The sequence below is a fragment of the Haliotis rubra genome, unplaced genomic scaffold (genome assembly GCF_003918875.1).
Source record: "Haliotis rubra isolate DU_JTF1 unplaced genomic scaffold, ASM391887v1 Scf80, whole genome shotgun sequence".
Classification (NCBI taxonomy): Eukaryota; Metazoa; Mollusca; class Gastropoda; order Lepetellida; family Haliotidae; genus Haliotis; species Haliotis rubra.
The window spans coordinates 2091032-2192088 of record NW_025767524.1 but is presented as its reverse complement, the minus strand read 5'-3'; the positions used below and the strand labels follow the sequence as shown (position 1 = coordinate 2192088).

The 101057-nt window shown below is 40.5% G+C and overlaps 6 protein-coding genes across 6 annotated transcripts; 2 read left to right on the top strand and 4 right to left on the bottom strand.

The window, feature by feature from the left end:
• Positions 1–874: 874 nt before the first annotated feature.
• On the bottom strand, positions 875–11196 carry LOC124261581 (arginine-hydroxylase NDUFAF5, mitochondrial-like). The gene is given in 12 exon segments (XM_046695906.1): positions 875–1279; positions 2184–2263; positions 3689–3772; positions 4285–4345; positions 5303–5358; positions 5361–5388; positions 5722–5832; positions 8686–8725; positions 9207–9313; positions 9980–10091; positions 10298–10338; positions 10801–11196. Coding segments are annotated over 12 exon segments (1011 nt in total). The 5' UTR covers positions 11041–11196; the 3' UTR covers positions 875–1228.
• A 1149-nt stretch (positions 11197–12345) lies between these two features.
• Positions 12346–14199, bottom strand: LOC124261547 (kelch-like protein 29). The gene is made up of 2 exons (XM_046695862.1): positions 13321–14199; positions 12346–13191 (listed from the first exon to the last, which is right to left on the bottom strand). Exons 1-2 carry the CDS (start codon positions 14197–14199, stop codon positions 12346–12348), a joined length of 1725 nt encoding a protein of 574 aa, XP_046551818.1.
• A 7600-nt stretch (positions 14200–21799) lies between these two features.
• On the bottom strand, positions 21800–30015 carry LOC124261517 (lactoylglutathione lyase-like). The gene is made up of 6 exons (XM_046695837.1): positions 29869–30015; positions 27682–27764; positions 26745–26885; positions 25457–25521; positions 24552–24641; positions 21800–22877 (listed from the first exon to the last, which is right to left on the bottom strand). Exons 1-6 carry the CDS (start codon positions 29926–29928, stop codon positions 22792–22794), a joined length of 525 nt encoding a protein of 174 aa, XP_046551793.1. The 5' UTR covers positions 29929–30015; the 3' UTR covers positions 21800–22791.
• A 118-nt stretch (positions 30016–30133) lies between these two features.
• On the top strand, positions 30134–74860 carry LOC124261515 (uncharacterized protein DDB_G0290301-like). The gene is made up of 20 exons (XM_046695835.1): positions 30134–30247; positions 32501–32575; positions 33991–34351; positions 42605–42892; positions 43596–43726; positions 48685–48775; positions 51903–52484; positions 60863–60990; positions 61103–61193; positions 61509–61639; positions 63747–63946; positions 64601–65262; positions 65659–65822; positions 66672–66748; positions 67829–67962; positions 69261–69352; positions 70052–70185; positions 70526–70707; positions 71986–72058; positions 73074–74860. The coding sequence occupies exons 5-20, from the start codon at positions 43699–43701 to the stop codon at positions 73227–73229; spliced, it is 2925 nt and encodes a 974-aa protein (XP_046551791.1). The 5' UTR covers positions 30134–30247; positions 32501–32575; positions 33991–34351; positions 42605–42892; positions 43596–43698; the 3' UTR covers positions 73230–74860.
• Positions 74861–82954: 8094 nt separating this feature from the next.
• Positions 82955–90670, top strand: LOC124261516 (maleylacetoacetate isomerase-like). The gene is made up of 8 exons (XM_046695836.1): positions 82955–83007; positions 84448–84499; positions 85478–85545; positions 85906–85986; positions 87148–87225; positions 87711–87837; positions 88894–88996; positions 90130–90670. Exons 1-8 carry the CDS (start codon positions 82996–82998, stop codon positions 90257–90259), a joined length of 651 nt encoding a protein of 216 aa, XP_046551792.1. The 5' UTR covers positions 82955–82995; the 3' UTR covers positions 90260–90670.
• A 5114-nt stretch (positions 90671–95784) lies between these two features.
• LOC124261546 lies at positions 95785–97761 on the bottom strand. Its single transcript, XM_046695861.1, has 4 exons — positions 97611–97761; positions 97142–97361; positions 96648–96972; positions 95785–95930 (listed from the first exon to the last, which is right to left on the bottom strand). Exons 1-4 carry the CDS (start codon positions 97631–97633, stop codon positions 95785–95787), a joined length of 714 nt encoding a protein of 237 aa, XP_046551817.1. The 5' UTR covers positions 97634–97761.
• Between the last annotated feature and the right edge of the window lie 3296 nt (positions 97762–101057).

The following is a 101057-nucleotide window of genomic DNA, read 5'->3' as shown; positions in this document are numbered from 1 at the left end:
ATAGACATACCTATGTCTCGAATACATCGATAAGTCGAATGTATTACTTGGTCCCCAGCGATTCGACTCATCAGGATTGGACTGTATATGCATATTTTCCACCAAAATTGTCAATCCCTTCCACCTGTATCATTTTATGCTTTATATAACCACCGATAAGTTGTAAAACTTAAGGTTAATAAAGAATAAAGAATTGAATTGATAGACTACAGAGAGAAAAAGACCATCTTCAAGCAGGAAGGAAGACCATGATAGAGTATGGAGATGCTGTTTCTCATCTTGTTGGGCTTTAAAGTCAATTGTGTATGAACCATCATTGTGGACAATTTCTTATATTTACGCAGTTACATAATGCTAAACGTTGAGTACAGTTATGTATGTTATGTATTATGTATGATTGTGATTAGTAATTTATCAATTTATGTATGCTGAACATAAAAATACAAATGACAGTCTTTTGTGTCTTTCTTTGCATGGTCATCTATTCGTCATCACCCACCCTCCCCCACCATTGTCTTGCTAATTAACATGGTCTGGTGATCCTCTTAATCCCTAAATAAACAACTTGCCCGACTGGCAAAACAGTCACACCCCATTCCCACATAGTGCAGTCTCAACACAATTACATCCATGACTGGGATTATAGTAAACACTTCAAACTTTCTGTACATGTGATGGGCAATCAGAAAATAAATATTTGTTATCATTTGTTGATAATTTTCATTAAAATGTTATGATTTGTCAGGTAAATGCTGAAAAACTTAAGGTTTCCTGCACATTATGTGTAAAACAGTCTTGTAATTGTTGCTTGTGGTTCATATAGAGGTCATCAACTGCTGCCAACATAAAATGTTATCAATATAAACAATATACAGAACCTTTTTTCATTTATTTAATTAATATGAGGCATTCAACATGGCACGTCTTCATGAATCTCTTGAGGACAATGTCTCCTTCATTTCTAAGGACAATGTCTTCTCAACTCCTTGGCACGTCTTCTTCATTTCTTGAGAACAATGTCTTCTTCACACCTGAGAACAATGTCTTCTTCAACTCCTTGGACATGGACAGTATCTTCTTCATATCTTGAGGACAATATTGTCTTTATTTCTTATCATCTTTGTCTGGTTTAGTTCTATTCTGCAACTGTTCAGCTATCTCATCCAGCCGATCCTTATCATAGCGGTCCTTGGCGTCATGGAAGTCTTTGGTGAGCTTGTCCAACTGATCAAGGTCTTTCAAGGACACCTGACCTGATCCCCCTCATGGCTGCCTCAGGCTGCAATATACACAAAATGTCTACAGAGTACATTGATATGAAGTAAGGTAGTATAGTTTAAAACACGTAAATTATGCACCATATTGTCCTCAAGATATGAAGAAGATACTGTCACATGCAAATCGTGCTCATATTCAGAGAGTGATAATACAAAGGTGTCAAGTATATGCACTAAAACGTCCACTTTCTGTAAATCTAAATGCAGAAAACTATTCAACACAAACTTAAGAATATCAATGCTATAATAATTCACTGCAACACAAATGTGTACAATTGTTAAGATTACCATGTTGAAGGACAATGTGAGGTGAGGTGAAATGGGGTTTAACGTCATACTAAAGAATATTTGGCCCATATGACGATGTGCATGCATATGTATGTGTGGCTGCTTGTACTAGCCCAGACTTAAGCTGGTTTTATAGTGCTAGCTCACTGAGATACCATGCCACATGAATACCCCCTCAGATACATTATACTGACTCCGAGCCAACCTGTCCTTGTTATGCCCATTAATGCCGAACGCTAAGCAGGAACCAACAAGTACCATATTTCAACATCTTTTGGCATGACGCATCTTGGGATCGAACCCGACGACCTTCCACTCTCCGGGAGGACGCTCAAACCACTACACCACGGAGGTGGCCCAAAGACAATAAGAAGTCAGAAAATTCAATTATAATCATTAATAGCTTAGTGGATCTGCTTTGCTAACATTTAGCACAATGACCTTATGAATTTAAGGTTGAGACTTTCAATATAACAATGATAAAATTTGAATTGATGACACATTTAGTTTCTTGTAAAGTAAATATCAAGAAGTTCAAAGTTACGTGGGGATCTTACTCTTATTTTTGGGTTTCAGTTCATTTGTTGTTTGAAAAAACAAACATCTGTTATGGCTTACCTGTGATTTATCAGGTTTCCAACCAATGAAGTACATTATTTGAAATGTTGCAGGTACCCCGTCTTCATTCCCATGCATTTCTGCAATATATGGAAGGTAACATCTGAAACCCTGAAACTATCCATTATGTGATAGATGTCTTCTCACAGCTTCCTGGTAATTGTTGTAAACTGTCAAATCTTGTGATAATCAGACTCAGTTTTGAGAAAAACAACAAAATGATAACCATAGAAAAATGTTTTCAGGTAATCTTTTTTTTTTTGCGAATGTGTGTGGCACTAGATTATAACAGATACACCCATAGTATTCTAACACTTACAGAAGAGGCTGTTTCTGAGACACAATAAATGAGGCATCCTGATGTCAAGCCTTGCACAGCAAACGAATGATATACTTAAAAAAAAAAATACAAATAAAAAATTCATAAATACGTGAACTTTCAGTGACCTGGTCAGCCTGTGGATTTATAGATGAGAATAGGTCTGCAGTAACCTATGTAAGTTATAATGAGGAATAAGTGTCCTGACAGGGAACCTGTCTTATCATTCATCAATGATTCCATGCCCATTCTGTCAACCCCAGTCTAGATGTAAGAATGCATTACACCTGATATGACATCTTCCACCTTTTTGTATTATTCGCAGCTTCGGTCAATTTATTTTATTTAGTAGGATTATTTGGAGGGATTTAGGGTTTAGGGTCTAATCCAATATGGAAGGTAGATACAATATAGACAAACTTTATGGATTGCAACTTCTTTATAACATCTAAATGTCTGTATATATTGTACTTCCTAACTTCTACAATGCCACTCAAAGATGGTATCAGACAGCAAATCAGCCCTCTCCGATCACCAACAGAAATTCCCTACCCATCAAATCAATTTTGACAAATTTGAAATGCTATCAACCAAGAATCAGGACTTCACAAAAAGAAAAACTATTGGAAGCCATTGAAATCTGCCTCCACAAACCATTGATCAACAGAGACCAAGATTACTACATACCATCGGCCTATGAAGAACTAATCAAACTATAGACTCTATAAAGCATTTCCTGTTCTTAGTCTCCCACTGGCCTCTCATAATTATGTACCAGTTGTTATTCAATTACATGTTGTTGTTAATGTTAATCTGCTGTTGTCAAAACATACTGTGTATATATATACCCCTCTACATCTGGTTGTATTCACTTTTAGCTTGATAACGATTTAAGAATCTACATCGAAACGTCGCTCTATGCAATAAATAAGAAGTTGTCATCCATAAAGTTGTATGTTTCATTTTTGAACCACCAACTTCTAGAATGCCCATCAAACAATCAAAGATGGTAGGTAGCGATCCGGTGTAGTGCATGTGTACTACCACTGGCATGCCAATCAAAGACTAGATTATCTTAAGGCTGCCACATTACACATGACAGCATAACACAGCCACTTCTCATTATTTAAGGTAGCAATCACTGTTCCCATGTCCACAAACAAAACCCTGGAGAACCAACACTCACCTTTATATATAGCAGCTGCAGCTTTGGTGGTGTCACGGTGCAGCAATGACTTCCTGTTCCAGGAACAGTTGTTTTCTCCCATACCTAGAAGACAGAACATGATGATACACCATAGGGCTGCGCAATATAACCGGTTCAGACATGAAAACGATACTCTGATCGAAAAACGGTATTTTGACTTGCAATCGGAAAACTTCGTAACACGTAAATTATTTATTTTATCATGATTAAAAGTTGTTATTAAAGCTTAATCAAGCATGGTAATTTGGTTGTGTTTTTGCTCTATAAATCAAGCATTAACTCGATTATAAGTATTTTTTTGTTTAAAAATACGTCATGCAATATATTGCAATACATACTGCAATACATGCTTTCGCATCGCAATATGAAAATTCCCTGCAATACCCACCCCTAATACACCATCAAACAGGTGAGGTGAAATAGGTTGTAACCTCGCATTCAATGTTGTATACCTATAAAGCGACATGGAAGCATGCACGTGTGTGACTATTGCTATGAGTAGGCTATGAGTTATGATGCTAGCCATTAAGATGCCATTCTGAAGGTTAACTACCCTACCCTTACTGTTGTCTCACCTTTGAGATCCTGCATAAGTTCGTACATGGACGGGTAGTTGACTACAAGTTCGTCAGTGTCCTGCCATCATAAACAGGCATGAAATAAATAACAATAATGGGTATTTTATTTATCATGCAAGAATGCGTACGTAAAATCCATGGCTTTACATGAAAGACAGTTGTTGTAACTGAGATGAATTTATCAAATTAACCCTTGGAGATGACTCCTCAGGATGCAAGTTAAATCTAGCAACACATTGCCCATTTGTGTTTATTAACTTTATGTAACATATCAAGTATTTGCAGGATAAGTAAAGAGAGAGTTATCTTTGACATAAACAGGGATGTTTATGAGAAACTGTTTTATAAAGAATTAACCTCAAAGCATCATGAAGCTGGACTTAGTCAAGGTCATGTTAAATTTGTTAAGTTGTCAACAACAAATTCAGTGAAAATATCAATACCGGTAATCTACCAATTCAGCTTCTCATTATCATGATCTTAGACTCTAATATTGTCTTTCAAGTCATTAGACACCAAAAATGTAAACATTTTCTATCATGGAAGCTCCAATGTAACATTTTATAAGTTTTATTGGTAATTCACCATTTGAGCACCCAATCTGCTGGAGACATGAAGGATTTATCCATGATTTTCAATGTGCTTGCTGTATTTAAATCAGGAAATAAAAAGTCATTTTATAGAAAATTTAGAGGTATTTTGGTATTGAATTCAAAGCAACAAAGCACAACAATGATGCTTTTAGTGAACAATATTTCAGTTCAAAGTAAAATGCAAAGCTACACCATAACATAACAACATCCTGAATTGGGAATTCAGATAACAACATTCTGAATTGGGAATTCAGGTTAGAAGTTATAAAGATTTTGTCAACAATATTCATAGACTCGGAGCTGATTAACAGCCTCTTATACAGCCAGGATTAATCCATAACCCATGAGGTAAAGGCTTTTTTTGAGATAAAGGAAGTTTTGCCTCACACTAAAATGCCTCCCTTGCATCTTCCAGTACGTACGATAGTTAACATGGTGTAGCCAGATCTTGTGAGAAGGTTGCCCAGGTCTCTTACATCGTGAAAGGAGAGATGTGAGGGGCAAAACCCTGGAAGAAACAAGTGACTTTCACATGACTTATTTCATGGTCAAGTTCATTGTAAGTAAGAGTATGTCTTTCAGAATTACAATCCATAATTTTCTTATTCTACAAGTGAGATTATGGGTATGACCAAGATTTGTCAGTGGTCCAAATGGCAAGCACATAGAAAATACAAAGGCTTCCTTAGCCAGTCAACTGCCACTGTACTTGCCATTTATATAATTTTTTCAAATTTGTTACTACAAATTGGAAAATGCACAATTCTTCATACTTATGTGACTCAGACAGGTGACATGATGATCCTCTCTCTCTCTTGTCATGCAAGGTGGTGATATTTACCCCTTCCCGTTCTGTTTCTGCCAACTGCAGGGATACTCTCAGTTCAAACAGAGTGTCTCCTCCAAACATACTGCCAATAAACACCCCATCATCCTTCAGTGCATTGTGGACCTACACAGGACAAATATACAGAAACCACAACCAGGTGAAAACAGGCACTAAATGTGTATCAACAACTCATGTATACAATCTCTTTTTAGCTTCAACTGATAGGAATGACTCTCCGCAAACAAACGTTGTAACAGGTTACCTTGGAAACGCTTTCAAATATGCAAGATATATCGATGCATATTTTAATGTAGAAATTAAAAGTAAATCAACAGGGGAAAAAACAGAAAATTGAATTGTACGTAATATCCTTTGATCATTCAGGCATACATTTTTTGTGAACTACATAAGCACTGAGCGGAAAACATTGCTCCCATTGGCATGAGAACTGGGTTATGATATCTCATTGAAGTCCTGTTGCATTATCTAAAACCAGTGAAACAGGATAGGGGTATGAATGTCAAAGTGGGGAACAACAGGGAAGAAATTTTAGTATTGAAAATTTTAATATAAATTGTATATTTATGTACTTATCCTTTCTCACGATTTGCACTTCTCTATCTTGCTGCAACGCTGAGTGGAACAAATGAGAACTTTTCCTGTAGGCCTCTCTTGTCCATATGCCCGTGTTCCCCAGGCTGCTCTCTTTATAGGACAGGTCACTAGTCCCTGGCTAAGCGTGCAGCACGTTCCCCTGTCTACCCACATGACTACCTCAGAGTGATCATTCTCTTCTTGGAGCCAATGACAGTTATACGTAACCGTCGTAATCTGAGTAGAGGGGAGGCTGGGTGGGCATCCATCTCGTGAGATAGGATAAGTATATAAATATACAATTTATATTCAAATTTTCAAATTTTTAAACTTATCCTATCTCACGATTTGCTCTTATCCCATGGTTGGACGTCGGGTCACAGATTACCCTAAGTCAAAAGGCACTGACAGTATATACTGTATAGGCTAATGACAACCGTAGATAGCAATGAACAAGGGAGGCCGGATATGACTAGCATAGTACCTCTACTAGTGATGGGTTCTCCTGAACCCCTTGGCTTACTAGGCATCATCGCTCCCAAGGAGAGGGTGCTCCTGAGCAATGTGGCGTTCGGCCCCAGGATACGACTAGCATAGTACCTACACTAGTGATGGGTTCTCCTGAACCCCTTGGCTTACTTGGCATCATCGCTCCCAAGGAGAGGGTGCTCCTGAGCAATGTGGTGTTCAGCCGCAGGATCCGACTAGCATAGTACCTATACTAGTGATGTAGTGATGGGTTCTCCTGAACCCCTTGGTTTACTAAGCATTATCGCTCCTAAGGAGTGGGTGCTCCTGGTCATGATAACAGGTAGATCTTCGCTTGGAATATCAGAAGCAGTTGTTTCCACTCCGTAAGTGACGGGCGTTTGAGACGTGACAGGGCATCGGCAATGACATTCCTCATCCTGGGAATGTGTCGGGCTCTGGCCACTGTGTTGAGTGAATCATTCAGATGATGAATTCGAAACATCAACAGAGCTGCTGATCCTGTTGACCCCTGATGGTTTATGTACGAAATTACCATCGAAATGTCTGATTGAATCAGTATGCGTCGACGAACAGGTGGCACCATACAGCCTCCAACGCAAACATTCCACTTGTTGAGCCACCAACGAGTACTGAATGTAGTTGTGAGGGAAGACGAATCAACTCCCTGGGGTTGTCGTCCCGGATGTATGGGCACAGAAACATCTGAAGAGGACGCAGCTGCAGCTGGCCCCTGTAAGTCAGCGCTTGTGCCGACGTCAACCACCCTAGTAACTTCTGCCACTGGCGAAAAGTTGTGGATTGGACCAGCACTAGTGGTGCATTGCACTGAATCTTGTCCCACCTCTCCCCTTGGGCACAAACATCATGACCTGTCGTGTTGAATATTGTCCCAATAAAAAGAAATCACCGGGTCGGTGTTACCTCCGATTTCTCCGAATTCAGCAGCAATCCTAATTGCACGAGCAACTTGATGATGAACTGCCTGTGGAGAGGAAGGACGACTGGATCCTGCTGGGCTTGAACACAGCCTTCGATATAGTTCTCGAATGTCACGCCTCGACAATGCAGATAGCTTGTTATCGGATTGGGTATCTGAGTAAAAAGCCACGGGGCCGTACATATGCCAAACAGCAGGACCCTCCATTGGTATATCAATGACGCCTCTTGAAAGTAAATCCAAGATACTTCGGATAGTCTGGATGTATCGGGATAAAATCATCACCGTCCGACATGGGAATCTCCGGACGACGAGCAGTTAATACTGGTTATTGAAAACGGGGGTTTGTCGGGTGATCAACTGTTGAAGTGTAACGAGCTCTGTCTGCCAGCCAATGGGAGCAAGCATGTCTATATGCTCTAAAAACGTCCTTGATAAGGGAGCACATTCCCGACAACGTTTGCTCCAGGAACACAGGTCAATACAACCCACACATGACGAGTTGGGATCCGAGGAAGTAAATATTGTTACAGTGTGTGCAAAATTACTTAGGGTCAACTACCCATGATATATTTCTCATGTTAACTTGTAAGGAAAGCTGAGAACTCTCACAATACGTCCACACAGTGGTGCAACAAGAAGAAGAATGATCACTCTGAGGTAGTCATGTGGGTAGACAGGGGAACATGCTGCACGCTTAGCCGGGGACTAGGGACCTGTCTTATAAAGAGAGCAGCCTGGGGAACATGGGCGTATGGACAAGAGAGGCCTACAGAAAAAGTTCTCATTCGTTCCACTCAGCGTCGAAGCAAAAGAGAAAAGTGCAAATCGTGAGATAGGATAAGTTTAAAAATTTGACTTTTCTCAATTATTTTTCTTTTGTTTCTGTGAATATATTTTTAGATTACAAAAATGATTGAACCTGTGATCAAGAAAACAGAAACTGTACCAACCTGCCTAAAGCATCCAGGCAAGTCATTCACCCAGTGAAGGCTGCAACATCCATAATGAACACAAGCATCACCACCATGGCCTATATTTACTGAATATGATTTATTTTTATTTTTTGTTGTTTAACAGTAATAACACCGCTCTCAGCAATATTCCAGCTATATGGTGGCAGTCTGTAAATAATCAATTCTGGACCAGACCTGGACCAGATAAACATAAACACAATGAGCATCGATCTACACAATTCTTATATGATGACATGTGTCAACCAAGTCAGCGAGACTGACCACCTGATCAAGTTAGACACATTGCTGAAGACCAGTTCTTACCCTGATCTTCATGTGTTACTGGATATGAAACAGCAGCATACAGAATTCGCTGAATCAACAAAATGCAAATGATAAGCGTTCCTTTTGAATTTACTAGTCCATCACAAATACTGAGAGTGTGTGAATCTTGTCTCTAGCCACAAGACATGTACCGGTAAACCTAACAGTTGGGTTGCAGGACGATCATAATGTACCTGAGACTGCTGACAACAAGGTCAAGGGAGTTCTCTTTGAAAGGAAAATATTCTTCATCAGCAATAATTCGATGGGTGGGAACCTCAGGAGATAATTCACTTTGCATCTGCAATGAGAAAACACTAATTTAGTGATGACATAGAATGACATTCATACTTTAACTTTATACATATTTCTGTGGCAAAACGCTGTGATTTTTTCAACAGTCTGAAGCATAATAAATATTGTTTTCATTTTTTCAACCATGTTTGGGGCAAAATCTTTTCTGATAAAATCCCCCTCCCTTCCCTTTCGAGAATATCATATAGTTCCCAATTGATGCTCAGTGTTGTAAGTTTCACTCAATCCTTTTATTGATATTCAGTATCAGCATGTAAAGTACATTGTAAATGTTTTTTGTTACACTGTATGTTGCAGTATTCCAGCAATATCACAACAGCCTTTGTTGTAATAAAGACTGGGACTAACAAACCAGTGATAGATATCTTGGATTCAAACTCACAACCAAAAGATCCTTACACCAGAGAAACAAATCAAGAGATGCCATCTGCACCACCTCATCACAGAATTAACTGGTTGATTTTAGAATGATGTCACATTACAGTGTTACATAAAACAGCGTCCTATGGTCACTGAGTATATGAATCTAGCACCGCCTCGACTTTATAGAGTGATTACACGGTACCCTGGAAATTGTTAATTTCAAACACTGACTACTTACTGGCAATTGCTTTTATCATCCATAGGTTTAATTAAGTTAATATCTACCTACCAGTACCCTGTCTGCCATGTCACACTGGTATAATGTTCCAACCATGTCACTATAGATGTGCTTAGAGACATGTCCGCGGCCACAACCAAGATCCACAGCAACACCAAACTTTCTGTTGAGAAATACATGAACATTGAACACAATTAGACATGCTTGATGTCTAAAACAAAATCCTGAAGGTGAAATATCAGAGAATAGCCGAGAATTCTTTCTTGTCCCATGTTAACTGGTTGTTTGTTGACATAATGTATATTGTGTTGTATAGCCACTCATTTTTTCCATCATTAGTCAAAAGGATATTTGCAGTTGTCACTTTACCTTTTAACATCGCAAATTCTGTCAGCAACTCTGAATCCAATCTGCAAATGTAAAATGCAGGCAAGTTCTTTAAAGGGCATTTAGAAATGATGTCACAACATGTGTCAAAGATTTTGTTAACATCAACTTCTGATTTTGCTAAACTAAATGTTTTTAATGTGATCTAGCTGCACGGCTAAAATTATAAAAAATATACTCTATGATTCTTTAAATGGAAAGTGAAATATATTTGATCAATTCAGATGATATCAAACCCATCTGGCAACTTATTAAAATGTTTATCGGTGGCACTCTCAATCTCACTGTTAAACATTGGCGTGGCCAGCAAGCCCAATATAACCCCTGCACATGTTTATCCGTTCTTTGCTTTGGGAGTTTTGTCAAAGTGTAATAATATAATCGTTTTTCTGTATCAACATGAATAGCCATTGTCACTGTGAAGCCTTGTTGACTAATGTTGTAGTGAATTATTATCATTGTTAGATATCAGAGATGATACGAACCTCATCCTTCAAATACTCATAAACTTGATAATCTTTCATCAAAGCCGTTCTGTTTTTCTGTATGCGTTTCGCTTTCCTGTCAAAAACATTCATAGGACTATCAGACTGGCCAGCCATCCCTCTGCAAGACAATACACTGTTGAATTGCGACCACCATAGTTTCCATGAAGATCGAGCATGGGCAACTCGAGACCACGTTTGTGATGACAGCGATGTAGCTCTACCGAGGTGCACGCTCATTCTGAAATATTTTTATTCTGTTATCTGATGAACGTTAAAATTCCGCAATCATGTCTGACGGGGCCAAAACAAAGTTAGAAACAGGCAAAACATGAGTCGAAAGGGCATCTACTTCGACAAGAGGAAGTCGACACCAAACATACCGCAGAGAACTGAAGAGTACAGAAATTACCTCCCTTAGCTTACAGCGGGGAAAAGTTTAATTATGAAACGGCGGTACAAAACCTTTTTGTCAATGGTTTCGATATACTGGTTTATATAATTGATAACATATTATATGAAGTGGCTCATAATCTTCTTTGATTTTAATCCCATTTTCTGTTTCTATCACGGGCTGAATATGGCAGGGCCGTTTGATGAGGTTAAACATTTAATGTAAAACAGGTAAAAATATATAATGAATCAAATAGTATCGTCAAGGATTACCATAAAGAGTTCAGAAAAATCTGCTTATCGTAAATTATAATTTTACTGTTTATCGTACTCTCGTAAAAGTCGTACTCGCCTCTAACTATCAAATGAAACACGAAAACCAATCATGCAGTTGATCAGTGGTTGGTATTTGGAAAACACGAATTACATTAATGAAACGAAAGCAGGTCGAGATGCCCATATGTTTTAAAAACCAAAGTAACATGCATTCCATAGAGATGAATCGATCCGCATTTCAAATTCAGTTGGAGACTAATATTGAAGAGTGGGAGCACCTCTGTTGGAATTTAAGGCTGTTCTCACCGATCCATTTGCTGTTGTTAAATCACTTGATCGGTTTGTTGGTGACAGGCCTTCGTATTCAGTAACATGTAACTGTCATGAACATTTTTAGCGGATTGTTACGGAAGGAACACTTGCTGCAACATCCTTGCAGGATCAGCCGTCCCTGCTTTGGCCGAGGGTTCGTTTCCTGAATAGATTCACCTTGAAACTGTCACCACAATGCCAGTATGCATATATACGACGTGAAACCTGCACCACTATGCTCTCCTCCCTCATTAAATCGACATTCCCTAATAACACTCAAATAATGTTCCAGTGGCGCTATAAACCCCTCAAATTTCCAATGATAAAGTGAATGAAAACCAAAATATGGAATTTCTCAAAAAACATATTTTTATTGAATAATGACATCTAAAAAATACATAGCACTTGCACATTACGATTTCGGGTTACTGGTGAAATAAAACCGACTGGATGAATCTGCGTTGTTTCAATGCAGCCTCCGTGAATCACTGCTGCGTAAGTCATTTCAGTTTTTGAAAACAGTCTCCACACGCTTAACTCAACAATAGGACTCATGTTGTGGTTTCAGTGTCGGTTTCCTTTCAAGTACTTCTTCCCTAATGTGACCTTCACACAACCAAATCCAGCTCGGTGAAAGCCTAAGAAGTGGGGCTGCGTCTTCACCTCGAAGCTGTTCTTGCTGATGAGGACACGCGAAGCACGTAGATCTCCTTCATGGGATCCCCCTATGACATGCACCTGTCCCCGGTGTTGACAAATCTCAAAGTCCACACATCCGTCGAGCTCCGGCAGACTTGCCTTACAGATGAGTTTGCCATCTGTGAACTGCTGGAGGCCATATCTGGATACAAGATACACCTCGCCATCGATAGTGAGGGCCCGGATCTCAGTGGCGGGACTGGGGGTCGAGTGCAGAACACACGATTCATCTTTGGAGGTGTCGTAGTACTGGGTCTTTTTCACGTAGTTGCCGTACTGGTCAACACCGCCGAACATGTAGATCTTGTCGTGGATGACCGCGACTGCTGGCTTCTGTACAGGGATTTGTAGTATACCAGAACAGTTTCCCCAGACATCGCTGGACACGGAGAACTTGCTGATGGATGAGACCATTCCGCCGCACACACCCCTGGCGTCGAACCACAGACCCCCGACCAGATACAGGTGATCACCAACCACTGCTGAAGAGTGGGAACATCTCTGCTCAGGCAGGCTGTTCTCACTGATCCATCTGTTCTTGTCAAATCTCTGAAGACGTTTGCTGGTCAAAGTCCCGCCGCTGACAAAGATAGTGGATCCATGGGCACTTGTAGCGAAGTCGAAGCCGGGATCGTGAGGCAACGAGGCGAGTCTGTACCAGTGGTTAGACTGAAAACTATAGCCATGCACAGTCCGTGAGGTTGGGTAGGTCTGATGAAGCAAAACATTGGCGCGGATAAACTCCCGGGGATGTGTAGTCGTAGTCTGGGCGTTTGCTTGGTGTTGAACAGGACCCTGGTTCTGGTTGACGGTCGTCTGCGACGTGGTCTGTGATGTCACTGGTGTTGATGTTGCTGACGAACCATCCTGCTGTCGATGTTTTTCGACGTAACCGCCAATGACAATAATGATATCCTCCACGCCGGCTGATGTCCTTGGGACAGTCCTCGAGGACGAAAACTCTGCCCTCCTTCCTGGAAGAAGCTGATAGGCCTTGGCATTTTCAACTAGTTGCAGGCATAACTTGTTGCGGATGACGACGTCATTGGAGGCGATGCAGTGAAGGAGATAGTGAGGGTTGATGAAGGGGAGGCGGACACTTGCTAGCACTGTCGACAGATTGCCCTTTCTTGAAGATGGATTGTGCCTCAGCCATTTCATCACTGCATCGAACACGAACTCCTCACTTGGAACTTTGAGCTTATCTTCTCTTAGGATACCGCTTAGTTCATCCGCCTTCAGTGCTTTGAAAGATTCGGTACTAGCAACATCAACAAAGTTGGCCACGATATAGTCGAAGGCGAGAGTCTGAAGATCTGCCAACTTCTTAATCCTTGACGTTCTCCATACTTCAATGCTTGTCTCTGACGTCATGTGGTCGCCTAGGTAACGCTCACATTCGTGCTGCAGTCTTTCCATGCCGAGCTTCAAAGACGCAAACATGATATCAGCAGCGTTGTCTCCAGTCAGCACCACGTCTTCACCGTAGATGTAGTCCAGCAGGATGGTGAATATGTTCAGGTCGATGCCCCGGATGATCATCTTACCAGTGGAGTTCTCGGTGTCACCAAGCGCGGTCTTGAAGAAAGAGGACGCCGAGCACAGTACGAGGCGGTGACAGCGGTGGTCTTGACCCTTCACGACGACACTGATGTCACAGAATTTGCCGTCAGCACGTGCTCGCAGGACAGCAGAACTCAAGTCCAGGGCAAAGGACATGCGGCGTATCACTTTACGGTTCGCCTCCCTGAAGAAATAAATTGTGATTAAATTTCGAAACAATTAACACGCTTGATATGGATGTGCAACTTACACACGACGTTTCTGAGCTAATATTTACCCCTTCATCAGGTAAATGGATTCACCTGATAAATAATAAAGAAGCTGCACATCCATGCACATAAGTATGTTGTATTACCCTACTGTTAACTTCTAAATGCCTATCAAACATCTAATTAACAGTTAACGTGTTTGAGAGGTATTTAGAAGTTGGAACAATAAAGATGAACAACTTCTTTATTACAGCGAGAGCGTCGTTTTGGTGTAGGTTCTAAAACCGCCATCACTTGCTTGAAAACGGTGTTAGAACCTACACCAAACGTCGCTCTCACTGTAATAAAGAAGTTCCATATAACCATATATTGTTAATCCTTCAATTAACAGCTGTGATTGTGAACCTGAAATATTTTCCAAAAGTTTGGTACAAAAGTACTAGAATCTGTACTTTACTGAGAAAGTGTAATCCCAAATATAACATATGTTACAGTTTGGTAGTATTCCAAGTTCAGTTTAAAATAATTATTTTCTTATTACTATAACTTCATATACATTCAGTATAAATTTAATTTTTAAGAAATTAAAGAATTCAAAACATATGTTAAAATATTTGATACAAAAATTAAACCAATTTTGCTACATGGGGCAGAGGTTTGGGGGTTTTCTCGTTTGGAAGCATTGGAAAAGGTTCACTTGTAAGCTTGTCAAATAAGAGAAGGGCAGCTATTATATTATTCCATGAGAAAACAGATTGTGCAAATTATGTGCATTAAATGTAATTGAAGATGAGTTCCACTTTTTGCTGGTATGTCCTTACTACACTGATTTAAGGACAATATTACCATTCATACCCTACCATGTATACATTTAATTTGTTAATGAACTCCAATAATACAACTTATATTCGCTAACTTGGTTTGCATGTCCACCATAGAAAAATAGTTAATATGAAATTAGTGCTGCGTTCGTCTACTTACATTGTGAACTTTTCAGCTGCGAAAAATGACTGTCTTGGGGTGGCAGAAATTTGAAGCATATATATTGGTGTCAGAAACATGACGTGACTTAAAAGTCTGATCAAGGGATGTTTGTTCAAGCGAACCCCATTTACCTCTACTCCTGGCCCCAATCGTTGTGTTAACAGGCAATGGATATGCCCACCCTGCGAGAGCTTGTTAACGAGATGTGAAGACATTTTCACGGTCATTTGTGTTAGGTGTCCGTTGATTGTATTGTCACTGGTTGGGTGGAGACGAGGATGTGATGACAGTCACTTGACTTAATACGGAAAACATACTCCCTAATAAATAGGCTTTCATCTATAGATTAAAGGATTAGTCGCGCTTCATTATGGGATTTTAAATGGAGTTTTTAAATGAATTTCTCTGTTAACACACGTCTTATCTAATGAATTCAAATTCAGAGCCATCGGAAGCGCTCATGAAACAACAAACATCATCATCAGTATGTGTCATTGCGAATGTTAATAATAATAATTAGTCCATTTATATTGCGCTTAATCCACACCCACAGCCTGCCCATAGCGCAGACAAGATAGAATTTAGGTGTCACTTGTAAAACACAGAGAAAAGGTATGTCTTAAGATTTGCTTTAAACGTGTGACTTCTTTGAGTGGCATTTTAGAAGTTGGGAGATACAATATAGAATACTTTTTATGGATAAGAACGTTGTCATTCCTGCTTGGTACAAGAATCTGTATCCAAACGTCGCACTCACGAAATAAAAGAAGTTGTAACCCATAAAGTTTGTTCTATATAAAACGTGCGACTGTTGGGCTTGTTCTAATGTGAGCCGGTAACTCATTCGAGTTCATGGCGGCCGCAACTTGAAATGAGCGAAAACCATTCGATTTTCACTTCCATTTTGTAATGTGAAGTAAGTTTTCATCACTGGAGAGAAGCTGTCTGCATGGAAGATAGTAACCGGACAAAATCCCCAAAAAAAAAAAAAAGAGAAAAAAAGAAAGTGCATGGTACGACAAAATCCCCAAGGGAAAAACAGTCAAGAGTTTAAGAAACCCATTTATTTATTGTTCCATATTTCACTGACTGAGTTTGGTTTTACGCCATGCTTGAGAACGTTGGTGCTTTGCTCACAATACGTGCGGCAATATTTTGTATGCGTTGAAGACGGTTTAAGAGCTCACGAGGGATGTTTAAAAGGAGGCTATTATATTCTGGATAGAATGAGAATGTTGTCACCATAATATATATATTGGTATTGCACAGACGGGAGGGAGTTTTGGTGCAAATCGGTGCCATGAAACGGTCCAACTTTATCTGAGAAATTGTTGAAGCATACTTTGGAATACCTATTTTATATCTAATGTTCTAATTTTCAAGATCCAGAAACGTCACCATTTATAGAAAATTTCTTTGGCGACAACTGCCCGTTCAAACTTGTCTGAAATTGTCTTCTGCGTGGATATATTTTATGCAAGTCGTGCATGTCACGCTTTAATGTTATTGATAAACGCAACCATAATACTGTTTTCACACGCTCATCCCAATTGATGTGTCACCCTGTTTTATTATTAAACATGCTGTGATTCTACTGAAACGCGTGTGGTCATTTTATAATTCTTTTGTAAACAGTTGTTACTTTCTGTTACATTTTAAAAACATTTCACAAACTTTCATTTCAGTAATGTGGCTTTTGGGTCCGGACAAATGAAATACAACTGGAGACAAAAGCTGAAATGTGTCGCCCAATGTTGCACAGTTTATGCTCTTGAGGTATTGCCACCTCTGGGAAGGCTGACTCTCCGCTGTAGTACAACGTCCACGCTGGCAATTCAGGCCACTGGTTTGTTTAGTCCGGAATCGATAAAGTTGTAAAATTGCTGACAAGGATCCGCACACGCCCATGTTATAAGACAGTGAGTGTGGTTTTCGGGGTGGGGTGGTGGGAAAAGAAATTAGTTTCACACGTTACACATTGTGGGGGATCGAACCCTGTCTTCGGTGTGAAAAGCAAACTCTTTAACCACGAGTCTACCCCACCGTCCCTGTACAATGGTAAACTTAGGTTACTGTAGGAACACAGGGCATTTCACATAGTGCAGTTAGTTGTGCTTATACATTACTGTGTGATGGACTCAGACAACTTACCAGGAGCCCTGAGGAGGTACTACAAGCAGTTGTTGATAGGTGTGATGAGCTTGGTGTTCAACCAGACCCCTCTACTGTGAACAGGCCGCCATTAATGTTGTAGGTGTTGTCTTAGGTTCGGGTCTAGGACAAATGCCACCCGGACAAAAGCCACCTAGGACAAATGCCACCCAAACAAATACCACCCAAATAAAAACCACTAACACATTATCATGTTTCCCAGATGTATTTGCATGATAATTCATTTTCATTTACACACTTTCATTATTGCTTTCATTCTCATCCTTTTTCATTTTTCATTCACACTTTCAGTAATATTGCTTTCATACTCCTTCCTGCGATGAAACATATTCAACTTGGTTGTCCATATTGGAAGTGAAATGGTCAGTTTGTTAGTTATTTGCTTTATTTAACGGCGCACGCACAACTAAAGCCGTTGGCTTGTGACAATCCATATTCATGTAATGTACATATTTCATGAATAAAATATGTTTATATCACAACTAAGATATTTCAGCGACGGGGTAGTACACTTATTAAGAAATGAGGGGGAACAACAAATATATATTTTGAAAGAGTGGTGTTACTACCCAAAAAACCAACTGAGTATTAAGGGAACTGTACTCTTCTGTATATATTATTTACATACAATCGTTAAAATTAATCCTCCTTGCTTACATCTAATCATAACATCTCTTCTTACTGCTACTCCAACAGGCTAAGTAGATTTGTTAACCAAAGGTTTTATTCTATTTATAAATACACCGGTTAATGCCATTTAATACAACATTCAGACTGACTAGTTGTGAACCCAAACTCACAACTCTTCCCCAAGACTCCCCATGTGCTTAGTTAGCCTTACTTTCAAAACAATGCTATTATAACAGGCTTCTCACCAAATTCAAGGTAAAACTATTTCTTAAATCAAATTTTACATCCATTTACGTTAACATTTTGAAAAAGTCAACATTACTATGAAATCAAAATTTTACATCAAAATCAACTTTTTTATCAAAGTGAATTTTTGTTAAGAAACCAAATTATTCATCAAAGTCTATATAATTTTACAACAAAATGAACATTAAAGTCAATAAGGGTGGTAATTGTCCTCTCTGTAATGGTAAAATAACTGGGTGGCTTTTGTCCTAGGTGGCATTAGTCCGGGTGGTTCTTGTCCAGGTGGCTTTTGTCCTGCTCCCCTTAGGTTCGCATGTCAATACACATGGATGTTTCTATCACCTGACCCAGAGTACTTGACGTAAAGTGCAGTCTCTTGGTCTCGTCTCACACTACCGCGACAATGAAGATGCCAGATCGTAGGAAAGAGGAACGATAACTGTGATGCTTTCGCGGCTATCTACAGATCGGAAAGAGGTCAGCCCCAAAGAAGAAAACAAGACGTGCAAAAGCTCCTCCAAGAACGTCTTGGGGGTTTGTGCAGGAGTTATGTGGCTGGTGAGAAGACGCTCCCAGATTTCTTGCATGGCATTGGGCGCTGTATGCGAACTGATGTTTGATGAAATGATAAATGCTATGATCCAATAACATATCAAAATGTCAAAAATGTATGAATAAATGTATGCTCATTGCCATTGTAAAAAATTGTCAAATAAAAATAAATGTGCAATGAATGTAAAAAATGTGCTCAAAATATGTGCTATGTGCTCTTTGAACTTGTTGAATGTTGAGATATTGACAAATAAATAAATGGATATCTTAAACTCTTGACTGTTTTTCCTTGGGGAATTTTTCAGGGGGAATCTGTCCTACGATGCACTGGGGAGAGAGAGAAGAGGGAAAACATTTTTTTGTCCGGTTACCCACGAACATATACTAGGCACATAAAGAAACTGTGCATACACAAATTTAAAATCTAAATTTATCAAACCTGTGTAGACACATAAGGATTTAAACTCAGAGATTAGTGACATGTATCCAACATGCATGCACGTGCCACGTTCCGTGACGTCAGTGGGTTCGTCCTTGAGACGTGCAATACGTTGTTGCACGTGCATTCCGGGAAAGAGAAACAGAGCAAATGAATGCCACACAATACTGTCACTTTGGAAAGCTCAACCCCTGCCCTTGCGATCGTTCAAAAATTAAACGGCTATTGAAACGCATAGCATGCCAAGGCTCACGTCTGCACAACGCCATGAGGCCATTGGGATGGTCCGTGGGTGAATGTCTCAACGACAAGTGGCTGCACATTTCCACTGCCACCGGAACACCATTTCTGCACTGGTGAGACGCTACCAGAACACAAATGACGTCATCGATCGGCCACGTTCTGGACGTCCACGTGTAACAACGCCAAGACAGGACAGATGGATAAGGGTGACCCATCTTCGCCACAGGTTTCAGACTGCAGTAATGACTGCCCGAACCATCCCAGGACTTCGCCGTATCCACCCCAACACAGTTCGACAACGTTTACGTCATCACGGGATCAGACCACGACATCCCGCCATACGGCCTATCCTGACACAACGTCATCGACAAGCTCGCCGAATGTGGTGCCGAAATCATGTCCGCAGACCCTTGTTTTGGTGGAGAAATGTTGTTTTTACAGATGAGTCCAGGTTTAACATTTCCCATAGTGATGGACGTCAACGTGCCTATAGACGCGTGGGAGAACGTTATGCACAGGCCTGTGTCTTGGAGAGGAATCGCTTTGGTGGTGGTTCCGTGATGATTTGGGGTGGAATAACAGCACGCCAAAGAACTCCTTTGGTGATTGTTCAGGGCAACTTAACTGGTGTGGGCTACAGGGATCAGATTCTTCGACCTGTGGCAATTCCTTTTCTGCAACGTCATGGCCCTGGGTTAACATTCCAACAGGACAATGCCCGCCCTCATACGGCAAGGGTTGCTATGGATTTCTTGCAACACCACAACGTTGACTCACTGCCTTGGCCTGCAAATTCACCGTATCTCTCCCCGATAGAGCATGTTTGGGACGAGATGGATTGACGTCTACGCCGTCTTCCTCATCCGCCAGATAACGTCCTTGACCTTGCAACAGAACTTGAGAGAATCTGGCGTGACATCCCACAAGCCGTCCTTGCATCTTTGATAGGCTCTATGCATCGTCGATGCACTGCTGTTCTCAATGGCGATGGTGGACATACCCGTTATTGAGCTTGTGACATGGTCGTTTGACCCCTGTCCCGCTTGTGGACTCGTGACGTCATTGTGATTGACTTTTCAATTGAAGTTCTCCCGACTTATGGTCTCATGATCCCTCCATTACAGTTTCTATGCACCTTTGACATTGTTATCGTACTTATCAACTGGGATAATATTTTGACAATGCACAGTTTCTTTATGTGGCTAGTATATATTGTCCATGATCGTTGCCAAGAGAAATCACGGATACATTCGGTGTCTGATAGTAAGACGTCTGTCGAGACACTGCATTGATGTTTATATATTTGCTGTCTTGTGTCATGGGGTGAAGTTTGTGCCTCTGATGTAATGCCACATTTCTTGGAGGGTATGTGAGGAAATACCAGTGCTAGATCTGAATAAAGACTACAAGCTTTCTGCCATGCCTGTGCAATTTAGACTGAAGGGTTATCTGTCCATATCTGTTGTTCAAGGGACAACAGACTGCTTGTGCATGAATTCCATGTCCATACTGGCACTATGGCGGAGATCGGTGGTCAAGGTCAATGAGATTTCGAAGGTCAAGTTAATATCCGGACTTATCTAGGGACAAAGAGGATTGTCTTTGTTCACAGTGTTTTGGCCTAACCTTAACAGTTAGAGATTTTGTATGGAGATACCACAATAAACACTATTCAAATTTTAATATTTTATTGTGAATCTGTAGCTCTGGGAAGTCCATGAATGGCTGAATTGGGTGGCCTTGACCTTGATTTTCCAGGTCACTGGAAGATCTTTTACCTTTTGATAGTGAAATGTCCAGGGATAAATTTTCACTTGTTATGCTTGAAGATCATTTTAGAGAGCATACATACCTCATTTAACTGCAATTATCTTTACCATTTCCTCTGAAATGGACTCGAGTTTGACATTTATACTTGATGATGAATATTTCTCAATAGAAAGACAATGAGAATATGATCAGACATTCCAGATCCTGTTTTTTTGTGTGTTGAAAGACATGTTAAACCCACGCTCACAAATTATTCAGTCCTGCTTCTATTCAGGGACCACAATTGTGGTAATTAAAATTCCATGTCAAAGTAAGTGCATCCTTCAAACACACTTGAGATAATGCCAGAATCAAATGCAAAAAGACACCAACTAAAATAACTGGGACACTTATCATGAACCAGTATTTATCTAAACACAATTTTAAGTACACAACTGCAATGTCCAAATACATATTAATAAGAAACATATATACTTTGGCCACAGTTAAAATAAAATGTTTAAAACATAACAAATTCACACCAATTTATTGGTCACACAATTAATGAAAAATCACATTAACAAGTTCAGATTGTTTGCTCTGCAAAATATACTTGACATCAGAACTGTCATCATGATCATGGACGAACACGTGTTTATTAAGTAATCAATGTATATGATAATGTTAACAATTTACAATTAGATACTAAGTAGTTTGGATTTCACACAAGAAACATCACGGAACACCAAGCATTCAGCACAGAACAATAAGCACCATATAAAAAGTTTGAAACTCAGAGATGGACACTAATCACTGGCAAGCGTCAATGTCCTATTCTGAAACAAAACCTGCAAACAAGTGTTTCAGTCAATCATAGCATCAAAGAATCATATGGACAGTCAGTCACATATATTATGACATACATGGTCTGCTTTAAGTATTTCCGTGTAGGCAATATCAAAACATCTTAAGTAGGCAACATTTAAAGCAAATATTACAAAATTGTCTTGTAAAGTTTCTAAAATATTTCTCTTCATAAGCAAAATATTAAAAATCTGAATGTTGGGGTTTGCCTGTAAAAAGTCTGCTTTTAACATCAGTTCAATAAATTATAAAAGATTGAACTCCCTACATGCTGATCCATTGAAGGATGTAAACCAGAAGTGATGCAGTTCCATAAACATGCAACTTAGCACAGAGAATTAAGGGTGCAATAGATGACTAGACTTCTTTATGTTTCTTGATAAGAGAATGTCTGATGACTCAGTTATTTTGAAACTAAAGCTTATGAGATGTTTTTCATTACATACTCATATAATGACTAGTCTTAATGTATTTACTTTCTTAAGCGGCATGTTATATTTGAAAGATGGTAAAAACACAGACATATGCCAGAGCTCCAGGATACTGAGTATAAACAATCATCTGCATGTTAATATTTTTCAAGTAATCCAAAGCAACAGTATCTTCAGTATGGCATCTTGATCACATGGACATGGACACAAGTCTTGTTCTGTTCTGTATTCATGTTCTGGTCATATTATTTGGACTGAGGATTTCTATCCAGTAGCCATCCGGGTCTTGAATAAAAGCAAGTCCTTTCATTTTACCTGAAAACATAATGCATACAGTGAGTGACACTGTAATGTTCTGGGTCCAGATCCACAACGTGTTGGTAGCATTATGAGCTATCATAAATCTATACTATATCACTGGCTTACAAATGATATTGGTTCTTGAATGCTGTGTGGATGGGGGTCCCTGAGGAGAGGGTATACAGACAAAAGTAGGAATAAGTTCTGATATCACACATGCTGTATACCATATATATGTACCGGGACTGGAACAGCTTTGATATAGAAAGGTCTAGAAGAAACGGGTGGGGTGGGAGGTTTAGTTGCACAGTCCATTTTCACCCGCTTGATTGCGAGAGTTTCAATGGTCATTTAATAAACTTTCAGGACAAAAACCTCTGAAAAAAGGAAATACAGGACATGACGGTACAGCTTTTATAGAAAGGCAACCCACCCACCCCACCCCTCTGGATCTTTCAGGACTATGACTTACATAGACAACAAGCAATTGAACATATAATGTGTAGCAGAGAAATATTTAACCAACTGTATCTAAACAATGAACAAAGAGGGCTCAGGAGTCAGATAGTTTGTAGTGAGTGAGTTTAGTTTTACGCCGCACTCAGCAATATTCCAGCTATATGGCGGCGGTCTGTAGATAATTGAGTCTGGACCAGACAATCCAGTGATCAACAGCATGAGCATCGATCTGCGCAATTGGGAACCGATGACATGTGTCAACCAAGTCAGCGAACCTGACCACCCGATCCCATTAGTCGCCTCTTACGACAAGCATAGTCGCCTTTTGTGGCAAGCATGGGTTGTTGAAGACCTATTGTACCCCGGATCTTCACGGGTCAGATAGTTTGTAGACAAGTCCTGCTTAACTAAACAGATATAGTGACTCATTGAGCTATTGCACCACTTTTAGTAGAACAATTTTTTAAGTTAATACCAGTGTGTCCTCCCAGGAATCAGGATTATGCACTGTGTAATAGTGAAGACTCACAATTGTATCTGTGGTGTGTCTAGTAAACACTCCTTAGTCATCATGCTACTATCATCGAACACAACAGACCTTTCTGATCTTATTTAACTCTTTCAATTCTGCTGATAATATATGATAAATTGAAATTTAATAAGTGTTTTCAGACATTGTGAAATGTGATAGATTTAATATATGAATCATAAGTCAGGTAGGTTCCTAAAATTATGTCTCATTTTGACGTGACTACTGCCTGGCCGATTAATCGGCCTCCGGTGTCTGGGGACTCATAACGTTGTGGCCGATTATTCGGCCTGGCGTGTTGAATGGGTTAATCTATTTCTGTGTCTCTTCAGTTACTGTCAAGCCGACTGTTGAGCAGCTGTTTTGAGTTTTTGGTCCATCACAATCTTCAATGCTGCATAAGTTAAAGTTTGGGTGACATGAGTGAGTGAGTGAGTTTAGTATTACGCTGCACTCAGAAATATACCACTTATATGGTGGCGGTCTGTAAATAATCAAGTCTGGACCAGACAATCCAGCATGACCATCAACTGTGCAATTGGGATACGATGACGTGTCAACCAAGTCAGCTAGCCTGACCACCTGATCCTGGTAGTTGCCTCTTACGACAAGCATGGGTAACTGAAGATAAATTGTAACCCGGATCTTTACGAGTTTGTGTGACATGTAATGCTATACTAAGATCAGACACAGTTGTGTACCTCCATCGGGAGTCTTGATGAAGGTGACGCCTAGCTGTTCAAATCTCTCAGAGGCCTTGTAAACATCTGGTACAGATATCCCAATGTGACCTGGAAACATACATGAGTGAGTGAGTGAGAGTGAGTGAGTGAGTGAGTGAGTGAGTGAGTGAGTGAGTGAGTGAGTGAGAGTGAGTGAGTTAGTGAACACACAATATTGTAAATTCGCACTCACTTATTGTTCAGGAAACAAGTGATTGTCACAACATTAATATGATATTCTGAGAGGTACTCAGCTGGTATATACAGTGAAGTAAAACTCACAGACACACATATTTAATAAAACAATAGTACTCAGAAATGGTGAGACATCATCAAATTGGCCTCACACATTGTATCTATGATGAATGAATGCTTTAACAGTAAGGTTACGCTACTGTCCAGTAGTGGTGGTCCGATTAATTGAAATAATCGAAGATTGGTCGCAATGACAAAACGACCAATCAATCGATCGTGTTTTCTCATAGTGGAACACAAACAATTTTGGAACACTTGTTTGCAATAACGATATTTTTCACAAGGTTGTTTTTTTCTGTTACATTTCATTAGCACTACAAGCTCTTCCAATTCATGATTGAATTTATTTTAAAGACTCCATGAAGTTCATGTTCCTAATATACTAGTCATCCTTTAAAGATGTGAAATTTGCAAATGCATTTTGTGCAATTTGCGAAAAAACGAAAGAACTACATGTTTTTTTCTTCATTTTTTGTGCATTAACAAACATAACCAGAAAAATTTAATAAATGACGCTTACCAATTATTTTCGATGATTGATCAGTTGTAATGAACCAATCATCAATTATGAGATTTAAACCAATTCCCAACACTACTGCCCAGTATAAACTGTATAGAGATGTACATACCAAAACCTCTTGGATCTTTGTTTCCATTGTGGTAGCTCATGTCTTCATTCTCTGTACCCCAGTTGCTGGAGGAGGAGAAATTGGTTCGTGTAAAGGCAAATGGTCATATAAAGGTAAAAGCGGGCAAAATGTGTCTGTTGACCTGACATACAGCAGGTCCCAGAGGGTTGGTTACAATATGAGGGATATAATTCCTTTGACCATTGGATCATTCGTGCATCACAGTGACATCCTGATACAGGGGTGGAAATAACCCATTGCCCGACGTCCGAGTCCAGTGATTTTTTCTGTCGGGCAAGTATATCACACTGTACCGGTGTCCAGTTGACTTTCCAATGTTAATTATGCTGTTTATGTAAAAAATCAGCAAGAAAAAGGTTGGTATAGTGGTAAAAATATCAGGGCAAGTGACTTTACATGTGCCACTGTACCGGAGTACACTATCAATTTTTTACAAAGTTATTTCCACCCCTGTGATAGTGAGTGAGCACAGTTTAATGCTACTTTCAGCAACACTGATCAACAGCATGAGATCAATCTACGTAATTATGATACGATGACATGTGTCAACCAAGTCTGCAAGCCTGTCCACTCGATCCCATTAGTCGCCTCTCGGGACAAGCATGGGTTGCTGAAGATCAATTCTAACCCGGATCTTCACGAGTGCAGGCTATCATGGTACACAGCACAGCACTCTCACTGAGTGAAAACAGACAGTACCATAGATCTTCACGAGTGCAGGCTATCATGGTACACAGCACAGCACTCTCACTGAGTGAAAACAGACAGTACCATGCAGGCTACCATGGTACACAGCACAGCACTCTCACTGAGTGAAAACAGACAGTACCATGCAGGCTACCATGGTACACAGCACAGCACTCTCACTGAGTGAAAACAGACAGTACCATGCAGGCTACCATGGTACACAGCACAGCACTCTCACTGAGTGAAAACAGACAGTACCATGCAGGCTACCATGGTACACAGCACAGCACTCTCACTGAGTGAAAACAGACAGTACCATATATCAAAACAAAAATGGCATAACCACTTCTTCGTAGTGTTTCCATATATATTTCCAAATTTTCTTCCTCAGTACATAGTACATTTTCCCTATTTGTTTTCCTCAGTATATATTTTACCATACTAAAGTACATCTGTGTGTAAAGACCTGTTCCAACACTGACGTAAACAGCCCAACCAATGGCTGATTATCATAGAGATTGCATCCATCTACACCTGCAGGTGTGTTTTTCATTAAATCAACATAATAATTGGAACTCACTGTGTTAGTTCCAGGGTAGCCTTCTGTCTGAAACAGTAGAGACTTTTCTCCTCCTCATCATCCGGTATGTTCTCTGGCAGGTCGTACCCCAAGAAGTATACGGTAAACTTCATGGACGGCATGTCCAACCGCTTTAGCAGCCTGTAACAGTTTCATCTCTGTGAATTTGTAATGTTGTGACAGTATACAAGTTTGTTGTTGAACGCCGCACTCGGCAAAATTCAAGCTACATGGCGGTGGAGGCAACGACATTTAATAGCGCGTCCACAGGGATGCAGATAAAGTCCAAATATATTTTGTAAGATTTCAATCAAGTAACAAAAAGTTATCACTGAGTTTGCTACTATCTGGGTTATGGTATCATTTGCAATTTAATTGCTGTAACAATGTGATGATCATGATACACATCATAACAACATTAACTGAATTACGACAATATTACCACATAGTATTAATAATAATATTTAAGTGTCAGGGACCCCCATTTTGCAGTCCAGGACCCCTGAAAATTAAGAGTATGAGTCCCAGGGACCCTCAAATACAGGACTCAAAGAAAATCCCTATCTATGGATTGGGATACAATGACATGTGTCAACCAAGTCAGCAAGCTTCACCTCTTACGACAAGCATGGGTTGATGAAGACCAATCCTAACCCAGACATTCATGGGTAGATAGTATACAAGGACACTTGAGGATGTTCAATTAAATATCTACAATGAGTTGACATCAGAGAAAAACAGCATCATTTCAATTTCATAATTTTTATATTATTGTCAAACCACATTCATATATAATTTCTAAACTTTAAAAGAATGGGATATTGGGCATGTTGGGAGATAATTAGTCAAAAAGAATTTTAAAGTAGCATGAAATTGATAAACTGAAGGTTAATGTAGTGATCCCTTGACTGCAGCTAGACATTGCACAACATCTTACCTCATCCCAAGAATTCTTGTGTAAAAATCCAAAGACACTTTTGGGTCCTTGACTCTCAGCATAGTTTGTTGAAAGATAAAATCCTGCAAAACATACATAAAAGGACACAAAACGATCATGTTTGATTTAAGACTTTCAAACACTGAACTGGTTGACTAAATCATACTCAGTATTATTATCCTAATTACAAAATCACTAAACGTCTAAGCTTCACTCACCATACTATACTAATTACCCTTGCCCTTGACTGGAATTGAGCACCAGTTACCGTTGTGGGTGAATGAATTTAAGCAATATCACAGAATATACCAGAAACGGGCTTCATACATTGTACCCATATAGGGAATCAAACCATAGTATTTGGCATGAAGAGCAAACATTTTAACCACTAGGCTAACCCACCGTTCCAGTTATCCTTGTAATGACTCTAGAAACTTCGATGCTTTTGACATTGATCACTGGATTGTCTGGTCCACAGATGATTAATTAATTACTGCCACCATATAGATGGAATATTTCTGAGTGCAGCATTAAACAACAAACAAGCACACTCTGAAACAACTGCAGATATGTTTATTGATCACCTGGCCCCTACTACTGTCAATGATTGTTTAATGATTGATGAATAACAAAGTTGTTTAACAAATGATCATTATTTTGTCGTCTCTTTTCGGCTATTTTTTATGAGGGGTGACCACTTGCTGGTAGAACAGCCAGGTGATCAATAAGCATGTGCAGTGAACTTTCAATTTCACACATACAACTCGCACACCTGGCTGTTCTACCAGCAAGTGGTCCTCCCTCATAAGAAACAGCGAAAAGTGACAACAAAATAATGATCGTTTGTTAAACAACTTTTTTCCTACACTCCACTCAGTACTACAAACAACACAACAGTTATATAGTTGGACTCTATTATCGCTGGTTCTCTATTATCGCGGCACGCGAAAACATCAGGAAAGCAGAAACACCACGCTCCGCATCGGCTGTTTACATGTGCAAATTACGTAAATATATTCATCGCTCTTGAAAAAGTCATTTATTTCATTGGAATGTCATGTCTAATCGTAGAAATATTAAAGCATTCATCTTTTCAGTAAGTTCTAGAACATTTTGAATCTAGTATGACCCCTACTGCCGTTACATCTTGCATGAATCAAAACTTACTTCGTCAAGAGTAATCCTGCAACAACTATAAGGTCATTTGCAAATTTTCCGTGATAAAAATATAACAGGAAGTGACGTATTATGCAACTTCACTCTACACACGGCAGCAACTTGTATGGTACGTTTTAAGGTGGACGTTATTGTTACCTTGTATCCAAATGAATAGATCTAGATGTTTGGGTTAAAAACATGATGTTATTACTAATGTGAATGAAATTGCTAAATATTTTTTAATGATCAAACTATTTAGATTCATTACTTGTCTTAGTAAACGTTTCACAGTGTCATCTGCTTGTACAGTGTGCCATAGTAAGAAAATAGCAATACCACGATAATAGAGAGTGACTTCAATTTCCGGGTCAAACGAGACAATCGGAATTGCCGCAATCGTATTAAACGAGTTGTGACTATGTGTCACATTATTTGTGACAGTAATGAAGATTAAACATCAGTCAACTGAAAATATATATAAAATGCTAAATGTCAGTAGCCGTTTATAATCCCGATGGCGACAACATTAACTACCGCACACCTCGATAATAGAGGGTCCCATGATATGGTATGTCATGTGCGGTGCACTCTTGAGAAAGTGAAATTTCAATTTCACACATACAACTCGCACACCTGGCTGTTCTACCAGCCAGTGGTCCTCCCTCATAAGAAACAGCGAATTGACAACAAAATAATGATCGTTTGTTAAACAACTTTTATATTCGGGTGTCCAAAATTATGAGACAAATCATAAGAGTTGGTCTGTCGATTTCATGTGACTGTGCAAAGTTTGATTTTGTTGCATTTATTAGATTTTGTGTTAGTGAGCAATTCATCGGCCTCAAATGAAGTCAAACGGACTATAAAACAGGTGATTAAGTTGTTGCGGCCTGAAGTGCAGGCTGGTACTTCGGAGTTATGTCCCCTTATGAAGACACCCTAACTCCGCTTATATTCCCAGCCAAATTCCTTTGACAATGGGTCAGTGTCATATGGACCTAAACTGTTATTTTAATACTAAGATGTTACTTTAGTTAATGGGTCGGGTTCCTTGATCGCAGCTGCCATGTCTTCTTGTGATAAAGCCATACTCGCAACTTCTCAGTTTCCAGTCACGTTCGTATATTCGTCTCAACTCGGGAAATGGCGGAAAGAGCCGAACCGTATCGACTTTTGGTTGAAAATGTATTGTCTGGGTCAGCTGTCATTTATATCATTTTAACTTGTCAATGTATTTTCAAATCCAAAACAATACCTTACATTATATTTGGAGTATGTTCTCAATATTACCATGCCAAATTCTTGTTTGCGACATTCAGGCTTCCGTTACGGAAACAGCAATGGCGGGCTTTCCAAAGAGTTTTGTTTATTATGATTTCCTTTAAGATTTTACTTGGACAGTATTGATGTGAGTATCTAAATACCAGTTTCTACCGAAACTTTAAGTATTATTATGTGAAATGATAATTATTTAGTTAACGATCATACTGTGCAAGATGGATAATTTTACCGTTACGTGGAGTTACTATAATATGACAACAGTTTATCAAACTTTGAAATCTGAAATGTAAAGTAGTGTTTTTAACAAACCATCATTTTCACCAAATAGATTCTTATTTGTGACACAATTTTTCCAGAGTAAATGTTGTTGATACATTTATTTGCACGCCTTTATTGTATTTGCAATCACTAACTTTGGAATGGTTCGTCCAAAAGACAGTGCTGATCGCGATGTTTGGTCATTATTTTTCGTTCTCAAACAAGACAAATCTTGCTAATATGATTCTGCTTACCATGAATTGTTTCAGATTTATTTGTATTTGATGAATTATATTATGGTGTCTATCTACTGGTTTATTGTTTTGGTGGATTTTATCCCATGAAACTTTACATTTGTTTGTTAGAATTCCTACAAATGTATCACATGTGCATATATATGCAAAATGTATGTATTGTAAACATGCCCTCATGATATGTGCTGAAACCTACACACATGAATACAAATGACAGATCCTGAGTCATTCTTATAGTAGGGTTGCAGTAGAATGCATGAAAGTCAGTATGGTTGCAGTACAATTCATGAAAGTTGAAACATGATAAAACTCAGCCACTGAATTATAACTAATATAAGACTGAAAGTGTCATTGTCGACACAGGTACTACAAATGTGTATGCAGGTACATGTTCATGTACAGAAATGTACCCCGAACAAAATCTAAATAAAGAAATGTATCTGGTACCCTAAATGGCAGACGAGTCAATATTCAGCAACCCCAAACCAAAATCGTATGTAGTTATTCCAGTTCAACTGATTGTAAGTGGTCTTGATTATCGTGAAATATTTGTTACTGTGTATGTTCGTTTCTTATGTAATGCAATCAAATGTATCTAATACAACAGTTTGACCATTTGGATCAAGAAAATGGCACAATACTGAATAGACCCATCCTAGGGTACATTTCTGTATTCAGATTTTGGTTATGGTACGTTTCTGTACACAGAGTACATATCTGTAGTACCTGTGCTGACAACGATGCCATCTGCAATAATAAGGAAGTCTTTTTCTTGATATTCTCACCCCTGGGATCTGAATTAACGTAATGTATTTTGTAATATCGAAATGATCAGCAATGTTTTTAAACATTTTTGAACCATTGACCAAAGTTGATCTTTATCATGTTTGAGATCATAATATGGTTTGTATAGTTTCTAAATCTTTGAAAAAAGAAGTAAGAATCTCATTCTACATAGTTCAATATGTTCAAAACTACAAAACATAATTATATAAAATAAACAAAGCAGGGATTTACCTTGAGTCCTGTATTTGAGGGCCCTGGGACTCACTTCTCTTAATTTTCAAGGGTCCTGGACAACAAAATGGGGTCCCAGACACTTAGATATTATTATTAGGCCAAATAAACATAATGTTGTTTCGATTACACCTATTAAAAATTTAGGGTAGGTAGTTCAGATTATTATTTTTTTACATATTTTATTTTAGAAGTAAAGTACAAACTAATAACACATTTATTAATGTGTAATTGTTTATTCAATCAAGCTTGTGACCATCATATCGACTTTTTCTATCAGAATGACAGATATCTGTTGGTGCGGGGAAAAAACAATGGTATCAGAAAGTTTATTGTATTCATTCCGCTTAAAAAAATAAGGTCGGCACCAGAATTCAAGGGTCAGTCGGGTAATCGGAACCACAACATATTTTTTAGGTCTTAATACTGTTATTGTATTGTGTATCATGATCATCACATTGTTACAGTAATTAAATTGCAAATAATACCATAACCCAGCTCGTAGCAAACTCAGTGATAACTTATTGTAACTTGATTGGAATTTTTATAAAAAGTATTTGGACTTTTTCTGAGTCCCTGTGGATGCGCTATTAAGCGGCTAATAAATTTTGTAGCGTCCAATGTCAATTTTTATGTGTATAGGATGCAGGAAGTCGCGTCCTGTAAATCCCTGACAAGGTAAGTAAGCTGAAGTACTGGAGATTAATATTTAGATAAGTCATGAAAGTAACATCAACACTTACTTGCAGAATATTGGTCGATTATAGACCACCATCTGTGACAGTAAATTTCATGATTATATCTATTAATATAGGAATAAAGGTTTTCAACACAATTTTGATCCTTTACAGATGAGTTCCAGACTTAATCCTACAGAGTGTCAATCTGCTTTTGAAGAACTGTACAAGAGCTCCCCAGCTCCTATAGTAAGTTGTCACATGATTCAGTAGTCTTGAAGTTCAACATAGAAACTGTCAACATGGTTATGTTCAGCATATTGTATAACTTCGGCCCATTTGCACAAAACAATACTAGTGGGACAACTTTTGTAAATTCTTAACATATTGGAACATTATCATCTTAATTGCCGTTGACTTGCATAAACAACTCTGTTAGATGTAATCAAATTTGCAATTGATCCTGACCAAACTTAAGTAGCTTCAAGTATCATTGCAACCCCTTCATATCCTTGACCATGTTGACAAAAGGTATTTGAGAAATGGTCAGTTTGAAGTAAATGATCTGCTGTATGTTCAAACATTGACATTTCATTTTGTTAACCTGGGCGATTCAGTTTGACAATTCCAAAACACGAAGAACACATCACCGTAGCCTTAACCCTTGTAGCTTTTTCCTACATCATACAACTGCGGACTGCGGACTTTGTGTACCCCTCTGATAAGAAAGTGTAATCCCAAATATAACATATGTTACATTTGACCACTTTCTAAAATGGCATTGTGTATTTTCATAGCTTTCGGCCGTGGGAGCCGTGCCAATTAACACTTATCAGAGGGGTACACAAAGTCCGCAGTCTAGACTACCAGTTGTCCGAGTTCCATATTTATGGAAGTTGCAGTGGCTGAGCGGTCTAGGCATCTGACTTTGTGTGCTGGCGATTAGGTGCCTGACTCTGTGGGTGTGGGTTCGAATCCCATATGGGACTCAACCCAAAAAGTACTAGAATCTGTACTTTACTAAGAAAGTGTAATCCCAAATATAACATATGTTATAAATGTTAAAATGGTTTAAAATTAGAAATGAAAGTTTGTCCGAGTGTTAATCATGATGCCCTGTAAACATGTCAAAGGAAGACTGTTAAGGTTGTTTAGATCATGTATATTAACATACCATAACAATAATAGAAAACCTATTGTAAACCCCTAAACATTTTCAGGTTGCATATTACTTATATAAAGTAATGTAAAGATGGTAGAAAAAGAATGACACAATAACACCAATTTTACATGATTCTTTCTTTGAGGCCTTGATGAAGACAATTATTTTCTTCCCCTAACCCAAATCAAGAAATATTTGTCTTTAATATTACAATACCATCAACTCATTCATGTCATGTGCTTTCTCCTCACATAACTGTAAAATGTTTGTTGAGCTCTTATAGCATGGTATCTTTAAACCATTATGGTCAATCAATATGTTCAAAGTAAATGTATCTTATAGATTTGTATGAATTTGTTGTGCGGTATACACACTCTGTGAAAGAAATATTAACAGTGTATTATCAAGCTATTATTTACTACCAATAAGGTTTGCAAATACTCTGATGTCCATTCAAATATTTCAGATATCATGATAGCACATAAACATTCTTGCATTTTAGGTTTTGAGGTCCACGAGTTTCAACAATGGCAACAAGTCTGTGTTCATAAGTCCCAAACCCCTGTGTCACCAACTCATAAGTCCACGGCCAATCGTCACCTCTACATCAGGGCCGAGGGGAGAACTGAAGGCCCAGGTATTCGAGTCCCTCAAGAAACCCAGTGATGCAAGGACTGGTGATAATGTCATTCCATCGGGTTGCAACACAAAGCACGCAATGACAGAGGGAGGGGAGGGACATAGTACAGTGTCATCACATGGGAAACATGAGGCTGGTATTGGTACAACCACGCCCACCCAGCCGGACACTTCCACAGCTGATGTCATGCCGGCTCTGAAGGATACTACACAAAGGGACATTGGTAAGAAGGGGAAACAGTAGCCATGACAGTTTCTTTAGCATGTTTACATGTTGTTGCATGTACACTCATTGAATATTTATGTGGAAAATATGTAAGATAGATTTTGATGAAGACGCTATTCAATTGCATGGTTAAGCCTATGCTTGACATTGTCGTATAATGTGGAGTACTTTAGGATCAGGCCCCATCTGTTAGATATCTCATACTTAGTCAACTAAGGGGCAAATACTTGCTCTAATTGATTTAGAATCAATGTCGATTGTGGTTAATAATGTAAAGATATTTAAACACGCCCATGAAATGTTAAGAAACAAACACATTACAAGCTTCAAGAAGTGAAATGCTTTTAATGGGTTTTGTGTACATCTTGTGTTCTTGACAATACAGTCGAACACCGTTGTCTCAATATTCATGGGACCAAGAAAAAATATCGAGTTATCCGAACTTTGAGACATCCGACCAGGGCATATCATCACATATCACTATGAAAGGAAACAAAAAAGTAGATTTCATGTATATTTATTTGTATATACATATTTTTAACTTATCCTATCTCACGACTTGCCCCTCTCTCTCTTGCTTCGACTTTTAGTGGAACGACTGTAAACTTTTTTCCATAGGCCTCCTTGTCCATTCGCCTGGGCATTCCATGCTGCTCTCCTTAATTAGCTTCCTAGTTCCTAATAAAGCTTGCAGCATGCTCCACTAATTGCCCACGTGACTACCTTGAATGATCATTCTCTTTCTTGTCGCACGACTGTGTGGACGTGCTGTATATTAGGGACATTATTTCACCCTAACATCATGGGGAAAACTGATAATCAGTCAAGGAAAGGGAAAGTTTGTGCTCAATGCAAGACGAATTATTCGTCCCTCGACCCTCACTCGTCTTGCAGTGACTGTATTGGACAATGTAACTGGAACAAACGATGTGGCAAGTGTAATTCACTAAAAGATGAGGATTTTAAGGCCTACCTTCGTGTTTGCTCCCGGAGAATCGCCCGATAGGGACAGGAAATCAACAGAATCTGATCCCACTCCGCCAAGCGTATCAAGTTACAGCGACAGAAAATCGTACCTTCACGCGCAAAAGGCGGCGTCTGTGGTTCAAGAGGATTTTATGGGCGCTTTCATCAGATTCTTACTTATCTGAGGACGTTAGGCACCTATTACGTGCATGCGCATCAATCACCTCCTTCCATAGCGTCAGATCACTTTCGGGTGGTTGTGATCGACAATTCTTCGTTGCCTGTCCCATCTACACTACCAGGGACCTTAGATCGACACTATCATCATCCAGATCATCGGTACATATCCCTCGACTGTCTCAGTTTGTTTGGAGCCTGGCCAACCGTGTTCAACCAGCCAACTGTCTCCCCACAGTTCATTGAACCGGACGGAGCTGGCTACAACAGCGTCGCCGAGGATGTTCATCATCATGAATCAACACTTCAGGTTTCGATCACCTAATCACCGATCTAGATCACCTTCATCATTCTAGATCACCATCACAAGATCTAGATCACCTTCACAATCCAGATCACCATCACATCCCGATCCTAGATCACCGTCACGCCGATCAAGATCACAACTATCGATCAAGATCACAGTCATCAATCCAGATCACCTAACCGATCCAGATCACCAAACGGGTCCGGATCACAACTTCTTATCAGATCACCTGACAGATCCAGATCACCTAGCCGATCCAGATCACCGAATCGATCCAGATCACAACATTGAAGTAGATCATAGGACCAATCCAGATCACCGAATGGATCCAGATCACAACTTCGAATCAGATCACCGGACCGATCTAGGTCACCTAACCGATCCAGGTCACCTAACCGATCCAGATCACAACATCGAAGTAGATCGCCAGACCGATCCAGATCACCGAACTGATCGAGATCACCGACATCAAAGTAGATCACCTAACCAATCCAGATCACCAAATCAAGCCAGATCGCAACTGCAAACCAGATCACCTGTTCAATCCAGATCACCTTACAAATCCAGATCATCTTACCAACCCAGGTCACCTATGCGATCTAGATCACCTTACAGAGCCACTGACCAATCGGGATCACAGTACAGGTCCACATCTCATGGCTGATCCTATTCAGATGGTCGAACCAGAGCTCCAATCAGAACCAGATCACCAACTAGAACTACAGCGACCCTGAATAGTTCTTCATATCATACCGGATCACCTAGCCATACTAGGGAATCCAGATCACCGGCTTACCAACCTACTTCGGTACTTACCACGTCGAGATCTCGATACAGTTCCTCTGACCGACGTTTGGGTGATCATTGCTCTGATCCACTCTAGGCCTACAGCTTCTGAGAATCGCCGACTCACTCTAGGATCATCGCTGAGTCAAGGGAACCTGATAACATGTCCACTCCTACAGCTGCTCCGATCTAAATATGATGATCAGGGGCCATAACCTCAGCCTCCAAATACAGCCTGATGAGATCATATAGAACCTGGTCCACCTCCTGAGATTGATCCAGTCCAAATAGCCATGCCTGCATGCCACGGCCACTCTGAGTTATCTACCCCTGGGGGTAGCTTTGCTTATTCAGGTACCCTTTGGATTGTTGAGAGCTCCAACTTCCCCTGAGTACTCAGCCCGTTGACCTGGATCACTCTTATACTCTTAGGAACCGTTGGTCTACATACCACCTTGTATTCTGAAATTATCCAGTACACTAAATGATGGTTTCAGCAGTCGGCTCTGTTAACACTGCTCTGGAACAGCATACTTACTCTGATCAATTGAGGACCGAGAGTTGGCTTGGATTCAGCCGTGAGACAAAGACTGCTACATCCGAGGATGCATGATACTTTATGACTTTAGCTCTGGACCAGTTCCAAATTATCCTGGATCAGTTGTCTCATTTTTTGTGCTACACTCCTGGTGTTCGCCGACGTGGACCCCTTAACATCTCTTCATGGGAGGAGCGATTTAAAACAGAACTGTTTCACCAGCCTTGGTTTACTGACTCCCTCTTCAATGGTAGCATCCAAGAAGTATCTAATAAAGTTGATAAAGAAACCCACTTTCAAGTCTCGATTGAACTGTTAAAGATACAGAAGTCACAGCTCCAGGACTCATTAAAACAGCGTCGGACTGCACAGTTCACCCCTACCAATCCGGATTTACGCAATCTTTTTCGTGGCACATCCACTCAAGGCCATGGCTGAGGAAACAGATCTAGCCGTGGTGGTTCCTCCCGTCGCCCTCCCAGGACCAACTCTGCCCACAATAGGTACCAGGGACCAAGCGTGACGGCTTGAGACACTCGCACGATTGGGACCTCCGGCCCCCATTCGTTCCGATTTACAACACTCCGGTAGGCGGGAGATTGCAGATCTTCGCCCCGAATTGGACCATCCTCAAAGATTTGTACGTCACCAACCTGCTACTTCACGGCTATCAGCTACCCATTATTGGCAGTCCACCTCTGACGTCGCATCCGGCTCATCGCTCATATCCTGTGGACCAGCTTCAGACTCCTAGGTCCAGCGCCCGTCACTCCAGGATTGTACTCCCCCATCTTGTTGGTTCCAAAGAAAAATTCCAACAAACTCCGGCTCATCTTCAATATGACAGTGGCAGGAGCTACTAGGCCTTCTGACGTCAGCTCAAGCCTTAACGTACAGAGGCCAGCTCCAACTTCGGCCGATACAGCGATTTCTACGCCCGTACCTTCAGGCCGACAACCCCAAGGAACTAATTTGCCTTCCAGAACCGCTTCGTCCAGTCCTTCAATGGTGACTCGACAAACGGAATGTTTGCGCTGGGAGTCTCTATGATGCCCTTTGCACTGACTCAGCACCTATTCGTCGATGCATCCCTCATTGGTTGGGGAGCTCACTTCCTCGGCCACCAAGTAGCCGGGCTGTGGTCATCCGACGAACGGGTACTTCATATAAACGAGCTGGAATATCTCACATTGGGCAACAGAGCTTCAATCAACCAGTCTGTTGATCCAGTCAGACAATTCGACAGTGGTTTGGTATATAAATCATCTAGGCTCGACAGGCTCGGCAAATCAGCTACAATGGGCGATCAGGTTCTTCCATCTCATCGACTCACTCAACATCGTAGCCAGAGCCAGACATATTCCCGGGGTGAAAACTGTGATCGCCGATGCCTTGTCCCGATCCAACCGACCGTCCCCCGACAGAGTGGAAGTTACTGCCCCAGATCTTTCAGTCGATGATCTACTTGTTATCACGGCCTCAAATAGATCTGTTCAACAATCAACTTCCAAAGTTTATATCACCAATCCCAGACTCCTTGGCGTGGGACCTCGACGCATTGGCAATATCATGGGAGGGTCTCAATGCTTACGCGTTCCCCCCTCCAGCTCTGCTACCAAAAGTAATACAGAAACTATTGGCCACCAGCAACATACTACTGCTTTTGGTCGCACCTTTCTGGCCAGCAAGAAGTTGGTTCGTCAACCTAAGAAGCCTGGCAGAGCCAAACCCAGTACCGCTTCCCAACCGGGACGACCTACTTCTTTACCCTCACTCCGAACTGCGCCACGGGTCACCTCAGACCCTCAATCTACACGATTGGTGCATCTTCAGAGGTCTCTCATAGCTAAGGGCTACTCTGGCCGAGTAGCCACAGCTATCACTTCAGCGCATCGCACTTCAACCCGTTCCTTGTACGACAACAAGTCGAAGAAGTTTGAAGACTATTGCAAGCTTAGGGGAATTGCATCTCCCACTTCCACCTCGGCTCAGGTCGTTGCTGAGTTTCTCCAGCATCTCCGCACTACTAAAAACTCAAGGGTACTACGTTAGCTACCTACTTAGCCGCCATCAACTCGGTTTTGGCTACCACCACGGGCACAAAGATTTCCACTGTTACTGAGTTGCAGAGTCTACTACGCTCCTATAGACTCTCTGACCAGTCCAGGAAGTTCAGACCTCCGGCCTGGGATCTGTCCGTCGTCCTTTGTCATATGATTTCTACAGATTATGAACCTTTAGAAGACAAGGACTTTGAACAAGTGACATTCAAGACATTCTTCCTGGTAGCTTTGGCTACCGCTGCTCGTATATCTGAACTACATGAGCTTGATGTCAATCGGGTGCGGTTCAAGCGGGAAATAGCATGGCAAGGCTTTCCTGGGCCTCTGCTGGGACTTCATTGCGAAAAACCAACTGCCAGGGCAACCGGACCGGATGTTTACCATTCCCCCATTGTCCACCATTCTTGGGCCTGATGATAATGAAGATTTGACACTCTGCCCTGTTAGGGCTCCAAGGATCGTCGACGGCTACGGAAGCACCTCTTCATACCCTTGTCGAACGCTTCAAGAGCTGAGGTTTCCCGGACCACATTGGCCTTCTGGATGCGTGCCACGATCCTGCGAGCCTACACCTTTGCAGGGTTGCCTCCTTCAGCCGCTTCCAATCCTCATGAGGCTCGTGCACTAGCCTCGACGATGGCCCTCCATAGCAACTGCTCCTTGACCGCTATCATGGAAGGTTGCTTCTGGCGTTCTGACACAGTCTTCTCTTCACATTACCTGTGAGACCTGTCTGTCACGGATGTCCAGGGACTACACCAGTTCGGACATCTTGTACTGGCTCAGCAGCTTACATCGGCTCAACAACGCAGATGAGGGACAGTTCCGCATTCGCGTTACTACTTCCTTATATATACTGAATAAAAGTTGAACTGTTCTCATTATATGGGTTTAAGAACTACTTCACTTGGCCTCCATACCAAGTCATCGGAATACGGCCACCTAGCGTGGCCCTGTGGACCTGAGGCACAATCAGTATGACGATGCAGAGGTGTTCGACATTCACGCTTACTGACATCTACTCCACGGAGCAATTACGTCAGTGAAGTGTGACACTCCCGAATTCCAGTGGATTTCGTTGCGTTCTGCCTCCAAAGTTGCCGGGCACATCCTTTGACTAAGCTTAGGCAAAGCAGTGAGGGTAATTTGATGCTGCCCAGAACTGAACGTTAAACCTTGGAGATGCCGAGTTGTGTTTCTCTTTCACCCTCCTCGGTCAGTGTCTGGGGGGCCTTGAAGCAGGGGCTGGCCCGATTCTAGTCGCAAGACTTTAATTACGGGGGTTCTTTGTAAATCATGGCGAGGCAAGGCTTACTTGCCTAGTTGCGTCCCTTGTCTTGTACAAGGTTGCTGCCGAACACCACATGGCTCGGGAGCACCCATCTTCCTTGGAGTCGTTGTGCTTAGTAAGCCAAGGGGTTCCGGAGAACCCACTACAAGCATAGGAGTTGCGTGCATGCGTAACAGGCCTCCCTTGTATATTGCTATCTACGGTTGTCATCAGTCCACACAGCTCCAAGACCAGCTGTTTGCACTGTCCAGACAGAAGGGTAATCTGCGGCCCGTCGTCCAATCACCGGATAAGTGCAAGTCGTGAGATAGGATAAGTTTAAAAATTTGGAAATTTTAATATAAATTGTATATTTATATACTTATCCTATCTCACGCGATGAATGCCGGCCCGGACTCCCAACTACTCAGATTACAACGTTGGCTCCAAGATGAGAATGATCATTCAAGGTAGTCACGTGGGCAATTAGTGGAGCATGCTGCAAGCTTTATTAGGAACTAGGAAGCTAATTAAGGAGAGCAGCATGGAATGCAATGGACAAGGAAAAAGTGTTACAGTCGTTCCAATGTCGACAAGGAGGCCTATGGAGATAGGATAAGTATATAAATATACAATTTATATTAAAATTCCAATTTTACAAGGGATGTAAGCACACCCGATAGAGATGGTGCAGTGTCCATCTTGAATATTACAAAAGTTGGATTTTTTCAACAAACAAAAAACAACTCAACAATCACATACTAGTCACGTGATTACACAAAACCCTCATTGGATTCTCAGTATGTTTTGTTTCGAATCTATAATCCATTATCAGTAGTGTTTAGTCATAACAGTGAGTACTTCCTAATGAATCTTAAAGGTCACATGCAACCAAAAATAAAAATAATTAAAACACAATGTTGCAGTGATTATGAAAAACATATAAACAAAATTATAAGCGTACAATCATTGTATGTGTATATATAGAGATGTTGGATTTTGTAAATACATGCTCATTTCTGGTGTATAACATTTTGCAATCAACAGACATCAAAACATGTCATGTTTACAAGTATCACACCTGCCTGTCTGTGTAATTACATAATGTGACAGAGACCGAACTTGGGCCATAAATCAATGCGTTTTGTTTATGGTGTATAGCCTGATAGGTGTTAAGTTCAAGTTGCATGTGGTCAGTGATCGAAGTTGTGTATTGAATATTGTCATTAGCAGACAGGCAGGCAGACACATAGGTGTCAATAAAACAGACATTGAGTTTTGTCTGTGACAAAGACATATCTATATCACAGTTAGAAATTCTGTCAACGCTAAATAATGACATTGCTTTTAAGTGTCGAACTGAGAAAGTGACTCGGTAAGAAGAACGTGTGGTGAAATAGACAAATGAAATTATATTAACAGTTAAATCGGTAATCTACTGTCATAACATATAAAAAGCTTGCGCCTGTGAAATATCAACAAAACATTAGTAAAATAGTTCATACCAAAACCTTCACAGAGTATTCACCGGACAACCCGCTTCCAAGCTGCGCGAAACCTATTTCACTGCTCATATGCTATGAGTGATGGTTTTTTCATCGCGTTATTTTTCAACTATATAAGTTGAATTTGCATTTTTGATGATTTGTTTCGTTAAGTCCATACCGAAAGGTATCGGTATCTGCAAAGTTGTGTTTTACGTTGCATGTGACCTTTTAATTAAATAACAAACAAGTAGCACCTTCAACTCAATTAGCCCTAATTAGTTTACACTACCCAACCCTTTCATTCATGCCGCACCGTGTGTAAACATGTGGAAACAACCTCAGTTCAGGGGGATACTTGCCCATGAAAGGTAAGTTAATGTCGAGTTTCTTTGCAAATATCGAGTTAAAAGGGTAATTTTGCTTGCTGGAACCTTGAAATTATATCGAGATATCCGAAATATGGAGACATCCGTATTGAGTTAAAAAGAGCTTGAAAAATGATGAATTAAGAAGGAATTTACTGGGACCTAGACCTAGAGACACTGAGATATCGAGTTATCAGAGTTCGACACAACGGTGCTCGGCTGTATTTGTGTACTGTGTACAATTAATGTGATGAGGCAAAACCACAATTCTGACAGCAAGAATTCTTTTCAGGGGAGGAAGATGAAGAAGATGACCCGATTATTGACAACTTTTTTTCCAAGAAGATGCCACGAGACACTGACTCTCAGACAGAAGAACAAGAAGGAGAAGAAACATGCCAAGATGCTGATGTTGAGGATGCATCAGAAATGTCTTCGTCAGAGGAAGAGGACTTGCCAAGGACAAGAGCCAGCCTGAAACAAGGCCACGAGATTTCTCAGCATCAATCTACCAAACTGTATGAGTGGATTGTCAAACCAATACCTCACTCCAGGGGATTTGTCTGGATGGCAAGAGGGAGTAAGTGTTTTCTCCTGACATGCTTGAGGTGGGGTGATGCTGGATGACTGGTGTTACTCTGTGTAGTTTTCTGTTGGTGTTAGACTGCCACTTTGTGATCAAGGAAGACACGTTCTGTGATTTATGGTTTCAGTTATTAGTTATGGTGATTTTGTTGAAAATATGTCACAAAATTACTGTGTAGTTACAGTAATGTCACACATTGTTTGGTATGCACAACTAGTGCTGGTTATCGCTCACAATATGCACATCAATAATTGGAGCTCAGTAATCGACTGATAAAATGCTTCCACATGTTTTGTGTATGGCAAAAGGGAGTCACACACCCTGCCACACCCTTTTATGCCCTTTCATGCCCTCTCAGCATTCCATCTGCACCCAATGTTCAAAGTTCATAGCAGTCTTCATATGGGCAATGCTTGTTGTGATATGTCAAACTCAACCATTGGGTCAAAGCAGAGAGTGAGTGAGTTTAGTTGTATACCGCTTTTAGCAATATTCCAGCAATATCACCTGGGAACACCAGAAATGGGCTTCACACATTTTGCCCATGTGGGGAATCTAACCCTGTCTTCAGTGTGACGAGCAAACGCTTTAACCACTAGGTTACCGTACCGCCCTCAAGCTGAGAAGACTAGTTGTTTTCCCACATAAAACTGGTTATGTCTTTTTGCAATTTACATAAACCATGGCTCTATTTCAGTAAGGAGATAAACGAGTACTGGCAGACAGGTGTTGTAACAGAGAGGGTCACAGCAACCGTGGTAGCCACGTCCAGCGGATCACGTTATCAGCTTGTTGGACAAATGGATGTGTATGAGGCAACTGAAGCTGGTACTACCTCTTATTATACAAACATTCTGACTGTCTTTAGTTTTATATCATGGGTATGTCTTGTGTGGAAGATAGTAAAGAAATATGTCAGGTTGATAATTCCCCATATTTTTTTAAAAGTATGAACTATTAATCCATGTGTTTATTATTGCCAGTATTCAATGTTTCTACCTAATCATAAGGATGTATAAATCTTGCATATTTCATATCATCTGATAGAAACTACACTCACCATGTTCTTTGCATATATGTTTTTTAGTGAATGTAAATTCTGTGTGTGCAGTGAAAATATTTGGGGCATTATGTGTTCCATGATTGAGTGATCATACTTCTAGTATTGATCACCCGTGAAGATATGGGTTAGAATTGGTCTTTAGTAACCCATGCTTGTCGTAAGAGGCGACTAGCGAGATCAGGTGAAGCTTGTCATCGTATCCCAGTTGCGTAGATTGATGCTCATGCTGTTGATCACCGGATTGTCTGGTCCAGACTTGATTATTTACAGACCGCTGCCATATTGCTGGAATATTGCTGAGGGCGGCGTTAAACAACAAACCAAACCAAATCTGGTATTGATTCAATGAGAATGTTTATGGATCATGAACATGATGATCATTTTGGTTTTACTTTGTCATGGTTACAGAGACACCATTACAATATGTTTGATAATAAGCTCTTCCAAATATTTCGTCCTTTTCAAATCATTGGAAAAGCAAATAGTGGCAATGAAGTGTTTTAAGTTAATTGTGATCATGGTGATGGGGCAAAAGCAAATATGGTGGCAATGAATGTGTTTATAAACTTAATCTCACGATGATTCTCTCTGCTTCGTGATGGGTGCACTTTGTTCTCAGATGGTGTCTCACATGGTGAAAGCCATATGTACATGGATATTTATAAACTTATCCTATCTCACGATTTGCACTTCTCTCTTAAGATTTATGCTGAGTGGAATGAATGTGAACTTTCTCTGTAAGGGTCTCTTGTCCCTATACGGGTCAGACACTGGGGCTGGTTCCTCTGACCGGCTGCTTTGTCAGAGGGTATAGGACACTGGGTCCTTAGTCCTTGCTTTCCTTATAGCATGCCAAGCATGCAGCATTCCCTGTCTATCCACGTGACTACCTCAGAGTGATCATTCTACTTCTTGTCGCATGACAGAGTGGACGTGATATATCTCTGAATTTGAGTTGTTTTTTGTATCATGGGAAAAGCTGATCCTCCCACTAAGAAGCATAAATTTTCGCTCAATGTAAGAAGATTTTTCCACTTGGGACCCACACATATCGTGTGTTGATTGTGCGGGTCAATGCTCTTGGGAGAAACGTTGCGATAAATGCTCTGGTTTATCTACTGAGGTCTTCAAGGCATATAAATGGATCTGTGCCCGCAGGCATGCAGATAGGGTTAGAAATACTTCTACTGACCATAGCCCTTCCCCTACTAAGAAACCTCGTTTGGATCGTCCTACCCTCCACAGCTCGTCGTTCTAAATCCCTGTCCTCCAGGGCCGAGGATTTTATGGACGTTTCCTCTGATTCGTACCTTTCGGAAGATGTACGAAAGGATTTTTGGACGCTTCATTCACCTTGTTTTACCTGGTTGTAATTGATAAATCTAACGCATCCCAGGTTTCTACAGCCTCCCCTGACCTTCGGTTCACAACTTTTGGTTTCTAGGGCTTCTGACTACAATCACTTCGATTCACCATTCGGCTTCACCTGTGCTGCCTGAAAAGTCTAGTCTTTCTAGACGATCCCCCTCGGTTCATTGATCTTACTCATCGGAACGGTCTACTTCTAGCTGTTCGAGATCCCCGCATAGTTCTACTGCGAACCTTTTTTGGTCGATTGATTGAGCGGTCCTGTTCACCCCAGCGGACTAGTTCTCATCGTCATTCTGCTTTTAATGATCGAACCTAATCATGAATCGATTCGCATTGTTGTTTCGGCACTCCTTCCTGTTCAGATTCTCGTTATTGAAGCAGTTCACCAGGCTGAATTGTTTCACCATGTCGTAGAGCATCGTGTGAATGGATGGGCTCACCTATATGTGATGACTCGCATCGGCGAACTGGTTCAATGCCTTCCCATCCAGGTTCACACCAATCAGCTGTTTCACCTGACCGGTTTGGTACACATGTTTATGGGAGTCTCTCCCTTCCTTGCGCTCCCCTTTCTTTTTTATTGCATTAAGGATCCCTGAGATAAAATTAATGTCTTATGGGTTTTTTATACTGTTGCCTAAGCATGGAAACTTGATTCGTAGCATATCGATGTCAGAAGGAAAGCGGGGATCGCCTGGTTGTCATTCGGGATGCTTCTCATGGATTTTCTCGCATTTTCACGCAATAAACGGGAATTGTAATGGGCGATCAAAAACATATAACAATCGTAAACGTAAGACGATAGGATACATGATGATCAAAAGACGCTGCAAATGTAAGTAACTTGCTAGCGTTAACAATTGACACGCTCTGACAACATCCCAGAAGTTAGTTCGCTAACATAGGTATTTGACTATGAGATGACCGTCCAAACGATTATAATCGAGCGATTATTGATCTGACACTAGCGATTATCGATCTGACAAAATGTAACGATAACCAGCTCTAATGATCTACCTGTTATCACGACCAGATGTAGACCTGTTCGCCACTCGGTACAGCCATCAGCTCCCGCGATTCGTGTCCCCAATCTCGGATCCTCAGTCGTGGGAAAACAACATGTTAGCCATATCGTGGGAAGGCCCCCCCAAATGACCTACTTTGTCATCCACACTCAAACGTGTATCACGAGTCGTCACAGACTCTTAATTTCCATGTCTGGCGCATTTACAGAAATCGTTGACAGCCAAAGGCTAATTGCGTTGAGTAGCTATGGCCATAACATCTGCGCATTGAACATCGACACGATCGTTGTATGACAAAAGATGGAAGTAATTTGAACACTTTTGCAAAGTTAGGAGAATTATTTCTCCCACCACCGCCTCCCCTCAGGTTGTTGCTGAATTTTTACAGCATTTCGGGCGTATTAGAAGCTTAAAGGTACCAAGTTGTCAACCTATCTGGCTGCCATTAATTCGGTTCTAGCTACTACGGTGTCTACCACTCCCGAACTCCAGTATCTGCTCCGTTCGTTCAGACTTTCAGACCAGTCCATGAAGCTTAGGCCTCTTGTCTGGGACCTGTCGGTTGTCCTCCGTCACATGGTATACAGTGACTATGAGCCGCTACAAGACAAGAATTTGGAACAAATAACATTTAAAACTTTCTTTCTGGTAGCATTGGCTACTGCAGCTCATATTTCGGAGTTACACGCACTTGATGTTAATCATGTGAATTTCGAATGGAAAAGGCATAGCAAAGTATTTCTGGGACTTCGTTGGGACTTTGTCGCGAAGAACCAGTTGCCCGGACAACCGGATAGAATATTTACCATCCCACCATCGTCAACCATTCTCGGGCCAGACAATGTCGAAGATTTGTCTCTGTGCCCTGTCAGAGCTCTACGTATCTTCCTTGCTGCCTCCCAAGAATGCTGCCGACTTCGTAAGGGGTTATGTCTACTGGAAGGAGAACATTATCTCTGGATGTGTGCTACCATACTGAGGGCATACACCTTTGCTGAACTCATGATCATCCAATCCACATGAGACCTGGGCATTAGCCTAAACGATGGCCTTACATAGCAACTGCTCCCTGACGGCCATCATGGAGGGTTGTTTCTGGCGTTCGGACATGGTCTTTTCGTCACATTATTTGAGGGACTTATCGTTTACGGATGTCCAAGGTCTGCACCAGTTCGGACCCCTTGTCCTGGCCCAGCAGTTGTCGTCGGCCAATCAGCGCAGATGAGTACAGTTGCGCGTTTGTTCAATCGCTGTCGTGTACATACTGATTAAAATTCTGATTTTTTTCTGATTTTTGTTCTCAATTCTTCTGGGATTAGAACTCTTCTCTCAATTTTATTGAGGTATTGCAGTTTCTCTTTACGGATCTACAGATGGTTAGTATCTTGTATTTTGTGATGTTGAAGTGTTCGACTATCTCGCTTGCTGACCTCTACTCCATGGAGCAATCACGTCAGTGTAGTCCTTCCTGATTTCCTTTGCATTCATAGCATTCTAACTCCTAAGTACCTTAGCACACCATTGTGACCTAAGTAGTGGAAGTCATGTGGTGTTGTTTTGGTACTGAACGTTAAACTTGTGAGCTTTCCGATTCAGTTTCCTTTTCCACTCTTACTAGTCGTAAGACTTTAATTACGGGGGTACTCTGATAAATCGTGGCGAGATTACTTGCCTAGTTGCGTCCCCTTGCTTATGCGAGGGTTGTGGCTGAACAACACATCGCTCGGGAGCACCCACTCCTTGGGAGCGTTTGTGCCTAGTAAGCCAAGGGGTTCAGGAGAATGCGTCGCAAGCATAAGTACTGTGCTAGTCGTGTTCGGCCTCCCTTGTTCATTGCTATCTATGGTTGTCATTAGCCTATACAGTGTATGCTATCAGTCCTTTTTGACTTGGGATAAGTGCAAATGGTGAGATAGGATAAGTTTAAAAATTTGGGAATTTTAACTATAAATTGTATGTATGTACTTATCCTATCTCACACGATGGATGCCCACCCAGCCTCCCCTCTACTCAGATTACGACGGTTACAGATAACTGTCATTCGCTCCAAAAAGAGAATGATCACTCTGAGGTAGTCATGTGGGTAGATAGGGGAACGTGCTGCACGCTTAGCCAGGGACTAGGGACCTGTCCTATAAGGGAACACGGGCGTATGGGCAAGAGAGGCCTACAGAGAAAGTTCACATTCATTCCACGCAACGTCGAAGCAAGAGAGAGAAGTGCAAATCGTGAGATAGGATAAAGTATATAAATATGTAATTTATAGTTAAAATGTCCAAGATTCTTTGACTGTTTGATGCCCATGTTGTATGCTGTATGTTATGTAGGAATCCCTCCTGAAACTGCCAAGAAGTTCAAGAAAGGGTTTCCAGACAACTGGCTCCATTTGGTGGAGGAGTTTTTCTCCTCCCTTGATCAGTGAGTTTCTTTTTCACTATGAGCATGAAGAACACTTGTTTTGTTTGAATGTCAACATATATCTCTGCATCATGGGTGACTCAGTCTCAAATTGAGTTCCATCCCTTGGGTACATCAGAAACCTTTGATTTGCCCAGAAGAGTTTCCAGGTCTTTCAGCACCATACTTGTTCTTGTGGGTTTCCCCAAACTGGTAAATGTCTGAGATCTGTGAAGCTGACATAACTGGAGTGCTGTTCAAAGCAGCTTTAAAACCAGACTTACTCACAATTGTGAATTTACAGATGATGATGTGGTACATTACGCGTCTACCCATATGATTATGTATCAATTAAGGTTTTCATGGTTTTATTTCTGCATTGATTTAACAATGTAATGTTCATGATTGCAATCATCATACCTGAGGTCATACAGTATGTAACATAGCTCCTCTTTTGAGGTAATACTGTATGTAACATAGCTCCTCTTTTGAGGTAATACTGTATGTAACATAGCTCCTCTTTTGAGGTAATACAGTATGTAACATAGCTCCTCTTTTGAGGTAATACTGTATGTAACATAGCTCCTCTTTTGAGGTAATACTGTATGTAACATAGCTCCTCTTTTTAGGCAATACTGTATCTAAGAGCTCCTCTTTTGAGGTAATACTGTATGTAACATAGCTCCTCTTTTGAGGTAATACTATATGTAACATAGGTCCTCTTTTGAGGTAATACTGTAAGTAACATAGCTCCTCTTTTGAGGTAATACTGTATGTAACATAGGTCCTCTTTTGAGGTAATACTGTATGTAACATAGGTCCTCTTTTGAGGTAATACTGTATGTAACATAGGTCCTCTTTTGAGGTAATACTATATGTAACATAGGTCCTCTTTTGAGGTAATACTGTATGTAACATAGCTCCTCTTTTGAGGTAATACTGTATGTAACATAGCTCCTCTTTGAGGTAATACTGTATGTAACATAGGTCCTCTTTTGGTAATACTGTAAGTAACATAGCTCCTCTTTTGAGGTAATACTGTATGTAACATAGCTCCTCTTTTGAGGTAATACTGTATGTAACATAGCTCCTCTTTTTGTATGTAACATAGCTCCTCTTTTGTGTAATACTGTATGTAACATAGCTCCTCTTTGAGGTAATACTGTATGTAACATAGCTCCTCTTTTGAGGTAATACTGTATGTAACATAGCTCCTCTTTTGAGGTAATACAGTATGTAAACATAGCTCCTCTTTTGAGGTAATACAGTATGTAACATAGCTCCTCTTTTGAGGTAATACTGTATGTAACATAGCTCCTCTTTGAGGTAATACAGTATGTAACATAGCTCCTCTTTTGAGGTAATACTCATAAGCTCCTCTTTTGAGGTAATACTGTATGTAACATAGCTCCTCTTTTGAGGTAATACTGTATGTAACATAGCTCCTCTTTTGAGGTAATACAGTATGTAACATAGCTCCTCTTTTGAGGTAATACTGTATGTAACATAGCTCCTCTTTTGAGGTAATACTGTATGTAACATAGCTCCTCTTGGGTAATACTGTATGTAACATAGCTCCTCTTTTGAGGTAATACATGTAACATAGCTCCTCTTTTGAGGTAATACTGTATGTAACATAGCTCCTCTTTTGAGGTAATACTGTATGTAACATAGCTCCTCTTTTGAGGTAATACTGTATGTAACATAGCTCCTCTTTTGAGGTAATACAGTATGTAACATAGCTCCTCTTTGAGGTAATACTGTATGTAACATAGCTCCTCTTTTGAGGTAATACTGTATGTAACATAGCTCCTCTTTTGAGGTAATACTGTATGTAACATAGCTCCTCTTTTGAGGTAATACTGTATGTAACATAGCTCCTCTTTTGAGGTAATACTGTATGTAACATAGCTCCTCTTTTGAGGTAATACTGTATGTAACATAGCTCCTCTTTTGAGGTAATACTATATGTAACATAGCTCCTCTTTGAGGTGATGGCTCCTCTTGAGGTAATACTGTATGTAACATAGCTCCTCTTTTGAGGTAATACTATATGTAACATAGGTCCTCTTTTGAGGTAATACTGTAAGTAACATAGCTCCTCTTTTGAGGTAATACTGTATGTAACATAGCTCCTCCTTTGAGGTAATACTGTATGTAACATAGCTCCTCTTTTTAGGTAATACTGTATGTAACATAGCTCCTCTTTTGAGGTAATACTGTATGTAACATAGCTCCTCTTTTGGGTAATACTGTATGTAACAGCTCCTCTTTTGAGGAAATACTGTATGTAACATATCTCCTCTTTTGGGTAATACTGTATGTAACATAGCTCCTCTTTTGGGTAATACTGTATGTAACATATCTCCTCTTTTGGGTAATACAGTATGTAACATAGCTCCTCTTTTGGGTAATACAGTATGTAACATATCTCCTCTTTTGGGTAATACAGTATGTAACATAGGTCTTCTTTTGAGTAATACAGTATGTAACATAGCTCCTCTTTTGGGTAATACTGTATGTAACATATCTCCTCTTTTGGGTAATACAGTATGTAACATAGCTTCTCTTTTTGGGTAATACAGTATGTAACATATCTCCTCTTTTGGGTAATACAGTATGTAACATAGGTCTTCTTTTGAGTAATACAGTATGTAACATAGCTCCTCTTTTGGGTAATACAGTATGTAACATAGCTCCTCTTTTTGGGTAATACAGTATGTAACATATCTCCTCTTTTGGGTAATACAGTATGTAACATGCGTCCTCTTTTGGGTAATACAGTATGTAACATATCTCCTCTTTTGGTAATACAGTATGTAACATATCTCCTCTTTTGGGTAATACTGTACGTAACATAGGTCCTTTTTTGGGTAATACAGTATGTAACCTGCGTCCTCTTTTGGGTAATACAGTATGTAACATATCTCCTCTTTTGGGTAATACAGTATGTAACATATCTCCTCTTTTGGGTAATACTGTACGTAACATAGGTCCTTTTTTGGGTAATACAGTATGTAACTTACGTCCCCTTTTGGGTAATACAGTATGTAACATAGGTCCTCTTTTTGGGTAATATTGTTTCTTTTAGCTGCAAACAATTTTCCTGCCAAATGATTTGGGAATGATTTTGTGCATTTGTTGATAGAGAGGGTGAAGACAGTGTTGTCGAAGACAGTGTTGTTGAAGACGATGACGTTAATGAGCATGTACCTGTCACCCTAACAAAACTCAAATCAGGAAAGCGAGAACATGACAAGTATTACATCGACTCTCAAGAGAGTGAGGAGGAAGAAGACAAACAGGAGGAAGAAGACAAACAGGAACAAGAACAAGAACAACAGGAAAAACAGGAGGAACAGGAGGAACAGGATGAAAACCGACGAGCAAGATTTTCTCGAACTTGTAATTCAAACAATAGATATGCTAGTAAATCAACAACCGACTCTGAAAAAGACACCAGAAGAAAGTCATCTAGCGAAGATATTTTCAAACCAAAAGAAAGTACCAATGTTCAGAAGAATAGGGTTAATGATGAGGTTATGCAACCGAAGGACACCAGTAAGAAGGTGTTATCTTCACAAGAAGAAGCATCTTCGGCGGATGAAACAAAGGTGGCAGATCAAAGAAATGAAGATTCGGCTAAAGATAAGAAGGTGACCAAGCTGCACCTGTGGATCATCAAACCCATGCAGAGCAAGCTTGGAGTGTGTCTTGAAGGGCAGAGAGAGTAAGTTGATGACGATGTGACTCCAGATAAATATATACTGCTCAAGAGAACCTAAAGCACACCAGATATTTGTTATATGACTATAGCAGAGATGCCAACCACTCCGATTTTGGAGGAGTTACTCCGATTTTCAAATACAAAATCCACTCTCTGATTTGTCTTTAAGAAACTCTGATTTTTTAGAAAATACAAATATGTTTATAAATTTAGAATTTTTGAAAGAATTTTAGTAAATATGTTCGTTTGAGTTAAGAATTATCTGGTTAAGTATGCCCAGAAATTGCATATTTCCAGGCTAAATCTAAAGATTTTCATATGGGAGGCCCCCAGACCCCAACCGCCAAAGGGGCGGAACCCCCTCACGCCACCCCAACTCGCAGACCTTGAGGGCTCCTCCGCTTTCATTTGATTCAGGGTTGGCATCTCTGCTATAGTTATAGCCTTACTATTGGAGGTGATTTTAACATCTTTTGAGTTGTGTATATAAAGCAGAGCTTGAAATTAGGCATGAAGGTAAAAGTTCTTTGTAAAAAGGCATAAGTCTAAATGTTTCCTTATCCTGACTCATGCTAAATGCTTGTCTCCTTCTTCTTGCGAATGATAGTGAAATCCCTTGATTCCCTTCTAAAAAGCGGACATAAAATCATCACTCACCCACGAGTAGTCTCCCTTGCCTGCCTTTGGCGCCCTTTTGTATCACATGACCAGCCATGTTTGTCACTCTCTCCTTCGCCCTTGAGGACGGTTGTGAGAGCACCTGGGTCCGTATATGGCACATATCCTTTTCTCTTTTGGACCTTTACATCAAAATTATTGCTGTATACAGCTTTTAGGATTGTATTCTACTATATTGTTTGAAATTTGATCTAAATTATTCGTTGTTTAACATGTTTTTTCATCGTGTTTACATTTGATGAAAACTTGTATTTGTTGTAGGTACCGGCTGTCTGCGACTGACCCACATTTATTATGTCCTGATTGCACTACTTCATGTTCTTTCAGCTCTCGCTGTAAACATTGTCTGAATTTAACCACTTTTGAATTTAATAACTACCTTTTTTTCATTTGTAGACATGCAAAGGACTGGGTAAGAAGGTATTCACAAGTCATGTCTAAATCGAGTGATTGTGCTGATAACCGTTTGTTAACTACTGCTGCCGATGTTCATAATTCCAGTGAATTGCCGAGCGTTTTACGGGGGCAGGTCACTGTTCCAGTGATGAACTCTGGAGCCAATAAGAGATTGTCGTCAACAGAGCTGACTTCTTCGCAGACGAAGAAGACTAGATCGTCTTCAATGCAGAAGAAGAAGGCTACTACCCCTAAGACTTCATAGAAGTCTCTACACAGCTCTACGCAGAAGACCAGATCCTTCTCTGCCGGATTGTACCTCCGGAAGAAGCAGAAGTGTATGATGATCCCCCCATCCTCATACCTGAAGTCACAGTCTCAGCAAGAAGACGAAACCTGCTTCTACAGCTACATCGGCAACTTTATCAGCGCAGACATTGACAGAAGACCTTCTATCAACGCAGACGTCGGGTACCAGAGATAGCAGCAGCGTCAACTCTTCACAAGTGCAACAGTTTACAGACCAGATGATGTCGTTGACGGAACGTCGCTTCGCGCAGGAGAAAGCTGCTACGAAGACCACTACAATGACTACTAGCCTGCGTGAAGATTCAGCAGTTTCTCCAAGGCACTTGGAAGAAGAGGGAAGCCTGCGTGAAGGCTCACGCACTGGACGATCTTCCCCATCTGAAGTTAGGAGCCTCGACAACGCAGTTAACGTCAGCTCAGCCTTAGACGTCTCTGAAGAAGCCGCTAAGAATTCTCCACGCAGAAGCAGATCGAAGCGTTCTCCCCAACCCAACAGACGTCGTAGATACGGGTCATCATCACCATCGGACTCAGACGCACATCGGGAACCTGCACGCAGGCACTCCACATCTTACAGAGGGGAAACTACGCCTAAGAATCAACCTTCACGAATGCCTAGAGAGAGATCTCAAGACTCCAGGAAGGATACACGATCACATCGGGATCGTTCACCTGCGCGCAGTTCGTCATACAGATCTTCATACAGAGACTCACGTAGTCGTTGATCGTCAGATGGGGAGTTGTCGAAATCAGAGGAAGAAGGTGCAGTCATATTCTCTGATACAGAAGTAACCTCATGGATTGCTAAAGACCTGGACCTAGCATCACCTTCCTAGGACACAGACGAAGCGTTTACATACAAGATGTCCAATGATGATTTCGACACACTCACCTTTCCGCCTATCGACCTGATCTCCCATGTACCGGACAGTCTCAACTCAGCCTTTGATAAGGCTACCAAGTTCCAGAATCAGCATATCCTGACGTTCAACGTCAGGAAATTCCCCTTACATCACATGGAACCCTTCCTGAAGGCACCAGAGATTGATGAGGACTACAAGATCATCAACGACTCCCGCTATAGAACTTACAAGATAGAGGACAAGAAGCTAGCTCAACTGGATACAACTACTAGACGTACCTTATTCGGACTAGCCAGGTCTAGGGCTGTCAACGAAGCACTCATCTCGAAGTTAAAGAACTCCACCGCCGAAGACGACCGGATGATATATTCTGCTCTACTGACTCAGAAAAACGACCACCAGTTAATGTCGGAGCATCTAGCATCCACATCAGCAGGCCTGACTCTCCTGAGGAGGCAAGGATTATTGTCATCGTGCACCTGGAGTGAGCGGTTCACCAAGTCCTTATACAGAGCCCCATGGTCAGCATCATCCATCTTTGGAGGAGGAATTGAAGAAGTCGCCAAGGAGGTTACACACGAATCAAGGGAGGTCATGATGATAAAGTCCATAGATACCTTGGCAAATGTGATTTGTCAAGACGTCCCAGCTCTACTCCAACAAATCCAAATTTGCAGGAGTCCAGAGAGCCAGAGAAAAGAAGTATTCCAACTTGAGAAGAGGAAGAGGTTCTTTTCGTCACCCAACCGGGGCCCCCAGAAGTAACCCCGGAAGAGGCCGAGCACCCAGGGATGCCAGGGGAACCAAATGCTGAAGGACAGGTTTGGAACGACTGGAGTCTTCCACCCCCAGCCGTTCCTGTACAACCTTCGACAGTGGGCGGACATCTTCAACGGTACTGGGAAAATTGAGGAATACTACAGGACGACTACGTATCCCAGATACTACGCAGAGGGTACAAGATACAGTTGGAAGCCACCCCGCCGCTTACAAGCAACCCGCTGGCCTTCAACTACACAGCCGTCCAGATAGAGAAACTGGACGACGCAATCAAGAATCTACTCGACAAAGATGCAGTAGAAGAGATAAATTAAGATCTCATCATGCCTGGTTTTTACTCCCCAATTTTTCTGGTACAGAAGAATTCCAAGATGTTTCATCTACAACATGAGGAAGTTCAACCAGGAGTATCTCTGCAGACCAGCAAAATTCAAGATGATTCATCTTCCTCATCTCTGACATCTCGTTCGTCCAACAGACTACCTCGCCAGCATAGATCTACAAGATGCGTACCTACACATCCCAATACATCCAGACTCAAGGAAATACATAAGATTCCTTTTCAATGGACATCACTTCCAGTGAAAGGTTCTACCGTTTGGAATATCGTCGGCCCCCTGGTTGTTTACTCAAGTGACCAAGTCACATATCTACATCGTCGAGGTCTACGCAGTGCTTTTTACCTGGACGACGGAATTCAAGTTCATCAAGATCCCAGTCAACTCAGACTGCAACTAGACTTCACCATCAGGCTTCTCACTCAGTTAGGATGGCTGGTAAATCTCCTCAAGTCGGAACTGGATCCGAAACAGGATCTTCAATTTCTAGGAATACGACTCATCACGCTGGTGAATCGCATAGTCGTCCCAGAGGATCGTTGGGTCAAGATACAACATATATCTCAAGCAATGCTCTCTCCGTTGACACTACGTGCTTGGCAAAGCATGCTCGGTCTACTCACCTCAGCTCAAGACATGACTCGCAGAGGGAGATTACAACTGCGCTCACTACAAATATTTGTGTACGCCCATCTTGACAGTCTGGATCCGCTGATACTACCGGACAGCCTGAAACCATACCTCTTATGGTGGACTCAGAAGTCGAATGTTTGCGGAGGCACCTTTTTGTCAGAGCCGGTTTGCAACACTCATCTCTACGTGGATGCATCGCTACAAGGATGGGGTGCCCACCTCGACAACGAAGTGGCAGCAGGGAAGTGGTCGAGTCAGGATCAGAGTCTGCACATCAACCTGTTGGAGATGAAAGCAGTGATCAACGCTTTACAACACTGGTCCAGCGTACTAAAGAACGCAAGGCTCACGGTCCACGCGGACAACTCCACAGTAGCGTTCTACATCAACAAACAAGGATCAACAAGATCAACAAGTCTGCTACAACTCAGCTTTCTCCTGGTCAGCATCGTCGACGACCTGAACATCTACATGAAGGCATGCCAAATTCCAGGAGCAAAGAATGTCATAGCACACACCCTATCTCGTCCACTACAACCATCCCCGACGGAATGGATGTTACACCCAGAAGCGTTCCGGTTCCTCATACAGATCCTCAGGCATTGGCAACAGACGCTCTAAGCATCTCATGGGAAGGACTAAACGCTTATGCGTTTCCACCTCCAGCACTACTACCACAAGTAATACAGAAAATCAAGCAGACGACAACTCTGCAACTGATTTTGGTCGCGCCTTATGGCCAGCGAGGGTATGGTTTCCCGTCCCCATACAAGAATTCGGAAGTCCAACCCTGAAACTACCAGAGTGGTCGAACTTGCTCATCCATCCACACATCCAGCAAGCTCACGGGAATCTGGCATTGTTCCAGCTACATGCATGGAGCGTATCAAAGCTTGCCTGAAGACTAGAGGGTACTCCACCAGAGCAGCGAAAGCAGTGACACTAGCTCTACGCAGATCAACTCGCAACTTGTACGCCGACAAGTGGCAGAGATTTGAACAGTATGCAACGAGGAAAGGCTTTACAGCGGTAAAAGCAACCCATCCTCAAGTGGCGGAATACCTGTGTCATTTGCGACAGACGAGACACTTAAAAGGTTCAACACTCTCAACGTACCTGGCTGCTCTCAGCACAGTTATCACCATGAAGACGGGTGTCAAGCTGACCAAAGTACCAGAGATACTGGCACTACTACACTCTTTCAAGTTGGAAGACCAACAAAAGAAATTCAAGGATCCTGCCTCGGATCTCAACATAGTTCTACAACATCTCACCAGTAACGCCTACGAGCCTCTAGAACAGACATCCTTTGAACTACTGACACAGAAAATGCTGTTCCTGATCGCCCTAGCAACAGCAGCACGGATGTCAGAAATACATGCTCTGGACTTTGAATGAGCACGATTTGAATCAAGACATCGTGACATCGTACATCTAGGACTGAGATGGGATTTTATTGCCAAGAACCAACTGCCCAGCCAGCCTGACAGACAGTTCCACATCCCAGCACTCTCTACAGTCCTTGGGCCACAGGATACACAGGATTTATCCTTATGCCCTGTCAGAGCACTAAAAGTCTACCTACAAAGGACAAAAACAAGGAGACGAAAATTCAAGCGCCTATTCATCCCCTTATCCACTGAGACGTCTCACGGACAACGATATCGATATGGATGAGAGCCGTTATACTAAGGGCCTACAAAGCAGCAGGACTTGAGCCTCCACGAGCCTCCAATCCCCACAAAGTCAGAGCCCTGGCGTCTACACTTGCTCTGCATGGAAACTGCTCGATTAAAACAATAATGGAGGGCTGCTTTTGGAAATCGGACACGGTGTTTGCCAACCACTACCTCAGAGACATTGCCACCGAAGACGTCACAGGCATTCACCATTTTGGGCCACTTGTTGTAGCACAACAACTAACGGTTCCACAAAGGCGCGCGCTGAGAAAAATCTCACCCTTTTATCACGTGACTTGTGAAAACCAATGCTCTAGAGAGCAAATGGTTAAAGTCCATGCACATGTCTAGGACAGGCTAGCATGAGTGATAGACCCTGTACTTGTATAGGACATACTCGTACATGAAGAAGGGTCGCATCTCCACTTGATGGAGTTGCAATAGATAACTAATGGAACATTAGTATATCTAAAATCCACACGAAAATGTCAGGGGAAGTTTCCCCTGTTGTGGTTCCCCCCAGACTCATCAGAGGAAGTTGAAAGAACAGAATCATCAGCAGTGCCGTCATAAGTTCCCATGGGGGGTAATACAGGATGTAAATCAACAGCCAGTGATTCCAGGAAGTGGCCTGACCCTACACCGTTTCCAACGGATTCTGCACGCATTTAGCTTGAGTCAGGATAAGGAAAAATATGTAATTTTCTCACTAAAATTGATATTTTATACTTATCCTGACTCATTTGGTCAGCCCTCCCAACCTCCCCTCTCAGGGCACTCTGGATTTCCCTGTAAATCCGGGTGTCAGGGCATACATATGCAGGGTTTTACACAGACTTTAAAAAATGGGAGTCATGCTGAATCACAGTATTTATTTTTGGGAGTCATTTTCAATATCTGGGAGTCTATTGGCTGTCTAAATATAGTGAATGACATACTCAAATGCTATTGGCTGGTATCTTTACCGCATTCTAGCATGGCTCTATATTTAGCCACTCCCGTACTTTCTGTTAATATCACCAGCATTTTCAACACAGTTTGCAGTAAAACGAAAGCTATCATTGTTTTCTTATCAAATCGATTTTATTGAACTGAATTCTGAGGGTCACTCATAAAACTTGCGTCAAGCTTGACTCGTATGATAATATTTTGAGAGTCTTTTAGAAAATTGTTACGTCAAATATGCAGGAATCACGCGTCATGTAAAACCCTGCATAAGGAGAGAGTGACAAAGATGGCTGGTCATGTGATACAAAAGGGCCAAAGGGGCAAGGGAGACTACTTGTGGATTAGTGATGATTTTACGTCCGCTGTTTAGAAGGGAACTTCAAGGGATTTCAAGTGTTCCACTATCATTCGCAAGAAGGAGACAAGCATTTATCATGAGTCTGGATAAGTATAAAATATCAATTTTAGTCAGAAAATTACATTATTTAATAAATGAATGTATCTAATGTTCATGATGGATAGGCTCTGAAGTGTTTTGACCTTGGGTCACTGCAAATGTTTGTGGACATCATTTGTTGTAAATTAGATGATGGGTAATCTCTGAATTAAGAGGCAGTGAGGTATCCTAGTGTTCACTCATCACGCTGAAGACCCGGGTTCGATTCCCCACATGGGTACAATGTGTGAAGCCCATTTCTAGTGTCCCCTGCCATGATATTGCTGGAATATTGCTAAAAGCGGCATAAAACTAAACTCATTCACTCACTCTCTAAATAGTTATAACACATGGCTGATCACTCAAAATGTTCCAAGACAATACCAGTTGTACACAACATTTAAGTTATAACCTCAGATAGCATTGATTGGGTCATGGCATCAGTACACGATGGCTGGTAAGTGTAATCACAGATACAACAAATGTCACATCGTGTTGTCTTTCATAGAAGACAGGTAGGCCCTGAAATGTTATTGTTGTGTTCTTCAATGCTATTTCCTTTCATTCCGTAACAGGAAAGAGAAGTTTCCTTATGGAACTACTTACTAGTGTTGGGAATTGGTTGAAATCTCACAATTGATGATAGGTTCAAAACCTACGACCAATCATCGAAAAAAAATTGGTTAGCGTCATTTTTTAGATTTTCCTATTCAGGTTGTAGTTTTAGATAAGTATAAAGTGAAAAAACATTTGGTTCTCTGTTGTTGTTTTTAGAAACTACACAAATTATATTTGCAGATTTCACATCCAGTGTAAAATGATTCAGTTCCAGTGTAACATTAACTTTCCATATTCTTCAAGAAATATTCAGTCATGACTTTTCAGAAAGTGAAGTGAGTTTTCTTAGAAATAAACGCGTTTTCAGGCCCTGACAACGTCCTAGATATGTTCCATCATCAAGTATTTCAAACTCTATTACAGCGGTTCCAAAATTGTTTGTGTTCGATGAGAAAATGTGATCGAAAATGCGACCAATCTTCGATTATTTCAATTAATCGACCACCACTACTACTTACTACGTTCATAACAAACAAACACTTTCGGTCCTTGCCGGCTGTTATTGGTATATATTGTGTAAGAAGACAAATCTTGAGCCAAGGAAATACCAGGGATCTTTAATATGTTGGAGTTATTGTAGTGGAACCTTGAGAAAACTAGAAAGACCCAACATGATTAATGTTTTGCATGTTCTTGTGGACTTTAGTTGAACAGTTTTTAGATATATTTTAGTATAAAGTAGTATGTCGTGCTTGTATTTCAGCCGAGAGGATGAATACTGGCACAGCTCGGTGATCTGTAAGCGACTTGATCAGAAACGGGTAATGACGTCTTCTGGATCCATCTATCAACTTGTCGGACCCATTCAGAAACTGGATGCGCTTGAAGCTGGTATGGTAATATTTAACAATGGCCTAGTATTACCGGTAATATATAATACAGTATAAGCAAATATATACACTCCATGTCAGGTGATACATGAAGGCATTTTGTGTAATTTCAGGTATTCCAGAGAGAATTGTGAAGGCTTTTCAAAATGGCTTCCCAAAGAACTGGGAGAATATTTTGAAGAAATACTATGTTGATATAGAGAGGTAGGTACAGTCTGTAGACCTGTGATAGAATTAGTCTTCAGCAACCCATGCTTGACTAATGACTAACAGGATCGGGTGGTTAGGCTTGCTGAAATGGTTGACACTTAATTTTATCTCAATTGCTTAGATCGAGGCTCATGCTGTTGATCACTGGATTGTCTGATCCAGACTCAATTATTTACAGACTGTAGTCATATAGCTTGAATATTGCTGAGTGCTCAACAACAAACAAGCAAAGGCCCAGTCTGTACTAACTTTGGTTTAGTTTTACAACACGTATCCATGTATTTTATGATTGATGGTTATCTTTCTCAGTGCGTCTGAAACAACTGAGACAACAGAGACAACCACAAGTTCTGTTAAAAACACGAAAAAAAGGAAGTCTCGTAGGCACGCTAAGAAAAAGAAGCCTGTGTCTGAAGATGAAGATGAAGATCCAAATAATAGTAAGTTTCAAAATGTTTCTTTGTAACACTATAGTCTCTGGATGAGACTTTGAGGTTGACAGACATGAAATATATGCTTCTGCCAAGGTGAGGTGTTGTGAGACTTAGTGTTTTCTTCTCCACAGCTATTTGACATGGTCTGATTGACTGCGATGTCTGGCTTCTGTACAGTTGCTGTGTTGTGTTAATTTGCCGTTTAAAGATCACATATACTGTAGGGGGTACAAATACATAAATCATTTATTGGCATCGTTCTGAATGAAACCCTGTCATTAAAACTACTCATTTTGACATTTAATTACCTTAAATCGACCTTTTGGACAACATCTCACCATTCTCTCCCGTGAACGAAATTTCATCCTATCAGAGAGGCGCGTCTCCGTGGCGTAATGTGAGGTACACATATGAGGGGCGATGTAGAATTCATGTACATTTCCGAGGGTAGATTATCTTGTTTACTGGTTTATCTAAACCTGAAATTGTGACAATTGTTGTGAAATATGAAAGCTTTATGTTTTCACAATCTACTGTCATTTAATCTTGTCACCTGCTTTGCCTAGCTTCCGAGTTACAACTTGTTTTCATAGACGATTCTGTCAAAATCGCAGTGGGACATTAGGAAGGGTGGATGCCCATCAGATGCCGTTATTTGAAAGAATCCCCGGTACTTCTTGTCTGATTGTAATAAAGTATCCCAACAGTGTAGGATTTTTCAGACTTTCTAAGACTAAAATGCTATTTAGGTTTGATCCTTTTCTGTGTTTTACCTCGATATTTAATTACAAAAATCAAAACTAATTTTTACTGGTAGTAAAATATGTATCTGATTGATGACCAATAGGATTTTGTATGACATACCTTATGACATAACAGTCATGTGACCATTCTCTCTTTTTAAGCCAAGCGGATGGTGGGTGTCAATATAATACTACTTGATAATATTATGTGTGACTTAAACTAAACAACCTCGCTTTGCCAGGAAGAAATCGCTATGTTACAAGTTGTGTCATGCAAATTCCTTTTGGTTCATTAATCATGTGCATATTTTACTACAAACTTGCAGTACTATTTGTAGTTTTGATTTTTGAGTAACTTCCATGAAGTGATCTGAACACAAGTAAGATATCGTTCCAGGCTTTCCACAACGCCACCTATAACATGCTAACTTCCATGAAGTGATCTGAACACAAGTAAGATATCGTTCCAGGCTTCAACAACGCTCGCTTCGCACTCACAAACATAACCCATTTAGCACGAACTGCGGGGTCCGGTGGAAATATGTGCATGGTGACACCATCACCCACCCCTGGGAGCAATTGGCGGCAACGCAACTATTTGGCATGTCTTCCTTGTCGTGAAAGCAGCAAAATGACGAGCTTGTCACACACTTTATATACAACTAACTGAAAATCCTTCCTCACATATTGTCACTTCCGGTGCTCTGGCATAGGAGTTACGTAACCTCTCTGTGGCGGGCGAGAGTGAAGCAGACAACTTTTGGCAACTTTTAATCGCTCGGTATTAATTAACCACAAGTGTTTTAAGAATGAATTTGGTGTTCTGCTTAAGACTAACCACACGTCTTTCATATGTAATGGTTAAAAGAGTACAAAAAAACAAAAGTATATTCATTCTTTAAACGTATGCCGTCCGAAAACGTACTAATAATAGTTCAGATAATATTTTTCCCGCTCACTGACTCAGAATCTCTTTCTGTTATATTATTGGGTATGTTTAATCTAAATCACTGGTAGATCGCAGGGAAGCGTGTGAACAGCTGATTGCTATTTCCGGCTCTGTTTACGGGACAAATACATAATCTTATTCTCTGTATATAATGCAGTGCCTAACAAATACAAATTAGAACTGAAAAAGTAAATAATCTTGTCTAGTGATCTTCAACTGAAAATTTGATGTCTTTACTAACAAAAGTCATTTTCTCTTGTTCATTTGCTTGAAGTGATACTATCATGTTTTCTAACCATGAGAATAATAAGTTTGACGAAAGTGTAACCCATAGATAAGCCGACCCCCTTTCTGCAGACGGCTACTTTTTGGTCCTCAAAATTCAGCTTATCATCATATACGGTGTATGCTTTTGTTTCAGAAACATTGTGCACACCTTCAGGACAGAGGGTTGATCTAGAGAAACTGCCTCAGACTCGTAGTGGAAGACAAGTTCTGCCGCGGCTTGCCTGGTGGATGGGTCAGCGACGATCATATGATGTGCAGGGTAATATCATTGCAATATCACGGGGCACTCCACATGCTGAAACCCATATGAAGAAGAATTATTCAGAATACAAGGTATGAAGTATATTTTGACAGGTTAGATTATAATTACATAGCTGAATTTGTTCATTTTTGTATTTAGTATTGACATGATTGAACACCTTGAGACATTTCACAGTTTAATAAAATGTCATCAATGAGAAAAGCTAGTCTCATGTCTCTGGCTCCTGAGTCATCAAATAGGCATGAAACAATAAAAAAAACACACCACCTTTTGCAACAGTATAAGACCAGACCAATTTTTTTTCTTGTTTTACGGATTTTTGTCCTCAGAAAACCTAAAGGCCGGAGGGAAAAAAATAAAAATCACTAATCAAAATATTTTTCCTTTTAAATACTAAAAGTATTTTATTTTTGGCACTTTTTGGAGTTTATATGGGCAAAAAAACAATCAAAAAGAGTTTTTTATGTAGGTTTACATTTTTGGCCAATAAGAACATGAGGAATATATTTTTTGAGCGGGGAAAATTGATTTTCATTTTTTTTCTTATTCTTAAAAAAATACGACTGGCGAATCCGTAAAACAAGAAATAAAATTGGTCTGGCCTCATGATAAATTATAATTTCAGTCAAAATGTATCTTTGACAATAGATCATAAGGCTGTTAAAAGCCATATTCTACTTATGATGTACAGTGCAGAATATTTCAAAGTGCACTTTTTCTTTCAGACTCGCTCACAACACTGTAGAAAGTATATAACTGTAAATACAAGCACTATGTCTACTCCACAAAGTCAGAGTGCAAATATTCAGTCACAGGTCCTTGGTATTATTGAGAAGGCCAGATCTGACCGAGCTCTGCCTAAAGACCGTCGTGAAACTTGTTATGACAAGAGGAAAAATGACACTCGAAGACAGAGCAAGCTTGATATGATCCCTGTTGTTCCTGTGACTTTAATGAAAGAAAATATTACAAATAAGGAATCTAGGACTGCTGTGCGTGAGAAAAAGGACAAACATAACAAAAATCCGGTCCGAAGTAGACGGCGAATTTTAGATGTACAAGAAACATCATCAAGTGAAGAAGAGGCCATAATTTCTGATAAGGACTCAAATAGTCAATCAAAATCTCAAACATTAATTTCAAAAAGCTCGAAGGCAAAAGTTTCAAGGAAGCGAAAAAGCACTGAGCCATCTTCAGATAGTGATGATATTGGAATAAAGAAAGCTCGGAGGGTGCAAAAAAAAATAGATGAATCTGAAGCAGAGTCAATCACAAGTGAGACTAAAACTAAGAAAAGTGTTCCCAACAAGAAAAAGGCCAGTTCTAAAAAGGCAGCATCAAAAGCATCAACTGAATGGGGGAAATCGGAAATAATGAGACTTTACAGGTGAGTTACATGTCAGCAGGAAAGTGTACGATTCAGCCAGCATCACTAAATAGTCTTGCAATAGTATCTACAGACACATTAAAAAGCATTGTGTGGTTTTGACATGCTTTGTATAATGCCTGTTACTTACTGAAATACAAGCTTTAGTTGTAATTCTGTGTCTCTGTGGGGTATATAACGCAAACACATGTCACTATATAAGTGCAGTAATCTTCACAGACCTTAAACCCCATTTCACCTTACCTCCATGTTTAGTATTTAAAATTATTTTTTAGTATGAGGGAGCTCAGTGAAAATTCTACCTTGAAGCAATGTTTTTCTGTTGGAGTAAAAAACAATCACCTGTACCAGGCCTTGGCCATGTCTTGCCCTCAACACCTTGATTTATGTTGACAGAGCTATAGAGCGGACGAGAGAAGAACATCCTTACTTCTGGGAAGTTATTGCAGAATCTGTTGAGACAAGGACAATGGATGAATGTCGCATATATTATGAAAACTCACCAAACACAGCCTCTAAGCCAGAACCCAAAACAAAGTCCAAACCTAGGTCCAAGAAAGGTAGGCAGATGGTTTGCAATATCCTGATTGTGATACAGTAATTTTTTGTTGGTTGTTTTACATTGCATCTAACAATATTTCAACTATATGCAACAGTCTGTAAATATTAATGTCCGGACCAGAAAATCCTGTGCATGACATCTTGGGCTTCAATCTATGCAGATCCAGTGATATACATCAACGAAACTAAGGAGCCTGACACCCAATCCCGTTAGTCACTTCTTTCAACCAGGATAGGTTTCTCATAAACAGTTGTAACCCGTGAAGATCCGGCTTAGAATTGGTCTTCAGCCCATGCTTGTGTTAAGAGGGGTCGGGTGGTCAGGCTCGATGACTTGCCTCACACTGGATTGTGTGGTCCAGACTTGATTATTTACAAACCGCTGCCATATAGCTGGATTATTTGCTCAGTGCAGCATTAAACAACAAACAAACAAAAACAAAACCCAAGATCTTCACAGGTAGCCGGTGATGTCAATATCACCCCATAATCTGTGAGCTAACATAGACATGCCTAAAAGTTACTAGCCCACAAAATACTTCACTTGCCCGAAATTTGAATGTAGACAGGGGTTTCCCCATTAAGCTGCTAATATGATAAACATTTTTATCAAGCCATGATCATGCATGATTTAAAAGTGTATTATAACTTGGCAAGTCGGAGAGAGTGATGTATTTACAAAATGACCCCATGAAAATCACTAGCCAGTCGGACCATTGACTGTGGAGATTTACTGGTCTGACTGGATATTTACTAGCCACAGGCCAGTGACTATTTCACACACTGACTATCATAGTGCTCAAACTTGTGCTGAAAAACAACACTCACTTGTCTTCTTTCTTCTACAGGAAAGGCCAACTATACAGAAACAGAAGATGATGACTTTTTCAAGGCAACTCCATTTAGACCAAGCAACAACAAAAAGGTAGAGTTATCCGTCTTTTATAGCTGGGTGTCTACCATGTTGAACTGTGTGTTTCTCTTTCATGGATCACTTGAATGGGTGCTGGCTTGCTCATTGTTAAAGTGCTAGTTAATATTCTTTAAAAGCTGATATGTTTGTTTTTGCGACAGTTTGTGTTCAGTATCCTTTCTTAGAGTTTTGAGACACAAATGCCTTCTTTGTGAGGACAACCATACCAGGATTAACAGGATTGAAAAGACCTAATGTGTCACCTCTGTTTATCACCGGTTTAGTCTGTGTACCATTGACCACATGATACTACTGAGGCTATTTGTAAGAAAGCAAATAGTACTTAATAAAATCATTTTGAATATGATCATATTGATACCATCAGAAAGTTCAGTTCAGTGAATTCTCTGCATTTGTCAGAAATTCACGAAGGGAAATATATTGGAGTTTATCTTTGATTTTGTTGAAACTGATTTCTGTAAACATTTTACAGAGCAAAGCAGACGTCAAGGTAAAGTAGTGTCACTGTCATTGTGGTTTACTCTTTCGATGGCATCATTTGAGATTGAGAGGCAGAAAAGGTCCCTTGTGTCCAAAGAGCTGTGGATGGATGGTTGCAATGTGTGACTTGACTAATAGTGGATCATTGTGTCGTTCTCTGTGAATCAAGGCTATCAACCACTGCTTTGCTTGGCAGGAAATAAAGATAATTCACAGGCCACACTGATACCCCATAAATATTGTATACTGCAGTGTCAGTAGCCTTCACTTATACTGATCGTATCAATTCTGTAGGGGCAGTAGGGTAGCCTAGTGGTTCAAGTATTCGCTCGTCATGCCGAAGACCTGGGTTCGATTCCCAACATGGATTCAATATGTGAAGCCCATTTCTGGTGTCCCCCAGCCGTGATATTGCTGGAATATTGCTAAAAGCGTCGTCAAAAGTTACTCACTCTCGCACGCACTCACTCACTTCAATTTTCTCACTAACTAGTTGACAATGCACAGGCTATTACAGTTTATTTGTTGGGAAAATGGTGATGAAGCTTCTACAAAATACATAGCCATGGTAACAACTGTCTATCATTTCAGAGTAAGACATTCAATCTGACAGCAGAGGAAACCTTGACCTTTGACGAAGAATGCCTTCCCACTCCAGGAGCTCCGCATAAAACCCCCATTGTGAAGGACATTCAAAGTCTCAGAATGGAAAAAGCTCTCAATAAGTATGAAGCTGGGAATATTATGCTCATTTTAGGGCATTGCAACAGTTTTCAACAATACCTGTATTGTGATCAGTCAGTACAGAAGTATGCTTTCATAAGCTGGTATTAGTGTAGTAGACTCAGGGCTTCCTGTCATGACCTTACCAGGCTTTCTATTGGGGGACATATTGGATAAAGACAATTTAGCACTGGCCCATGGCAGATACTGCAGTGTAATATTTTTATGGCAGTATTACACTAGTGAAATACCGCTAGACATATGATGTCATAATGGTGTACAGTTATGACGTCACAATACTAATACCTCGGTCACAATGGTATTGGACCTTGCTTGACTCGCAGAAAGCTGAGAGTCATCACACTGTATGCAGTTCTTGTCATTTTATGTTGGAGAGTAATAACAGAATACTAGACTTGCTTCTGTGAAATGCCATTTCGTATACCATACCAAGGTCGTTTAGCATCCTCTATGTGTATAATCATAGATCAAGTTACAGAGGTAACAGTTTAACAGAGGAGTTAATGTCATTTGTTTACTATGTTAGGAAAAGACCATTTCATATTCTAGTGGGGATCTTGCAACAATTTTTATATATAGTCTGTTTGCAGTGAAAACGTACCCATGAATTTCACTTTAAACAAAAACGTAAATCAAATAAAGTGAAATTAGAAGTACGAATCCTCATGATTTTACCTTGCCAATTGAACATTTAAATCTCAGAATTTTATTCAACTTAGGATAAAAGTTGTTTAACAAACGATCATAGTTTCAAATCGCTATTGTTGGTTTGTATTACAAGGGGGTATGCACATTAAATGAAACACCGAGAAGAAGTAGGGTTGGTCTAAGTTAACGCTCATCATGTACTGCACGTGCATTTGTATCACTGTTCCAATTACTGCATTTACTCCCTTGTAATACAAACCAATAATAGTGATTTGAATCTATGATCGTCTGTTAAACAACTTTTTTCCTAAGTTGAATAAAATTCTGAAATTTATATGTTTAATTGGCAAGGTAAAATTATGAGGATTCGCAATCTTAATTTCACTTTATTTGATTTACTTTTTTGTTTAAAGTGAAATTCATCGGTACGTTTTCACTGCAAACAGACTATAGTTGGCAATTGTTTTTCAAGAGTCTAAAGCATAATTTGAATCTCTTGTTTGACAAGTCTCTGAGTTTCTAAATACCATTGAAAGATGAAGCAAATCAGTCCCTGACATGAGCCAAGCAGCACTGAGTCTGACTCAGACCTACAGCTTCAGCTTATGTAAGACGTGCATGTTGTTGTCAGGAGCCGCCTGGGCAGACAGGAGGAAGAGGAAGAGGAGACAGTAGCCAGTGTGAAGACGAGCAAGAGCAAAACTAAATCCAACTCACACAATAGTACGTGCAGTTCTTTTACCACTGTAGCAGGACAAAAGGTTCATTATTATGCAGAGAATTGTGTTAATATTGTCTCTGTGTGAAACTAATAAAATCTGAATATGAGATTGATTTCATCCATGCTGGGTTCAGTTGTACAAGACAATCTTCGTTAAAAGATCTTGAATACTTGATGTATGAAAATCTTATAACTGTTTTTTTGTTCTGTGCAAGGTGCCAGGTCAAGTGAAAACCTTTGAAACATAAAGGGCATTTTTTCAGAAACAAAAGATCTCTTATTCAGAAATGGAGGGTCATATATCTTTGATTACACAATGCCATTAACAAAGTGGTCAAATGTAACATATGTTATATTTCTTCTTTGAGTACTGACAATATATTACTGATATGAAAACATCCGTGGAATTAAGCAAAAGTGGCCACTAGTACCTGCAGCTATGGTTTGTTATCCATCAACCCTAATAGGGATGTATGATGTTTTTGAGACATAGATGTGACTATAGGGCTGTTACTGCTTCCAGTGGGGTGGTGAGGTAACCTAGTGGTTAAAGCGTTCGCTCATCACACTGAAGACCCGGGTTTGATTCCCTACATGGGCACAATGTGTGAAGCCCATTTCTGGTGTTCCCTGACATGATATTACTGGAATATTGCTAACAGTGCGTAAAACCATACTCACTCACTGACTCCTCCTTCCAGTTGCCGGAGTGACTGCAGGGCGGGGCACCATGAAACGCAAGGAGCAGCTACGGGAGGTCTACAACAAACATAACAAAGGAGTGGAGGATGACATCTTCGATGCCACACCTCTAAAAACAGGCACTCAGAAGAAGGTGAGGATAACCTTCAGGACTCGTTGATTTGTGACTAGTTATCATGCTCATTAAAATTGTATTTAATAAAGACCATGGAAGACTGGACCATATGTTTTTTGGAACTGGTGAATATTAAAGCACTTGAGGTTATTATGGGAAGGATTCCAACTTTTAGAAAATTCCTCAAGCAAATTATATTTCGACCTAAATGAAATAGTCATCAGCAAGTTACTGAGGTCAGCTAATTCAGCATACCTGTTCCTGATGTACATTTATAAGAATTTTTAGTTTCAACATAGTGTGAGAAATTCATGATTACCTGTAACCAGATGCTGATGTGTGACCTCTCTGTTCACAGTCACTGCCACAGAAGTTCACACTCACAGAGGAAGAAGAGCTTGATTTTGAATCTGAGTATATGCCGACTCCAGGTATTCGACACAAGACACCTATCGTTACTCAAGGCTCCCGCTTCTCCCACAAGACACCCACTAGTAGTGCAAAGGCTGTCACTACCCCATGGCTGAACCCTCTCAACAGGTGAGCTATTTCCAGGTGTCAGCATCCGGCTTCTGTGTACAGTAGAACCCTGGTGACGAGAACAGTCCCCAGTATATAAACATGCTATGCTAAAGTCATGATGTTGTGTAGCCTAGTGGTTAAAGCGTTCGCTCGTCATGCCCAAGATGCGGGTTTGATTCTCCACATGGGTACAATGTGTGAAACCTATTTCCGGTGTCCCCCGCCGTGAACTTGATGGAATATTGCTAAAAGGGGCGTAAAACCAAACTCACTCACCCACTCATGATATTGTTTTTGATGATGATTGAACTCCTAAGGTCCCCAAAAGCTAAGAAACAGTTTACAATGTTGTTTGATGGATTGATTTAGGTCATTCTGACGACATTTAAATGTTTCTTAGATCGTTCTTAAAAGGTAGCAGGAACTAATATCTCTTCTTTTCTGCCGGAACGGGGACTACTGTGTATTCAGCGGCATCCGTACGTATGTCCCAATTCTTGTTACTTTGACCACTTTTCTAACTCTTGTAATAAGGGGATTGCGCAGACACCAGTTTATTTGGGTGACCTTGACCTTATCTTCAAGGTCACCATGACACTTTGACCACTTTTCTAACTCTTGTTAACGCGATATCTCATGGGCTGTTGTACCCAGTGTCTTCTAATTTGGTGACAGTCTACATTGGGGGATTACGCAGACACCAGTCGATTTGGTCAACCTTGATCTTATTTTCAAGGTCACCACGACACTTAGCACACTTTTAAATCTTGTTAAAGCGATATCTCATGGACTGTTGTACCCAATGTCTTCATATTTGGTGACAGCCTACTTCAGGGGATTACGCAGACGCTGGTTTATTTGGGTGACCTTGACCTTATCTTCAAGGTCACCACGACACTTTGACCGCTTTTCAAACTTATTTAAACGTGATGTCTCATAAAACATTGCACCCAATGTTTTCAATTATGTTGACAGCCAACATTGGGTGATTATGCAGACACCAGTCATTTCAGGCATCTTGTATGTGACCAAAAAATAAAAAGTAGTAAATATAGATATTCCATTCTTTAGCGGCGGGGGACATTGCCATATCAGTGGCAAACACTTGTTATGGATGTTTTGATAGTCATCTGGGTAGCACATGAAATCCTGACCAAAGGATTGTTTGACTGTATGAGCAATGTCTATGGTTGACTTGGCAATAGTTTGGTTGTCTTAAGGTACATTGTGTAGGTGTAAATAACAATTGGTCCAGCTGTCTGCAATTCAGTCTTATGTGATGTTTCGTTATTTCAGAAAAATGGCAGATCAAGTCATTGCACAGAATCAACGGAAAGGAGGGAGACAGAACAGAGGAAAGGATTCTAAGGTGACTGCTCTGTTTTACTTAACACTCTAATGGTTGTATGTCTTGAATATCAGCAGCATGGCCACAGTCTCAGGCACTGCAGCTTGTGTTTCTAGGTCTGTCACATTAAAGTATCTGATATGCGAGATTTCAATTCCAAGATTCACATTGTGGTCCTACACCAGTCTCTGCTTGACACCTGGTACCTTCCACAAAGCAATCTTAACGCAGCGACAGTCAGAAGTCTTTGTTAAAGTATAGGAGAAATTATGGTCTTGATGCAAACAGCACTTGTGGAATGGGATCATTGCTATCACAGATATAAGCTTCTTTAAATTATGTCACACTTAGAACTGCTTCCTTGGTCAGGTGGATGTAGTGTCTGCTCGGGGAGCAAATGTTTATTGGTTTGATGCATTGGTTGTCAGTACATCATAGCAAATGATATTGAAACATGGTAATTGTTGATTCCATGCCTGGTATATGAAACACATGCACACAGCAGAGAGATGTCAACCACTCCGATCTTGGCGGAGGTACTCCGATTTTCAAATACAAAATCTGCTGTCCGATTCCTCTTTATAAAACTCTGATTTTTGAGAAAAAATTCTGAATTTATTTTTACGGTATACAATTTCGTAAGTCACCGGTGATTTATTTGAGTGAACACTGGTAAAAGCATTCAGAAGCTAAGGGTGTGAGCCTTTGGGTGTCGGTTGTGTATATTGCGTGTTATTGAAGATGAAATTTCACAAAGTTTTTCTGAATGCATATCATAGTCCGTATGAAAGTGACAAAAAATGGCAGAGTCGACCACGAGCTCACCCCCAACTCGCACCTTCCGTTTTCCTTAGATTCAGGGTTGGCATCTCTGACATAGGCATGGCCACATATGCGTACAAACACTGCTTGATTTGTTAACCTGTTCAGTGTTTCTGTGGGACTTCTCCAAAATGTTTTGCCATGTTATTCTGAGAACAGCTGTTTGTACAGAAATATTCTGTTATATAATAATTAGGTTTTGTGTACCCCACAGAATCAAACGCCCCGAGCCAGCGGTGCTGAGAAGACAGGCCCTACCAAGTCACTGTTCAGAAATAACACCACCCTTACAAATCTGTTTGAAGAGGTGGAGGAAGAAGAAGATATGGATGAAGAAGAAAAGGACTACTACTGGTCTGATGAAGACTAGGAGATTTTAATGATGGTTCAAGACGTGGTGTGAAATGTCTATAGAGCGTCAGCCGGAGAAGGAGGAACCTAGGAGGAACCCCAGAGTAAACACTCCTGCCCACCAAGCGTGAGAAGTGGTTACTGTCAGTGTTGTTGAGAGATACAGATTGTGATGAATTCCTGAAGCTCTCTCACATATACACTACAGTACACTCTGGAAGCTTCAGAATGGAAATGAAGAGATCATGATTGGTTCCCTCTACAATCTGTACAAACATATTTGTGTTGCTGACCATGATGTAGATGGTAATGAAGGTTAAAGAGTGACATGGTTCAAGCCAGTATGTAGATCTTGATTTGAACCTTACCTTGGTTTTCTGCAGTCTTCAATGTGAAGGTGCTTATCAGTCTACTTGTGAGTGATTATCATATTATCTGGTAATTACAATGTATCATTGTTCTATGTGTAACCAGATGCTATGTTGAGACTTATGCTAGAATTGGGTGCCGTAAAGTGGGGCATCTTAAATCTCGTGAATCTGATAAAGACACTCTTGCTTTCAAACCTAACAGGATAGCCTAGTGGTGAAGGCATTTGCTTCTCATGCATAAGGTCTGGGTTTGATTCCCCTCAAGGGTTCAATATGTGTAAATGAGCCCATTTATTTACCCCACCATTGTATTGCTGGAATATGGTTGAATCTGCATGACTGACTGACTGACTGAGTTTGGTTTTACGCCGCTTTTAGCAATATTCCAGCAACATCATGGCGGGGACACCAGAAATGGGGAATCTGCATGAACCATAATCACTTACAGAGCTTCATGTGTGGGATTTTCGACAGCCAAGATGTCCCCATTGTCTTGACTGGTCAGATGTTATAGTAACTACAGAAGATATGTACATGTGTCAAAGCCCTCCGAGGAACTGTAATCAGCAAGGTGATCATGGGCAGCGTTTGCCACTCGATACAATGACAGTTGCTGGAGAAGTAAACACTCTTGTGATGCAACAGCCACTAAGGATCATATCACAGTTTACTGAGTGTTTTGTCAACACAGTGAAATTGTAGTAGTTAAGTGAAAGTATTCTAGACAAGGACTGTAAATCTTTGATCATTTTACCAGAGTTTGCTGTTACTATGACTACCCCGGGGAAAACCTGCATTCACAGGTGGGATTTCTAACCTGATCTGATGCACGGACAGCTGATGGGTGTATGGGCACCATTTTTTACTTGTTTTATCTGGATATTTATTTTAAAGTTTTGTTATTACTTGTATATTGAATTGTATATTTATTCCACTGAGTGAGTTTATCATGTTTATTTAAAATCTTTTTTTTTCATTATGACCTTAATAACACACTTTTTGGATGATGGTGATGCTGCTCACTAAACCTTACAAGTAAACACACGTATATGATATATTTTATCAAATATGTTTTATTTCTCATAAACATCATAAACTACTGTTTGGGTCAAATCTTTATACAGGCACACACATGATCTGAGAAGCTAGGAAATATGGTTATTTGGTTCTATGACTCTATGTTGAATAACTTCTGTTGATTATGCCAATATAGTAACAAGATAAACTTGAAAACTAATGCTAATGTGTGACTCATTCTGTAACTGAGGCTGTACTTAAACAGAAAAAGGATAAGAAGATTGAAGAGAGTAAATTTCATCATGTTTGAGTCACTTAAACTTTGAGAGAAATGAAGTAATAGGAATCGGTACATGACAGTGGTACAGTGATTATCTAGGAGATGAGCATTGTGACTAACGAACATGCTCATAATAAAGGACACCAACTGTTAGAATTTGTTTTCATCCACTAAAATGAACATTCATCTAATGAATTCATGTTGGATATTAACGGATGTGATTACTAACAAAGGACCCTATCATATAGCTGGAGCGAGTGAGTATGGTTTTATGCCGCTTTTAACAATATTCCAGCAATATCACGGAGGGGGGCACCTGAAATGGGCTTCACACCTTGTACAGCTGTTTGGGAATCGAACCCGGGTCTTCGGTATGACGAGCGAACGCTTTGGCCACGAGGCTACCCCACCGCCCCTCTCATAGCTGGAATATTGCTGAGTGCATGTTAAACAACTAACAAAGGGAAATGGATGTGTAGAGGTTACTGCATACTAACTGCATTGTACAAATGGTCATGGTTGTCAATAGCAATATTCTGTCATTTTCATTAAAGCAACCATCGTCTGATGACAACAGAATTGTCTTCTTACACCGTATCATGTATGTTGCTATGTTGTACTGATATGCTTTATGCTTTGCTATGGGAGTGCTTACTGTGATGCTGGACACTCTATTGCAATACAGTTGTAACATACGTACGTATGTATGCACGCATGCACGTACACACACACACACACACACACACACACACATGCACATGCATGCATGCATATACACATGCATGCACAATGTGAAAAAAAAACCCATAAAAATTTGCATTTGACATTCCTATTTCCATCATCAAGTAAATAAATACTAGCAGCCCCGGTTAAACCATATCCAGCAGATTTGAACCAGCCAATAACACAGTGTATATACATGCAGATGATAGCATTTTACAATAATGGTGCATAGTGTTTTATGTGGGATGCTAATGAATACTTTATTTTGTACCTCGTCATATGAGAGAAATATTCTCAAGCACGACGTTAAACTCAATTTCACCTAACCTCACCTTTATTTTGTACCGATACTTGACCTGTCAATGGTGAACCATTACACCCTGTGTGCTACCTAGTCAGTGTACGGGGCACATCTCACACTGGCTGTACTTCATGTAGCATTGCATCTCCTCATCACTTGATGTTACTCATAGCGCAATCATTAAGCCTGTTTCAACCAGGACGTCATGAACATTTGCTAGTTATGTATGGTTATGTCTTTGTACTCTTGGGATCAGATGTTCAGTTCAGAACTTCGATACAAGTCCTTTGCTGACATCAGGAAAAGGAACTTATGTAGATGAACTGAATGATAAAGCCTTTGACCTAACATTCCTAACATCAAAATGATTCTAGGTTGCAGCAGTCACTGAAACCAACTTTAAAAACAACAATGATAGTTGTATAAAATATATTAACATCGAATAACCCTTTCTTGTGTTCTTCAATCAGCCCTGAGTGTATACAGTCAGTTGGCTGGCAGTAGGTCCTTATAAAGGCTACTCTAGCAGTGTCTTGACTGTGTCATCTGCCTTTGTCTACATAACAGTTGTCTTCCAATTTTCTCATGATTTGAGACAACATAGCCATTTGTGTTGACAGTTATTCATGAAATAGGATATGATGAAATGTCAAATTAAGTTAACTGGGTTTTCCAGTAGTATAGGTTATAAAGCCAGGTTTGTTGTATATAGTGTGCAATGCTCTGTTGTCATGGGTGTAAGGTGGTATAACAGCTAGAATATGACAATTATAAATACAACCCAACAAGAGGTCAAATTCTGTAATGTTAACGCTTGTCCCCAAAGTGTCCATGTTCCTCTTTTTGAGGTTTTCCAATTTAATATGCTACACAAAAAAGCTAAATAACACCAGATTCTGTCAAATTACTGGCGCTAATCTGTCATGCCTGTGTGTGAGTTGGTTTAACATCGCCTCTATAACAGTAGTCCAGCTAGGTCACAGTAGGTCAGCTTAATGTGGGAGGATAGCCCAAATTGATGCAGGTGTCTGGGTCTAGATTTTCTGAGCTCTTTTAGCGCTAAGATAGTCGTAAGTTAATGTTAATGTATGGCACTTACGACTATCTTAGCTCTAAGAGAGCTTCAAAAGTCTAGGCCCAGGACTTTACCACTTTGGTGAATCCTAAAAACACAGATATGGTGCTAACAAACCTAGAAAAATAATCAGGGCAAATCAGGTTTATAGTCTACAATCACAGGTTTCTGGTGTGCCAAAGGGATGCAACTCTGCAGTGCCTTTAATGACTGATCCACCATTGCACCCTAATGACAATGAGTAATAATGAGAAAGAATTCTCTATGTGAAAGAAAGACATTTAATGATTTTAAATGGCTTTCTACCACTATTAGTCTTTATTTGTCATACATACTCAAAATGGCATCTTTCTTAGTCTTCCTTTGGCATGTTCGGAATACAAGTGTGCAGTGTACAGGCTTAGTCTGTGCTGGAGTTCTTGAGCATCTTTACTTAACACTTATAAGTGTTTAATTGGGAAGGTTTTCACAGAGTTATGATTATTGTATTGTCCCAGTCTAAGAAGTGGAGATGAATTAATGTTAAACACTATTCACTCACTGTCTTGAGATATATGAGAGAAACTGTATTTTGATCCATATCCTTGCTGTATACAGTCTCACTCTTACCTACTGATATTTGGTGTCTTTGATTTGGTTCAAGGGCACTGAAATCCAATATAAGTGTTATTTATTTAAATATGTTAATATCATATGTAGTGCTTTGTAAGTTTGCAGTCAGCGGCTGAAATGAAGTACTTCAAATCTGGAAGTAACCAATATGTAATCTTGTTACAATATTTCTGCTTGACCTGAAACACCATGAGACAAATTCTAATTGTATATCAGTATCTGGTACCTAAGACAACAGCTGATATTGATTTTGAATAGTGAACTTAGACAGTAAAATAAAAACATGGCCAAATACCTCAGTAGAAAAAATTCCAAGCAATGTTGTACTTTCCAACTGGCAATGAGGTCTGTTGAAACTGGCTGTTTGATCAGTACATGGTCAGTGTCTAAAAGATAGCTGGCTTCAACTTACAAGCTAAGTGAATATTCTGTTTCTGATACTTGCAATTATTAGAGATGATTTACAACAATGTACAGTAACTGTATGTTTTCCTCTTTAATCATACATGCAGTACCTACATTTCAGAACATATAAAATCTCATTGACATTGACATCTTTAAAAATGAACTGATTTTTAGTAGCACCCATTGAAGTGTAAATATTGTGCGAAAATAAAGTTCATGTATATTTAACTTGCTAGGCCTTCATTTACGTGTTTGTGATTTCATCATGTAAAGTCTGATTTGGTTATGAAATATGAAGAAGGTGCTTGAGTGATCTCAATTTTGAAAAGATTAGCAATGGCGTCTAGATTGATTCAATCAATGGACTGGTGTAATGTCATTATTTTGTTTGGGCCTTTATAAGTATTATTTCCAATATGTGTTCATGTTATCTGTAAAGTATGTGTTTGAGATTAATTCGTTAATGCTGCTTATTGTCTTGGAGGTGTTTTGCCAAGTTTGCAATAAAACAATACTATGTCAATACACAAAGTCTTTGCGTTGTGTTTAGAACTTGATAAGATGAAAAAACACATTTTTTATCACTGAGGTGAGCATTTGTGGTGTACCACAGAACCCACCAGAGCTCGACCCAGAGGACCCCTTGGAGATCAACACTGGGGACATTATAAAGACGGAAATCTGAAAGGACTTAAAGAGTCTGAAGAATGGCAAGGGAGAAGCAATAGTAGATCAGCTGCATGCTCTCCTCAACCTTATATGGACCAACAAAGAAATCCCAACAGACTGGAAGAAAGGTCTTCTTGTTAAGCTGCCCAAAAGCAGAAATACATCACTCTGTGGAAAGCGGAGAGGCATCACTCTGTTGTCTATACCTAGTAAAGTCCTCACAAGAATCATACTGGAACGCTTGAAGATTGCCATCGACAAGAGATTGAGAGAAGAGCAAGCACGGTTCAGGAAAGAAAGATCATGTACAGACCAGATAGCTACTTTCAGGATGATCGTTGAACAAACGATTGAATGGCAGCCTCCTCTCTATGTCTGTTTCATCGACTTTGTAAAGGCGTTCGTGTGGACAGGAAGTCCATATGGAACATCCTACAACACTATGGGGTCCCCAAAATGACGGTCAACATAATCAAGCAACTGTACAATGGTTTTTCATGCAATTTTGTCCATGATGGAAAATTTTCCAATTCCAAGGAGTTAGACAAGTTTGCCTGATATCACCTCTACTATTCTTGACTGGGTCACAAGGGAAGCCTATGCTGACACTGGGAAAGGCATACAGTGGACTCTCACCAGTAGACTTGAGGACCTAGACTTTGCAGACGACCTCGCGCTCCTTGCAGGAGCAAGACAAGGTGGATGCACAGGGAACTGTCTCAAGCCGAGTCGGCCTCAAGAGAAACAGAGATAAGACGAAAGTTCTGAGGGCCCAAAACAAACAGCAAGATCCATTACAGATACACGGACAAGTGATTGAAGACATCACCTACCTAGTAGCTGGGAGCAGAATCAGCGCAACTGGTGGTACAGGCGAGGACATCAAGGCCAGGATAAGAAAAGCCCAATATGCTTTCATCATATTAAGCCCGATCTGGAAAGGCACTGTCCTATCCTTGAAAACCAAGCTCCGGATCTTCACCTCAAATGTTCGTTCTGTCCTGCTTTATGGATCGGAAACATGGAGAGTAACCATGATCAGCTCCATCACAATACAGACTTTAATCAACGAGTGTCTCTGACAGATCCTCCACATCAAGTGGTTCGATACAGTCTCCAACCCGGACTTATGGGAAGCAGCAAACCAAGACCCTGTCTCTGCTCAGATCAAGCGACAAACGTGGCGTTGGATTGGAAATATCACCAGACAAGCGCTGACTGGAACCCACAAGGCAAGTGGAAAAGAGGACGTCCAAAACAGACCTGGAGACGAAGCCTGGATAGGGAACTAAGGGAAAACGGCTGAACCTGCATGGGAGGTTACCAAAAGCATAGCCACTGACCGGCAAGCATAGAGGACAACTGTTGGGGCCCTATGATCCTCAGTGAGTAAAGAGGATTGAGTCAAGTAAGTCAAGCTGAGCATTTAATCAAAATAGAGTAACACCAGGTGTTCTATAATAGTGCCAATGGGTTTCTCTACAGCTGAGTATCCCTGCTTGTCAGTGGTGAATTTGTGGCTACAGTCCATGATGTGTCCTTGGACAGATTGTTATACCTCTGACCAAGAAAGGTTGGTCGGATCTATAACTGTACCAAGGAGTTCCATCTGTCCATCAGCCAGAGTGAGTGGGTATGGTTTTACGCCGCTTTTAGGAATATTCCAGCAATATCACGGCAGGGGACACCAGAAATGGGCTTCACGCATTGTACCCATGTGGGGAATCGATCCCGGATCTTCGGCGTGACAAGCCAGCGCTTTAACTTCGAATGGATTGTTTTCAAATTTCACATATAGATTTAGTGAATTGACGTAGTATCACCATAGATATCTATAGGACACAGCCCAGTGCTGTTAGATACGTGTCGTACCTCGTTCTGTCGAATTATGCCTGGTTATGCCAGGATACGCAAATGGTTGGTAACCCGAGAAGATCCAGGTCAGAATTGATCTTCAGCAACCCAGGCTTGTTGAAAGAGGCGACTAAAGGGATCGGGAAGTCTCGCTGACTTGGTTGACACATGCATGTCATGGTATCCCAATTATGTAAATCGATGCTGACGATGTTGATCATTGGATTGTCTGGTCCAAATTCGATCATTTACAGACCGCCGCCATATACCGGAGTGCGGCGTTAAACAACAAACAAACAAAGCTAGTCGTTGGCATTTTGGGTGTTACTAATGTGGAAAACATCTGCTATCTGTGCCATGGAATTCTCTCACATAGTAGACAGAAACGCAATGAATTAATGAAATATTGTTATGAAGCTGCGTTCAGTTTAATTAACCACGCGTCCCAGATAGAAACATTGTCTTAATTCCTGTTCAGTCACAATGTAAACTTCTGGTCCAACGGACCTCGAGTTTGCTGGGTTTTTTTTTAGTGCCGCACTCATCAATATTCCAGCAATGTGTCTGCAGTCTGTTAATAATTGAGCCTTGAACAGATAATCCAGTGATCAACATTATGAGCATCGATCTACGTAATTGGGATACTATGACATGTGTCAACCAAGTCAGCGAGCCTCTTACCACACGCATGGGTTGCTGAAGGCCAATTCTAATCCGGATCTTCACTGGTATACATACCTCGTTGGACTACAAGATGTCTAAAAGCCACAGTATGTTATCTAGAAGCAATCTAACCACCTTAGTGGTGTAGTGGTTAGAACGTCCGCCCGGAGAGCGCAAGGTCGCGGGTTCGATCCCCGGCAGCGTCATATCAAAAGACGTTAAAATACGGTATTTGTTGTTCCCTACCTGCATGGCGCTTGGCATTAATGGGTAAAAAAAGGGTCAGGTAAATTTTGGTCAGGGATGACAAGTTTTACATCTAGCCAGCCCTGTGGTCTGACTGAATTGTTGGGGAGTTTCATACAATGCCTAACAGTAATCTGATGTTTGGGACTCAGCCCCAAAATGTGCTTTACTGAGTGTAGTCCCAAATATGACGTTGCCCCTGGTAGGCTAGAACATCACCTGAAGGGCAGTGTTAGGCAAAAGTTTGAAATGTAAACATAATATCCTCAAAATGCTGGTAAGCTGCATTGCGTCACAACACAGTGTCAGTGGATTTGGAAGTATCAGGCCAAAGTCCAAACCACATACAAGTCCCGTTTGTCTGTACGTTTCCATTGCCACCTTTTCCCAATTAACACAATTTATGAAATTGCAGTCAACCACCAGTCTCCAGTTTATGGTAAACGATACAAATAAGTGAAAACCTCGACACGTGTGCTGTTAATGTGACACCTAGACTCGATACTACCACACGAATGTAAACTTTAACCAGATACATACATAAACCGACGTCACGGTGATAGTCTGTCGTACAGACCCTGAAGCAAATATATCCAAGAAAGCCCACGCAAGTCTAGAAAATGTGGCAAGTCTAATTTCCACAGCTTCTGAAAATGAAGAAAGTCCCTGGGCTCCTTTTTATTGTATTTACATTCTTAATTCAAAAAATTGTATTTTCTGTAAAATATGTTCATTTCAGAGACTAGTTGTTAGTCTCGGTCTGTGAAACACGCAAACACTCGCCTACTTCACGGTAATTCGCGTGATAATTGCTGTACATTTACTTATATTTAGTGAAATGTGTGATGCATGTTTTTCGTGTCCTTGGTGTGATTTTGCGGGAACATCGCGAAAAGCGGCGTAAGACTATACATACTCGCTCACATTATAACATCTGTATGTTTTAGATAGGTAGCTAGTGATATCTATATTTTATAAAGTGACTCAAAGGGGAATTTGCTACATCTGTTCGACTTGATAAATTGCACATAATTCTATGCCATGATAACAGCATGGTGTGATGTAATGTAAACGCAAGTCTAGAAAATGTGGCAAGTCTAATTTCCACAGCTTCTGAAAATGAAGAAAGTCCCTGGGCTCCTTTTTATTGTATTTACATTCTTAATTCAAAAATACTTATTAAATATTTTGTTATGGTCAAATATAACTCGAGTCAATAGAGGTTTATACTCCGAGGCTTGCTGAGTGTTTTTGAACTGTTATTGTCGAGCGTTTATAAGTCTTAGAGTTGAGTTTACATCCACATACTGGGCGGTGAGGTAGCCTTGTGTTTACATCGTTTGCTCGCGAGCACCGAAGACCAGGGTTCGATTCCCCATATGGATACAATATGTGGAGCCCATCGCTGGTGTTCCCCGCCGTGATATTGCTGGAGTGAATCTAAACTCACTCACTCACTCACTGTGTACACAGATTCAGCGAATCTGTGAAAGCGCCGTGTAGAAAATCGCCCCAGAATGTCTACTATTTATAGATTGGGCATGCAACCGAGCTCCGTCTAAAAGCAACATGGCAGCCAAGGTGAGCCTCGTGTCAAGTATTTACAATGTTTTAGGCACATGTCTGTGTTCAGCGATGGCATGTATAGGAGGAGGTTGATATACTTATATGGGCCCTTATATGGTAACCAGATATTACTTGATGCACCTAAATGTCACTTGTTCGTTTTTTAGTCCAGATTGCAATACAAGCCTCGCAAACCAGTGTATGGCATTTGTACCGGAATGTCTCTATTAAGTGGAGTGTGACTATTGCCTCTCAACATCACAGTGGTAGTGACTTCAGAGCCAAGTTCTGTAACATATGATACTGTCATGTTTTGCCGTAGTACACGTGTTTGCCAATGAATGCGTGGCTGGAATGCCGGCGGTGGGGTAGCCAAGTGGTTCAAGCGTTGGCTCGTCACGCCGAAGACCCGGGTTCGATTCCCCACATGGGCACAATATGTTAAGCCCATTTCTGGTGTTCCCCGCCGTGATATTGCTGGAATATTGCTAAAAGCGGCGTAAAACTAAACTCAGTCAGTCAGTCAGTCTACCGGCACTGAAGGGGTCGTTGTCCACGGTAGCCCAGAGCCACGATGCGGTCCTATACAGTCAAGACTAGGGTACTACAAATATGTACCCCAGGTACGTTTCTTTATACAGATATGTACCCTGGCCATAATGAGAATACAGAAACGTACCCTAGGACGATTCCATTCCCCTTGTGTCGTATTCTTGATCGGAACTGTCATGCTGTTGTATTAGATACATTTGATTGCGTTACGTAAGTAATGAGAGTACACAGTAACGGATATTTTGGATACATTTGAATACCACTCGCAATCAGTTGAACGGGAATAACTACATGCGGTTTCGGTTTTGGATTGCGGGATATGGACTCGTCCGCCTTTTAGGGTACCAGGGTACGTTTCTGTATTTTGACTTTGTTTAGGGTACATATCTGTATACAGAAACGTACCTGTGTACGTATCTGTAGTACCTGTGCTGACAACGACCCCTTCAGCTCTACCAACCACATAGATAACACATGATAATATTGATAGTAATAAGTAACATTTGAATAAACCCATTTAATTGAAAAAGAGACCCCAGTGAGGAACCTGGGGAAATCAAGACTTGCTTCATTTAGTGCTAGGCAGTAGGGAAAATAATGTGGTTCACGGACTGTCAGACAGACTACAGGGCGCAGAACATGAACCAATGGAGGCCCACCGCGGAACAGTTATCCCTCTATAGCGCACCCACTGTCTCGCTGTATCACTGCTTTACTCACGCCCCACTGCTCTGCAGGACACTTCTTTGGAGGGAAACAACCTTTTATGATCCTAATGGTTAGTGTATGCATATAGTATATATATGCATAACTATTTCATGGAATAGAAAACGTTATTGTGAATAGGATTAATTTATGTGCCATAACATTTGAAATATAATGGCTTTTTTTTCTGTTTTTCAGCCAGTCCTGTACACATATTGGAGGAGTAGTTGTGCTTGGAGAGTCAGAATAGGTCAGGCTTAATTAGAAAACGTATTAATAAATTCAATTTCATAGAGTAGATATCCATTGATTTATACATTGCGATATGTGAAGGACTGAACAAAACACTTTTCTACAGAGACAGAGAGAGTGAAATATTGTTTGAGTCAGTGCAGTATCATTATTATAAAACTAATTAGGGCATTGCACAGAGTAAAATCAATATATGGCATCTAGAACACTTTCATATGAAAACATGGTGTGTCATGGTTTGTTCATAATGCTAAATGTTTCCTGAATAGCTGCCTGCTAACTATCCCACTGCATTTATGATTAATTTGTACTGTCTGCCATACTAAGTATTAGAAGTAGCTACACTGACACTGGAGGTTTGTAATCAGATAGATAAGTGACTCACCTCAGACTAGGAACAGCCTTTGTGATTATGAAACTGTAAATGTTAAAACAGCGTATATATGAAAACCATGCATCAGAAAGCCCCGAACTATGGAATATATGCACACTGTTTAAATAAGAATAGCAACAGTTTACAAAGCCACATTCCCCATAAAGTTTGCATCCCATAAATCTCAATGATAAATTTGATCATTCAGTCTCATTCTGTTCCCCTGATTCCCTAAAATAACACAGCAGCACAAAAGCTTTTCAGAATTCTTTCTGCAACAGCAGAACAAAAACTTCTATAACATATTCCTAGGTTATGAAATGTGATTTGAAATTAAGTTACTGAAAAAAGTACATAAATCATATTTAATTGTACACCATTGTTCGATGTTAAATGTTAATCCATAGTACCAAATACAATTTAAATTGTTTCCTACTTAAAAAACGGTATCCTTATGTTAACCCCGATCCTGTGCTAAAAAACCAGGGCTTCCAGCTACATTTATGTGGAGGATGTTAGCCATAGTGTAGGTTGATTCAATTAATTTTTCTCCAATTTTGATCAAATCCAGTTCACTAAATGTGAAATTTTTCATGCTTTCAGCTTTGGCCTTGAAAGGCATTGACTATGAGAGTAATATTGTGCATCTGGTCAAGGATGGAGGCCAACAGGTGGGATTTTTGTGATGACTTCTTATTGTCAGATACTGGTTTACACCCTTATTGTTTCCAGGTCAGAATAAACCAAGGCCCGAGACAAAGTGATCGTAGTATGTCGTCAGTCAGTATCTATTATGATTTCTTCGATTGCTTTGTTGAATGTGGCCAGATCAGAATAGGTCACGACAACCCAATGCTTGTAATTAAGTCGACATATTTTGTAAATGATGGTAGCTGCCATATCTGTTTATTCCAGCTTTGCACTAAACTGTGAACTGTACTTACACTTTTACAATTTTCAGTCTAGAACAGTGCCTTTGATAGTGTATCATAACAGGAATAACCTTTACCTTGACTGCCTTCATATTTCAGCATACAGAGGGTTACAAGAAGTTGAATCCTATGGAACAGCTCCCCTGTCTACTTATTGACGGACAAACTCTCTTCCAGTCAGTGAGTACCATCAGCCTTTCGGCCATTAGTGAAACATTGCTTCTAGACTTCTGATGGTCAGTGAATTACTTAGAAAATAACTAACGAATGACAGGGAATGATAGGCTCAAGAATTACGTAATTAATATAACTTTGGAAACATAATCGGTCATTCCCTGTCACAAGTTTGTTATTGTTTTGTTTTTTAACACATATCAGTTCTTGCTCTAAAAAACGCTAAAATGAAATCAGCATTCTCAATAAGGAATCTCCATATCCCTATGCGTTGATTGGCTGTTATATTTTCTGAAACAGCCACTCAACATTCACCAAAAGGTGTAACCTCCGGAGGGATTACAGGAAAACTACTACCCTGTGTCCTCTTTCCCATATGGGTAATAAACTGTTGTCATCACTGTCAGTCATTACTCTCATGTCTAAACAGAGAGAGCCATGACTTGAACAGTATTATATATGTTTATTCCTTTTCCCTCACATTCTCTTGCACACATTATCATCAAGTGTGTTTGAAATACAAGGACATTTTACATGAATGCTAATTTATGCTACCCACAAATACAATGTAGTTCCTGTTGTAAACAACCTTCATCATAGAACTTTCACAATTTGGATACAGGTATGCAGATATACAGAAAGGCTAGCTGTTCTGTAATTAAATGTAGTTAAACTACAAATGTACATAAAACACTGGTATGTCACTAATAGTGTTCACTTTGAATGTGAATTCATGGACTGGTAGTGTGTGAGTGAGTTTAGTTTACGCCGCTTTTAGCAATATTCCAGCAATATCACGGTGGGGGACACCAGAAATGGGCTTCACACATTGTACCCATGTAGGGAATCGAACCTGGGTCTTCAGTATGACAAGCGGAAAACCTGTCATGCTTGAGATCACAGTTTGATTTCCGATAAGTGAAGCCCAACTTTGTGTCTTCTTCAGTAGCTACTGTACTTTGTTACCTCTCCTATTTCTCATCTGATCAGCTTCTCAATAACATTCTTGGAATAAGTTGTGTTTTGGATGATCTCATAATTCACAGAATCCATGAAATTAACCATTGTGTGTGGAGTACAGTTATGATTATGAATAGTATAGTATATGTGCAGTTTCTAATAATAGTATATGTGCAGTTTCTAATAAAGCCTTAATGACAATTTCAGTTACCTATCATTGAATACCTGAATGAGACCAGACCCGATGTGAAACTGCTACCTGATGACCCTGTCTTGAGACACAAGGTTAGGAAGCTTTGGTGCTTGATTTGACTTCTAAGTATTTGTTGATTGTGAGTACATACTGAGATGAGTGGGTGAGTGAGTGAGTGAGCTAAATTATTTCAGCGTATCATGATTTTGAAAGCAATACAGTAACAAAAACAAACTTAAACGATATGAATATCTGTCACATACTGAGATATCTAATTGCATGTCAAGGCCAGTTAGATAAGGCCATTTAAGGTTTATGATCTAGATTAAGAAATTATTTTACTGTTCACATAAAGACAATGTACTCAAAACTGTCATCACCCCTTTCAGAGGCGTAGCGACCGTTATAGTAAAAAGCCCGGGCTTACACATGATTGTTGCTAAAACGGTTGGGCAAGCACTCAATACTATCTAAATATAAAGCTTTGCAACCTATGGGTCTTACACGAAAAAATTGGCTTGCGTTTGATGTGAAATGCCGATTGTTGTAAGATATTATACAGATGTTTGACTCCTAGGCAAGAGCGCTTGCGGAAATAGTGAATTGTGGGATACAGCCACTGCAGAATCTTGAAGTGCTGCAGGCAATCGGCGATGACAAGAAGATGGAATGGTCAAAAAGGTGGATTGAGAAAGGCTTTGACGGTAAAACCCATTGCTTTGGAGATAGTTTGAGCATTTCCATCAAACATTTGTTGAATGAATGCTAGTCTGTCTCACAGTCCCTGAACCACATTATTTTCCCTACTGCCAAGCCCTCTCTGCAGTGCTAAAGCCCTAAATAAAGCAAGTCTAGATTTCCTCAGGTTCAGGGTCTGTTAACATCTGCATCTGTGGTCTCCCTGGGCCTCCTTTTCAATTTAAATGGGCTTGTTTGTTACTATCAAAATTATATATATTCAGAGACTAAGCATTAGTCTAAATGAATGCATGTGATGGCGGCTTTTGACAGCAGCATGTGATCACTAAAGCGCACAGTTTCAAGTTATCAGGAGTTATCAGGACCTTGTGTAAAACAATTTTTCTTCTTTCCAGTGATGCCTCTGTTTGAATATGAAAAAAAGATAACCCATAATATGAAAAAACAACCCATAAAAGGACATAATTCGACATCTTTAAACAGAATATAGGTATTTAGATGGTTAGTGAAATGTATTGTGAGCTAGCTGTGTCCAAATGTTTACTTGCTCTTATGAGTACATGTACATCAGTACAGTGAGTACCTGTCACGCAGGACCTCATAAGTGCCTGATTATGTCTTTGTTCATTGTAGATAAGGAACTGTATAAGAACAGATGGGCTCTTAAATTTCTCTTGTTATTTCTGGAGTTATGCCCCTTTATTCTCTATGCAGTAAAAATGTCATCCTTTTCATGAATCCAAGAGTTCAGAGTTATTCATTATAATATAGTAAGACCATCCAGGGGTGGAAATAACTTTAAAATTGCTAGTGTACTCCGGTACAGTGGCACATGTAAAATCACTTGCCCTGATAATTTTTCCACTATACTGGCCGATTTTCTTGATTTTTTAAATAAACAACATAATAAACATTGGAAAGTCAACTGGACACCGGTACAGTGTGATATACAAATTTGCTTGCCCCGACAGAAAAAAACACTGAACTGGGGCGTCGGGCAATGGGTTATTTCCACCTCTGCCATCAAGTAGAAGTTAAAACATGCTATCAAATTGTTTCAGCTTTCGAGCAGGTTGTCACGGAAACAGCAGGAAAGTACAGTGTGGGGGACCAGGTCACTCTACCTGACCTGTGTTTGGTACCACAGGTGTATAACGCTAACAGGTGGGTAACGAGAGGGTGAGGGTGGGAGTGACACTGACTGACCTGTGTCTTTTCCGTGGATCATTAAGAGGTGTGTAGGTGTGTGTAGAATGAGTTGGGGATTGAGTTTGACCTGTGTATCGTTCCAAAGGGGAACAATACCTGCATATGGGTTACCTCTTTGAGAGGCATTTCAGAAGTTGTATTGGTGAAGGAAAACCAAGTTTTATGGATAGTCAACTTCTTTATTGCAATGAGTGCGACATTTCGGTTGTAAGTACTAACACCATTATCAAGCAAGTGATGATAACGGTGTTAGTATCTAAACCAAAACGTTGCACTCGTTGACTATCCATAGAACTTGGTTTTCCTGCATATGGGTTGCTAGGTGATGGGACAAGGGGGGACTCTACCTGAACTGTGTCTCATCCCTCAGGTGTACTTTGCTAACAGGTGTGTAACTTGATGATGGAAGGGTTGACTCTTCACCACTGTATGTTCAAGGAGGGGAGCAGGTGATACACTTGTTCAAGGCTGTGCAGTTGGTAACAAATCCATGTCAACTTCAGCTGATGATGGGTTTAAATGATTATTATCATTTGCTTCTCTGGTCTTGTAATTATCCCCAAAGTTCAGTGTTCTTCTACTGATGTCACTTGGGACTTGCTTATGCTCTCATATAACTTAAACGGTTCAGTGTTAAACCTAAATTTTATGGTATTCTACCTTCTGGTGTTGGCGATCTATAGCCTGTTTTTATATTGTATTGTCCAAATAGTGCTATCAGTTTTAACTCTCCACACTAGTTTTAGTTGTAATTGTGATATTCTAGTTGTTTTACTGTCCTTCGTCGACAGGTTTTTATAATGTACATATATTCCATTTCAATGTTAAATGTTCTTATTTCACTTTTTATTGTATAAATTGTTTTTGTCACAATATGGCTGCGATATTGCCGATGTGACGTTAAATATTAACTCACTCACTCACTCACTAAACATTGTTGTAATATTGCTTAAAGCGGTGTAATAATTTGCTAACTTGACAGATGTTAAAAAGATGGGTAGCTTAATGAATGGGGCACCATGATAATCAGTTAGTTTCAAGGTTAGGTCAGAGAAGGGCCCAGCTTTACACTCCCCCCAATGTTACAGGTTCAAGGCTGATATGAGTCGTTATCCAACCATCTCAAGGATTCATGCAGAACTGATGCAGCTGCCTGCCTTCAAGGTTGCTGATGCTCACAACCAGCCTGACACACCGGAGGCAGAGAGGAAACAATGAGGTCGATCTGACATTGTACTATATAGCAGCCTGTGAACAGCATCATGGAGTCAAATCTCTGAAAGCCTTTTGACCTTTTTAGATATAAGAAAGTGTGTCTAAATACTCTTCCTTGTTTTTCAGTTGCAAAATTTCGGAAAATGGTGTTCATTATGGTATAATGAATATCATATTCATTACATATTCCCTTGTTCTCATATTCAACAGAAAAGTGCTTCAGTGCCTGGTGCTCATGTGGCTGGTTTTCATACAGACCTGTAAAGGATTGGGAATTTCAGATCTTTTCACAGTGATGTAATGTTTTGCCTTTTTGAGTACACATTGCAAAATAGTGCTTGGGTAGTAACTAGTGTTGGGAATTGGATAAAATCTCATAATAGATGATTGGTTCATTACAACCGATCAATCATCGAAAATAATTGGTCAGCATCATTTATCAAATTTTTCTGGTTATGTTTGTTACGGCACAAAAAACAAAGAATAAACATGTAGTTCTTATGAGTCTTTTTGCAAATTCTGCAAAATGCATGTGCAAATGTAACACCTTTAAAGGATGACTAGTATGTTAGGAACATAAATTTCCTGGAGTCTTTAAGATAAATTCAATCCTGACTTGGAACGAGCTTGTAATGTTTATGAAATGTAACAGACAAAACCAACCTTGTGAAAAATATTGTTAATGCAAACAAGTGTTCCAGAATTGTTTGTGTTCGATTATGAGAAAACATGATCGATTGCTTGGTCGTTTAGTCATTGGGACCAATCTTTGATTATTTCAATTAATCGGACCACCACTAGTAGGAACTAATAACGGTTTTAGTTATCAAATAATGACATAAGGCTGTGGTAGAGTTTTGAAAACTTCAGCTTAAGTCTGTAATGATTCTAAATGATTTTGTTTATTGTGTGATGTCTACAAATGTGAATATCTGTCCTAACATATATTGGTGGAGGTACAAGGTTGTTGGCTATATTTTGGGCTTTACTCCTGCGTCAAACTGACATTATGCTGATATTATTGGAAATACTTGCACATGTTTTGCCTTACAAGATCTGTTAAGTTTATGAACTTGTCTTCACAAAGTATTAAGGTTTTAGTGTATGTAATTATTAGTTGACATCTTGATGATATTGAATACTATTGACAATCATGGAAGGTTGAAGACAGTGGTTCTTGCAGTATTACAAGGGTTATATATGATGGCAGCTATGTTCCTACGCACAATGAAATAAAATATATCTTTTCATCTTTATTGTTTTACTTAAGTTGATTCTCCATCATGCCAAAGTGTGGAATTCTTGAGTGGAGTGGATCATTGCAAGATAAATAGGTAGATTTAGCATCCTGTAAGTAATGAAGTCCAGACAATCCACTGATTAATATTACGAGCATAGATTTGTAGTGTTTGGTATTGTATAATGACCTGCATTCTACCAAGTCACAGACCGGACAGAGTACTCTCTTACACTTTCATTTTGACGTCTTACACTTTCATCACTCATTTGAAGTTGGGACCTGTGAAGATGCGGGTTAGAATTGATCTCCAGCAACTCATGCTTGTCGGTGACTAACGGGATTGGGTGGTTAGGCTCGCTGACTTGGTTCCCAGGTCACCGTATCCCAATTGCGTAGATCGATGCTCATGATGTTGATCACTGGATTATGTAGTCCAGACTCGATTATTTACGATAATTTTTATATTATTATATAGCTGGGATGTTGCGGTGTTATACAACAAACAAACCACATGAAGTTGGAGTCCTGAAACACCTTTGCAGATATATTACTCAAGATAGGTACAGGAATACATTTCCCATGTGAAAGTCACTGGATGTACCACAATCGTACTAGCCAAGCCCAACCCCGGTTGTGTTCGTTGGCCTGACATGATTTTACAGCTGTACATTAGTGCAACATTTTGTCCATTCACTCAAGGCATAATGCTAGCTGGACTGGTGTACAACAGTAACAGCTGGGTAGCTGGATGATGGAGGGGCTGACTCTTCATGACCTTATTGTACAGTGCGCCAATTGCTTGATGGCATTCTAGAAGTTGGTTAGTCAATAATAAAGCGACCGGTGAGGGGTTAGAACTGATCTTCAGTAACCCGTGCTTGTCATGGGATTGGGTGGTGAGCCTTGCTGACTTGTTTGACACTTGTCATCGGTTCCCATTTGGGCAGATCGATGCTCATGCTGTTGATCACTGGACTGTCTGGTCCAGACTCTATTATTTACAGACCGCCGCTATGTAGCTGGAATGTTGCTGAGGGCAGCGTAAAACTAAACTCACTCACGCACTCAATAATAAAGCATATGACTTTACGGATAACGACTTTAAGCAACATTCAAGCAATATCACGGTGGGGGGACACCAGAAATGGGAATCACACATTGTACCCAATGTGGGGAATCGAACCCGAGTTTTCATTGTGACAACGAATGTTTTAACCACTAGGCTACATCGCCACCCTTATTTTTGGTCTGGGGTTTCAGTATAATAGTGAGCAATGTATAACCATACTTACAGATACTGTTCACACCCACCACAAAAATATGTTTCACAGTATATAGTGTGACTATAATTAAGCGCATGCCTATATACTGTTCGACATTATATTGGTGAGGGTATACTAGTCTCAGCCCGGGTCCCTTTTGCTACGTGCATGATCTCGTAAGAGGCGACTAACGGGATCGGGTGCTCAGGCTCGCTGACTTGGTTGACACATGTCATCGGTTCCCGATTACGCAGATCGATGCTCATGCTGTTGATCACTGGGTTGTCTGATCCAGACTCGATTATTTTCAGACCGCCGCCATATAGCTGGAATATTGCTGAGTGCGGCGTAAAGCTAAACTCACTCACATGCATGATCTAATAAAGCGATTTCGGCAGATAGATACAAGGATATGTATACATAATGCTAGTTTACCATGTATATTATTTATAGATGATACTTTCGGTTACAGCCCTTAAACACGTTTAAATACTCGGCCATCAAATACATGTGTTTAATAAATACAAGCAGTTATTGTGTACCCATGCTTATAACTTTCAAGACTGTGTGATGATGTAAAATAATCTGGTTTTGTTCTACAAAGTAACCTTTCTCCCCAAATATATCCACCTGGAACTTAATTAAGCACCCCCTGATATATTTCATGATAGTAGAGCAACTGTTAACCATCGTTAAACATGAATGATATCTCTGTATTACAACACATCTCTAGTAGTCTAAAAAGGTGTTTCAGTTCCTTTGCACTCGTCACAACGCATCCCTTGTGCACGTGAAGCATACAACCCACACTTTTCCCAAAATTCAGTTTCTCTGATATGCAATTTATGGGTATAAAAGCAGACAAATTTGTAACTGTCGCCATTAATGAATACTGAAATGGCGAGGAGATGACTTTCTGAAGCACTAAGGTGGCAAATTGTAGGCATACATGCAACAGGCATGTCCTTCAAAGCTATTGGACGACAACTGGGCTACAGTCACTCGGTCATCAGCCGACTTGTCCGAAACATCAGATGACAGGAGATGTGAGAGATCGTTCAAGGCCTGGACAACCCAGGAAGACAGAGCCCATGATGATCGCAGCCTGGCACGTCTGGTAAGGCGAGAACCCTTTGCCACAAGTTCGGGTTTGAAGCGCCTGTGGTTAGACAGACAATTATCCACCGGAACCTTCAGAAATCGCCTTAGGGCACTTGTTATGAGGTTCAGAAGAGTCATCAAACGTCCTGCTCTGTCTGATCTCCTTAAGAGACGACGTCTGGAGTGGTGTATGGCCCGTCGGCAGTGGAACCTGAAGACATGGAGGAGGGTCCACTGGTCAGATGAGAGCAGGTTCCTCCTCCACGTTACAGATGGTCGAATGAGAGTGTGGGGGCATAAAAACACTGCTTACGTGCCCAGGAATATCCACCCTACTGTTCCTTATGGTGGAGGATCGGTTATGATCTGGGTTTGTCTTTCACACGACTGTAAACTTCAAATGTTGACTGTCCGAGGACATCTTTATGGTCAGCAGTACATCCGGGATATTCTTCATCCAGTTGTCGTGCCTCACTTTGACAACCATCCGTTGGCTACTCACCCGATATTCATGGACGACAACGCCAGGCCGCATCGTTCACAGAATCTTGCACAGCTGGAAGCTGCTTTGCATGAAGAATGGCGGCAATTGCCACTTGATCGTATCAGAAGGTTTACCAGTAGCATGAGGAGAGGATTCAAGCTGTCATTCAAGCACGTGGGGGATACACCCGATACTGATGCCAGACCCATCAGATGTTAGCATGTGACATTCCTTGTGCATCATTTCTTGTAATAGTCAGCCATTGACAATGCTACGACCATACTTGTTCAGTGACTATTTTCATCAAAAATCAATAGTGACCAAATCACATTGGTTACGCTATTAAAACAACACGAATTGGAATCATTATCTTGTTTTTCATTTGCCAATAGATCGTATGTTTCACAATAGCTAAGGTTCCACTATCTTTGGAATAGTGAGAAAGTTACAGCAAGTTTTGTTTCTCATCATCCAGAAAATAGGGGGGGTGCTTAATTAGGTTCCAGGTGTATACATTAAAGTGAGCTACACAACAGCAAGGCGCCTGGTTAAACGTAGTTCTTGTACGGGTCTTTACCATGTTCATACCATTGTGTGTGTGTGTGTGTGGTGGGTTTTTTGCTTCGACCACACCCCCGTTGTGTGCGGACACATCGTCATCCATTTGTGTTAAGATCGTTTAGTTAAGAATCAAAATCGGGCTTCAATCGACTTGCAGAAATAATAATAAAGAATTGGTAGGTGTCATGAGTGGTGCTCGATAGGCCAATCATCCATGATTATGTTAACATTTAGTTTTAAACGATTGCATGCGATGGTAGCGTAGCGATCGGCAAAGCAGGCGGGTGTGGTGCACCGAAGTGTCCGTCTTTGTCATGATGTATTGTACTGTGAAGCATTTCGAGTCGGGGGTCATCTCAAATTTTCATAAATTTCTATAAACAAATTTAATCCTCGCGAAGACACCAGGGCCTGTGGGGGAAAACACTGTGTCCAGAAGATGTCAGACAGGCTATCTGTAACTTTGCATCTCCATTTCAGCACATCTCAGAGGAATGACTAATTAATTACGCCGCTCTTCAGTACCATCTTTCAGACCGCTCATTATATTAAACCATATCTCGAACAATCCATAAGTAACAATATGGTAAAGGCCTGACGAGGAACACCACAATTGCATGTATTGAGAATGAGTTTTAATTGTGTTTAATTGATAGATACATGTACAAATGAAATGAGACTTTCATTTACATCTTCAGCAGTTACTGTAATAACATAATTTGTAAGTTTGCTTTCTAATTGATAACAATATATTTTAACGAATTTTAGTGATATTTACAAGATGATTCTATGAAACTATATATAATGTGAGTGTATTTACAATTTAAAAATTTATACAGGCTTTGTCCACTGCTGAGTATCCATAGCAACGCCACATCTACTATAACCAGTAGTAACAGTCACTCAGGAAGTTGGTCACGTGACACACTAGTCCAGGAATCTTCCTGATAAAGGACCTGTGACTTCTCGGCTTCTGTTCTCGCTGTTTCTTTGGTTTCAAAGCTGCCATTTTCTCAGTTTCCGTTACTGAAATAATATATATATTTTATATTTATAAATAGGACACATAATATTTATTGAAGCTTGTGGGACAGTGCTAGAATAGTATACGATCTAAACGGACAAGATAGACAGAGTGGATAGAGGACAGTCCGGATAGAACTGGAGGATCGTCATACTGTTACGCACCCTTGCAAAACAATGCTCTGGCTCTTTCTATAACACGTTTTGAGTGAGTGAGTGAATAAAACAATATATGAGCTATGCCACAAAGCGTTAACGTCATCAGGGAGGAACAATGGTGCAGGAATTACACCTGTATCTGTATCATACTTTTGAATACTGTTCTGGTTCTAAAGGAACTGAGGCCCGTGAAGGTCTAGGTTCGAATATTAATCTTCAGTAACCCATGCTTGTCGTAAGAGGCGACGAACATGTCATCGGTACCCATGCTCATGCTGTTGATAATTGGATTGACTGGTCCTGACTCGATTATTTACAGACCGCCGCCATATAGCTGGAATATTAATTGCTTAGTGCGGCGTAAAACTAAACTCACTCACTCACTAAATGAACTGAAAACCGATCAACACAGGTGTGATGCTGAAGATCATTAGCATCTGAACCCGTGATCAGCAGATCCTCACAAACCCAAGGGATTTAACTCTGAACTGCAAATTACTGCCAATTGCAAACTCTTCTTTTTATGAACTATCAGAAAAATAAATGAAAGGCTGTACTTACTGACAAAAGGTTTCTTCGTCTCTTGTCGTAACTGCCACCCAGACGTCACGTGACTCATCTCCGAGGTCACAAGTTCATCACAGTTCTCCACGGCATCATAGAACTTGGCCACCTTGGCCATGTCGATCGTCTGCTCCTGGATGATGGTGGAGTGGGACAAGGTGAACGATGGCGTGTTCCAGGGTGCCCGGATGGAGAGCTGCTCGCAGTTGGTGGAGATGAATCTGTTGGCACACTCCTCCCATCTCTTCACCTTCCTCGTCTTAACGTCGACGACCGCCCACTTCCACTGGTAGTCACGGTGGACGTCCAGTAGAGTATTTGCCTGAAGTAGAATATGTAAGGAATTATGATAGTGACAACATTACGGGAGGTTTCTAACTCAAACTTGGGTGAATTTTCTCTGCGAAAACGATTTGTATTTATTGGGTCTCTTAGTTTGAATTAAATCACCATGCATTACAACAAACGTTATGTTCCACTAGTGTACCTACCCGCCAGTGGCCAGATTTCTTTGGGTACTCGTGAGCCATCAATGCTTTCTTGGACTTCCAAGATCCAAGACATGGCTCCGAGCCGACAACAGCGAGGGCTTCCCCTGCCTGACAGTAGTAGTGAGTCTCCAGCTTCAGGGCGCAGGTCTGGGATACAAAATAGTTGGGGTCCCGTCCCCAAGATGCATACATCACCCCTTCGTGGTAGGCCAGTCGCGTCCTGAAATAACAGATATGTTCATTCCAATAAACAACAGTTTGTCTCTTTGTCACCTCTCTTTTATAAAGTGATATTTTGTGTAAATTAAATTCAATGAAAAGTATTTGCTTCATTTGACTTTCTTCAATTTAAACGTCAGTGCAAAAGAATAGGTGGCACCAGTTATTCACAACATTTGCCTAAAATGGAAGTATATTTGCGTGACGCTGCAAATCAAGGGTTTCTCAAATTTCAACAAACGAAACATACCATTGCTGAAAATGGATTTCCATTACCTTCTGTCCTGTGCGGGATCCCAGAAGAGGACTTTCTTGTCATCAGCCACCAGCCACGACCATTCAAAGGACGAGGACACCGGAAGTTCAGCTCTGACCTCCCACACATCACTTTCAGAAGAGGAAGCTTTGGCAGTCAGAAGTTTCTCAAGTTTCCACCGGCCGAGCTCGCGGATGGAGCCGAGGAGGGCAACATTGACAGCGTTTCTTCTGCCTTCTTCGTCTTTAAGACATCTTTCAACATAGTCTGGTAGATGGTACAGCTTGAATACAACTTTCACCAAGTCCGGAGCCAATTTTAACTCACGGGTTAACTTCAGAGTTCAAAGAGAGAGAGACGTATTTCTGTGACTTGACGCAAGCGCTGTGTCTCCAGGAATGAGAATCACTAAGGTGTGATTGTGACGTCATAGACGGGGTCACATGACGTTATTGGCTATGATATGGCCGTCAAACGTCACAGACAGAATCTGTGATGTCTCAGACAATGGTACACCTTCTCGGATGCGCTCGGATTGTCATATAACCTGTACACTAGCATTGACCTGATACACTTGGACTCATGTTTTACTGTTTTTACTGTCGTTCTGACTTCCTTGATGGGCATTTTTCAAGCTGGGGTGATGAAGAATGATGATACTTTTTATGGGTATGCAACTTCTTTATTCTGACGTTATTTCTTTGTTCTTTGTATGCAATGGGCTATTCACAATGTTAGCCAAATAGCTATCTTGGACAAAAATCAGTAAATGAATAAGGTCCGTCCGACCGCCCGAGACGGTCTAGATTTCTGACGGACGGTCTAAATTTACAGCTAGCCAGCCCGATGGTCTGGTAAATTTTTTAGATGTTCCATACATTTGAGTAAATTCACAATATTTGGTCTGGTTAAATCCATTATGGGCTGGTAACATTTTGAAGTTACCAGCCCTGATGTCTGGCTGGATTTTTGGCTTATTTCATACACTGATAAAATATTCACAATTAACAGGATATTGACTTTATCTTGTTTTTGATTTTTGCCCCTTTACTCTGACATATGCAGTAAAGAGTTCATGTGGAGTTTTTCCCCGTCTGTATATCAGCCATGAATCCAAGACCTCAGAGCTGGTAATTATAATATAGTAAACACCATCAAGTGGAAGCTATCACATTGTACAGGTCCCATCTCTAGAGCAGGTTGTCAAGGACGCCAGATTGATGTCATTTAACGCGATGATCTCTGACTGCGGCGTTCAAAATTTGCCCGCTCACTCAATCATCATAATTCGTATGCTTATAGAGCTTACATATCAGAAGAATGAACGCGTAAGATATATTACCGCCGCATTTGACGACATTTTAGCCACCACGAAGTGACCTGGGAGGACAGATCAAAATGGCTGAAAGAGGATGAGTGTTGTGAAACCAAGTATAGCGGGCAATCTGCTCCCGTCGACATCTTTGTATAATTAAAATGACACACGTGATATGGTTGACGTATTGCTCAAAGCCGCGTTAAGTTACTCTGGTTGCAGAGAGAGAGATAGTCTGTCTCACAGTCCCTGAACCACATTAATTTCCCTACTGCCAAGCCCTCTCTGCAATGCTAAAGCCCTAAATAAAGCAAGTCTAGATTTCCTCAGGTTCAGGTTCTGAATCTCTGGTCTCCCTAGGGCTCCTTTTCAATATAAATGGGCTTGTTTGTTACTATCAAAATTATATATATTCAGAGACTAAGCCTTAGTCTAAGAGAGAGAGAGAGAGAGAGAGAGAGAGAGAGAGAGAGAGAGAGAGAGAGAGAGAGAGAGAGAGTTTAATACTTAATACACATGTACTTTGTGGGGAGGGAGAGAGAGAAGGGGCGGGGTCATCAGTTTATTACACATGTACTAAGGGAGGGAGAGAGAGTATGGGGTTTTATCGATCTGCCCTTGGTCACCCGCCAGTGTTTTCCGATATATGATACCTGGTGGCCCAAACAAATGTTAATAATGTCGTACATATGTGTACATAATATGTAATAATGTAAGTTGAACAGGCTGGGTGAACTGCAGCCTGACACACATCACCGCCACCAAGGAGGGTCATACTCACAAAAGATAGTAAATATAGACCCGCCTTATCGCATTTTGCGATTAAACCATTTTGATAATTATGAACCCTTTAACAGCAACAAAAATAGCTTTTAAAGTTTACCGCGGGGTAACTCACTGTCTCAGGAATTTTTATTCGAATCGTTGAAAAAAAACCCGTTTCTTTGTCTACAAACTTACCTATATTGATGTATACCAACCTAGTTATTACCGAGTATCTAATTACACGGGGACAATGCCACAGTATGACGTCAGCTGCTTAATTAAACCAGCTAGAGCTAGGCTTGGAATAACCGATAAGTATGGGAAATTTTGTGACTACCATTCTTCAGTTTAAGTACAGTTATTCCAGAAGTACAAAGGTCAAATAAAATTGGACGACTTTTAGATAAGAGATAAGGGACCGTTCATAATTTATGGCTAGGGGAGGTGATGATGATTTTAGAGAGAGAGAGAGAGAGAGAGAGAGTGTGTGTGTGTGTGTGTGTGTGTCCAACCCATTTTGTTCTGGGGAGCTAGGGGGTGGGGCGTGGTGTCAGCAATTTTGTACATGACATGCAGGGGGGTCACTTATTTATACATAAATGTTAGAGGGGTCATTCATATTGTACATGCTTCTCCATAAAAATCATCATCATCACCCCCACCCCCCACCCACCTTAGCCAAACATTTTGAAGGAATTATAAGGGCTTTTATATAAATATGTTCAAGTTTAAAAACAGAAACATGACCTCATTCCTTTCTTTGGAAAGGTGAGTGAGTTAAGTATTACGCCGCATTTAGCGATATTCCAGCAATGTCACGGCGGGGGACACCAGAAATGGGCTTCACACATTGTACCCATGTGGGGAATCGAACCCGGATCTTCGGCGTGACGAGTGAACACTTTAACCACTAGGCAACTCAACTTCCCCACAAATTGTGTGGATCACATGTGCTACTGGTAGGGCAGGACGTGCTTATTATTTTCGCAAACACATGTCATCACTTTCATTCACTATTCTAGTCCAATGATTATGTATGTTATAATGGTTTTGAAAAACGAAAAGGTCTTCCACGACCGAAAACCGGATTCGTCTATGTCGTAAAACATAATTTACTCACAGATTCATTACTCTTTCGGGAACACTATTGTACATAGACAGTGGAGGGTAAAACGCCACCCTCCTTGTAAATGGAACGCCAGGAACCGCTTCTGGGTAATATATTTGGTGAAACCGGAGCGAAAATGGTTGTGAGATGCCGAATCTGGGATCAGCCAGTCCGAAAATAACTACTAGCTGGGCACGCATCACTGCATTGCGAATTGTTGTGCCCCAGATTACTGTACCACCCCATTCTCATT

Excerpts from the sequence above, each read along its gene's own strand:
- LOC124261547 (XM_046695862.1), bottom strand. The coding sequence starts at position 14,199 with ATGTCCTTTGCCCTGGACTTGAGTTCTGCTGTCCTGCGAGCACGTGCT. Across the intron at positions 13,192-13,320 it reads CGTCAGCAACATCAACACCA|ACCTACCCAACCTCACGGAC; the intron begins GTGACATCACAG and ends TTGCTTCATCAG.
- LOC124261517 (XM_046695837.1), bottom strand. The coding sequence starts at position 29,928 with ATGGCTTTATCACAAGAAGACATGGCAGCTGCGATCAAGGAACCCGAC. Across the intron at positions 26,886-27,681 it reads ACAAGAATTCTTGGGATGAG|GCTGCTAAAGCGGTTGGACA; the intron begins GTAAGATGTTGT and ends AAACTGTTACAG. Across the intron at positions 25,522-26,744 it reads GCTACCCTGGAACTAACACA|CAACTGGGGTACAGAGAATG; the intron begins GTGAGTTCCAAT and ends CTCCTCCTCCAG.
- LOC124261515 (XM_046695835.1), top strand. The coding sequence starts at position 43,699 with ATGGATGTGTATGAGGCAACTGAAGCTG. Across the intron at positions 66,749-67,828 it reads GACCAAGCAACAACAAAAAG|AGTAAGACATTCAATCTGAC; the intron begins GTAGAGTTATCC and ends CTATCATTTCAG. Across the intron at positions 72,059-73,073 it reads ACAGAGGAAAGGATTCTAAG|AATCAAACGCCCCGAGCCAG; the intron begins GTGACTGCTCTG and ends TGTACCCCACAG.
- LOC124261516 (XM_046695836.1), top strand. Across the intron at positions 87,226-87,710 it reads ACCCTGTCTTGAGACACAAG|GCAAGAGCGCTTGCGGAAAT; the intron begins GTTAGGAAGCTT and ends TTTGACTCCTAG. Across the intron at positions 87,838-88,893 it reads GATTGAGAAAGGCTTTGACG|CTTTCGAGCAGGTTGTCACG; the intron begins GTAAAACCCATT and ends AAATTGTTTCAG.
- LOC124261546 (XM_046695861.1), bottom strand. The coding sequence starts at position 97,633 with ATGGAAATCCATTTTCAGCAATG. Across the intron at positions 96,973-97,141 it reads AGAAATCTGGCCACTGGCGG|GCAAATACTCTACTGGACGT; the intron begins GTAGGTACACTA and ends ATTCTACTTCAG. Across the intron at positions 95,931-96,647 it reads GACGAAGAAACCTTTTGTCA|TAACGGAAACTGAGAAAATG; the intron begins GTAAGTACAGCC and ends ATATTATTTCAG.